This window comes from Callorhinchus milii, unplaced genomic scaffold, assembly GCF_018977255.1.
Source record: "Callorhinchus milii isolate IMCB2004 unplaced genomic scaffold, IMCB_Cmil_1.0 Scaffold3, whole genome shotgun sequence".
NCBI classification, from domain to species: Eukaryota; Metazoa; Chordata; class Chondrichthyes; order Chimaeriformes; family Callorhinchidae; genus Callorhinchus; species Callorhinchus milii.
Window position 1 is genome coordinate 52,163,585 of NW_024704744.1, and position 114,912 is coordinate 52,278,496.

At 40.4% G+C, this 114,912-nt stretch overlaps 2 protein-coding genes across 4 annotated transcripts; one reads left to right on the forward strand and one right to left on the reverse strand.

Annotated features, from left to right (window-relative positions):
* Positions 1-1,955: 1,955 nt before the first annotated feature.
* cdc40 (cell division cycle 40 homolog (S. cerevisiae)) lies at positions 1,956-51,465 on the forward strand. 2 transcript variants are annotated; one of them, XM_007893981.2, is made up of 15 exons: positions 1,956-2,355; positions 7,990-8,076; positions 11,819-11,948; positions 21,344-21,433; positions 22,581-22,720; positions 25,879-25,975; positions 26,897-27,036; positions 27,813-27,887; positions 30,763-30,808; positions 31,721-31,822; positions 33,271-33,386; positions 38,585-38,718; positions 49,068-49,144; positions 49,441-49,585; positions 51,255-51,465. In XM_007893981.2, exons 1-15 carry the CDS (start codon positions 2,179-2,181, stop codon positions 51,430-51,432), a joined length of 1,734 nt encoding a protein of 577 aa, XP_007892172.1. In that variant the 5' UTR covers positions 1,956-2,178; the 3' UTR covers positions 51,433-51,465. The 2 variants fall into 2 exon arrangements, with proteins under 2 accessions (XP_007892172.1, XP_042189243.1); XM_042333309.1 differs by having other exon boundaries at positions 1,963-2,055.
* Positions 51,466-55,133: 3,668 nt separating this feature from the next.
* mettl24 (methyltransferase like 24) lies at positions 55,134-102,727 on the reverse strand. Of its 2 annotated transcripts, XM_007893980.2 has the most exons (5): positions 102,385-102,727; positions 86,678-86,776; positions 78,592-78,731; positions 72,906-73,134; positions 55,134-56,179 (listed from the first exon to the last, which is right to left on the reverse strand). In XM_007893980.2, the coding sequence occupies exons 1-5, from the start codon at positions 102,640-102,642 to the stop codon at positions 55,865-55,867; spliced, it is 1,041 nt and encodes a 346-aa protein (XP_007892171.1). In that variant the 5' UTR covers positions 102,643-102,727; the 3' UTR covers positions 55,134-55,864. The 2 variants fall into 2 exon arrangements, with proteins under 2 accessions (XP_007892171.1, XP_042189613.1); XM_042333679.1 differs by lacking the exons at positions 86,678-86,776; positions 102,385-102,727 and adding an exon at positions 84,342-84,465.
* Between the last annotated feature and the right edge of the window lie 12,185 nt (positions 102,728-114,912).

Sequence of the window (114,912 nt, forward strand, 5' to 3'; positions counted from 1 at the left end):
GCGATGGGTGTTTAATAAGTAAAGTGTGGATCGCCTTTCGGAACTCAAAATACAGCAGAACCGAGTTTAGAGGCGTATAGGGATCAAAACAACACCCAGTCGGTAACTTGCTTTCGATCAGACTCGTCTGTATCACGATCAACCCGGACATCAAACCGCGTGGATACAGTACCAACTGTGGTTTACAGACACCCGACCGTACGCTTCGAACAGAAACTGCATCAGAAACGCGAGGTTAGGGATTTGAGCGCTAAAAGAAATGGTTAAAACTGGTTCTCGAACAGAAGCAAAATAAATATAGAAAAAGGGCGGGTGGGCATATGGCTTACACCGTACTACGGGGTAGTACATGAGAGGCGAAACGCTCCCGATATCCCCGCGACTCCCGATCAACCGCACTCAACAGGAACGGCGAGTGATCTTTGTGGCGGAAAGCGATGCCCAACGATGGCCCGGCCCGGCCCGGCACTCTGCCACCGGACAGCGGCGGCAAAACAAGTCCTCCTCCAGGGGAGGCCAAACCTGCTTTTCCCCTCTCCATCCATGGGGAGTGTGGAGGGGGAGAGAGAGAGAGAGAGAGAAGGGGGGAAAAAAAGCTGGAAGCCGAGCAGGTGAACGCTCGGCGGTTGAGCTCAGGACTGAACCAGGTACACATCACACAACCTGCCGCCGGCACCGAGAGAGGGGCCGGAGAGAGACAGAGAGAGAGAGAGAGAGAGAAACAACAGCACAAACCCGCCCCTCGCTATCCAGCCGTTTCGACTCTCGACGTTCATTTGTTTCACCGACGTGAGCCCCGGAAAAAATGCGCATACGGATAAATATTTAAAGACGCGGTCTAAACCGACTGAATGAATCGCCAGACGATCAGTCCCGCGTTTGGCCGTTTAAAACTCCTTACCTGCTCGGGGGGGGGCGGGGGGGCGTCGGCTTTGTGTGTGTGTTCAGAGTGTGGGGCTGAACGCGGGGGTTGGGAGTGAGGGAGAGAGGGAGAGAAGAGAGAGGGAGGGAGTGAGGGAGAGAGGGAGTGAGGGAGGGAGAGAACGCGTTTCAGTTGGAGAATAACGTCTTCATTGTCCTGCCGCCGCCGCCGCCGCCGCTGGTGGGGAAGCCTTTCGTTCTTCCCGGTCCGCCCCTCGTTAACGCCTCCCCAAGTTTTACACGGCACCGGCGCACGGCGACCGACCCGGGAGGCGGTGGTGGGGGTGACCTCGACTCCCGTAACAAAGAAATCCTCTTTTTTTTTCTCTCCCCCTTTTCTCTCTCTCTCTCTCTCTCTCTCTCTCCCCCTCCGGGGGAAAAAAATAGCGGATTATCAAAGGCTTTCGCGTCTTAAATGAGAGTTGGGGAGTGGGGGCGGGGGACGAGGAGCTGATAGCCTTCTCCGCGGCGGCGCTGTTTGACTATCGCTGCCTCCAGCACTCCCCGGCGGGCGGTGCGGACGGACGGAGAGCTCGGCGACTGGGGCGCGCGATTGACTCGCGTCTCCGGCAACCGTCGAGCTCGAGCGCGCGACCATTGTGACGACGCTCGAGCGGCGGGTGAGCGGGCCAACGGGCGAGGGCTGCGCGAGAGACCGCCCCCCCACTCGCGCCATCAGCCAACCGCCCTGCGGCGGCCCGCGAGGGGGCCAGAGGGCCAGATTGTGCGGGTTCGCGCCCAATTGGGCGGCTTTCTGCTTTGCTGCGCGTGTGTGTGTGTGTGTGTAAAAAAAAGAACCTCCGTGAGCGGGAGCTCCAATTTGTTTTAAGATTTAAAACCCGAAAATCTTTTTGTCGTTTCTTTTTTTCAAAAAAAAAAGATCTTTTCTTACGCGGTTTCAAAAAAAAAAGCACTAAAACCTGCGACGCATCGTGTGTGGGCTATTTTGGGCTCGTGTTTGGGTGATTTGGGGCTACAAAACGTATTGTGATTTCTGGCCGTGGGGGGGCGCTGTCGGGGACTTCCGGTCCTTTCAGTTGGGTGGAAGTGTAGAGCAACTCAAACGGCGGCCCCGGGCCCGGGAGAGCCCACAACAAACAGCCATTTGCCTCCTAAAAGCTACGTTGGCTGGAGGTTTGAAACCCTTTCACGGTCTACTCCCGAGCCTGAAAGGTCCCCCCACCTCCCCTCTGCGTGGTTTAATTCATCTGCCCGCTTAGCTCTGCTTACGACAACGCCCCCCCCCCCCCCCCGGACATGTCGGCCATCGCGGCTCTGGCTTCGTACGACAGCGACGACGAGTCGGACACGGAGGTCGGGCAGGTTCCCTGCAGAGACGCCGTGGCTCATCTGCACCCGCTCCCTTCGGGGAAGTCGTTGTCGGACCTCCATAAATCCCTCGCCTTGAACGCGGCCCCCGACGTTGCTGTGAAGGTGGGTGTCGCGGGCCTCTCGGCCCTGCCTCGGCCTCGGTCTCGGTCTCGGTCGGGCGGTGCACGCTGTCGGCCCGTGTCCGGTTCCACACCGGCTCTTGTGTGTGTTTCACACAGACACAACGTGCAGAGAAACTGCCGGAGGTGAGGCTGCTCCTGGGGCTGTGCCACTCCGACCCATTCACATGTCTTCCATCTTGACATAAGGAGCTGAAATGGCCTTCCAACAGGGCAGAGAGGGGAGTTCCTCCCGGTGTGTTGGCCAGTAAATGTCCCCATGTTCATTTACAAACACACCGTCACTACATTTAGGGGAGATTACCCGCCAAGTACTTTGATGTACAGTGTTGATGTATATTTGTCTATATTTGCCTCTGTTTACTGAGCAGTAATCAGGAACTCCGTTGTTAGTCGATGGGCAGATTGCTTTCCAGAGGTAATAATCCCTCAAAACAAATGTGGTCGCTCAATCCATGACTTTGTGGGGCAATTGCTGTGTGCAATTGGCGGCTACATTTTGCCCATATAAAATACACAGTAAATTCACTTCACAGTAGATTCTGTGAAGCGCTTTGAGACTCTTAACAATGTAATGATGCACTATATCGAATACAAGGATTAATAGTCTTCTATTTTTGAACGCTTTGAGATTGAACGGTAAATGGTTTTGCACTTACTCCTTGTTCTGATGGGGCACACGTTGGTGCATTCCAATATTAAAACACCAACAAGGTAGGCAGAGAAGGTGTTTGCGCTTGATGCAAACTGGCAATAGGAAACATTTAATGATGTATTCGTGGAGGTTTTTTTTTAACCAGGGCGAATGCTAACCATATGCTGTTCAACATACATTCTGTGAGCTCTGGGACTTTGACATTCACAAAATAGATTACCATAATAGGCTGAAAACCAATAAATCCGCTGGGCTATATGAACTGTACCCAAGGATATTTACTCCCAAGGAGAACTTGTGAAATACTGATGGTCATTCTGAGACAATCCGTGAACACTGAAGAAGTTCCAATAGACGCTAAAGAGACACATATGTTCAAAAAGGGTGAAATAACTGCTTTTCCGAATGAATAGTACTGTATAATGTATATGTACATTATATACATTATATAATATATGTGTGTTGTACCAAATCAGTTATTTCATGTCCCACAATTAATTTCTTTATCCTTAGCCCCTTCCCTCATTGTTTTTTTTTTCTTGACTCATTTGACATCTAAGCAATTCCTTAATACTAATTTTCCAGTTTATTTTGGAAGCATTCCTAAGCATCTCTATAATCTAATGCCATTACGTAATACAGACAATACACAAAATGACATTTGTATAGCACCTTTCGTAGCGGGAGGATGTCCCAACGATGCGAAAGGCGCTAGTCAGGGATTTGGAATTTTTGGACCCGAGCTAGAGGTCGGAATTGGTGGAGGGCAGGGAGGAAAGTTTTGAGACGCGCCTTGAAGGAGGCGATGGAGCAAAGCTAAGCAAATTGACCGCCACTGGTGGGGTGGGCTGGGCGGAGGACGTGGAGCAGGCCAGAGTCTGCTGAGCAGAGGGAGCGGACAGATAGATGTGGAGTCAACAGGTCACAGAGGTAGGGAAGGGCAAAGCTGCGGAGGGCCTGGAAGGCGAGGATTTTTAACTATCCTCTGGAGGATGGGGAGCCAGTGGAGTTAGGCGAGGGTGGGGCTGATGGGGTCACATAGACTTGTGTGGGAGAGGACACGAGCTGCCAAGTTCTGGATAATCTGATTAAAATGGCTCCATGGTTTGAGAGAAGATATGAATGTAGAGTTATGTCTGCAAACTCTCTCCCTCAATCCTTCCGGCTTGCCTCCTTCCTCCACTTTCAAATTTTGCTTAAAGACCTTCATTTTTGATCATACTTATGGTCACCTCGCCCTCCCTCTCCTCCTGGCTCGTTTTCAGAGTTGTTTAACTTGTGAAGTGCTCCTGAACACAGTGGTTTGAGTTTGTGGATAGTACCTCGGGTGAAAGGCGCTATATACAGTTGTTGTTGTGGGGAATTCGAATCCTAAAATGATATCTTGCAAATGTAAGAGAACCTCACTTTATTCTTTGATGGAATATAGATGATAGAAGTACATTATAATGACTTTGCTTGGGTGCCTTTCTCCACCCAAGCTATCTCCTCTAATTCAATGCCAATTTTTTTGTGAAAATGCATTGCTGTTTAGTGATTTTTTCCTTTTGGAGATGATTGGATGGATAAACAAATGAATTATTAAATTGACTGTATATAGTGAATTGCAAAATAATTATTTATCTGATTCAAAATAACATTTATTGTGCATTAATAAAGATTCAATTGTGCTATATATATTACATTAGAAATAGAAAAATGTGTTGTATGTCAGGAAAACAGCTTCTAATTACTGATATTCTGACTTGTGCAACCAATACGATGGATTTCCATATTAGAACTACCAAATTCTGTTGTGCCGTGTTATATTGTAGGTCTGTATATAATGCAAGTGCACCTTGGACTCGCAGTACACCTGTAATGCACAACACTTCTGGCCTCCAGCTCTGTCTTCTTGTGCATAGTGTGCTGGCAGAGAAGGATTGTGTATCCCAAAAGCCATTCGAATCCGAGAATGATTATTGCTGCCCGCTCAGCGGGCTCCGGCCTGCTTCATGTATCCTGCCTCGCCTGCCCCACCGTTGGCGGGCGGGCCTTCTGCCACTCTGCCCTTTCCCTCTGGAACTCCATCCCGCAGTCCCTCTGCCTTGCCCCCTCCCTTGCCTCATTCAAGACCCAGTTCAAGACACTCCTCTTCAACCATGCTTTTGATCACCCTGCTTCTCCCCTGTCCTCCACCCCCCCAATCCCTAACCCCAGCTCGGGTCCGAAACACTGACTGTCCAGCTCCTTGGGACGTCCTCTCAACGTGAAAAACGCTATACAAATGTAATTTTGTTGTTGTGTCCAGCTAGAGCACACTTTAGTGACTCACTGCCAATGCTGACCAGTGATCATTTTTATAACGTGACTTTACAGGTCTGATTTTATGGACTCAAACCACTGTGTTATAATGGGTTCCAACTACTAAGATATCCATAGTTCTGATGACCCGTGTATCCAATATAAATTTACATTTATATAGCACCTTTCACTTTGGGGAGACAACAACAACAAATTATACTTGCGTAGCGCCCTTCACGTTGGAAAGACGTCCCAGCTGCAGAACAATCCATCTGAGCTGGGAGTGAGGGCTGAGGGGTTCGGGGGTTGGGGTAGGGGAAGATGGCTGGATGCATGATCAAAGAGGATGGTCTTGAGGTTCTATGTTTTTTGGTCTTGATAAGTAGATGCTCATTATTGTTTGATTTTGTTGTAATACCAGCCAATTTGGAGAAATTATCGAATTATTATTCTTAGCTTGTATTGTGCAATGTAACTGTTGGTAGAAAAGCTGATTTTTTAAAAATATATATATATTCACATTTGAGTATTCTTCCAAGACGTCCTGCCTTCTTTAAGTATTGACTTCTGGGACATTTATTAGTGTAGTGAGTTTGTTATTCTGGCACATCTGGTAACCTTGTTCGAACGCAGCTTAAATGATCAGATGGATGATTCTTCTATATGACAAGTATAAGGTATTTAAGTGGATGTTGTGAATAAGAATTCAGTTCTTTTCCAACAATCCACACAGACAATAAAGTACTATACTACATTTTTATAAATAATAATAGTTGCATTTAATAACACGCCTTATTTATTGTTTACTAACTGTTACCGTTGCAGCTTCGTTCGCAACCAAAGGGTCCGATATGGAATGTAGATTGACACACAGATAGACATTACATCTTTATCTATACTCATCTGGGAAGATTCCTACCGGAGGACTCGGCACTTTAAAAATGTAATTTTGTTGTTGTTGCCATGCTTAGCTTCGTCTGTGTTCTTTATTTTGTTACCGCCACTTGGCTATGTGCGTGCTCTTGACACAGGATGCCACAGCGCCACAGTCAGCCGGTACGGTAACTGCAGTATGTGGGTACATATGTGGATGCTCTGTGACACACGATGCCACAGCTCCACTTTGACTTGGCGGCCAACAGGTATAACTGCAGCAAAAACGCAAAACTGAAAATAACTCATGAACAATAGGAGATACCCGAAAACAAATATGTCCACGTCACTCCCAGATGCAAGACCTTTCCGATGAGATATAAATCATGTCTCTACGTCAATTGAGATCCTTCTTGAAGCGCAGGCAGACATTGTTGTTTTATTAGTATAGAAGAAGATGAAAGAAGAAGATAGAAGATTACATTGTCGAAACATCAGAAAGTCCTGTACATGAAGAAATTGTAGTGAATGTGTATTTGTAGACAAGATCAGCCGACAATTTATGCACCACAATGCTCCACAAATAGCCAAGAAGTGAACAACCAATTTTATATGGAGGATTGTTGGTTAGGGCACCAGGAGAAATTCCCTTCTCTTTTCGAATAGGGCCATAGGATCTTTAACATCCACCTGAAAAGGCAACATGGTTTTTCATTTAATTGCTCATCACATCTGTCAATGCAGGGCTCCCCTAGCACTGCACAGGAATATCAGCGTGAAGTATGAGCTCAAAGTCCCAAGCTGGCTTAAACTCATGTCTTCAGATTTCAAGGCTAGAATGCTTCAACCGACAGTCCGACATATACAGTAAGACTCGCATAAATCTTATTTTTATAAATCGTACATTCACTCGACTCACATTCAGTTTCCTATCAAAACTACTTAGATTTGTTTGCATTACTTGTATTAATCACCTCCTAACTCGTAACCTAGTTCCCCAACCCTCCATTACTCCCACATTTAGTGGCTGCGTTGAATCGCGGAAAATGACATCCTGACCAGTCGACAGTATGCACACTTACCAGCCTGATGCATTGAATCGCAGAAATCGTAGTCTTGATCTGTTGACACATTTGCAGAGGAAATTGATTTCTCGACATTCAATGCGATTCAAACGTTTGCTGGTAAGTGCACATAAGTGTCGACCGTGTGATTCAATGCGTCAAGACTTTTAAATATTTAAATAGTTGCTGGGAAATGGCAGGCAATAATATTAAGGAAGAGGAATTAGAAAATATACTTGTGTATCTGTTCATATATCTCTGCCAAGAAACTATTAGCTCAGTGTTTTCTACCATAATTGGTTGTTTGTAGGTAATATCATGTTAATATGTCCACCTAATATTTTGGAGCATTAGGTATACAAGACAGAATATTGAAATTCCCAAATTTGTAAACTTTTTACTGTACTTGTTGATGTTGGTATGTTAATACAATTAAAGGCATTATTTCTTAATTTTTTAATATGATATTTGATAATGTTTTACATTTCCTATCAATATAGTGACGGAAGTGTTTCAAGCATCATAGAGCACATCATCCATCTCTTCAGGTGCAGGGGATATTTTCTTTCCTCTCCTTTCCAAAGCGGTTTCTCCATTTATACACTTTATTTTCAGCAGTATTTAGGCGATGGTAGTGATGGACAGAACATATGTACTTAGCCTTTTAGTGCTAGAGTAATTGTATTGTTCTCTGATTACTTCACTGATTTTTCTCTTTGAATACTCTGCTTTTCATTTCTAGGAAGATGTACAGGCCGGTTTTCATCTTGATCCATCTCTGAAGGAGGTCGACTTCAATCCATCATATGAAACCATGTTTGCACCAGAGGTAAGCAGTCTTACATTTTGGTAAATTGCTTCTGTTCAGTCTTCAATCCTAATGTAGTATCGTTGTAATTATTATGTGATGGAAGAGAGTCTTACCGAGTGAGATTTTATTGCCTGTGTTACTTTGATTCTAATTCTACAATGCGAAATTGTATTTTTTGGGTGGGGTGGGGGATTCTCAGTAAAGGTTTTGCCTGGATCTAGCCTGCATTTGCTGGGATGTATTTGGGCCTTGTGAGCAATACAGGGTAAAGCTATCAAATGCACGGATTATTAAAACATGTATAACGTGTAACTGTAGAAGTGTTTTGAATGATTCTTCTGCAGTAACAGTGGATGAATTTTGTACTTTTGAAAAACTGTTAGGCATTTTATAATTAATTTCAGACCATTTGAATGGAGCATCAATTTATAGTCCATGCCATGAAATAGAAAATTGTAAATATTTGTATGAAGCATGATTGCTGCTATTTTTGACTTATTGGGTTATCAGTAGTTGGACTCCCAATACAGTAAGCCTTCCATATTACCAAGTTCTGAAATCTGCTTCTTTGGAAATCATAGAATCATAGAACCGTACAGCACAGAAAGAGGCCATTCGGCCCATCGCGTCTGTACCAGCTCCTAAAAGAGCAATCCAGCTCAATCCCACTGGACCGCTTTCTATCCATAGTCCTGCAATCCTGTCCTCCTCAAATACCCATCTACTTCTTTTTTAAAAGTTGTTATTGAATCGGTTTCCACCAGCCTTTCAGGTAATGCATTTCAGATACGAAAAACTCGCTGGGTGAAAAAAATTTCCTAACCTCCCCTCTGTTTCTTTTAACAACTATCTTAAATCGGTGTCCTTAGGTTACTGATCCACCTGCCAGTGGAAACAGTTTTTCCCAGTTCAACCTATCAAATCCTCTCATGATCTTGAAAACCTCTTAATCTTCTCTGCTGTAGGGAGAATGATCCTAGTTTTGCTAATCTCTCCTCATAACTAAGGTCCTTCATTCCTGGTACCATCTTGATAAACCTTCTTTGCACCCTCTTCAATGCCCTAACATCTTTCCTAAAGTGCGGTGCCCAGAACTGAACGCAGTACTCCAACTGAGGCCTAACCAGCATTTTATAAATATTCAACGTAACCTCCTGACTTACAATTCTGTGCCGCTATGTATAAAACGTAGCATCCCGTATGCTTTTTTAACAGCTTTATCTACCTGTCTGCCACCTTCAGAGATTTGCTTATGTGGACCCCCAGGTTTCTCTGTTCATTTGCCCCCTTTAAGATTGTACCATCAGCTTATACTGCCTCTCTTCATTCTTCCTACCAAAATGTAACACCGCATTTCTCCACATTAAACCTCATCTGTTACATTTCTGCCTATTTTACCAATCTGTCTCAGTCCTCTTGGAGACTGGTGCTATCCTCTTCACCATTAACAACAACAACAAGATTTCATTTATAGAGCGCCTTTCACGACGGGAGGACGTCCCAAGGCGCTGGACAGTTGGGTCGGGATCCGAGCAGGGGGGAAATGGTCAAGGTGAGGGGAGAGAAGGTAGGGAGCGAGGAGGGGGTAGAGAGTCGAGAGAGGAGCTGAAGGCTCGGTTGAAGAGAAAGGTCTTGAGACCGGCCTTGAAGGAGGAAAGGGAGGAAGCGGCGAAGGCACTGGGGGATAGAGTTCCAGAGCCTCGGGGCTGAGAGGCTGAAGGCCCGACCACCGATGGTAGGGCGGTTAGGGCGGAGGATGTGGAGCAGACCGGAGCCAGAAGAATGGAGGGTACAGGCAGGTACTTTTGCTACTACTTTTCCTAGCTTAGTATCGTCTGCAAATTTGGAAATTGTGTTCCCTATATCCAGGTCCAGATCATTAATATAGATCAGAAAGAGCAGTGGTCCCAATACCGACCCCTAAGGGACACTACTACACACCTCCCTCCAGTCAGAAAAGCAACCGTTTACTACCACTCTCTGCTTTCTGTTTCCTAGCGAGTTCTGGATCCATGTTGTCACAGTCCCTTTAATACCGTGGCTTCTATTTTGTTCATAAGTCTCTTATGTGGCACTTTGTCAAATGCCTTTTGAAAATCTAGATAAGCTACGTCTACTGCACTACCTTCATCCACCCTCATAGTCACTTCATCAAAATAATTCTATTAGGTTTGTCAAACACGATCTGCCTTTAGCAAATCCATGTTGATTGTCCTTTATTAAACGATATTTTTCTAAGTGAGAATTTATATTGTCCCGGATTATAATCTCCAGAAGTTTCCCTACTCCTGATGTTAGGCTGATTGGCCTGTAGTTCTCAGGTTTATCCTTCTGCCCCTTTTTGTACAGGGGAGTAACATTTGCAACCCTCCAGTCCTTTGGCACCACTCCAGTGTCCAAAGAGGATTGAAAGATTGTGACCAGAGCCTCCGTTATTTCCACCCTCGCTTCCCTCAGTAACCTAGGATGCATCCCGTCCGGACCAGGTGACTTATCTATGTTGAGCACCAACAACCTTTTTAATATTTTTATCATATCCAATTTCTGTTCACACACCTGCGATATTGTGGCATTGGTTGCATCATCTTCTTTTGTGAAGACAGTTGCAAAGTACTTACTTAGTTCATCAGCCATGCCCTCTGCCTCAACAAGAAGATTTCCACATGGGTGTTTGTTACTGTCAGTGAGGGGGGTGTTTGTTGCTGTCAGTGGGGGGGGGGGGTGTCACTGTCAGTGGGGGGTGGGGGGGGTGTCAGTAGGGGGGGTGTTACTGTCTGCGTGGGAGGGGGGTTGTTACTGTCTGAGTGGGGGGGGGTTGTTACTGTCTGAGTTGGGGGGGGGGTTGTTACTGTCTGAGTGAGGGGTGGGTGGGTTTGTTACTGTCAGTGGGGTGGGGAGGTGTTTGACACTGTCAGGTGGCCTCTGCAGTCATTTCTATAATTTTTAACAATTGTTGTGTGTGACATGGACACATCACATGATATAAACTGAAAAAAATCACTAAAATATTGTTGTCCTCAGAAATTATCAAAATGATCCATTACCTCATGTTGCCTCATCAACTGACTCTTCATGCTGAAAAGACCTTTATTGTACTCGAGAAGTACTACACCTTGCAGTGTATCCTGTATTTGCATATTAAGGCGTATTTACGTGATACGGTGTATATCAAATGCAAGGATTATTATCATTATCATTCAAATGGCTTTCTGCACATCTATTCTTCTGAAAGCCTATAGCGTTCTCCAGTTGAATCATGTGGTGTAATAACATTAAAAACTCCATAAGGCTCCTGCGGCTGTTATCATGTGTATGTGATTAAAATTAGCATTCATTAAAAGTCTGTTTTGCCCTACAAATTGTAATTTTGCTGAATTATAATACCTTGCAATACAAATTAAAAATTATATTGAGCCCTTAACATCAGGAAGACTCCCCCAAGGCACTTGACATTCATGGTTTGGCACTTGAGCTGGGGGTGGGAGCCAAGGCGTTGGGCAGAAGAAAGATGACCGAAGGTACGGTCAAAGAGGTCTTCAGATGGACCTTGAAATTACGAGCATATTTAAAAGTTGCTGCAACCTTAACCATAATTCATATTTTCACTTTAATTCACTTGTCTTTGAGCTCATTAAGGTTCTGGGGAGCAACCCACATTTCTATTTTGGGCATTCAGTATAGGTTAATTATAATTAGAAAAGTTAACCATAACGTACTTGACACTGTCATGTTGGATATAACTGTTTGTGCTTCATTCCAGCTTGGTCCAGTAAATCCCTTTAGAACACAGCAGATGGCTGCTCCCAGAAATACGCTATCTGGGTTTGCTGAGCCCGCCCATATCAATGATTTCATGTTTGAGCAGCAGCGGAGGACCTTTCATACTTACGGTAAGCTTCCCTTTGTTGTAATTTTTCAAAAAAGAAGAATTGTTCACGAAAGAGGTGTTGGCTCTTGGATTATAATATTTAAGGCTTTTGTCCATACTGTTCATTGTGAACTGCTCTACAGCACTGCTATATTAATGGGGATTATCTTCAGAAATATCACAATGTTCTTAAATATATCTTATTTCCACACCAGGGGCAATAGCACCCATAACAGTAGGAAAATTGTGTAACCGAACAGCCACTTCAGGGAATAATGCCCCTCTCTACCTTTATACCAGCTTAAAACACAGCTCTTCAACTGGTGCTATGGTCACTCTCACCATCCCAGCTCAGCATCCACTGGGAATTGCTCCGAGATGTTATCCTATGTGAACGGTGCTTTATAAATGAAAATTGTTGTCAATTAAAAGCACACTTTTTTATTTGGGGAGAGAAATTAGCTGGTGGAGAATATTAAGCTTTTCAGTACAATAATGTTCGGCACAAGTCATACAGTTAACTGTTTGCATAATTTTATTGTCACTTTGTAAAAGCAGATGAATGAAAAAGGCTTAAAGTTTGTTGATGTCTGTGTCCCTTAAGTGTGTGATGGATCATACTCATCAGCACTTAATGTAAGTTCAGAATGTTTTGGTAATAACTGGTTTGGCCACTAAGCTGTGCTGTTTTCAAAAATTTAAATATAGTATGTACAAATGTTAACTCAGGGCTGTGCTAGCCATGTTAATTTTGGTTTGTCAAATTAAGGTTACAATCTTGAACTTATTTCTGAAGTCTTGATTCTTTTCACATTTCATAAGTGGCAAGAAATATATTTTCGAACATCATCAAAATGCAACAAGTAATCTGTCACACACAGAGTGCTGAATATGGAGATCTTAAACACAATATTTGAAATCGGATGCATTGTGCTAATTTGCAATTTATAGTTTTGTACTTTTCAGCTTTTTGTCTGAAAACAATTTGCTGGCTACAATTCTGACTTCCTGTTTACAATCGTATGAGGCATGAGATCAGTGTTAAAATCCAATGGATTAATGCTGCTCATTTTATTGGTTTTGGGCCAGTTAAATTAATGAAGTTATTTCAGCCCTAATGGGTCTGAAATTTAAAATGATGAGTTTGTATATAAGATGCATTATATTCCGCTCCTAAACTACGAGAAGGGGATGTACAGATGTATTCAACTTTTGTTTTATTCACTAGGGTTAGTGGAAATTGATTTAATTTTTTAGATTTTTGATAGATAATATTCACACTTTTTTAACTGATTTGTATCTTTCTGATAATTTTCGAACTTGGAGGACACAAAATATAGAGAAATCAACAATTGTCATAATCATTTATCCAAATTTATTGTTTGTGTAAGTTGAAATTGCAGCAATGTTTGACCTCATGCACTTGTCAAAAGATATTGAGTAGTAAACCGTCATTTTATGTTTTCCAAACAAGTAACGACTTTACTAGTACCAGTAAACATGCTATGTAGACAAGTAAGTGGAGTCCTGTAGCTCAGTGGTTAGAGCACTCGCTTTGCAAGCGAGAGACCTGAGTTCAATTCCAGGCACAGGGCGAAACCTTGGGCAAGTTTCCTTACTCCACACAGAGCCTAATAATAATCCCTCCAAAAAAACAAAACAATAATAAATTGGTCATTTTCAATCTACGACTGTTTGTGGGACATTGCTGTGCGCAATTGGCTGCCACATTCGCCCACAAATATACAGTCAGTCAATTCACTTTACAGTGTGTTCTGTGAAGCGCTTTGGGACGTCCTCCCGATGTGAAAAGTGCTATATCAAATGCAAGGTTTATTATTATTATTATTAAGAGGCATGTCATCTTATACAGACCAGGTAGGAGCCATACCATCTTATGCTAACATTACATTCAGTAAATCTGTTGCAGAGAGGCACCCAGCCGTTTGATGCTAAGCACACAAGTAGGCAGACATTTTAAGCAGACAAGTAAAAAAGGCATGTCATCTTATGCAGATATTATGGTATCTCACTGGGCCATCTACAACAATAACTTGCACATATATAGCACCCTTCGGGTAGGATAATGTCTTTGAGTGCTGAATAATGACTGGGTGGACACCGAGTAAGGGAGAAGTTGACCTAAGTACGTTCGAATAGGTAGGTTTTAAGCAGAATTTAAGTACAGAGAGGGAGTGAGGAGTGGGTTAGAGAGGGAGTTCCAGAGTTTAGGAACAGAGTTACTGAAGGCTCGGACACCAATGATGAGAGAAAGTACATCATTGGTTACATTGCTTTTTCAGTGCTATGGGCAGAGCAGGAACCAGCCTGGATGGGCGTGAGAAGGAAATGGGGGGAATTAAATTGAGTGGCAAACATGTTCCTGTACTTTAGATTTGAAGGGCAGGTTGGAGATTTAACATCAAAAGGAGAGAGTGATACAGTATTTCTGTATCCAAAGTTTTTGACATTTACATAGTTATAATAATAAAACATTATTTTCATCATCACTTTTCTTTTCAGTAAGTAGTGGAATATTTAATTATTTGATAGACCCAGCAGACAGTTCTCGAAATGTGACATTATGTCCTTAATTGTAGTATGAAATGTTATTCCACTGTCCAATGGAGTTTTCAGAGAGACATAAGTGATGTATGTCTTGAAATGTTCCAAATTGGCTGAATGCCCTTTCAGTGGAATGAATTTCACTTCAAAATTCAAGTGCTGTTACACTTTCATTGTTGGGCACATCCACGAGCCTTGTAGATATATCAAAATCGTGCTTGAATTCTTTATTGGAAAGAAAAACGTACTTGGTAACATTGCTTGACATCTGATTCTTGAAAATGTATCAGATATTCTGCAATTGGTCCGCGGAGTCCCTCAGAAACATTGCTGGCTTTGGCTATCTTATTTTGGACCGCATTTATGAAGCCTACATTATATATGACAGGATTGCCTTTTGAAGCCCATTGTCTTGACTTGCACGTCCTTCACAGCATTTTTGTAGGCAGCAGCAATTTTGAGGTCACAGTTAACCAATGTTTTACTGAAATGTATCAGCGGTGCTTTAATTTCCACCTGCAATTGTACCTGTTGGAATTTTCCCAAATGTACACATAGTAAAGATGACTTGCAATGTAGCTCTCTCGACTTTCGAACAGCTTTGACCATAAACCATTGTTTCTTTGTCTTCTTGAAGTGGTTGCATCCTCTTTATTGAGGAAGTTTGTAACAATGTTGTATTGCTCATGGATGAATGTTGATGCCTCAAGCTAAGAAAACCAGCATGATGGCACACATTTGTAATTTGGTTACACAGACTTCGAAGAACATGCTTCAATTATCTGTGCTTCAGTATTGCAGGAAAATGGACCTCATATCGTTGATATCTTAGAACTCATCAATTTTAATTGTGTGATCAATGGCTACATGAACAAGATGTAGGTTTTGATACAGCTCTTGTAAGCCCTATACTGAGCATTGCATGTACATTGCAGAATCACTGTTGTTTGACACAACATTTTTGCATGTTAGTTGTTCATCCGCAATACATCTCGAATCCACACAGTAATGACACTCGCTTTTTCACTGGGGAAGAATAGATCATTTCAACAGGATTGTGTTTATTGGTTTATTTTTTCCACTGTAATACATTAATTGCTCATTGCCCTCCAGTGTCTGGGCTCTTCATCGATTTACTAGATAGAATTTCTCATCAATGAAGTGATCCTGAATTTCTGCTTGATGGCGAGGGAAAACTTCTGGAAAATGTTTATCTTGTAATTGACAACATTCCATGCAAGTACGTGCTGTTGATGTATACTTGAAAAGCATAGCGAATAGGAAGCTGGAGCCACAAACACCATTCATTGGAATTACCACAAACAACAAAGCTCACCAGGTTGGGCGGAAAATATGCTTCTTCCTTTGTTTGTCTCATTCTTCCCGTACAGGCTTCTATTGAAGGCTGGGTGAATTTATTTTAACCTTTTAGTTTCAAAGAGTCCTATTATTCCCACGTTCAGCAGTATGGTTTGGCTGCCATGTTTTACAGACTATTCAGATTATGCTTTACTGCAAAATTGTCTCTTTCCAGTCTCCATCGTCTTTTCACTGTTTTAATTTTAAAGTCACTGAATCAATTGGACACCTGTTTCTCATCCTCTGAATGTGTCCAAACATATGTTTTTATCGGACACACTGGTCTTGCAAGACATTGGGTTTCCTCTCCTGCCTCAGTAAAAAAAAAAGTGTATTTCAGGCACTTGGTAGGACAATCTCACTGTAAGATTGTGTTTTAAGCTCTTCCTTTTCTCTTTGCTTATCTTTTACCCACTTTCTGATGTTTCTAAGCTCTAGCTGATTTTAATTTATTTTGGTTACGTCTTTGCCAGCCTGCATGGTTGTAGAATCGATATTTAGCGATGATAATATATTTGATTCAGAATGTGGAAGGAACATAGGAAAAATGCTAAATATCAATGTTTGTCGATGTTTATCAAATCTAGGCAGGCCTATTCATGACAATTAATTTTGATAGTATTTCTGCGGTCTCGATGTTGTGGAACATCTATATATGAGCTACAATACCATTTTGATAACTGTTTTCTTTGCACTGATTATTTTGCTTTGAAAACTAAATTCATCTCTGATTTTTTGGTGATTCATGATTGTGAAAAACCACGCCAACTATTAGACCTCCTCCATTAGGAACACTTGCCTTTGAGGGACAGGCAACAATGCCACTTCTCAATGAGAACTTCAGATTGCCCTTAACCAGCTGTATTGACTGCAGTTGATCTGGTTTAAAATATCAATGTTCTCTTCAGCCTCAAAAGATGTGTTGTCGAGAACCTTATAAAATACTAAATAATTAGAGAAAGTAAACTATGAATGTTCAGATACTCATTCTGATCTGCCACAACAACAGGATCAGAGGTTCCAGGTTCTTTTAGCACAGACACCAGCAAGTATTTCTTTGCGTAGAAGGTAATCAACACCTGGAATGGATTACCAGTAAGGCCGGCAGAGGCCAAGACACTGGACTTATTCAAGAAACCACAATACAATAATGGGACAATGGTAGAGCGGATATTTTGGAATGCCGGGATCAAATGGGCCATCGGGAATCTTGTAAATTAATTTAGTAATAAATGTGTGTTTTCCCTCCCCACTAGCAGAAAAAAAAGAATGTAAAAAAGGTTGCAAATCAAATGGACAATAACAAATTATATTTGTATAGAGTTTTTCACATCTGGTCAGTCAAGGATATGCACCTGAGCTGAGGGTTGGTATCAGGAGGGGTGGAGGGCAGGGAGGTGGGCACCGAAAACATGGTGGAAGAGGAAGGTCTTGAGTCTGACGTTGAAGGAAGCAAGGGAAGGAGCAAGATGATGGGACTGTGGGATGGAGTTCCAAAGGGTGGGGCTGAAGACTTAACTGTCAATGGTGGGGCGGGCAGGGAACATGGAGCAGGCCAGAGTCTGCCAAGCGGAGGGAGTAGACAGGCTGATATGGGGTTAGCAGCTCTCCGAGGTAGGAGGCTGTGGAGGGCTTTGAAAGCGAGGACGAGGATTTTGACCTCGATCCTCAAGGGAATGAGGAGCCAGTGGATCCGGGTGAGGATCAGGATGATGGGTTCACGGAGCCTGGTACAGGAGAGGACACACGCTGCAGAGTTCTGAATAGTCTGCTGCTTATGCAGTTGGGAAGGCCGACAAGCAGAGAGTTAGCATAAACAAGCCTGTTTGAATGTACTCCTAAACAACTGTGACCTACAGTTTACTCATGAGTTTGTCTTATCACTCATGGTTGATGTGACGTGAAAAAATACAAATCCTATTACACAGCTCTCTGTCTTGTCAATATATTTCCAGCTATCAGCTAAGGCAATGGAGGTAGGTATTCCTCGGTTGTCTTTTGGTATGAAGAAACATCTGTCTTTTAAATGTTTTAGTAAACCTAATGGCAACAACAGTGGAACAATATGAATACAGTATATGCATGAAATCTTTGACCACCATTTTTTTGATACACTTGATTTAAGATGAATCTTTTTATCTTTACTGCAGAATCCATATCAGCCATTAACTAATGTTTGCTTACGGATATTTTAACAATGATCTGAGTTATTGGGTTATTCTGATTGTCAGTCTATGCCTTCAGCAGGTTGAATTAGATCAGCTCAGTTATTTATACACCCACATTTGCCCTTATGAGAGCGTGGTTAATGGATATTCCAGAGGAGACTTCCTTTATTCAAGAATTATTATCAAATGACATAGAGAATCTCATGTAATTCGAGATGCTCTGCAGAGAAACAAACCAGTGAATGTATCTAAATGCATATTTTTCCTTTTAAAGGTCTGTCTGCTAGTTTGGGCACAAATTAGCAGTACATAAAGTGGATTTGAAGAAAGTCGACAGGTTTTTGAAAGTCTGTTTCTCAGAAATTATGCATTAGCGAGGGAGCAAATGACAATTGTTCATGTATTACTTATAAGCAGGGGAAGAGAGAAATGATTTTATGCCCAGAGAGTTATGTAATTAAAAAGACTAAGATCACTTGACTAATCCTGTGATTAATAGTTTGATATCTCTTCTGTCTGTCTTTGTGGTTATTCCTCTTCCATCTTTCAATTTTATACTGTATTTCTTGTTATTCATACCTGTGTTCCTTTTGTACATTTGATATTGTTGCCAGTCCATTCCTTCCAACGAAGTATAAAAATCTAATAGTAACTAATCAAACTTGCAAGGTTAGGCTATCATTCAGAAAATGTAGAACTTGGGAATCGGACACAGAGGGCAAGGAATTGGATCAGTGGTTATCTCTGCAGTTCTTTGAAACTGAGCAGTAACATCAAAAAAAAGAGCACGTGAGAAATTGCTCTTGCAGAAAAAGTAATATCAGATCTTGATCTGTGGTTGGGAAAAACAATGGACCTGGGATCTCTTCCTTGCTTGGCTCCACCCAAGATGCTACCCTGTGTGAAGGGCATTATATAAATGCAAGTTGTTGTTCCTCTGTAGGGAGTGTTCCAGACCAATGGCTGCAGAATTGATAGATTTTGTAAAATAATAATAATCCTTGCATTTAATATATAGCGCCTGATCACGTCATTGAGACATCTCAAAGCGCTTCACAAAATGTACTGTAAAGCGTAGTGACTATGTTTTTGTGGGCGAAATGCGGCAGCCAATTGTGCACAGCAAAATCCGACAAACAGCCATGGAGTAAATGACCAATTTTTAAAAAATTAGATGTCGCAGTGAAGGGGGGAGGTCGCCTCTGGGTACTGGGGTTACTGAGTCAGGATGCATTCTCCTCCCTCTTCAGCCGTCTTTCTCTGGAAAATAATTTTCACAAAAAAAGGAAAAAGCAGCTTTAACCCTTCATGAATGTATTTTGCAATGACTTCGATTCCCTCCAAAACACTTTTTTTTAAAAAACTTAGCTTAATTCAAAGGTACTAGGAAATCTCCCATGTTACTTAATTTTGCACAGTTCCCGATTTCTACACTATTACATTTAACGTTCAAAATCTACAGGGAAATAATTTTTCAGATGTCAATCTTTTTTAAAACAAAATTGTAAAACGTGATTTCTTTTGGGGTTAACAGCTGGAATCTCCCAGTAAGGATGCACGCCGGTGCCACAAATGGCTTCTGAAGTTTATTTCATAAAAATATTTAAAAGAGAATTGGATAAATACAATATGAGCCAATTTTCATATGCAAATTGAAGTCCATAAGATCTCAACTAGTGCTATAACTGGCTTGATTTGGGCTTTCTGGATTCACTGGCTTGCATGCAGAAAGACAACTGATGCAAACTGGCACGCTCGTTTTTAATTTTGTTGAGTAAGTAAATGTTGGAAACCACTCTCCAGTTGTGCTATAAGTGAATCCGTGTTATATAACGGTTCTACTGTACTCAAGGGGATAATAACATTGAAGTGTGTGGGGGAATGGGACTAGAATATATAAATCCAGTGCTGGAGCTACCTCAAGCACAAACACAAAGAGCCAAATAGACTCCTTGTGATCCAGGTTGCTGACCAAGGACATGGTTAGCAAGATTTTTCTCCCCCTCCCCCCCCCACTTTCTTCTTGCCATACAGTTTGAATTATTTTTGCTTATCTTTTGTCAAGATTACTCCTGATAAATTGGATCAAAGATCAAAGTATTCAGTATCTCCCAATGAGAGAAATTAAATCCTCCATAACCAAGTGCTATAGTGCCTGGCCCAAAGTATACCACACAAATCCAGTACTACAGTTTATTGGTCCATCTGTCTTGAAAGGAACATTTTCGCTTAATGTGAATACTGATCATAGACCTGTACATTTTCCTTTATTTTAAACAAGCAAAAAAGGTTTTTTAAACAATTTAAATGAAAAAAATCTGGTTCTCTCAACCTGAGCCTTGTAATTAGACAGCTGTACCTCAGTCTGTTAGTTGCATATTACACATGTCTTACAATTATCTTGATGGAGTACTGCACATTTTCATGCCTTTATTTACTCAGTTATCTGCCCAGAAGTTGTATTAAAGAGCTAAATTTCACAACAGTGAACCAAAGTAGTGTAAGGCTCGCTGCAGTGGAATCTCTAGACACCTGTACGTTTTTAAAAAAAGCTGTGGTCATTCTTTCATGTTCATTAAAATTGTCAAAATAACATTGTAACATTGCTACATTAATATAGAATTGCATGGAACATTACAATATGGAAACAAATCATTCAGCCCAAATACTTCATTCTGGTGTTAATGAGCCTCCAACCACCTGATTACCTCTCCCAAAGCCCTCTATTCCCTTCTGTCGCATGTATGCATGAACTGAGAATTTGATCAATTAAACCCAGAACAATACTTTCATATACTTTAAGGCAGCAGGTGAAGATGACACATGTTTTGTGCATGTTTCCATTTCACAAACCAGCCGCCCTTATAGTTTCTGAGTGAGATTGTTATATAGTTAGTTTCAAATTATAGGCAGATGGTTCTTGTGGACCCCGTTAGTAATGGGGTTGTTACTGCCCAAACCGTTTTCAGTTAGTTGCCTTACATTTGGCAGCATTCTCTTTTTGGACTTTTCAGGGTTATATTCAACCGCAAAGTGAGAAAGAGTGTGTGCTTCTCCTCAGTCCTAATTTCCTGGGCATGTTATGTGCTTTTGAAAGTATCTTGATTCCAATGAAGGGACTCTGCCATTCTGTGATGCCATGTTACAATACCTGTAAAATTGTAAGTAGCAACTAATGTGGCAATTTGATGGGCTAAAAGAACATTTACATCTAAATAGTTTATGCTTCCAATTGTAATAACTTGATTTAATAGGTTGTCTTTGAATGGTACTTTCTTTACAATGAGTGTGCCTCTAAATTGTTTTCATATTTTTCTAACTTTAGGGTATGCTTTAGATCCAACTGTTGACCGCAGTGAAGTACCTGGAGGAGATACGTATATTGGTAGCGTGGAAGAGGCTGAGAAAAATCAAGGTAAAAAACTTCCTTTCAAAATGTTAGCATTTTAATTTCAAAAATATGTTTTTATATCTGATATTTGACCTCAATTTTGCATTTGTTTTTGATGCTCAGGGCAATCTGTAACAATTTCCAGATCATTGGAATTTTAGAAATATGAATCCATATAAGACGTAAACGTAAAATTAAGTCTGTAAACTACCATCTGCAGGCAGAATATTCCAGAATTTAAAGACCACTACAAACAGCAGTGCTTAGTATCTATTTACCTCTTCATCCCAACTCATTCTTTGTATAGATTTGCAATTCACCACATAAATAACACATCAGTGACAGAGACCAAATCGAGAATAAAGCTGTCTTGGGGTATGGAAGCAACAATTTTACTTATTGAAGGTTTTAGACCCAGACAAGAGCAGTAAAATTAAGTAAGACAACTGGGGAAGCCAATTTCTGTTTTTTTTAAAGAAAGTTTATTGAAGAAGTAAATAGCTAGAGGGTTGGTCGCAGATTCAGGATGTAGTTGGTGAGTATTATTTTTCACTGTTGGTTAGTTTAAAATGTACTTGCTAGTTGATCCCATTAGCACTGCTACTAGATGCATTCTTCATGAAGGTAGTGTCTTACAGACTTTGATTGATGATATTTAATGTGTTTAATTTGGCATCATCTTGGTGCATCTCTATAGAGATAATGCTTGGCAAATGCAGACCTGGTAATCTGACAGCAGAATCTAATTTGAGTTTATAAGACAGTCTCTGATAGAGATGCATCATATCAGCTAAATGAGAGACTATTAGCACGCTCTATCTAATCTTGTCTTCCACCAGTGTTGGAGATTTGCACTTGAGGCTGTATAACTACTTTTTTTTAAGTTTGGGATCTTATGAAATGAATATGTATTTCCTACCCTTAGTTCATAATCTGTACTGCAAGGATGTTGTAAAGAGGCTTCTTTCTCCTAATGGCTCAACACATTTATTTAGTGAGTAGTCGAGACTGGAAAACTCCAGGTTAGATTCTTAATTTGTTTCAGTTAAAAATGCCCTTGGAGGTGAGAAAATTGACAAGAACGGAAAGGATGTTGAATATTTTGAGTGCTATTAGAAAAGTGCCTCTGAGCATACCTGAAGATAAATTTATTTATTATGAAACTGTGCAGGACTTACAGTGTTTGAATCCGGGAAAAAGAAAATAGAAAAACGAAAGAAATTGAAAGATTCAAACCCAGCAAATATTGAAGGTTTTCAGGGCCCTTGGGCGAAGTTTGTGGATGAAAAAGATGTGGCCAAACCATCAGAGGTCAGTTTTTCAGTGTATTTAGTGCTCAAGATGATAGAAACCTATTTAATTATTGAGAGACTCACATGCTATTCAGTAAAATGTTCAGAGAATAAATATTTGGACATTCTTGTTTACATTAATTATACCAGTGCTGATAACTGTCTTTTGTGAATACCAGTCTTTCACTTCTTCAGCATTAGTACAGATGTTTGCCTGGACGTGGGTGATGTGTTAAACATTCTGGAGATTTTACTGAGTGTTGCTGAAGTAGAATTCAGTGTTTGGGTGACCATGGATGTATTTCCAATCAGCAATTTGTCAAAATAAACTTTAAAATATTTAAAATAAATTACGATTAATTTATATTCTGTTTTTCTTTGTGAACATATGTTTTAAAATTCAGTACTGTTTAAATCATTGAGGAAATTGGATTGAAGATGTTATTGAGTTTTGTTATGTTAAGGAGCTAAATTACTATGGTGCAGCCTGATTATTCATAACACTTTACTACTTCTGATGTTAGCTCGGTTTCCTCATTCATATTATTGTGCGGAGAAATTTCTTCTTAAGAGTTTCCCCCTTAATCTGCAAAGACAATACAACGTATTGCAAACAAAAAATATGTTTACAAATTAAGGATTAAGAGAAAGTTATTACAAATGTTATTCAAGGCAATATTAGCGGTTTTAATTTGCTAGAGCAGTGAACGTCCACTGCACTACCTGTTAGGGCTTTGGATTCCAAGGTTTACAAGAGGTCGGTATTGGGACCACTGCTGTTTTTGATCTATATAAATGACCTGGACATGGGTATAGGCAGTACAATTTCCAAGTGAAGGAACAGACAGACCTGGGGTTCATATAAGTAAATCTTTGAAGGTGGCAGTACAGGTAGATAAAGCTGTTAAAAAAGCACATGGGATACTAGACTTTATAAATAGGGGCATAGAATACAAAAGTCAGGAAGTTATAAAACACTGGTTAGGCCTCAGCTAGAGACTGTGTTCAGTTCTGGACACCACACTTTAGGAAGGATGTCAAGGCATTGGGGAGGGTGCAAAGGAGATTTACCGGATGGTACCAGGAATGAGGGACTTCAGTTATCAGGAGAGGCGAGAGAAGCGAGGATTATTCTCCTTGGAGCAGAGAAGGTTAAGAGGAGACTTAATAGAAGTTTTTAAAATTATGAGGGGGTTCGAGAGGGTGAACAAAGAGAAACTATTTCCACTGGCGGATGGGTCAGTAACCCGAGGACACCAATTTAAAATAGTTGTGAAAAGAAACAGAGGAGAGGTGAGGAGAATTTTTTTTCGAACAGCGAGTTGTTCAGATCTGGAATGCATTGCCTGAAAGGGTGGTTGAAGCCGATTTGGTAACAACTTTCAAGAGTGAAGTAGATAATTATTTGGGAGTACAAGATTGCAGGACTATGGGGAGAGAGCGGGGAAGTGGGATTGATTTGGATAGCCCTTTTCAAAGAGCCGGTACAGACACGATGGGCTGTATGGCCTCCTCCTGTGCTGTATAATTCTATTCTATAAAGAGCTGGTTGGGAAGAATCCCTGCCCTGTATGACCAGTCTGCTTCTCTTAAGTCCTACCAATGAGCAAAGCTAGTTGGGATGTCAGTAGCAGTAGTAATAATAATAATAGTAATAATAATCCTTGCATTTGATATAGCGCTTTTCACGTCTTCTAGGCGTCTCAAAGCGCTTTGCAGAATATGCTGCAAAGTGAATTGACTGTATATTTGTGGGCGAAATGCGGCAGCCAATTGTGCACCGCAGTGTCTCACAAACAGTCGTGGATTGAAAATGGCCAATTATTATTGTTTTGTTTTTTTGGAGGGATTATTATTAGGAGTGTGGAGTAAGGAAACTTGCCCAAGGTTTTGCCCTGCCTGGAATTGAACCCAGGTCTCTCACTTGCAAAGCGAGTGCTCTAACTGCTGAGCTACAGGATTCCAATACTGGAGTACTGTGGACCCACCTGACTCAGGAACTGGACTACCAAGACCACCAGATAAGTTTGACATTCTCTTGGCATGTCACCTAGGAGCCAGTTCAGCTTAAAGGAGATTCTGCTTACCTCCCCCTTCCTCCTGGTGGATAGTCCACTTTTCTTCTAATGTAGGATGTTCTCTTTATTGTATTTTCTCGCTTGAGGGAACGGAAAAGATTACCTACTGCTCTTGGACTGGCCATTAGGGGGTGTATGTGAGTAACCTAGCGTAAACCATAGGCACATACGTTGTCAGTTTTTATTGTTTGGTCAGCTGAATGTCTGACACATCAGGAAACCCCCAAAAGGCCAGTTGCCAGTTCCTTGTTGGCAAAATGTATGTGAATTTGCGTTTATGGGAATCATGAGAGCAAACCTGCTGGTACCAATTGAAGCACAAATGCGCTATATACCATCATACCCTGCTAAATTAATTCATTTGTATATAAAATAATTAATTTCCCCAAAGACATAAATACTGATTTGTTTCTAAGACATGATAAGGACCTATATTAAATGCAAGCATTATTATTATTGTTATTAAATAGCCTGTTTTAATTGGGATTCCAAATGTGGCTTGAATACCTGCTACTTTATTTACAGAAGGAGATACTCTGAAAATGTAATCTAATTTTGAGTGATTCAGAAGACTGTTTTGAACTTCACACTTTCAAGTGATTTACATTGTCTAGCCTGACACTCCAATGCAGTTCGGGGAGCATTACATTGTTGGATGTGCCGTCATTTAGGTTAGAAGTTAAACCAAGATCCCATCTGCCTATTTAAGTGATGTTAAAGATCTCATGGCACTATTCCATAAATGTAGGGAGCTTTCCTAGTGTCCTGGCCAACAGTCCCCAAATACAATTGGGTTGTTAACTTCAAGGCGGTTTGGGGGTCATTGCAGTAAACAAATTGGCTGCAGCATTCCCCAACAAATATACACAATCACTGCACTTAACAATGAATCCTGTGAAGTGCTTTGAGATGTGAAAGATGCTATACCAAGTGCAAGTATTATTATGTATGTATTATTACTATATTGTGGTAGTACCCAGATGTCATTCACTCTTGTAGGTTTTGCAACCAAACAAATTGAGTAAATTGTCAGCTGATCTATCTGTGCTTCATCAATGGCATTCTTGTTATTCACCTACAATAACTTTCATTTCTGCAGGAAGAGCAGAAAGAACTCGATGAGATCATCGCAAAGAGACAGAAGAAAGGCAAGCATGAGGATGACAAGCCAGCAGAGGAGAAAACCGTCCTGCACGGTAATAAATCTTTTTGTTTGTTTCTTACAAAGGTTTTCAAATCCCGAGCTGTCATCCTTTGACTAGAAAGAATAATTATGGTATATTTACATTGTATTGTGTTTGCAAAACAATATTAATCTTGTAGTTCAACAGGAAGTTTTGCTTTTCTCTTGAACAAAATGTCTCAGAATGTGTGTGTGTGTGTGTGTATGTGTGTGTGTCTCTCTCTCCCACTCCCATCATTGTACTAGTTAGTTAGATTCCAACTGGGAGTTAGGATTCTTTCTACTTAACTCTCGTTAATTCTAGAAACCAAAGCCCTAACAGTTAGGGTGGTCCTAGTTGGACAAGCTACAGGAAATTTGTCAGTTTTCGCAATGACAAGCTGCATGGGTTTAGCTGTTTGAACTCCAACAGTACCCCAATGCCCAGATCCTATGCCGAATCCTCTCCAGGATGAGGGAAGCTGAATCTCTCCAGTGAGAAATATGTGCTTAAGAATCACTTGTTGCCTCATCCAATGTGTGAATTAACCTTGTGTCTACAGTGTTTAAAAGGTCTATTAACAGACTATTTAGCCCTTGGACATTGAGTTAATCCATGTTAGTAAAGCATGCTCTTTTAACAAAATAACTTTTAAGACTTTGTGCTTGTGAAGAGCTGCCAATTTTTTTTGAACACAGTGTTCACTCCTGCTGAGCATGTGGTTCGTTTTATTACATTTTTAATAGATATTCTAAGGTGTGTTCCAAAGATACTTATGAAGTATGTGGTACAATTGTACGTTGAGCATTATCACTTCCACCTTCATAGTGGTTTCAAATAATTTGTAGTTACCTTTGAAAAGGATTTGTAAAATTGTCCAATAAACCTGTTCAATTTTGTTTGTGAGTAAAATGCCAAAGCTCTCTCCCCTTGTGTTTTTCCCCTCTTTTATAGTCAAAGATATGTACGACTACCAAGGAAGATCATACCTTCATATTCCTCAGGATCTTGGAGTCAATTTACGATCTTCAGAGCCACCAGAGAAATGTTATCTTCCCAAAAAACAGATGCATATATGGACTGGGCACACAAAGGTATGGTTGAAGGCTACAGTTGTCAACATTTATATAGGTTGGCTATTGTGCTAAAATGGTGACAAAAGATTGTCCCAGGAGTAGACAATGTGTGACGTAGACATAATGAATACTAATGAACATATTTACATTAAAGTTGCACAGTATAATTAATAGATAAATACGTGGGACTTTTAAGGTGTTTTCTATTGTAGATTTTTATATGAACCAGATTGTTTTAAATGTACTGCTTCAGGCAGTACATTTTATAGGGATATTGTTGTCAAAGAGGCTAGATTGCTAACAAAGTTTCATTATGTTGCTATTAATAAACTTCATATTTTTACTGACAAACAAGATTTTAACACATGCGGAGCATTGTGAAATGGTGATGCTTGGATTGCCTCTGTGATTTGCCACTCCACTGATTTCCTGAGCTTGTCTGTGCAGTGAGGAAATGGAGATAAAGTGCCAGGCAGGTACTTTCATACAGCGAGGGAGCAGTTCATCACCAGCCTGCACTGATGTAGGCGCAGAAGCAGTTGTGTGGCTGCACGGTGCATGACTTGGAAAATCTGTAAAAGGGGAAGAAGCCTGGCTCAATTGGTAGCACTTTTACTTTGAGTCAGAAGGTTTGGTTTTGTCAACTTTGTTTCACGATTTAAGGCCTGATTCTGTTAAACAGACAGATGGATACTTGGTGGATAATCAGTGTTCTATTCTAGTTAAATGACATTTATTTAATATAATTCCATAGTATTTTCTCCCTAAATAATCTTTGATGTGTTATTTTTCAGGGTGTCAGTGCTATTCGATTGTTTCCAAGGTCTGGCCACTTGCTGTTGTCTTGTTCCATGGACTGTAAAATCAAAGTAAGAATTTCTTGCATTAATTACTGACTTGTGCAGGTTAATAATGTATAACAAATTACAGAGTAATAGTTATCTGTGAGTGATTATAAGAATTAAATCACATTGATGCATTCAAATGACATAGAAACCATGACCATGAACCTTGAGAAGTTGGTCATTTGTCTCCCAAATAATAATATATGATATAGTGCCTTTCATATCGGGAGAACGTCTTAAAGATCTGCACAAGATTTACACCATAAAGTGTAGTGAGAGATGTAATAGAGACACTTCGATGTACCCTTTCACACCCCTTTTAATAATATTCATTGTAGCCATTTCTATCCACCCTTTCACACGCTTTTTAGTAATATAAGTAACAGTATCATTTTGACTTGGTATTTGGGGACAGGGGGTGCTACAATCAATCCCGTTTGAAAGCATTTTTATTTCCCAGGCAATAGGTATCACAGCTAACACGGTTACTGTATCATTTCAATCAAGTATTAAATTCATAGTTGTAAGATTACAGAAATGCAATCTGCATTAGATTACAGACAAATAACACTGCTCTGTATACTGTAAATTAGGAATGAAATTTGAGAGATTTTGTATGATCTGAACTATGGGAACAAATCTCTAGACCTTTGTCAGCTGAAGCCTGAGATCTGGTTACAGCTTTGCATTTGGTCTCTTGAGTCTTTTTGTTAATATAAACTGCTTCAATTTTGTATGAAGGAGTTTTGTGTTCGGTCAGGTTTTGTGCAGCTGTCAAAGCAGACTGCACCTGTCAGTGCACTTTATCCTGGTGTGATTTTGTTATTTTGTCAGCCAGGTTTCTGATGCATAGAGAAGAGAAAGCCATTCAAACTAGACAGAAAGTTTACATTTGTATGCTTCCTGCACATGGAAATTTCCCTGTGCCTAGAATGGAATGTGCACTCTCCCTGGGGAGATGCGTACCTAATTGTGGAGAGTATTAGGCGCAGGTTGACAAGAACTAAGGCTTGGGAATATCAGAGTCCCATAAAACCACATAGCTTGGTGTAGAGAACATTCTGGCAAGCTTCCCATTGCTTGTCCAGCTAGGACCAACATACTCATTAGGGCTTTGGCTTGCAGGGTTAACAGGAGCTGAGTGGGAAAAATCCCTGCACTTCCCCAACCCAATGACTGCTAAACATCTAGGCTGGCTAGGATCAGCAGTGCTCTGGAATACAATGGTTTCTATCTGGCTCAGGAACTGGACGACTGTTTGCATAGAAATAGTCACTACACTTTACAGTAAATCCTGTGAAGCAATTTGAGATGTCTTTCAGTTGTGAACAGTGCTGTATCAAATGCATGGATTATTATTATTATAACTGAGACTGTCGAGGGGAGGGGAGGGTGGTGCAACCTTTTGGCTGTCACGGGCTGCTTTCCCTATTTGAGAAAGGTCCGCTGGCTGCATCCAGCCCACGACAATTTCCAACATTCCAACCCATTCCCTCTCTCCCTGATGAATGTCCTCCCAGGGCAGCTGCAGGAGCTGGCAGTTGAAAAGGGGAGAGAAAGTGGGGGGGAAAGAGAAGGGGGAGAGAAAGAGGCCTAGTGAATTCAGATAGTGGAGGGACACTCTGCCCCCTCCCCCCTCTCTTTCCCCCCTCCCCCTCTCTTTCCCCCCCCCCCCCTCTCTTTCCCCCCTCCCCCCGCTCTTTCCCCTCTCCCCCCTCTCTTTCCCCCCTCTCTTTCCCCCGGGGGTTGGGGGGGGAACATTCACCAGGGAGGGAGGGAGCAGAAATTGGAATGGTGGAAATGGTCGTGGATCGCATAAAATCACCGGCCAGGCCGCTGGTGGCCCATCGTGCTGCCTCTTGGACCACCTGCTCCAAGGGTTTGACTTGATTCTAACCTTCCATGCCAATCACATGACCTCGGAGCCAGTTCAGTCTAAAGACCTTACTTATCTCTCATCAGGGAGGGGAGTCACTAATTGGTCATTTGACATCCAACATAATCTCCATGAACAAGGGGAATAATGTTTTCAATATTACTGCAGATTCATTATGAAATTGTATGTCAGGAATATTAATATCCAATATTTATATAGAAGTACATTTGCTGAGATTGGTAATTTTATTGTAAATGAATCCCTGTTTCGAAAATTCGAACCTATGCAACATCAAAGATTGTAGTGTTCGCTACATACATGGTCATTCAGCCCATTGAGCTTGTACCACTAGTGAATCTAGTAACTCTTTCATTCTCGCCTTTTCTTCATATACCTTAAGATCCTTAGTTTTCAAATATCTAGCTACATCTCTGTTTCTATTTTCTATCCTCTGAGCGTGCATCGTAGCTGCCTCTTTTGGACTCATGCTCCCATACATCTCACCTCTCTTCCACTAAAATTGTCTTTGAAACCTATCTCTTTGACTACACTGTCAGTCGCTTCCCTCTTACCACATATTTCCCACACTGCTCTGGCTCCATCTCCCAACTTCATGAAGCACTTTGGGACATTATCTAATGTGAAAGCCTTTATATAAGCACAAGTTGTTGAATGCTTTGAGGAAGTCCATTTTCATATTCACTTAATACTAGGCTAGCATGTTGTAAATAGGATGCTGTAGTAGGATTTAAAGTTGCACAACATGTTGTATTCACAGCAGATAGCAGGACAGAGTGAGTGGGAAGGCACATGTTTGGTTATCCAACATAGTTGAATAAGTTTCTGATCGCAGCTATGATTCAGAGTAAAGCCCAGATGACTCCTGACAGGTGGGGAGCGAAAATGTGAAGAAAATGATCACCAGGCTGCACCAGGCTCCCCAGGCCTGGGGAGGTCAAATTTGGAGGGTGTTGCATTGTAAGAAACAACTATTGCTATATAAATGTTTTGCTTTGTTCACAGCTTTGGGAGGTTTATAATGATCGCAGATGTCTTAGAACATTCATTGGTAAGTGGACTGATTCATTATTTCTATTCTCATTAATGTGACTAGCCGGATAATGTAATGATGTCCTGCAGAAGTCTCTGCAAGATAGTTAATGAACATTACTTGCCATCTAACTTTGATACTACAAATTATAGAGTAGAGTTTCAGAGTAGAAGTAAAAGTGACTGCTCTTCTGATACTTAATTGTGTTGAATGGAACCTTTTCTGAAGTGTGTATCCTTAGTATGTAATGATGCTTTCACACACAGGGAAGCATAGTGCATTCACTCTTAACTGTATTAGAATCTATGTTTGATTATTACCTTGTTTCCAAATTTTGATGGATTGGTATTTAAGTGCAGCTGGGTGTCCATATGTATCAAGCAAAAACTTCCAACATGACACAAAATATAGAGGAGACAGTGTTTTTTTCTGTAATCTGAGAAGGAGGAGCTGGCCGGATGCAATTTAATGCCTAAAGGTTTTAGCTAATGAAGCCTGTTACATTTCAAAGGGATGGGAGCTAATAATGAAACACTTTAAGGTAGCAGCTTATTGTAAAAGCTCTGGTAATGCATTTCAAAGGAAAAATCCCCTATCCAGTTTTACAGCAATAAGGACAGGCATTTTTAAATAAAAAGCTTTTGATGTGAGAAATGTGAGATTTCTCTTGTTTTATTTTTTAAAAAAGGCTTCAGAAGCTTGTGTAATAATGATACATTGCTTTTAATAAATCTAATTGTAACTAATGGCCATTTGAAATTCTTAAAATTTTGTTAAAATGCATCAGGCAGGTTAGGAGTTCAAATAAACCAACTTTTAATTCTGCTTTGATAACTAGGGAATTGACGTCAATGGTTTGTCAGCTACTCAAACCCAATAAATCTTTGTAGTTATTGATTCATCCACATTCATGTGTTTTCTTTTTCTTAGGTCATAGTAAAGCTGTCCGAGACATCTGCTTCAACAACGAAGGCACCCAGTTCCTTAGTGCTGCTTATGATCGATACCTTAAACTCTGGGACACAGAAACAGGTGTGTGAAATCATGTAATTTTGGTATTAATATATATTAATACTAAACTTACTCTGATATGTATGAGTTGAGAAATAAATCAAGAAGGTAAAATAGTTTTTAATAAAAAGTGAAAGCTGCTTTCACTAGACAAGTGGAAGTGAGAGAATATGCAAACAATATATCCATTTTGAGAACTACTTGTAAACTGTTTAAGAGCAAAGATGGATATGGTACTATCTGATAGGTCTAACAAAGCTGGGCTTATAATGTTTACATATATTTTCACTGAATGTGTTTTAATTTTCCACTATTTATTGAAATGAGATAAATTACCATGAAATTTAAAGGAGTTAATTGGAAATCTATAAAAGTAAAGGTTCTTCCAAACAAGATGTTCTTGAATGCGTGTCTTGTTACATAACACTGACAGACAGATGGTAGAAAGCCAAGTAGGGAAAGGTATTGTTCAAAAGTTTTCGCGGTTTTCCTTTGAACTGTTCTAATTGAAGACTAAATAGCAGGTCTGATTTAACGTGTGCAGTATAACTGCTTTCTGTCGACAACGTAAAATGTATGAGTGTGTGGATTTTAGCTCTCTGGTCTAGTAATGGTGACTTTTGCTTGTGTCAATTTCCTTTCCCTTTCTTCTTCCCATACTAACTCTTTCTAGATAGGTCCTGCAGTCTTCTAGTTTCTTACCCAATTGGCCATTATTTGTGTGTAAAGCTAGTTAGTGAATGTTAGCTGCTTACTTTGATGCTTTTGATACTTGATCTTCACACATAAACACTTTGCAGAAACAGGTTACTGAATACCATCAGTAATCAGAATCCTGGCCGTGTTTTTGCCCCCACGACCGTACGTGATGCCTCCCCTGAATTCCCCTGATTGAGATCGGCTAAATAGAAGAAGTATTGAACCTGGATCCTTCTGGCCTCTATGGCTCAGGACTACCCTCCTTCAATATTGCACTGTAACACACTAAGCCATTAGGGGGTGCTCTAATGGTGCGGTTTGAGGCAGCTGCTGTAACACATTCCTGGCCTATGATCGTGGTACTTCAATTCTTAGTACACCAGAGCAAAATAGGACCAAGCAAAAACAAAATGTATTTTAATTGTAGAAGTATGTAAGGTATTATAATGGACCTTTACACTTGCACACCCACACACTGAATGAACACGTATCCAACGCATGCCCTCTGTTTTGTGAAACCTCATTTACAGACTTCAGGAAAAGGTTGAGAGTTGCTGCTTGACAATCATTCTCCTAACTTTTGACTGTGGTAAATCACAGTACACCCAAGTCCTTCTCTACTCCCCAACTAACCTATTCTCCCTCTTTCTATAATAGACCTTTAATGAAAGCAGCATGAATTGTACAAAAGTGTTCATTTAAAAATCTTATTCTTTAGTATTCTGAAGTCTTTTATCCTTAACCCATTCATTGTGTTTCTTTTCCATCAGGGAAATGCCTTGTCAAGTTTACTAATCGAAAGGTTCCATACTGTGTCAAATTCAATCCTGATGAGGACAAACAAAGCCTATTTGTGGCTGGAATGTCCGATAAGAAAATTGTACAGGTAAGATCTACTTACAGTTCTCCACAACTGTTTGGATTCTTTTGTGCTAATAGTTGTTTATTACCCTTTCATTATCACCTGTGAGGTAATTGAATGAGAATTATAGCAAATTTACAAACCTGCAACATTTGTGTTACCGTTTCTATCATTAAATATTTAATAAGAATTTTATAATATTTTTGCTCTGTTACCTCTGTTTCCTCTCTATCTCCTTTGATGGGTCCGCTACAAAGTGAAAGAGTGCTTCTGGCAGCCAACCAGTTTTTGAGCTTCCATCCTTTGTTGTGTTCTTAACTTCCAGTAGGTACACAGGAGGAGCATGGGTTAACTGTCTGATTGTACTTTTTGTGTGTAAGTATAGGGGAATCCTGTTATTGCACTCTATGATATAGCGTTGCCTTATTTTTACTACGGGTCTACCTGCGAATCTACAGCTGGTTTCTGTCACAGTCCAGATGGTTTCCCAAACTAAAAAGTAGCTGAATTCCATGTGACTAGGTTACTGTTGATATTGCTTCTTGTGCGTTGTGCGGATGCACAGAGTGTAGGAAGCGATGTTGGCAGTTCTTCTTGTACATGAATGTAACACGCTGCAAGTGACATTGACAGCAGCCTGACAACCTGGATGTTAACTTTTTTTCTGTGCCTCCCTTACAACACAATCCACGAGACATTGAACCCAGCTGACTGCATTATAACACGATTTCTCTGTTCTCCTTACCTAGTTGACCCAATTTGAGCCTGCGTACTAATATTCTGCTCTACATTGCACATTATACTAATCCACTTTGTCTTCCAAAGAATATTCTCTAATTTCATAAATTAAAGATCAATATTGTCCTTTATTTTGCACTCTAAAATGGTTTAAGGGACAAAACTTTAGACAAGTTTAAGGGACAAAACTTTAGACAAGTTTCCTTACTCCACATGCCTCTGTTTACCCAGCTTTAAGTACCCCTGTTGTTAGTCAATTGGCAGATTGCTTTCCAGGGGAAATAATCCCTTCAAAAAAATAAATTATGATTTGGTCACTCAATCCACGACTGTTTGTGGGACACTGTTGTGCGCAATTGGCTGCCAAGTTTCGCCCACAGCATATGCAGTCAAATCACTTTACAGTATATCCTGTGAAGCGTTTTGAGACATCTCAACAACTTGATAAGGCTCTATATCAAATGCAAGGATTATTATTATTACATCAGCTACTGACTTTAAAATTACTCTTGTAACCTTTCTCGATCCAAACAGACTTATTGTGGTGCAAAACCCTGTACGTTTGTCACACACAGCGTTGTGTAACATTGTGTAAAACCAATGCAGACATGTGGTAGTGCATGTGCTGTTTTCCTGCAAGCAATAATGCATTCTTCTAGAGTTTTCCTTTGGATCATCACCTCCTGCTTTGATGTAGAATTTGCACTATGCTTCTCAAAAACATGAATAAACACTGTGTGCAAAAAACACATTGTTTTATGTAATCTTGTACTTTCTGCAGTTTTTCAGAACATAAAGAGTACTATTCTGTGCTTCTATTCGATAATTGGACATTCTTAGCAATGCAGAACATTACATGAGTGGCTGCACATGTTTGTATGGAACAGTTATTGTTAAAAATTAGATTTCACAGTTCTGGTTTCCAAATAGGCCATCATAATGTTTTCTTTCTCATTAGGAAAGGATTGGTTAATTATATAATAAAAGGGAATCTGTAAATCCCTCAGTACAGATGCATTTAGACATGAAAAATAGTACAGCTATTTACACATGATTAACAAATGGCATACAATTGACTCAAAAGACCCACTGGGGAGAGAAGAATGCTATTTTGATATTATGGCACCAAAAGCTAGTCATTATCAGAGAAACCTAGTCATTATCAAGTTTTCTTAAGCAAATTGTGTATGAAGTTATTAAGGATTAGCATTCCTGTAATATGTAACTGTAAAGCTAAAATGTAGAGGAACTGTGCCTGGGAGTGGATGGAAATTTCCAGTTATATAAATAGCTTGCAAAAATTGAAGGTGCCCCTTTTTTTGTTACTACTTTATTCTTTATCAATCCAATACATTATCGTATTGCAAGGAAATTGTACAGAGCTGGACAAAATGTAAACAATGTTATTCCCATTAAAGCACTGAGCTGAAATCATGAAGGTGGAAAACAAGTAAGCCTGACTTCGAAGTTTGAACTCCCACAAGCTAATTGCACTCTTCTTAGATTTGTAATTAACTTTAAGTAGCTACACATGTGAAAAACAGCTGTTCCATTTAAGATACAAAGCAAAATTATTTAGAAACCAGGTCACAGCAGTTGCTATTAAACTGTTCATTGAGGATTTTTGTGCAGATATGGGAAAAAACATTAAAGGTTACACTCTACTTAACGATAGGGATCTGTATTCCTTTTAAATATTTTCAGTATGCTTCTCGCTTTAAAAAATGAGATCTTTGCTTAAAGATGTAAAGAAATAAACAATTAACAATAGTTTTTTGAGCAGGAAATGATAAATAGACTCACTTCTAAGATGACAAGCTCCTTTGTTTTTCATGTTGCCAATATTGGACAGTAACTTTCCACAGCATAACTGGCAAGTTGTATTTTGCATTGTTGGATACATTTATTGCTTCTCTAATTTATGCTCATTACTAAACAAATAAGGCGAAATCAAAACAGTTCTCTATGTAAATTTGTGGCGTTTTATAAAGCATTTGGTGAGAATTCTCACATAGTGAAATACCATACATTTCAATTCTATAATTTAGTAACATGCAATGCACCTGTCAATCTGGCACCTGTCAATCTGCCAGCATATCACACAAAATCAGTTGGTAGCACTCTTGCCTCTTAAGTCAGAAGATTGTGAGCTCAAGCCTTGCATCAGAACTCTGAACTTGTATAATCTAGGCTGTCAATCTCGTGCAGCGCTGCAGGGGAGTTCTACATTGTTGGAGTTGCTAATCTCGAATGTGACGTTAAACTAAACTCTCGTCTATCTGTTCAAGCGGATGTTAAAGTCCCATCGTTTAGATAATTATTTGGGAAGGACAGGTTTGCAGGGTTATGGGGAGAGTGCGGGGGAGTGGGATTGAATTGGATAGCTCTTTTCAAAGAGCTGGCACAGACACGATGGGCCAAATTGCCGCCTCCTGTGCTGTTTAATTCTATGATTCTATGAACGCACTATTCAAAAAGAGAAGAGAATTTCTCAGATACCCTGGTCAAAAATCTCCCCCAAAAATTGGTCATTCACTTCATGGCTTTTTGTGGGACATTGCTGTGCAAACTGGTTGCTGCGTTTGCCTACAAATCCAGTTGCTGCACTTTACAGTATATCCCGTGAAGTGGTTTAAGATGTCCTCGTGATGTGAAAATTGGTACATTAAATGCAAGGATTACTATTATTATCAGTGTAGATACAATCTGAACACATCTGGTCAGTTTGCTCAAATTTACCATGAGGTAACGGCTGGAATGTTGCACGTTATAGAATTATACAGCACAGAATAATTATTTCTCTTAAAAGTTGTTATCAAACTGGTTTCTACTACCCTTTCATGAAATACATTCCAGATCCGAACAATTCGCTGTGTGAAAACATTTCTCCTTACCTCTCCTCTATTTCTTTTAATAACTATTTTAAATCGGTGTCCTCGGCTTATTGACCCACCCGCCAGTGGAAATAATTTCTCCTTGTTCACCCTATTGGATCCCTTCATAATTCTAAAAAAAACTTCTATTAAGTCTCCTCTTAACCTTCTCTGCTCCAAGGAGAATAATCCTCGCTTCTCTCACCTCTCCTCATAACTAAAGTCCCTCATTCCTGGTACCATCCTGGTAAATCTCCTTTGCACCCTCCCCAATGCCTTGACGTCCTTCCTAAAGTGTGGTGTCCAGAACTGAACACAGTCTCTAGCTGAGGCCTAACCAGTGTATTATAAATGTTCATCATAACTTCCTGACATTTGTATTCTATGCCCCTATTTATGAAGCCTAGAATCCCATATGCTTTTTTTAACAGCTTTAGCTACCTGTCCTGCCACCTTCAAAGATTTACTTATATGAACCCCAGGTCTCTATGTTCCTTCACCCCCTTTATGATTGTACCATCAGCTTATATTGCCTCTTCTCATTCTTCCTCCAAAAATGCATCACTTCGCATTTCTCCACATTAAACTTCATCTGCCATGTGTCCGCCCATTTCACCAGTCTGTTTATGTGCTCTTGCTGTCTGTTACTGTCCTCCTCGCTGATTACTACTTTTTTCTAGGATAGTATCATGTCTTTACCCTCTACTGTTCATTGGTGTCAGTGAATAGCTGGAGATTCTGGTACGCACAGTTAGGCAAGTGCATGTCTGTTTTCTTTGCGTCTTGGACATGCAGCAAATTCCAACACAATTGCTCCTTTAAGGAATTTACTTACTGCCATTAGATGTTGCTATTCTTATCTGTGATATACAGTGGACTCCCATTACAATGGAGGATCACTTATGGTGTGATTGGGGTGTGCATGCACCCTGATATTTACTTACCAAAGAATCCCAAATGTTTATAGAAAGCCAGCTGACTCCTATAAAAATGTCAGCCAACTTCATACATCTGTGCATAATGAATGTGGAAGTGCTGACTGGCATAGGAAAGCATTTCCATCTTTATTACATGTATGCAAAGTGTCCATTTGGGGAGCCAGTCATCCACTGAATTAGAGCACTTGTCCTTTTATTTCTTAAGCTTAAATGGCTTTAAGGGCCTGAGGTTAAGATGTTTTGGTGTCCACACCAAATTAGTTCCTACTTGCTGAAAAACACTGCATAAAGACCCATAAAGATAAAAATAACAGGGATGACTGATATATGAAAAGGAATATGTCACATTGTTGCATACACAGGTAAGATTTGTACACAAATGGCTTTTGTGTTTGCTTATAAAATGCACAGTCATTACACTTTAAAATCCTACGCAGCACTTTGATACATTCTTCTGACATGAAGGTGTATAACATGCAAAAATGATTATTATTAGGTGCAAAAAGTGGGATTTGTTTTATTTTCCTCAATTTTAGGAACACAAACTAAAATATTTTAAAAGGAAAAAAGTGACCTAATGTGCTGTAAGCTTTTTGAAACCCATCCACAATAAAATAGTTTTTGAAAAAATACAAATATTGAGTTGCTTTGTTCCTTATTTTCCTTCATACAGTGGGACATTCGATCTGGAGAAGTTGTTCAGGAGTATGATCGGCATCTGGGAGCTGTCAACACCATTACATTTGTGGATGAAAACCGGCGCTTTGTGAGCACATCTGATGACAAGAGTCTTCGAGTCTGGGAATGGTAAGTTTCTTGTTCTCTTGCCAAATGTCTCCCTATCTGCCATCTCCTGAAAGTGTGCGACTCCATTTTCCTTCTACTTTCATGTTTTAATAAGAGACTATCAAGCGTTAATATGCGGCCCAAATGTCCAAGGAATCTCATTATAAGTGTTTCCTTAGGTTCAGTAAGTGAGAGGTCACGTTAAAGGCGACGGTCACAACCGATGTCACTTCCTTCCTGAAAACTATACACAGGAAATGCCTCTTTTCCTGAGGGTGATTTGTGCTGTTGTGATCTTCTGGTACCTTGCCCAAGTTACTGTTCTTTGTGTGTGAGCGAGATGGTTTGCAGGTTGGAAGACCGTCACTCAGCAAGCATACATGAATCCTTTCTAGTGGGGATTAGTGGACAGAGAAGTTTAGCCCTGTCCTAGGATGCTGAGGATTATTTTAGCTCCCAGCAGTGCCCTCAGCTGAGCTGAGGTTTGTTTTTCCAAGGGTTTCAACCTCCACCAAAATCCATTTTGGTTTATGCAACCCTTTTAAATTTTTATTGCCTAATTTAAATGTTATTGTATTTATGATAGTTGATGTGTTTTTTTCATGAACAGCAACGTAATCTGTCAGTAGTTTTAGTAATCCGTCAATTACAACTAAAATAATTTTTGTTATTAAACTTTTGAAAACAATCTTTAACCTGCTGAAACGCATTTGAACATAGAACAGAAAATGCATAGCAGGCTGCAAATCAACATGTAGGAGTTACTTCGTTTGATTATAACATCCTTGGATCCATTCATTAGTCTGCACTACTTCAGTGATCTGAGCAGGTTTCATCTCAGCTCTGTAGCGCCTTTCATCCAGTTCCCAATGAGCTCAGCAGCACTTTGAAGAGGCTGTGACACATTGAAAACTTGCGTCTAATCGATCATCTCCTAAACCTAAACTATTCATTAATCAACATCAAGCAAAGGAATGGAGATCTGGTGCAAAGACGTTCCTTTGAAAATCTGTACCCCTATACATACCATCCAAATCATAGGTGGCAGGCAAGCTTTATGCTGATTTAAACCATCAGTTTGGATGTATTATTACTTGAAATTATGTGCACTGTGGAGTATTTTGCCTCACCCCTTAGGCTACCGAAACCCTCATACACACATTCGTCACCTCAAGGTTCGACTACAGAAACTCCCTCCTTGTCGGCCTCCCCAACTCTTCCCTTCACAAGCTGCAGATCATCCAAAACTCTGCAGCTCGTGTCCTCTCCCGCACCAGGTTCCATGACCCATCACCCAATTCCACTGGCTCCACATCCCTCAGAGGATAGAATTCAAAATCCTCATCCTCACTTTCAAGGCTCTCCACTGCCTTGCCCCCTCCTACCTCTCTAACCTGTTGACCCCCTATCAACCTGTCCGCTCCCTCCGTTCAGCAGGCTCCAACCTGCTCCATGTCTCCCGCTCAACCAGCCCTACCATCAGCCTCTCTCCCCCAACCCTTTGGAACTCCATCCCATAATCTCTTTGTCTTGCTCCCTCCCTTGCTTCCTTCAAGGCATGACTCAAGACTCTTCTTTTTAACTATGCCTTCAGCTACCCTCCTACCTCTCTGCCCTCCCTCATTCCAACCCTGAGCACCCACACTTGGGTCCTCATCCTTGACTGTTCGGTGCTTTGGAACGTCCTCCCGACCTGAAAGGTGCTTTACAAATATAATTTTGTTTTTGTTGTATTTTGTATAAAAATTCTCTTTCAGAATCTCTTTTTGTGTTCTGATTAAATACAAATCTCTTTTCTAGAAAAAGTCCTGAGTGACTTTGCAGGAATATCTGTCACTATAACATTAAGCAAGCTGACATCCTAAACTGATTTGTTAAAAATAACCTGCAATTGGTTTGTGAAAGTATGGGGGGAAACTATATTAAAATTCAGAAATCCTTTGTAATTACACGGTTCTGATTTCAGATTATGAATTATTTTTCTGTTCTCTGAAGAACAGAGACTCCTTTTAGTCTTGGAAATCTGAATCCCTAGACCTCTTTTAACTCTTACGTTTTTACCATCTAGAATTTATTCCTTCTACCAAAGTGAATCACTTCACATTTCTCTATATTAAACTGCATCTGCCAGCTGTCTGCCTATACTCCAAGCTTCTTGCCTTACTGCGTCTTTTTGCAGTGCTCTTCATTATTTAATCCCTCCAAACAAAAAGAGTAATAAATTGGTCATTTTCAGTCCACAGCGTTGTGGGACACTGCTGTGCGCAATTGGCTGCCGTGTTTCGCCCACAAATATACGGTCAATTCACTTTGCAGCATATTCTGTGAAGTGCTTTGAGACGTCTAGAAGACGTGAAAAGCGCTATTATCAAATGCAAGGATTATTATTATTACTTACCATTCCCAAGTTTGGTGTTATCTACATATTTGTCGACTTTTGGCACCACTCCTCCCACAGTGTTCTACTGCATTCGTATTCCACATAATTTTTTCTACAATCTGACGCATCTGATCAATATAATAATTGCAGAATTAAAATATCTTCTTCCCTTGTTTTGTCTTTACATCCATATTTATTCAAAAAGGCTGCAAGGATTCTAGGAATTGTAAGTTAACATTGAATACTAATATATTTCCAAACTATTGCTAGGGTATATCAGCATTACACATTATGAGACATCCATTTGATTTTCCTTTACTGTTTAAAGCAATATTTTTAAGGAGGACTGAATCTCATAATTCATTTATGATTTAGAGGTAATAAACATAGGAAACTTTGCAGTGGTTTATGATGGTGGAGTTTAACAAGCTGCCAGATGAGAATGTTGATTTTATATGGAAAGTAAGAATGTAAACTAGGAAGGCAAGTATGAGCTGTGTAAGAACATGGATCTAATATCTAATTTAAAGTGGCCCACATTGGGACTTTGAGCTAATAGTCTGACACTCCAGCACAGTACAGGGAAGGGACTATATTGTCGGAGGTTCCTACATTTGGATAAGACGTTAAACGGGGGTCCTTTCTGCATATTTGGGAGGACATTAAAAATTCTATGGCACTATTCAAAAAAAGAAGCAATTTCTCCTGACATGTTGACCAACAATACTCGAGATAAAATTGGTTGTTCATTTCATGGCTGTTTGTGGGACATTGCTGCGTGCAAATTGGGTGCTGTGTTGGTCTACACAGGCACAATGCTTTATAGTAAATCGTGCAAAGTGCTTTGAATCATTTGATAATGTGATAAAGCACTATATCAAATACAATTACTATTTTAACTTGAAAATTAAGGCTTGTGAGCTACTTCCAGTGCTCTCTTTGGGTCACTTTGTAGCAGGACACAGAGAGATGCTTCAGCCATCTATCTACTCGGAAGTGACTTTTCCTCTTCCTTCAAGAAAAAGTATTTTGCCTGGATTTGACATTTACACCCTTTACAGCTTATCTTATAATCAGAAATTCACTGTTGACGAATTGAGAATGAGCTTTTAGTTAAGCTATTGCAACAACATTAAACTCCAGCAATTTATGTCAAATGTATCATAGCGGCTTAGCCCCAGTTTAGGGATTAGATCTGTTTCAACACATAAACCAAATAGCTTTTCAGGAGTGCTGTTTGCTGGATGTACTTTTCTTGCCTATATGGACCTTTAAGCGTCTCTAAACTTAAATTACTGGTTTTAGTTCAAATTTTAAGATGAAATATTTCTCCCTCCCTTCCTGTAAATAGTGGTGGTTAATAAATGAATAAATCATTTTAAGTAGTGATTTGAGCATTTCAGATGAATAACCTTCAGCATCAGTGGTACTTTGTGTTTGTACCGGCCCACCCCATTCCCTTTCATCTGCAAAAACGTTTGTTAAAACCACAGGAGCCAAGAGGAGCCAGTCAGCAGAGTACTTTGTTGTTCAGTGGAGCTTGGAGTGCACAGTTCAGATATACCCCCTCAATCACCGGGCAGTTTATTATTGAGATTAAATTGTTGGTTGTGATATTCAGGCCTTAGGTAAGTGTAATCATTAACAACCAGAAGGAGGTGAAACTTCTATCCCATAAACTTGAAACAGCAGGTTATAATAGGAAAATCTGTTCCTCAGATAAATAATGGGCTACATGATCAACCTTCCTTGTCAAAATAAAAGTTATCAAACAATTTATGCCGCAGCCTTTTTTATTTTATAGGTGAATATCACAAACCTCTGGCTGCTCTGTCTCATCATATGTTTATTGGAAAATCTTCTCAAATATCATGGAATGTGCATTCCCAGTGTCATGCTCAGAATCTGCAGCCCTCTTACCCTGCATCCTTACAAAGCATGCTCTTTCATGCCTCTGCTTGGTACATTTTTCTCCAGCCACCGGGGAACCCAAATATCACCACAGGAGAAACATAACTTGGCAATCCTTAAATGCTCTTCATCTTGAAAGATAATTTCTGTGAGCAATTTTCATTGACTAATAAATAGTTCCAAAAATATTACAAGTTATGGTTGTTCAAGCAAACTTCCAGTGGTTTTAAATTAAACTGACTGTCTTTGTTTTGAAACATCCATATTTTACATTATTTAAAGCTTCATTTTGTTTTGAAACGATGTATTGGAGTACAAATATGTGGGACCAGCAAATGGAGCAATCCAGGTTGTATATTACTCAGTTTTCCTGATGAACTGATTTCAACAGCATTGTTGAAAAAGTTGCTGAGGCATGAACAGGCAGAGGGAGAGAGGAAAAGATCATTACTGGGCCACTCTCCCACTTGCTGGTGTTTAACTGAAGAGACATGGGCATCTATTGGTGTTAAATTAGCCACTATAATGTAATTCCTGGGAAGTGCTTTGAGACATTTCAATATTCAATATCTTGTGTTTTCAAGAGTCAAAAATGCAAATTCTTCTTTCTAATCACTGTGGAAAGACGGTATTGACCTTCAGACTGGGAAACCAAATTCAACACATTTATTATCAAATATTGATCATATTTGTGGAGTCCTGTAGCTCAGTGGTTAGAGCACTCGCTTTGCAAGTGAGAGACCTGAATTCAATTCCAGGCAGGGCGAAACCTTGGGCAAGTTTCCTTACTCCACACAGAGCCTAATAATAATCCCTCCAAAAACCACAAACAATAATAAATTGGTCATTTTCAATCCACGACTGTTTGTGGGACATTGCTGTGCGCAATTGGCTGCCGCGTCAATTCACAGTCAATTCACTTTACAGTATATTCTGTGAAGCGCTTTGGGACGTCCTCCCGACGTGAAAAGCGCTATATCAAATGCAAGGATTATTATTATTATTATTATATTGACCTTCGGGTCTTGTTTGACCCTCAACTATCCTTTCTACCCCACATCTGCGCCATGACCCGCTCTGCCTTCCCCCACCTCTGCAATGTCGCCCAGCTCCGACACTGTCTCCCACCGCAGGCTGCTGAAACCCTCATACATGCCTTCATTACATCGAGGCTCAACTATGCAAAGTCACTGCTTGTCGGCCTCACCAACTCCTCCCTACACAGGCTGCAGTTTATCCTGAACTCTGTAGCCCGTGTCCTCTCCTGCACTAGACTCCGTGACCCTATCACCCCCATCCTTGCCCAACTCCACTGGTTCCCATCACACAGAGGATACAGTTCAAGATCCTGGTCCTCCCTTTCAAAGCCCTCCACAGTCTTGCTCCCCCTAGCTCTCCGACCTCCTAACCCCCTACCACCCTGTTCACTCCCTCCACTCAGCAGGCTCTAGCCTGCTTCACGTCCCCCGCCTTGCTCGCCCCACTGTCGGTTGGCAGGCCTTCCGCCACGCTGCACCCACCCTCTGGAACGCCATCCGCAGTCCCTCCGTCACCATCTTCAAGACCCTCCTCTTCGACCGTGCTTTCGATCTCCCTGCTTCTCCACCCTCCCCCACCCTGACCCCAGCTCGGGTCCGTAATTCTGTCTATCCAGCTCCTTGGGACATCCTCCCAACGTGAAAGGCGCTATACAAATGTAATTTGGGTGTTGTTGTTGATCAATGTTTTTGATCACTCTAAAGTATGACATTGCACTTTTGTTAATTCTACTCATTAACACACTGCAACAGAATGTGCTTTGTTCTAAGCCTATTTAAAACATGGCTTGGCTATATTTGTGGAGTCCTGTAGCTCAGTGCTTAGAGCACTCACTTTGCAAGCGAGAGACCTGAGTTCAATTCCAGGCAGAGGGCGAAACCTTGGGCAAGTTTCCTTACTCCACACAGAGCCTAATAATAATCCCTCCAAAACCAAAAACAATAATAAATTGGTCATTTTCAATCTACGACTGTTTGTGGGACATTGCTGTGCGCAATTGGCTGCCGCATTCGCCCACAAATATACAGTCAATTCACTTTACAGTGTATTCTGTGAAGCGCTTTGGGACGTCCTCCCGACGTGAAAAGCGCTATATCAAATGCAAGGATTATTATTATTATTATTATTATTTCCTTCACTTTTGCAACTACTCAGCCCATCCCCAGGTGCTCTTACCATTCCTTGACCAATAATAATAATAATCCTTGCATTTGATATAGGGCTTTTCACGTCTTCTAGGCGTCTCAAAGCGCTTCACAGAACAGAGTGTAAAATGAACTGACTGTATATTTGTGGGCAAAATACAGCAGCCAATTGCGCACAGCAGCGTCCCACAAACAGTCGCGGATTGAAATGAACAATTTATTATTGTTTATTTGTCAGATGACCTGCTTCTTGGTTTTTATTTGGCTGTTTGTGAGCTTTCCATGGTTGGAACATGAAAGTAAACCTGAATAACTCCCTGCTAATTGTTTTTGATTTATTCCTTACTCATGAATGGATGCCTAGCATTTGCTAAAGTGCCCTATTTGAGCAGCATGACAAAGGTCAGGAAACTTTGCTTGGAGCACAGACCCGACACATGACAACTTGATGGCACAATTGGAAGGTTGTGCTCTGTCACCAGTTTACTGACAGAAATATGATGTAAAGAAAATTCTGGGAAAAGACCTTTTACATTTTAGAGGAAAAAAATGCTTTTTAGTTTTACGATGCATTAGCACCCGTTTATACAATGCACATTACCTGCATTCATTGCTTTCATTTCAATGAGCAATCTTCACACCATTGTGCGCAATTGGCTGCCGCGTTCGCCCACAAAAATATACAGTCAATTCACTTCACAGTGTGTTCTGTGAAGCGCTTTGGGACGTCCTCCCGACGTGAAAAGCGCTATATCAAATGCAAGGATTATTATTATTATTTTGTTGTTCTAATGTGTCAAAAGCTCTGTTAAATTTACCGAGGATTTAAGCACGTGACAGGTGTGTTACTTATATTTGAGGAATTAGGAGTCGGTTCTGCATTCGTATGTTGTGTAATATAAATGATTGCTGTCTTCTTGTGCAAAATGTATTGCCTTAAATCATTGAGTGTGCTATGATAAATTCTCAACTGCCTGATGAGGTATTGTTTCCAGTTTGTAGCTTAGGCATGTTTTTAGGGTGGGATAGATGAGCCTCAAATCAAATGCCATGTTTTTGTTTTAAATTGTGCAAGTCAAATATTCCTGGAAAGATTACAGCACAGAAGGAAATGGTTTGACATATTATGTCAAGCTGGTGATAGTTCCCCTACTTGAATTAACTGAGCTGCAATATTTCTGCATCAGATCAATCATGTTTCAAATACAGCTTGTTAGAATTGCCCAAACTTTATTTGCAGACCTGGATAAACTCTCACAGCTACTGGGGGCAATACAAACTCACAGATATACAGTCAATTCACTTTACGATCCAAAACTATAATTGTATTGTGGCCCTTTAAAAAAAACAAATATTTAATATTTTACAACTAGAAATGAAGGTTGAAGAATAAGAAGATAAGCGTAACCACAGGTGATGAAATACTCCATGGTGTTGTTTCCTAGTCCTACTGGGATATAAGGAATGTCATCTGTGGAATGCAATTGGTTAGGGTGATTCGCACTTTAGATTGATATCTTAAGTTCTCACTCACCTCAGGTCTGGACAAAATTTCACAGAGGTTTATCTACTCAGAAGTCTCCTACCTGTTGCTTTCTTTTCTCAGAGGAGATCAAATAGTTGTGAAAAATTCCTGGTCGGACAAATTCCTCATTGGCCTGAAGTATAGGGCATGTTTGATAAATGATATGATCCTTTTCTCTTTCCATACTTTTCCGTACTCACTACACCTGACAGAATTTATCTGTGAAGCACTTTGAGAGATTTCGATTTAATAGGGTCAATAGAAAATGCACAAATGCAAAGATTAAGATATATTTTATTTAACACTTTTTTTCCTCCTTTTTCAAACCCTTTTTGTGGAGAGGGGAGAGGGACCACATTATTTGCTGGATGGTTTGCAATGACTTTTTAATACTATAAATAAGGAACTTAGATTTTTCAATTGAATCTATTTATGTTATTTAAAAGGCTTTCTAGATCAACAATTAATGTATTCACGATTGGCTATAATATTATACCTATGAGTGACATTTCTTAATGTGTATAGTTAACTTAAATTTATAAAACAAACATTAAATGTATCTTTCACAGCCCAATGTTGACTGTGTTTAAAGTTAAACAAGCTGAAATACTGCAGCCACCATCACTTCATTAGATTGATTTGCATTGATCTTGAAAACGGTGGTGGGTATTGTTTTGTATTGTTTTGTAGTGTTTTACTGTGCTACAACCCAAACTGCAGTCGTACAGAAATGAACTAATATCTAAGAATCCACATATGGGAAGAACCTATCAAAAGAGCTAGATAATCCTGTACATTTGGATTATCTTTTCAGTAAAAAGTCAGTTGCATGTATAGAACACTAGTGGAAGCTAAGCCTGCTTCAAAGAGGCCTGGGTTTTGTCTAGATATAAGGTGGATGGGGGAGAAAGTGTGGGTTTTTTTCTGGGTAATTACAGTATCTAGTAAAATCAGAACGCCTGGTCAGTGTTGCAGAGGCTGAATGAGCTGGTTTTAACTTTTACTGATGGGAGACTTTGTGTTTGATTATCACGAGAGAAAATAATTTTGCCAAAAATGATTCATTCATGGCACTTTAAATTTAGAGATAAGACAGTACATAGAGGGTCATATACAGTATCATACTAAGTAATGTGTTCAATAAAAGACAATGTGACTACACATGAATTCTAAACCCAAAATATACTGACCAGTTCTCATTGAGCCCAATGATTCCCACAGAAAATCATGGGAAATTCTTCAGAGTAAAAAGATTTATAATGATATGGTTCGTAAAAATGTGAGAACATCTCTTTAACTGTCTATATAGGCTAATTTATTTTTCAAGGCGGTTTTACAAATCAATTTTTCACATGTCTAGCCTGGTTGATTTTGTGTGTTGTGACTCATGTACAGGAACATTTTCCTGTCCATGAAACATTTACTTTTACATGCTTGAAACAAAAATGCATCCACCCACTACCTGAAAGCCATGAGATGTATAACTAATGCCATGTCTTGGTTCTAGGTCATGGCATAATATTTGATACACCACTTGTGTAATGCAGAACTTTGACCAGTCAAAACAAGCAAGAATAGATAACCATTCTGCATACACATCTCATAAAGTACCAGTGTTGTGTGACAATATTTGAGCACATCTGTATTGAAGTTATATTACTGGCTGAGAATCTTAAAATTTAAAACTCAAATCTTTTTTTTTAAATGTTTGACTTTCATGTAAGAGTTTAAAATCCTGCTGTCATTGCCACTTTAAAGGCAAAAAAACTTAAAAAATGGTTTAACATTTTTATTTGATCAACAACAAATAACAAAATTACATTTGTGTAGCGCCTTTCACGTTGGAGGATGTCCCAAGGCGCAATACAGTCAGTGGTCTATTGTGATGACCTTAGTAATTACTTTAAATCAGGTTCTTGTCTGTCTGTCTCTGTCTTTCCCCTTCCATTACTAAGCAATTTGTGACCTGTTAAAATAAAGTAATAAATAGGAGCTGCCTTATTTATTCTTAGAATATCTCAGGTTAGTGGGTTAATGTTCTGACAATACAGAAATTCATCATATTTAGAAGCAAAAGAATAAAGTTTATCAAGTTTTCTTACTGCTTTGGTTTCGAAATGTACATAATGGTGAGATGTGCATTTCAGCTCAAATCTGATAGTCAGAGGGCAATTCTATATTGTTTTAAATGGAAGGTATATGTGTGTACTACACAAAAGTTACTACTGAAATTATGGGGAATGTATTGGTGAATATTAAAGAGAAGCAGAGTTCTCTAGAGTTCTGTCTTCATGGCTCAAGGAGACCAGATTAAATAGTCTGAACTTTAAACTGCCTTTTTCCTTATTATCCTCTCTGTATTGTCTTACAGGGACATTCCTGTGGACTTCAAGTATATTGCTGAGCCAAGCATGCACTCCATGCCAGCAGTAACATTGTCACCAAATGGTAAGTTATCTGTTTTCTGAACTTGCTGAATTACCCTGGACATTAATAAACTTATTCTAAATCTATTGAGATAAGTTATTTTTTTAAATTATGTACCTCATACAGATAAGCTACTCTAACATAAGTATCTGTAAAGTCAGCTTGCGGTGTGTGTAATCCTTATTGTTGCTTACAAGAAGATTAATCTCAAGATCCAAATAGCAAAAAAGACCCCAAAAGCGCTTTGAGACCGTTAACTTGATGAGACACTGTATCAAATGAAAGGATTATTATTTTCTCTTTTATTTCCTGGATAGGCAAATGGCTGGCTTGTCAATCAATGGACAACCAGATTCTAATCTTTGGAGCTCAAAATCGCTTTAGACTCAATAAGAAGAAGATCTTCAAGGGCCACATGGTGGCTGGCTATGCATGTCAAGTGGATTTTTCACCTGATATGAGGTATGTTTTTCATTTGAGGTATTTATAGAGTTGTTTTCTCACCATTCATTTGCTTTGAAACACTTGTCCTGGCTTCAAATTGAACTTTCCACATAGGCTATGAGTAGCCTAAGGGCAGTTGTGGCTGTGAACAAATAGACTATTGAAATGAGCTGACCTACGTACTGTTAGGTTCACAACGAGATATGCTCCCAATTCATATTGGAGCTTTTGAACCTTTTTTGTGTCATCAAATGCCAACTTTGTTTAGTGATTAATTCTGCGATCCAAAAGATATCATGCTAAAGAATGTTAATTTGCATTAGATCAGGGAATTTTGAATTTACCAAGAAATGTATTGATGAAAATATTCCTGAAATGTTTGAATGCTAAATCTGATTTAATATATTTTAATAGCAAAGCTTTGAAATTGCAACACATTTCTTTGTAAACTCAGTATTAGATACAGTAGTTTGTACTTCTTTAGTGTATTGATTTGTACACACAGTTGAAATTAAGGCATGTTCTACTATTTACCCTGGTTTTCTTCATTTATTCTGTAAAAAAAATCTTGCTGTTCCAGAAACATCACTGGTATCACAGTTGTTTCAGTTGGAATTAGAAGGTTCTAAGTTATAAACCATGTGGGACCATTCAGTCCTTCACTCTTGAGGTCAGTAAAATCAGTACCATCCTGAAAAATATCCTCTAGTTGAGAAAATAATTAGTAGGGTCTCCCTTGAGCTTAGCTGGCTCCGAGGAGACATGTCTGACAAAGCCAGGCAGATATGCAAGAATCAAAGGTATTGTTCACCATTAACTACCCTTTGTCTCATTAGTGAGAGTTGGAGACTTAGACATGTCCTCAACCTTGTTAGCCTGATAGGGCCAATCTAGTAGAGCCAATCTAGTTGGACAATGTAGTTAGCAATTTATAATGTGTAAGAACATAAGAATTAGGAGCAGGGGTAGGCCATTTGGCCCCTCGAGCCTGCCCCGCCATTCGATAAGATTATGGCTGATCTTCAGACCTAACTCTAATTACCTGCCAAATCAGTCTCAGCCTTGAAAATGTTCAAGGACTGAACATCTACAGCCTTCTGGGGTAGTGAATTCCATAAATTCACTACCCTCTGAGTGAAGAAATGTTTCCTCAACTCTGTTCTAAAAGGCTGACCGTTAATTTTAAGACTGTGACCCCTGGTTGTAGATTCTCCTACCAGGGGAAACAGTCCCTCAGTGTCTACTTTATCCAGCCCTTTAAGAATCTTATATGTTTCCATAAGATCTCCCCTAATTCTTCTGTACTCTAGAGAATATAGCCCTAGTTTATTCAGCCTATCCTCATAGGTCAGTCTCCTCATCCCAGGAACTAAACTAGTGAATCTACGCTGCACCCCCTCTAAGGCAAGTATGTCCTTGCACTTGGACTTATATAGTGCCCTCCATGCCGGGCAGTGTCTCGGAGCGCTTATACATAAATATTATGTTATTTATAAATTGCTGCTCCTGCACTGATCTCTGCCGTTTCCTAGCCAACAGACCTTGTGTCACTGTATATTTTATATGTAATATTTTTGAAAAGTCAGAAATCATAATCATAAGTATTCAAGACAATGAATTTAGTTTTGAAATGACCACTGACATGAATTTTCAAATGTCATTTTGTTCTTTTTCATGGTTCAAACAGTTACGTGGCTTCAGGAGATGCAGATGGAAAGCTTAATATCTGGGACTGGAAGACAACAAAACTTTATAGTCGAATAAAAGCACACGATAAAGTCTGCATCAGTGCAATCTGGCACCCACATGAAACTTCCAAGGTTATCACATGTGGCTGGGATGGACAGATCAAGCTATGGGACTGATGGAATTACATGAACGAGTCATGTTATCGGCTAGAACAAGATCATGGTTTGTGGATTCCTCACAACAAGCTTGTTTTGGGTTGTTGCCCATACCCTGAGAGGTGCTCTGAACATTTATTTTTCTTTCTGGGTAAAGACTTGACTGTTCATAGCACAAATCACTGGGTGCAGTTTGAAGGTTGTGTATTTAACTGAAAGTTTCAGTTACAACCAAAAAAAGTTCTTACTTATAAGAGTAATGTTCTTCTGATGCTGACTTGTCAAAATAAACCTTTCCAACAAAAACATCAAAGACTGAAACAAAGTATACTTAAGAAATATAGTATTTAAAATTGTTCATACCTAACTCAATTTTCATGCAGTTTTGAGGAAAACTGTGATGGGTCTCAAATCAAGGATTTTCAAATATCCAAGTACTACTAACGGAATAGCTTGCAGTGCCACTTATCCCATAATACAATTCATGTTTTGGCTAATACGGTGCAAAGGCCACTACAGGACTGTACATATCTCCAAACAACCTGCTGTCATTGCCTTGAGTGCAGAATCATCATTTATAATTGTGCCATAACTTCAATCAAGAGAGAGTCACCGTTGTCTTTAGATTTGCAGAATTTTTCTATAGTGATCACTTCTACAGCACCAAACATTCTCCAATATTTTGTTGACCAACTTATAAAAGTAAGTTATATCTGCGAACACATTTTTGTGGTGTTTTTATTCCCCCTTCATTCTGGAATTAGTGTAACTTTAGCCATGAACCTGTACATTCTATGTTTTGAACCCTGCTACAGGAATTTGCCCTTCAATCCCACCCATAATGACCCTCCTACACAGAAATCTGTCTGCATAATACATTGATTTTCTGCAAATGCTCAGTGCTCATTCCGATGACTGACACTTGGTTTAATCAGAAGATGGAATCTTAAATACCCGCTTTTGTGCACCATTCTCCGCAGAGCAGCATCATCGGGGAGGGATTTGGAGGCAAGATAAGATGGGTACATTGCTGGTATTCTAATCTCTATGGTCATATTGAGAAGACTTAAAAGACTTATTTTTATGCAGTGCATTTTAATGGCAGAATTATTTTTGATGTTTTGGAAAATGTACAAGCTTTACAGCAAAAGTTTTTCTTATCACTGCAGCTCCTTTGTTGTACAGTTGTTCATTCTTGTAATAAATGTACTTTTCTACAACTCTTTATCATTTTGTATGTGTTCAGTGGAGACGTTGCTTTCTACTTTCAGTTCAAGGCTGACCTCGAAAAAGGACAAGGTTCATAATAGAATGTCAGCGCAGCAAGTTTGACAAGGGAAGAAAAAGCATTTTGCAAGAGGAAAATTATACTTTGACCTTTTTTTCTGAAATACTGTTGGTTTGTTTCATCTTTAGAAACCTTGGAGACAAAAGAGGTTATTGAACTAGAGGGCTTATAATCCATGTGCACTTTGAATGGTATGTTGGAAACTCAGATTCATTGACCTTTCTATAAACTTAAACAATGTGATTCCTGCAAAAAGGCCAAGGCGCAAAACATAATTTCTGAATATTGCATTCTGATATATCATTTTTCACTCCTCGTTTTAACACCTGAACAACTCAACCATCACACAGTTGTTCTTTATCAGAACTTCTGTGCAATACTAACTAATGTTGTTTAGTTTGGGCGCTGTTGTTGCTTCAAAATGCAGTGTGAAAAAAGTGCAGATCGGTTTTGATGAAAGCCCACTGCTCTACGATTTATACAACAAAAATGACATTTTGTCATTTTGTGTGCAGTGAATGGTAGAGTTGTTTTCTACTTTCAGTTTAAGGACTCCATGGAGGAACACAATACATTCAAAATATTTAACACTGGCTATTACCTGTTACAGCTTTGCTTGCAACCAAATCATCCAATATGGAATGTAGATAGACAGACACACATTTTGTTTAGACATTATACTCAGCTGGGAGGACTCCTTTAATATATTTTCTCTCTGTATCTCAGTCTCTCTCAGTCTTTCGCTTTCTCAGTCTTTCTCTACCACAAAATATACAGTCACTACACTTCATAATATATTCTCTCACAGACTCCAGCTCTCTCACTATCTCAGTCATCCTCTCAATCTCTCTGTCCCACATGGGAGGATTCTAGCTCCCACGACAACCAGAAAAAAGTGCCATACATTTGTAGAATATAAATGTATCTCCCTGAACGGTGTGTGCTTTCCTCTGTCACTACGTAGTTGCAGAATACGATGCATACCTCATATTTTGGGGCTTAAAAGCATTTTTTAATATAGTTCATCAACGATAGGAGATCTCCTCGCCCCACCCCCCCAAATATGCTTATGACACTGCCAGATGCAAGACCTTTCCAATGAGGTATAAATCGTGTTTCTACATCAACGGTTATTGCGTGATTGTCGGATACACTGACAGACAGGCAGGCAGACAGGCACTTTGTCTTTATTAGTATAGATTAGTATTTTGGATAATATACATATTGAGGTTATCTACAGACAAGTAGTTACCTCTGGATATATATTCTCTGCCTTTTTTCCAACAGCTCATATGGTTTCCTCCCTCCCTCCCATCTTTCAAGGTCCATCTCAAAATATACCTCTTTGACTGCACTTTCCCCTCCCCACCCACTCAGCTCCTATCCCCAGTTCAGGTGCCTTTACGGCACTGTGAATGCAGTTTGGGATGTCCTCCTGACGTGAAAAGTGCTATATATAAATGTGTATTGTATTATGGTTAGACAGGTGTCAGCCGCCTACCTTCTTCATGAAATGCTTTTCAGTTGTGGGGCAAAACAGCTCTGGCTTCACATGTACCAAAATAGGTCACTCTTGACCAAGAGAAAAACCTCTGGCTGTTTTTTTTCTCTCCCTCCCCCCAAATCCAGTGAATGTTGTAATACTCTGTCAGTGCTTCGACTGAGATCAGCTAACTTGGCACAATTTAGATTGCAAGTTCAGTTTTTAATTTTGGAAGTATTTTATTCCTTCTCGTTTGTCATCTTCTCCGCAAGCTGAGGTGATTGTTCACCATCCCAGGCTGAAAGCACAAGTTGGAATTCTATTTACTCTTCAGCCTCTGACACTGCTGCTCTGTAGCCAACTATTGGTATGTGTATGTGTCTGTGTGAACAGCTGGAATACTCTCATCTCTGTGGGAAAACATCTAGCCTCTTGCACCTTATGGTACAGATATGGTTTGGGCCCTGCATCACTGTGGAAACCCTTGGCATTAGAGCTGGCCATCTGTCTCCACAACTAGTATTTAATAATTCTAAGAGATGGATCATTTTAAAACTTTTCAAAGCTTGAACATATGATAGAAGTAATACATTTATTACTGTCTCAGTGGACTTGTTAGTGGATTACATTATAAACTGAATCACAACCTAGACCTTAGTATATTATGTAATCGACCTCAGGTCCTTCGCTGGAGCCATTCCTGGAGCAAGAGCTCTATTAGGTCTTAGAATAGAAAGCTGCAAAGCATCAAACATGTTTGTAAAAGTATTTACAGATAAAGACACATTGAATTTCTTTGAGGCAGTACTTTTAAGTCTACCTCTTCCCCTTTGTTCTCCCCCCCCCCCCATTAAACCTGTAATTTAACGCACTCAAGGATTTCATTTCGCCCACAAATATACAGTCAATTCACTTTACAGTCTTCTGTGAAGCGCTTTGAGACATCTAGAAAAAGTAAAAAGCACTATATCAAATGCAAGGATTATTATTATTTGTGAATGCATTCTTGAGCAGCTCCCCCACTCCAGGCTTCCAGCTCTGCCAAGCCTTGTTCCTTGTTTTATACAATAACTTCTGTATGTATTTAGAACAAAGGCAATAAGGGAGGTCATTTAAAAGAATCGCTTGAATCTTTTATTTCCATTGTTTCAATCTGACGTTTAGACCATTTTATCACCTTTCTCTAAGACCTATGTTCTAAGAACTGAGTCTTTTTAAATGCCTAAGAGATCAAAGAGACCCAATTGCACTTCCATCCAGCAACCTTTGTCTCATAAGATGTGTAATAGCTGACTAAACTTGCTCACATTATACACGGACCCAAATAGACTGATAAATGCATCTGCTTCATTAATCATATCAAAATCGCACAGTAGTTCTGCTCACTGTGCTGTCAACAAGGCCATGGAATCAGATCAAGAGTGACAATGTAGAAATAGGTCCACCTAGTACTACTGAAACTGTTCTGTCAAAGGGTCCCAGATGCTGAAGGCACTATTCTTCAGAATAGTTTTGTTTTGTATTTAAATAATTGCATGCCATTGATCTCCGATGATTTGCTCTGATGCAAGAGAATGCAAGCCCTATGGTGTGGCCCAATTTGGGATAAAATGGCAGCATTTGAGCAATGCTTTCACAGCACAGATCAATGCAGTTTCTGACCAATAGTCTTTACTTCAACATTATCTCCACAGAGTGTTGACCCAGCTAAGTGTATAGCTGCTGCTAGCATTGAACACACGTTTTTGCAGGAAGATCTGTGGCTTATTTAGATTCTTGTGACTGTGAAAAAGCTTGAAGTTCTTGAGTTCCAGTTCCTTCAGGAGGCTGTACCAGTACCGCACTACACTGCTGTCATCCCCGCCGACTTCAAAGCCAGGCCAGTGTAGGTGGATGACAAACATCAGCTGCCCAATTTGATCAATGACGTTTTCCAAAATTAGGTTTTCTAGAATCTTCCACTCTGCACTCTCCATATCTAACTTGAGAAGATCAATCTAGGAAGAGAAAGCAGATTTGGTGGTTTTTAGTTTCAAAACACTATAATATTAGCTGGAGCAACCAGGAACTCAGACCCCAAATAATACTGCATAAAATATTTGAAAAACATATTGTTCAATTACCGTATAAGGAATGCCAAAGATGTCATTTTCCTTAAAGGGGAACTTTAGAGTTTAATTAATTCTTAGGAAATACTAGGGAATTACAGTATATTTCTTCAGATAAATAGCAAGTAGTAGTTTTTACTTTTTAACATAACTAGACTTATATGTTGGGGTTTCGATTCCCATCAAGATACACCATGATAGCATAGGGAAATGTCTTTCTTTTAGTAGCCAGTCCAGCCATCAAGTCCTCTCAAATGAAATGCAGGGTAAAGCTTAATAATGTACCTTAACCCGAAGTTTTGAAAAGCGGTTTGAATGCTTGGACGAAAATGCATGATGCGATTTTGACAGGGAGTTCCACTAACGCTGAGACAGAAGGAACAAAGAACAAGCGGCAGAACAAATACACTATACTGTGGTGTATGGGCAGGAGAACAGGGCTGGAGAAGATTGCAAAGGTAGAAAGAGCAAAATTGTGAAGTGATTTGAAGGTCATAACAAGGATCTTGGTCAATCCACTGAAGTGATTATTACAAAGGCCTCAAAGCTTGCCAGAGAGAATATTCATTCACCCAAATCAACATGCCATGACCATACCATTAAAACTATTCTTTTTTTCTCATCTTTGCAACAGACTAAATCTTTAAGCGGAATTTTAAAAATTCTGAAACTATCTTTTTCAGCTCTGTTTCGCCTCTGGCTCTGACGTTATTAAAGTCCCTGGCTGCGTGCTCCAACTGATTGAACAAGTGAGTAATCTCTGTTTTTTTGACCTCCAGCTCTGCTTCAAACACTATTACGCATCCACTATTCTGCTTCCAGAATGTCCCACAAACCCCAAGTCATCCACACTCTACTGCCTGGATCCTCTTCCAAGCTAAATACCAAACACACATTATCCCCATTCTCACCAATCCAACGGGTTCCCAGACCCCAGGGATCAACTTCAATATCCTGAATGAAATCCTCCCTACCTTGATTTCTCATCCATGACCTCTGCTCTTTCAACTGTGGTCTACTGTTCAGCCATTGATGGATGAACCTTTAGCCACTATACCCCAGCTTTCTGGAATGCACTCAAAATCCTTTTGTCTTGCTCCGTCTCTCAGCATTTAAAACCACACTAAAACCTGTATTTAACGGTGCCATTTGTTCCTTTTCTCCTTGTTCAGTACTTCCCATCATCTTTGTGAAGTGCTTTGCAACTCCTTACATGATTGGTGCTATATAAGTGAAAGTTGAAAGCAGATAGTTTCCTTAAACAAAGAAGGTGAAGTTAGCATACCATCTCATGTTGTGGAAAAAGCAGCAGTAGGAGATAGGCAATCCATTTGTAAAAATATTTACCCTGCACAAACCATTCATTTCCTTTATTCAAATATGTACACATCTGTATAAACACAAACCTCCAGGAGAAAACAACAGGACAGGTCACAGCCAGTAACAACTCCTAGGTATGAATTTCTGTCATTCCAGACACATTTAGATGGAATAAAGTTATGTAAATCCTGTTTCAAATCCTTTCCCAAAAGAAAACATTACAAACTCCTTCCCACATATACAATGTGAAAAAAAAGCTTGGAAAAACCTTAAGATGAAATAGTGTTTTGCTGAGCCACACGTGGCAGTCAATCAAGTCCAAACCCTCTGGGACGTCTAGTGATTGTAATGGATATAAAATATCCTATACAGAACTGACTGGTAAATTCTCTCATAAATTAATAAAAACTGAAAGTTTCAATGCAGTTGCATGTGCTGCAAATGCTACGTTGAGTAATTTTAAGTAAAATTATTACTTGTCCTGGGTATTTTAATTTTTTTAAATGTATATTTATTTTATATATTTTAGATTCCATTTGAATATGGATTAGCCCATCCTCAATCAGATCTGATTGTCAAACTCTGTTGCTTACTTCCCTGAGGAGGGCTACAGCGACAGGTGCAATAAGGAGTCTGTTACATCTTTCCCAGTACAGTACACTCCAGGAAACAGTCAAGCTACAAAGACATTGAGTAAGCCTGGACAGAATCCAGGAGTGGATCAGTGAATTTTCAGTGTACTTCATATATTTTTTAAATGTCACACATGAGGATCTAAAAGGGACATTTATAAATCGGATCCATTATACTAAATTGCCACTTCTGGTTTTGTGAATATCAAATTGCGAGATTTAGGGTATTGCAAATGCCGAGCTATCATAGTGAGAGAAAAGGCCAATGATCAAAAAGGGGGCAAGCAGAAATGAATTATTTATCCAGGTTCTTTGCAAACTGCATTTGCTGTTAAATAATGCAGGATATTTTAATTTTCAGCTTCTTCATGTCTACTTTTTCCCGATGCAGGGAATTTCTTGACTGAAAAATGATTTCATTTCCTCTCCAAACAGCAGGAAAGCCGCACGTTTTATAACAAAATCACATCTGCAGATGGAGATTATTACTCATTTTCTTTTACTTCCAGCCAGCTGACTCGGCTATGGAGACAGCTGAACAGCATCTGAGGATCATTATATGTGTGGTGTATATAACAAACATAGCCCCCCCAGGTCAAAGGGATCATTTACATTTGCAATTGCAGAGGGGCTCAGCATGGAAAGGTCTGTGTGGGGGGCAACCAGTTCATTTGGCACAAGTCACTATATTAAAATACTGAAGGATTGTAGGAGCTGGGCAGGATGTTGGGGGCGCGTACGTGTAGCTTTATTTTAAAGACCACTGTAAATGTTGAACAAAGACTTTTCTTTGATCGGTCTGCTTTTGACACTCTTGGAAATCATCACTACGCTTAAAAGTATCCAAAGCCAAGTAAGAGTTCCACATTAGCAAGTTGCCTATGCGTAGAAATTTATTATAATTTATATTATGATTATGATTATTATGGAAATGTCACTGTTTCTGGAATGGCAATGTGCACCCTCTCCCCAGAGGTGTGCACCTGGCTTACTAATTCTGAAAAGTATGACGTGCAGGTTAGCAAGAACCAAGCAAAGTGTGCATGGAGCTGCTGCTACAGTCTAGCAAGCTAAAACGTGCAGCTAATCTTTGAAAGTGTTGCCTGGCAAGCTCTTGTCCAGCTAAGTCCATGCTATCTGCTATATATAGGCTTGCTGGACAAACAACAGCGGAGTGGGAAGAACACTTGCCCCAAGTGACTGGCCTGCCAATGAGCCTGGCTGACTGGTCTGTCACAACAGTGCCTTGGAGTATAGACCTGTGGGCCTTATTTTTCTTAATGCCCCTGAAGTCCTGAAAAAGACCACCATTTTGCTCTGTGCTGGAGGATGTTCTCAACTTTCACCTTCCCATACCCCAACTCTGATCTTCATAACTTCTTTGCCTCAGTTAAAATTGATTATTCACTTTATGGCTGTTTGTGATACATTGTTGTGTGCAACCTGGCTTCTATGTATGCCTAGAAATACACAGTAAAGCTGAAAATCTGGTAAATATAGTTAAATTCTGTGAAAAGCTTTCACAACATGTTTGACAACACAATACAGCACTATACCAAATGCAAGGGCTACTATTATTATTATCTAATCTCACTTTATATATAAAGAAAAATTATTTATGATTTAAGTTCTATCTGGCTAAGCTTCTCATTTTAAGACTATAATAATAATAATAATCCTTGCATTTGATATAGCGCTTTTCACGTCGGGAGGACGTTCCAAAGCGCTTCACAGAACACACTGTAAAATGAATTGACTGTATCTTTGTGGGCGAACGCGGCAGCCAATTGCACACAGCAATGTCCCACAAACAGTCGTAGATTGAAAATGACCAATTTATTATTGTTTTTGGTTTTGGAGGGATTATTATTAGGTGTGTGGAGTAAGGAAACTTGCCCAAGGTTTCGCCCTGTCTGGAATTGAATTCAGGTCTCTCGTTTGCAAAGCGAGTGCTCTAACCACTGAGCTACAGGACTCCACCCCCCCTGCCCCCATTTTGGATGTTTCTATTAGAGGCAAGAGTCGCCAATATATTTCATGATTTTAAACCTCACCCTCAGCCTCCTCAGCTCCAAGTAATGTAAACCAAATTTAACCAGGGTTCCAGCATAACTAAACTTCTTCAACCCAGATATTAATCTGGTGAATCAGTGCTGGAAGCACTCCAAGGTTAATATATCCTTCTTATGGTTGGCTGCCCAAAATAGACTCTAGAGTCTAAATGAGGTCCAACCAGCAATCTGGAACAATACTGTGTGGTGAGCTATTTTGGCCACACATTTTGGAGGGTTAGTAAACCTGTCAGCCCTTTGGATCAGTCACCTCCTGTATGCACTGTGATGTGCAAAGCCACTGTAATCTCTTACAGGTGCCAGGATGGGACCAGGCACATAAACATTTATATAACAGCTGTTACTTTTAACAGCCACAGGCAGAACAGTTGATGTAAGTAATGTTGACTGCAATTATGGAGCTGGCATATCAGAGTTTTTTAGCTCAGATAAACCTAGGTAGTGACGTCATGAAATGCTAAATGTATAATTCACAATTCAATGCAACTAAGGTTTATACTCACAATTCAATTTTAATAACAACTTAAATTGTATTCATTATTCATAAGGACACAGTGATGTATTGTTAAACATAGTGAAAGACACAGAACAGCACAGGGCACAGTGATAAATTTCTATATTTAGCAAACAGAACAGAATGTTTTATTTCATCCTAATATCTTGCTCTGGATCTCCTTAATCTTCTCAAAGGACGGACCACCATTTTGAGTTCTGATGAAGAATCATATAACTATGAACAATTAATCTATGTTTCACCTTCATGAATTACCTGATTTGCAATCCCTATGTTATTTTCAAATTTTCAATGTTTGCATTTTTTTTTCATCTTTACAGGATTGTTGGCATGGGCATTACATGCAGCAAAAGATTTATTTCTGAGGGTGGAGCTAAAGTTGATTGTTAGGAGTTGGCATGAAGTCATTGAGCCAGTGAGCAACTGAGTCAGTCTGACTTGCCTCTGAGTCATAAGACAGTGGATTGAAGCCCCACGTCGTGACTTGGAATCACATAGTCTAAGTGGATACTGGGGGGTGTTGCATTGGCAGAGGTGCGGTCCTTCGGATGAGACATTAAACGGAAGTCCCGTCTGCCTGTTCAGATGGACATTAAAGATCCCATAGCACTATTCGCATTTCGCCCACAAAATACAAAGTCACTCCACTTTACACTTTATCCTGTGAAGTGCTTTGAGATGACTCGACAACGTGCTACATCAAATCCATGTAATTATTATTATTATGATGATGATAAAGATTTACTCTGCAAAGGTTGCCAGGAAAGGTGATAGAGGCCAGGACACTGGAGCAGCTTGATGTTGTGATGGGAGCACCGTAGGGTGGGTATTGAATGTGTTAGCGTCCAGAGGGACTTGGGTGTCCTTGTACACCAATCACAGAAAGTTAGTCTGCAGGTGCAGCAGCAATTAGGAAGGCGAACGGTATGTTAGCATTCATTATGAAAGGATTAGAGTATAAGAGTAGGGAAGTCTTGCTGCAACTGTATAGGGCCCTGGTGAGACCACATCTGGAATACTGTGCACAGTTTTGGTCTCCTTATTTAAGGAAGGATGTACTTGCCTTGGAGGGGGTGCAGCGTAGATTTACTAGGTTAGTACCAGGGCTGAAGGGGATGGGTTACAAGGATAGGCTGACCAATTTGGGCCTATATTCTCTAGAATATAGAAGAATTAGAGGGGTTCTTATAGAAACCTATAAGATCATCAAAGGGCATGATAGAGTAGATAGTGGGAGATTGCTTCCCCTGGTTGGAGAAACTAAAACCAGGGGTCACAACCTTAAAATCAGAGGCCAGCCCTTTCGCACTGAGTTGAGGAAGAACTTCTTCACTCAAAGGATAGTGAATGTATGGAACTCGCTACCCCAAAGGGCTGTTGGCGCTCAGTCCTTGAACATATTCAAGACTGAGATAGATAGATTACTTATTGCAAAAGGTATTAAGGGATAGGGGGATAAGGCAGGGTTAGGTTATTAGCTGGAGTTAGATTAGAAGATCAGCCATGATTGAATGGTGGGGCAGGCTCGAAGGGCCGAATGGCCTACTCCTGCTCCTACATGTTATGTTATTATGTTATGTGTTCTGGAGAGATGAGATCAGAGGGACCAAACAAATCTTATCATCTTGAGTGATCAGGGAGTGATTGATGCTAAATAATGGGTGCCTTTATTTGGCAAAGTATCCCTTTTCCCAGAACTAACTTCCCTCATTTTGTTCTGCACAAACATCGACAAAAGAAAACTTACAAAAATGGTACATTAGACTCAGACTGATGCCAAGAAAATCAGGAGAGCTATTTTGAGGCAATATAAAAAGATAGAATAATCTTGCTGCTATTTAAAATCAACTCAAGCCAAACATATCAGTAAGTTGAACCTGCCATTAATATTGCCTAAAACAAGCAGTAACATTTAGATAACAATAATAACAAAATTACATTTGTATAGTGCCACTCACATCTTCATTCTTCTAAGTGTCAATATATAGAAATATAGACTTTTCAGCACAAAACAAGGCCATTCAGAACATCAGGGAAGCGAGTTTCCCCAGTATCCTGGCCAACAATGCCCTAAATAAGATTGGTCATTTACTTTGTGCTGTTTGTGAGACAGTGATGTGTACACGTTCTATTGCCAGCCATGTCACCTTAGAGCTGAACTGGCTCCAAGGTGACATGCATGGCAATGGAACGTTGGAATTGAGCTAGCCCTCTGTGGCAGTCTCGGTAGTCCATTGAGGAGTCCTGTAGCTCAGTGGTTAGAGCACTCGCTTTGCAAGCGAGAGACCTGAGTTGACCTGAGTTCAATTCCAGGCAGGGCGAAACCTTGGGCAAGTTTCCTTACTCCACACGTCTAATAATAATGCCTCCAAAACCCAAAACAATAATAAATTGGTCATTTTCAATCTACGACTGTTTGTGGGACATTGCTGTGCGCAATTGGCTGCCGCATTCGCCCACAAATATACAGTCAATTCACTTTACAGTGTGTTCTGTGAAGCGCTTTGGGACGTCCTCCTGACGTGAAAAGCTCTATATCAAATGCAAGGATTATTATTATTATTATTATTTCTTGAGCCAGGCGGGTCTGTAGTATTCTAGGGCACTATTAATAACAGCACCGCCAGCCTGGCTCATCAGCAGCACCTGGAACGGCAGACAATCACTAGGGGCAGGGAGTCATCCCACTAAACCCCTGTTAACTCTGCAAGCCAAAGCACGAACGGGAAGGGTGGTCCTAGCTGGACAAGCAGCGGGAAAGCTTGCCGGACAGCAATATCAATGGCAAGTTACGTGGTATTAGCTGGTTAGACTCCAGCATTACCTCAACGCACTTTGGTATTCAAATGGCTTTTCATTAGGCTAAAAGTAAAGGGAGGAGTTGGAAGGGAAAGGGTTTTGGATGTTTAAGAATGTTATATAGTATATGTTGGGAAAAAAAATGAGATAAAACAACGTAATTTTATTGGCCCTTATTAAATTACATATGGTTAGAGGTGCTTCGAGACATAGTGTGCTGTGCCCGCCACAATGGCAAGAGATTGTGAATGAATCTCCAGTAGAATTGCATAACTGCCAGTCTCAGACTGAAATATTAGGAGAACAAAAACCCTGTTTATGCTGCAGACCTCCGAGGAAAACATGGCTTAGGTTTTAAACCCCTCCAAAGATTCCCTTCATGAGATATTATTCTAGTACACAAGCAGTTCAACAACTGAACTCAACCCTGGAGCCATAGGGGTCAGTGCTAGGGTGACATTGCAACATCACCTGTATAAAAACTCAGCCATCAGATTGCCTCAACTGTCAATCAACCTGGGACTGCCTGGAGAGCATGCAGCAGTGTAATGCGTGTCAAGATACAAATATCACTGAGCTTGTACTGTCCTATTGACCTAGGCTAGCCTGTTGTGCTTGCAGTGTGCAAATTGGCAGCTCAGAGTTGAGTCACAGAGGTACTAGTATTGCTCTGTGTATGAGACCCGAGCAGGGCAGAATACAAACCTGGTTTAACATCGATAGGTGTCAGGAACTAGCAAACACAATGAGGTCCTGAAACATTATTTCTCTATCTACCTGCCTCTTTAGTATCCAAAATACTTCTATCACATCCCCTCTCAATCTCCTCTGCTTCAGTGGATAAAGCCTGACTTTAGCCAGACTCTCTCAACACACCTTTCCCCTTTCAACCCCATTCTATTTTCAGTCTGCTGAACATACTTAGAAAACTGAAATGAAACATATACGTGGGGAGTACTTTCCCAATTAAGTATTTCTCCCCCCAACCAAGAGTTTGTTTAAAAAAACATTCAATTTGTTTTCTATTTATTTCTTTGTTTTATGTCAGCCTCCTGCTGGAGCTCATTGCATATATTCAAGTCTCAAAGGCAAAAGAGAACCACTCAGCTCAGGAGTGTGATGTGTCCACCCATAAAGCAGCAGTCATCGCAATTGCCCTGATCCATCCTGGTCAGCCCTGTAGTCACTCAGTGTTTTACATTATGGACAAGCTCCACTCCACAGCGACTGAAGCAGAAATAGACAGTGATAAATTATTGTTGAAATCTTCTTATGCACATGCATTCACCTCTCTGTAACTCGCGTGTGCAGGTTACTTGGAGAGTGCGACTGACTAAGGAAGAGGGAGAAAGGGCATTTACACACATAGCGTAAAAAAAGTGTGTGGTTATACTAACACAGGGAGGCCAAGAGGTGATTCTTTGCTGGTTGGAACAATTACTGACCATGGTGAGGCAGTTTCCCATTGAGTGTCAATCTGGCTTAGTTGATAGCAATGTCACCTCAGAATCAGAAGGTTGTGGGTTCAAGCCCCAAATCTTTGAACACAAGTATAGGCTGGCACAGCAGCACAGTCCTGCTGGATTGTCGGCGATGCCGTCCTTTGGATGAGACATTAAACTGAGCTCTAATCTGCCAAGTAGACATTAAAGATCCCACAGCACTATTGAGAAGGGAAAATTGACTGTATATTCTGTCAAGTAATTTGACTGGGGGTGAAATGCAGCAGCCAATCCCCCAAATAAAATTGATCATTCACTGTTTGTGTGACCTTGCTGTGTGCAAAATTGGCTGCCATGCTTGTCTACAAAACATAGAATCACTGTACTGTACTTTATAGTATATCCTGTGAAGGACTCTGAAATGTTCTCCAACTTGAAAGGTGCTATATTAAATCCAATAATTATTATTATAATCGTCACTCCACCAACGACAGTAGGTTTACTGTTGAAAAAAATACCCCCCTCCACCCACGCAACCCCCCACCATGAGAGTAAGAAGTCAACGAGAGAGAAAAAAGTGAAAGAATGATAGCATTTACCACATTAATAGCATTGGTCATTTCTTATATCATACTAGGGTCAGGATCACATGCTCTGCAGAACATATTAGGTTATATTTCACATTTTTACTTACATTTTCTCCCAATTCTAGCATTCTGTGCCACAACTTGCTCTTCAATACAGTCAACCCACTGTTCTTCAACATAGTGCTCTTATGCAAGTTAGAACTGGCTACATTGATTTCTACCCACCCTTGTCATCTCCTATATTTCCTGACTGCAGAGTATTCTATCCAAAGATTTTGTTGAGAGCCAGTGAAAGATGTCCATTGAAGGATCTATAAAGTTCAACTCATGGTCAAACTGAGTACTACCTGAGCATTTTAAAACTAAAAATAATTAAATACATTTCCCATTCCTCAATACCTGTGGTACATTACCAATGTTTACAAAATATAGTGGTGTTTTGTGCTGCTGTAGTCTGATGATAATTGGAAAATACTATTTGAGTAGAAACTTTTCACTTTCTCCAATATTAAAAATAAGAAAAAAAACAACTTGTGATCACATGAGCGATTTACATTGCTTTACGAACAGCGGGAGGTCAATTGTAGAGAATAGTTTGCATTGGCGCAAACCTTCAAAGTTAACGTAGAATCCTGTTGTCTTTATAGAGTACAATAAGGAACACTCATTCCAGTAAAAATAGCATGCAATATTGGCAGCTTGTCAGAATCTGACATGAATAACATTGTGGTAATAATCACAGATGTGGTATTATGTTTGGCCTGACTTGTATTTTTCTATTTTAAATTCACAAAACCCAATCCAGCACATGATTCAGTGCCTTGTGGCTTGCCGGCTGATTAAAAATGATCCAAACCAGCTCGAGTGAGAACCCTAAAACAGAGTCAGTGTGGAATCACTGTGGAGCAAGGGGACACTGATAAGAAAGATCATTCCAAACAGTCACACAATTGTGCCACAGATACTTTCTCACAAAAAACGTACCAGCTTTTAAAATATTCCTGCAATCAATAAACTTGAATAAAAGTAACTGGTAGAAAGTCACTTGTGCTAACAATGCTATAACTATATTGACAATGTTCTAGGACCAAATGAAATAAGCGCATTGAGAATCCTCCAGACATGAAAGATGCTATTTAAATGTAAATTTGGATTCTGTTGCATTGTAAATCAACTATTTAAATTAAGGGCATTCGAACTCCAAACTAGCCAAGCTATTACCAAGTGAGTGATAATTTATCAAGCACAATTCCCAGTCACATGAATAACCAGTTAGTTTCCAATGGAATATTATTTTAAATGGCACAAGTTATCCAACACAGATTCATTATATATATATTCAATTCCAAAAGAATATTATTTGATAGGAAGAGTTACACTGGGTTTGCTACAGTAATGGACATACTGTAATTCTTAATTAATTCTTAATTGTTGGTTTTTGACATCCCCCTCTTTACAGTTCTTAAAAGGAATAAAGAACATAAGAAACAGGAGCAGGAGTAGGCCATTCAGCCCCTCGAGCGTGCCCCGCCATTTAATAAGATCATGGCTGATCTTCTAACCTAATTCCATTTACCCGCCCTATCCCCATATCCCTTAATCCCTTAGTTTTTAAAAATCTATCGATCTCAGTCTTGAATATGTTCAATGACTGAGCATCCACAGCCTCCTGGGGTAGAGAATTCCATAAATTCACTACTCTCTGAGTGAAGAAATGTTTTCTCAACTCAGTTCTAAAGGGCTGATCTTTAATCCTGAGACTACGACCCCTAGTTTTAGATTCTCCAACCAGGGGAAACAGACTCACAACATCTACCCTGTCAAGACCCTTAAGAATCTTATAGGTTTCTATAAGATCACCTCTAATTCTTCTATATGCTAGAGAATATAGGCCTAGTTTACTCAACCTATCCTTGTAGGTCAATCCCCTCATCCCAGGAACCAACCTAGTGAACCTATGTTGCACCCCCTCTAAGGCGAGTGTACCCTTTATTAGATACGGAGACCAAAACTGCACACATTATTCTAGGTGCAGTCTCACCAAGGCCCTGTACAGTTGCAGCAAGACTTCCCTACTCTTGTACTTTTACCCCTTGGCAATAAACGCTAATGTGCTATGAGCCTTTCTAATTGCTTGCTGCACCGGTTTATTTTCCTATGCCTCACGACACCACAGCCAAGGCGACAGTTGGGTGCTCTGGTCCTGGCCTTGCATCAGTGCTGTTCTGAAAGCGCCCAGGATAACCTGGCATCGATTCCCCCTCTTCTCCCCACCCACTGATTTCCCTTTCTCCCTATTAGTACAGATGTTCTTGACATCTTCTTGATAATTCCCTGTAATGTTGTGCCTCAGAGTAATGATTACAGGGGATTTCAACTGTAAACCCATATCTCATTCATATCGGTTTACAGGCATGTGATGGTGTATCACAACAGCTTCGCTAAAACCAGGGCTGCCAACCTATGTAAACTTCTGTTGTGCAATAAACCTAAAGAACTGAAGAAACCAGATTTCCAGCCAGTACAAATGAACCATTAGTGATGGTTGGCTGTTGCGTATTGCTGACAATCAGCATCAATGTGCACATTTCTAAGAGTGTTTAAATAGTTGGGACAGTTAGAGAAAGGGAGTATTTTGCTTGACTTCACTTAGGTGATCCATAGCTCCTGGCATTACATGTGATGTTGCTATTTTCCACGGAGAGAAAGGGGGGAATCCAACAGAGAAAAATACTGTTATAACTGGAATTTAAAGAATTTCTTAAGATCTTACTTCAACAGATAAAGACAGAATGGTAGAATTTAAAACTGTTTTGGATGTATAGGATCTAATCTGGAGGAGCAAATCTTGCTTCAGGAAGAGAAATAAATATAAAACTACCATAGTATCAAATATATCACACCAATACTGCCAAGCACTTATCGCCATTTTATGTATAGATACTTTCAGAGATTTACTATTGTTTTCCCCTTCACATCACTGTAAACACACACCATTGCTTATTGCTGACTTCCCCCTTCCCATTAGGAATCCCGTTAAGTAAATCAATGATTATCTACTGGAGCAAAGACAAGATCAGGAACTGCATGCCTCAAGCATGCAGGAAATGCAAAGCTTTACCCTGAGCACCACCACATCATCCCTGGCAACTGTTAACTTAAAAACTGGTGTATTCTATTACACCAACTGGGTAGTACGTAATTGTTTTAATAATATCTGAGATGCGTATTGTATATTGACCTATTCAAAGTTGCTGTTCAAATTGTCCTCTCTCAATTCATATGAGCCATAAAAGTGAAGGAACATATTTTGCAGTTTCAAAATTAAGGGAGTATTTAAGAATTTGCCAAATTCTGAATGCTATAAAATGCCTATGGCACATTTCTGACTTTGAACCAGAAAATATATTGACCACATTCTACCTTTTACAGCCAACTGATGCAGATTTTGACCAATATATGGTTACCTTTCTAGATTGGCTCATATGAATTGAGACTCACATGAGGGTCGAACAGAACCCCGAGGTTCCTGACGGCTTTGAGAGGTGGAGAGCGCAGCCTTGGATGCTGATGCTGTCAGCGCCTGAGGTGCGGAGGCGCTGACGTGAGCCAATCAGGAGGGCCTCAGTTTTGCGCACGTTGAGCTGAAGAAAGTTGTCTCTCATCCAGGACTCGATGTCAGACAGGCGGCTGTCAGGACATCGGTGGTCGTGGAGTTGAGGGTAGAGGAGGAAAGGTAGAGTTGGGTGTCATCTGCATACGTGTGGAAGTTAACCCCATGTCTGCGGATGATGTCACCGAGGGGGAGCATATAGAGGGTGAGGAGGAGGGGACCTCCTGCAAATGGACATAGATAGACTGGTGAAATGGGCAGACATGTGGCAGATGAAGTTTAATGTGGATAAATGTAAAGTGATACATTTTGGGAGGAAGAATGCGGAGAGGCAATATAAGCTGATGGTACAATCTTAAAAGGGGGTGAAGGAACAGAGAGACCTGAGGGTTCATACAAATACATCTTTGAAGGTGGAAGGACAGGTAGATAAAGCTGTTAAAAAAACATACGGGATATTAGGCTTCATAAATAGGGGCATAGAATACAAAAGTCAGGAAATTATGATGAACCTTTATAAAACACTGGTTAGGCCTCAGCGAGAGACTGTGTTCAATTCTGGACACCACACTTTAGGAAGGATGTCAAGGCATTGGGGAGGGTGCAAAGGAGATTTACCAGGATGGTACCAGGATTGAGGGACTTCAGTTATTAGGAGAGGCTAGAGAAGCGAGGATTATTCTCATTGGAGCAGCGAAGGTTAAGAGACTTAGTAGAAGTTTTTAAAATTATGAGGGATTTCCATAGGATGAACAAGGAGAAACGAGGGCGGAAATGGAGCCAGGACAGCGTGGGGAGGAGCTGAGGTCAAGCGGAGTGTATAAAGCCTAGCCGAGGTAAACAAATCTTGTTTTGTGGAATGAAATAGGGCTAATTAGCAATCTGGAAGTTAAGGCTCCTGTCGGGCAGAGTGACCATAATCAGATGGAATTTAACATTAAGTTAAAGAGTGATATAGTTGAACCCGAAGCAAGGGTCTTAAATCTAAATAAAGCCAACTTTGCAGGCACAACAACAACCATCACCACCACCACCAACAACAAAATTATTTATATAGCACCTTTCACGTCGGGAGGACATCCCAAGGTATGAGAGAAGATTTGGCTAAAATAGACTGGGAAATTGGATTAAAAAATATAATGGTAGATCAGCAATGGCAAACATTTAAAGATATAATACATAATTCCCAGCGATCACATATTCCCTTGAAACAAAAATACCACGGGAAAAGTGGTTCAAGCTTGGCTAACTAGAGAAGTTAGGGAAAGTATAAAATTAAAAAAGGCCTATAATACTGCCAAAAAGAGCAGTAAACCTGATGATTGGGAGGGCTTTAGAGATCAGCAAAGGAAAAGCAAGAAACTGATTAACAGAGAGAAAATGGAATATGAGAGTAAACTAGTTAGGAACATAAAGACAGATTGTAAGAGTTTTTACAAGTACATAAAGAGGAAGAGACTATCAAAAGTGAATGTTGGTCCTTTGCAGGCAGAGACAGGAGAAATTATAATGGGGAATAAAGAAATGGCAGAGTCATTAAACATTTATTTTGCTTCTGGCTTCACGTTAGAGGACACTGAAAACTTACTGAAAATAGAGGGGAACTTGGAGGCTAATGTTAGTGAGGAACTTAAAGAAATGAACATCAGTAAAGCAATAGTACTAGAGAAATTGATAGGATTAAAAACCGATAAATCCCCTGGACCTGATGGCCTGCATCCTAGGGTTTTAAAAGAGGTGGCTACAGAGATAGTGGATGCTTTGTTTTTGATCTTCCAAAATTCCCTGGATTCTGGAACGGTTCCCAGTGTTTGGAAGGTCGCAAATGTAACCCTGCTATTTAAGAAGGGTGGGAGACAAAAAATGGGGAACTATAGACCATTTAGTCTGACATCAGTGGTGGTAAAAATTCTAGAGTCTTTAATTAGGAACGTCGTCGTGGGGTTCTGGGAAAATCATAACGTGATTAGACAGAGTCAACATGGCTTTACGAAAGGGAAATCATGTTTAATAAATCTTATAGAGTTTTTTGAGGATGTAACTAGCAGGTTAGATAGGGGGGGACCAGTAGATGTGGTGTATTTGGATTTCCAGAAGGCATTCGACGAGGTGCCACAAAAAAGGCTGTTGCATAAGATTAGAGCCCATGGAATTAAAGGTAATATATTAGCATGGATTGGAGAGTGGCTAACAGGAAGAAAATAGAGAGTGGGGATAAACGGGTCCTTCTCAGATCGGCAGGATGTGACTAGTGGAGTGCCACAAGGATCAGTGCTTGGGCCTCAATTATTTACAGTCTATATCAATGATTTAGATGAGGCAATAGAATTTAATATATCTGAATTCGCGGACTATACAAAGATAGGTGGGAGAGTAAGCTATGAGGATGACACACAAAGAATACAAAGGGAAATAGACAGGCTAGGTGAGTGGGCAAGAAGGTGACAGATGGAGTGGGGAAGTGTGAAGTGATTCAACTAGGTAGTAAAAATAGAAAAGCGGATTATTTTCTAGAGGGGGAGAGACTGGGTATTGTTAGTGTTCAGAGGGATTTGGCTGTCCTTGCACACCAGTCACAAAAAATTAGTATGCAGGTACAGCAAGCAACTAGGAAGGCTAATGCCATGTTGGCGTTTTTGCAAAAGGGTTAGAGTACAAGAGTAGGGAAGTCTTGCCTCAGTTGTATAAGGCCTTAGTGAGACCACACCTAGAATATTGTGTGCAGTTTTGGTCTCCTTATTTAAGAAAGGACATACTCGCCTTAGAGGGGGTGCAACATAGGTTCTCTAGGTTGGTTCCTGGGATGAGGGGGTTGACCTACAAGGATATGTTGAGTAAACTAGGCCTATATTCTCTAGAATATAGAAGAATTACAGGTGATCTTATAGAAACCTATAAAATTCTTAAGGGTCTTGACAGGGTAGATGCTGTGAGTTTGTTTCCCCTGGTTGGAGAATCTAAATCTAGGGGTCATAATCTCAAGATTAAATGTCAGCCTTTTCAAACTGAGTTGAGGAAACATTTCTTCACTCAGATGGTAGTGAATTTGTGGAATTCTCTACCCCAGAAGGCTGTGGATGCTCAGTCCTTGAACATATTCAAGCCTGAGGTTGATAGATTTCTAAAGGATAGAGGGATTAAGGGATATGGGGATAGGGCAGGTAAATGGAATTAGCTTAGAAGATCAGCCATGATCTTATTAAATGGCGGGGCAGGCTTGAGGGGCCGAATGGCCTACTCCTGCTCCTACGTCTTATGGTCTTAAATTATTTCCACTGGTAGGTGGGTCGGTAACCCGAGGACACCGATTTAAAATAGTTGTTAAAAGAAACAGAGGGGAGGTGAGGAGAAATTTTTTCACAGAGAGTTGTTTGGATCTGGAATGCATTGCCTAAAAGGATGGTGGAAGTCAATTTGATAACAACTTTTAAGAAAGAAGTAGACAAATATTTGGAAAGCACAAATTTGCAGGGAGGGTGCGGAGGGAGTGGGATTGATTTGGATAGCTCTTTTAAAAGAGCCGGCACAGACACAATGGGTCAAATGGCCTCCTTCTGCGTTGTATAATTCTATGATTCTATGATATAAATTCAAGTTGTTTTTGTTGATCTCCACTTCAGCCAAGTTGACACTCACCTTTTGATGTTGATAATCATTCATAATTGTGCCCAGTTTTTTTATAGTTCTGTAATGCTTCTGGGCAGCAATAGCAGGGTTGGGGTCCCTCCAGTCTACTGAAACTCGATGGTGCCACAGACCGTTACTCTGCTGAATATGAGGCTCTTTGATGCTGGGGTCAAAACAGTGAACTTCACATCCCGCCTTGGCCAAGCCCTCTTCGAAATGCTTGTCTTCAATCTCCAGCCTAAAGCAAAAGGAAAAATAAATTTGTTTTGTTTTTGCAATGTGCCAGCAATCACCACACCGCACATACACATTTGTCCATCTATCCACCAAACATTCTCTAGGTAGGTGAGATATTGTATTTCAGCTGCTATCAGACGGCTATCTACCTCTGCTATCTAGAATACAAGGATTACAGAGTTATATTCTTTGGTCAACAATAAAGCCTTCTTTGCAAAAACATCAGATTTAAATTGTAATAATTCTGAACAAGATTGTTTAATAAGGTAATTCCTTCTGGTGACCAGATGAACATCACACTGAATGCTGTTCCAATTTGATTTACTTCCAAAGCTGGGGATTGCAATGGGAATTCCCCGTTCCAGGGCTGAACATGAAGTCGCTTTACCACTGGATGTCCTATAAAGGAAAGTGTCCTGTTCCACAACATGTCCACCTTCATGATGACAGAAAATTAGGGGGAAGAAGAAGAAGAACAACAACAAAATTACATTTGTGTAGCACCTTTCACGTTGGGAGGACGTCCCAAGGAGCTGGACAGACAGAGTTACGGACCCAAGCTGGGGTTTGGGGTGGGGAAGAGTGAAGGGGAGGGGGTGAAGCAGGGAGATCGAATGCACGGTCGAAGAGGAGGGTCTTGAGATGGGTCTTGGAAGATGGCGAGGGAGGGGGCGAGACTGAGGGACTGCGGGATGGAGGTCCAGAGGGTGGGTGCAGAGTAGCGGAAGGCCCGCCCACCAATAGTGGGGCGAGCCAGGCGGGGGACGTGAAGCAGACCAAAGCCCGCTGAGCGGAGGGAGCGAACAGGATGGTAGGGAAGAATAACGATCCTTGCATTTTATATAGTACCTATGTCAGAATGACTCAAAGCGCTTTACAGTAATTACTGTTAAGTGTATTGACTGTGTATATTTGTAGGTAAACACAGCAACAAAGAAATGTCCCACAAATACCCACATGTTTTTGTGGTGCAATATATTTGCATGACCAATATATTTAGAGGATCTTTGGCCAACATACACCCTTCTCATTTTGAATATCGCCATGGGATCTTTAAAGTCCACCTGAATAGGCAGTCTTGACTTCAGTTCAACATCTAATGCAAAGGACAGCACCTCCAACAATGCAGTATTTCTCCAACATTGTACTGGAGCGCCAGCCTAGATTGTGAGCTCAAAAGTCTCAGAAGTGGGTCTTGAAACCACGACCTTCAGACCCAGATGCGTGAGTGCTACCAGCTGAGATAATAACACAGTAATATGCTATTATCTCAGTTGGTGCCACTCGCCTCTGGGTCAGGAAATCACAGGTTTAACTGAAATGGAATGGAATGCATCAGTTTTTATAAATATTGATTTGAAGCATAATTTGATTTTCCATGGGCTGGACTGTGAAAAGACTCAATTGCTGAAACAAAAAATAAACTTTGAAGTGAATGTTTGATGTGAATTTGAACCAGTTACAGCGACCTTTCAATCCTAACGCAAGCCACTTTATTAACGTAGTTATTTAACGTAGTTTCAGCAGTTATATCATTCGGTTTAATCCTTCTAATGCTTTTAGAACTGACAACTGGTATTTTGGAGCGTGCCAGAGATGCGCTCCAATAAGTACAGAACATTAATCAAGCGTCATAAACCTGAGCAAAGCAGCCCTGAATATAATTATTTTTGAACAGAGTTTTGTCGTACCAGTTACAAAAGTACAGNTTTTTTTAAAACCACTGAATGATTTTCAAGATGCTGAAATGTATACTGAACAAGTTATATCCTGTGAAGTGCTTTGACACATCACAACATGATAAGACGCTATATCAAATGGAAGGACTATTATAAATTACAGTTACTTAATAAAAAGACATTCAATTCATTATTGTATGTAAATTGGTTGCCGCAATTACCTACCCCAAAAAACAGTCACTCTACTTTAAAGTAAATCCTGTGAAGCGCTTTGAGACACCCTCCAAAAGTAAAAGGCGTTAAACCAAATGTAAGGATTATTAAATATTAATATGTGGGAATGAACATAAGTAGGATTGGGATGAGTAGAAACACTTGTTACCTACTACAGCCCAAAATTTCACGTAATCTTAGTTTGTTAAATGGTTATTTGTTCAGAACTACAGAAAACCAGTTTCCAAACATAGACTGAATTTTTAAGAATTTTCCTCAACTCTGAGTAGTTTAACATTTTAAAATTTAAGATAAATTGTTCTCACAGGCTAAAATTAGGTGAACATCAGGCAGCTAATCCATTTTTNAAAAAACTANTTTTTTTCTCTCCTCTTCTCTCTTGAAGTCACTGAAACCAGGATGTGTCCCTCCAGGGGAAAGTGTGCATTCCATTCCAACAATCTATCTATGGGATTTCCATGTGTATGTGGGATGCATGGAATTCTCAGTTTGGTTTGGATACTCTTAAGCATGGAGATAGGTTTTCGCATGTGTCAGACACCCGGCTGACCCCCCAAAAACCCACTGATTCACACTTATACTAATGCATGGTACCAGGAATACCAACTTCCCTCCAATAACACATCAAGAGGCTATAATTCTGTAACTTCCAGCACAAAGCTAGAAAATTCAGTCTTAATTTGGAAGTCTTAATAATAATAGAACCTACAGACACCCAGTTTTAAAATTTAAGACTGAATTTAAGAATTGTCCAAACTCCCACACTAAAATGCTAAGAAGAAAGTCTAAGTTTGAACCCGGGTGGAATTTCTGCCCCTTGTAGAAGCAAGTTTTGTTTATATTTCCTCTCTTCAGTCTAGGGACTCGGAATCTATCACTGGACTCCCTGCTGCCTAACCCGGCTCAGATAAGGATTCAAATACTGGATCATCTTTGTCCGTATAGGTCACTCTCATACTGGTGCAGCATATTCATTAAATTAACCCAATAAACTAATGGGAGGGGGGAAAGAGTTCTTTATATTTATATAGCGCCCCTCTGACAAGGTAGCTTTAGGACTCTATCCTGCGTGAGGGGCGCTATATAAATCCAAGTTTTTCAAAATTCAAAATTCAACTCCTTTTCCAAACAGAATAAGAATTCTTTCCAAACCCTGAAGTATATTTGTTTTATTTACCATTCCTTTCCAGAACATTACATCCATAACTTCAGCCAAGTTAATGTATCTTGAAAGCCAGAAAACAGCTGGGAATATCACATTGACCTCATATCGAGCAGCGGGTGAAATCTTTCCGCAGAAAAGGTCAGAAAACGTACTGCCACAAATAACAAAGTCCTTTTTTAACACAGGAATATTGTCTCCAGTTGCTTGTGTGGCGCAACCTCTTTGATCCCTGGCTGCAATTTCCTGTGCCTTGTCCTGCCCGCAGATAATGTTTGATCACAAGCACTCTAACCTTAACAAAACCCAAAGTTTACTTTGTATGTTTTGTTTAAATTTCGCACCATGTCTGATTAAGCCAAGACAAGCATTTCTGAATCTTCAGGATGCTCGCTGAAGCAGAGAGTGGAAACTGATCAGAAAGATACTTGAGCAGACACACCTGACCGATTCACTAAACGCTTCCTTGCTTGGCTGTGGATTATCTCCACATCCAGATCAGGTGAGAGGAGGGTGAGTGAGACAAGTTAAATAATGGCTGGATCTCCCCACTTTTGCAGAACCAGATTAACCACCAATGCTAAGGTGGAGAATCTGCTAGTGACTTAACTCTTGCTTCCCCCTCCCATTGCTTACTTACTTTGGGTATAGCTTCCACAGGCAATACTCTCCCTCCAGCGCTCACTCCATTACTTATCCTTCATGCGTGAGGCTAGACAAAAAGTGCTGGTAGAGTATTTGACTACTGTATAGGGGACATCATGGTCAAGCACAATCATATCCTTAATAATAATAATAATAATCCTTGCATTTGATATAGCGCTTTTCACGTTGGGAGGACGTCCCAAAGCGCTTCACAGAACACACTGTAAAGTGAATTGACTGTATATTTGCGGGCGAACGCGGCAGCCAATTGCGCACAGCAATGTCCCACAAACAGTCGTAGATTGAAAATGACCAATTTATTATTGTTTTGGGTTTTTGGAGGGATTATTATTAGGTGTGTGGAGTAAGGAAACTTGCCCAAGGTTTCGCCCTCTGCCTGGAATTGAACTCAGGTCTCTCGCTTGCAAAGCGAGTGCTCTAACCACTGAGCTACAGGACTCCACAGTCCTGTATACACTCCATATCCTTACTCCACATTCACACTTATATGCACCTCACACACATATAGACTTATCTGTGGAAAGAGGAAAGGAGTTACTGTACACAGATTTGCAATGGAAGCCTGGTTAATTATTTCCCTCATTAGAACCAGAGTGACAAAGCTAATTGTGAGTCTTTTTTGACAGTTAATTTAAATAAGCTGTAGTTAATCTTGTAAGTGTCATGAAATAGCTGTATGTGGTGATATGGTGGTGCTGGAATCCCTGTACGTTTTGGTGATGTTTTTCAAGGTGGCTCCTTTTGCATCTTCAACAACAATGTACATTTATATAACGCACTTCATGCAGGGTAGTATCTTGGCATCCTTAATTGTAGCGGAGCTTGATGTCAAGGAGGGAAAAAGAGGAAGGTGACCATAGGCACGGTCGAAGAGGAAGGTCTTTAGGTGTAATCTGAAGATTGGCAAATGGAGGCAAGGCGGAGGGATTGAGGTAGAGTTCCAGTTTTGGGGTGTAGTTTCAAAGGGCTGTCTGTGGTCAATCAGGAATCTACTGCAGCACAAGCCTTCCTGATGATCCACACAATGTAAACTCCCAATTAATGTGTTTCCTTCCCCCTCAAATTTCCCTTGGCTGCCCCCAAGTGAAGCACTGATTGACAGTGGAGTACAATTGCATTGGTATCAGTGTGTCTCTAGTAGCTTGCTCAAGTACTTATTCCTCATGTGAGCCTGTTCAGTGGGTGTTATACATGCTTTTAATTGGTAGTTTAGACTTCAGGTTGCAGACATGCAGGTATCTGGCTATGCAGACAGCAACTGCCTGAACAGGAGACTTTGTGATGAGTAAGATTCACACGGCTGACTGGCAGGGAGGAAGAAATGAGCTTGTTGGAGTTTGTTTTGCAGTACATGGGTCAAAGATAAACAAAAGCACAGTTTTCTGCTGTGGAGCCTCATTATCTGAATCATTAGGGGTGATAACTGACAGTTCTGGAGCTCTGAATTTACTATACCGCTCCTCAGTTTGGTAATTGACAACAACCTTGGCAGCTTCCTCAGAAAGCAGCCATCATTTGGGAAGTTGAAAACATCTCATCAATGCTCCTCAGCTATGAAATTTCTGTTCTTTCCCAATGAGGGCATGATCCTTTCCTTTAAGCTTCCCTGCTCCAAGTTAATAAATGTGTGCAAGTAATCCTTTGGGTGTGTGAGTATTGCCTAGTGGTTTCTAGTTAATAACAGCTTGCTATTCTTATCTCTGGATGGCACACTTACCCCAGGGAGTAAATTCGGCATCGCCCACGAAGCATCTGACGAGACAGGCCAAACCTGTCATCCAGGCAGATAGGCCACCGTTCCATGGTTAACTCCTGGTCGCTACTTAAATCCTTTTCATTTACATTGGCACAAGAGATCTGTAATAATAATAATAATAATCCTTGCATTTAATATAGCGCTTTTCACGTCGGGAGGACGTCCCAAAGCGCTTCACAGAACACACTGTAAAGTGAATTGACTGTATATTTGTGGGCGAACGCGGCAGCCAATTGCGCACAGCAATGTCCCACAAACAGTCGTAGATTGAAAATGACCAATTTAATTATTGTTTTTGGTTTTTTGGAGGGATTATTATTAGGCTCTGTGTGGAGTAAGGAAACTTGCCCAAGGTTTCGCCCTGCCTGGAATTGAACTCAGGTCTCTCACTTGCAAAGCGAGTGCTCTAACCACTGAGCTACAGGACTCCACAGTGAGAACAGTGTACAGTGAGAAAACAAAATGCTGTTTGATTCTTTTCAAACATGGTGAATCTGTACACTGTAATGCTGACTGAGACTTAAATAGATATAACAACAACAACTTGCATTTATATAGTCCCCTTCAGCCCATATAGAATCTCGGGTCACTAGATACCAGTGGGCTAATGATCATACTCTTTCAGCAAAGTTGCTGATCACATCTCATAGCACGTCAACATGATAATAATAATAATCCTTGCATTGATGATATATTCTCATTTATAATAATGGGGTAAAATCTGCTGTACTTTTTAAACATTCTTTGTGTTGAATAAAAAAATTGAGTTACCGAAAAGGAGAGCAACCCTCTCCATATACGAAATGTCCTGATGATGTGAAAGAAGCTATATAAATGCGTATTGTATAACTGCCCTCTTTCACCTTTCCAAAGCCATTTTTCTTTGAGCCACATTACATTTTTTAGCTGTCATTTTTAGTCACTGAGATTACTTTTTATATTGTTTCCTTAAAATTTATTTTCTGGGTGATCTGCTGAGAAGAAGCGAAACCCAGACTCTCTAAAACGGAATCTTTTACTCAGGCACTGTTCGGTAGCCGCAATCGGCAAAAAAGAGGTACTTTTTCTGGCCAGGGATTTTATCCCTTCTTGGCCGGTCAAGCCTAAAGAATAAATATTAATTAAAAACAAGTTATAAGCCACTATAGGAAGTTCAATTTAGAATAGGCTACTTTCTTCAAAATGCATTGGAGTGTCAACTTAGACAACATAAGCTCAAAGTCCCAACATTGGGATGTGAACTCACAACCTTCTGACTCATATGCAAAGTACTGCTAACAAAGTAGGCTGTCAGTTCAACTTGGATGTGACTGCAATCCTACATTTGTTGTAGGTAGAAAGGTCCACAAGACTCAAAGTGTACCTCAGCACTTTGGTGCCTCGGCAATAATTTACCATCCAAAGGACAACTCCCCTCCTTTGAAGAGAGAAAAATAAGACCTAATAAGTCCATTCAAGAGGAACTGACATACCTGTCTGTCGAGATGCTAAATGATAGTGTTATTGGGGCCCTTAATCCACAGTGATATTCAACAACATGTCTCATTATTGCCAATTAATCAAAGATCACCTGATTTCTAGCAGGCTATTCCCAGTACATTGATTTTTTTTTAAATGAAGTCACTTAAAATTGTTTTTGACTTACAAAACAATGTGTATGATGTTAATGGGGGATATAACTTTTTTTTGTCAGCTTAATAGAAAATTGATTTTAGGGACCAGCACAGGCACAGTGGGTTGATTGGCCTCCTTCTGTGCTGTAAAATTCCATATTTTATGATTTGTGTAAGGTAGATAACCCATTATCCACACTGTTTGAGATTGGCACTACAGTGGATACGAAAACAGGATGAACATCTTGTTTTTCATTGTTTGTACACATGTCTCTCTCTCTTTCTCATTGCATGTTTGTGAATCTCTCTCTATATATATATACTGTATATGTGCCTTTCTAATTGTTTCCCACTGTTCTAATCAAGAACCGATTTTCAGAATTTTCCACAATTCTGTGAGATCTTAAGCAATAAGACACAGTAGTCCCCTCTCGACTCTCTACCCCCTCCTCGCTCCCTCCCTTCCCTCCCCCTGACCATTTCCCCCCTGCTCGGGTCCCGACCCAACTGTGCAGCGCCTTGGGACGTCCTCCCGACGTGAAAGGCGCTCTATAAATTAAATCTTGTTGTTGTTGTTGTCTTGCAGGTTAAGACTGGGTGAAATTTCAGGCCTCTGGGTCACAGATCACATCATGCTTCTGCTGTTTAGCAGGATACCGTCTTAACTGTACAAATCAATGGGGAGATAGCATTCTAAGACATTGCAGATCAGCAACACAATACAGGCTGCAAGTCCAATATGTGGCACAGCCGGCATCTCAGCATGACTATTAAGAAGAGTCCTCCCGGCGTGAAAGGCGCTATATAAATGCAATTTGTTGTTGAGCGTTGCCATAGGCAGTCTCTGGCACAATGGGGAACCAGTCCACATATTAATTATCATAAGGACATTTTTTTTCCAATGCATGTGTTAATTAGCAACATCACACATTTAAATTTTCACCCTCTGGTACTTAATTATAATTTTTAAGTAACAGAATGAAAGTATTAATAAAATGCTTCAACTAATACATAATTTTTAGGCAATTATATCTTTTTGCAAGTAGATCAAAGTACAAAAAGCTTTCTGATTCACCTTGTTTTTGGCTTTCCTATCCTACTGTCTCTAACTATTTTGTTCAGTAAAACTCACTGGAGCTGAGCTGTGCTTCCACCATAAATTAATTTCATTAGAAACGTTGGATCGCTTCTTTTTCCCCAATCAGTTTTGCTGACCTCCCACCATTTCCTTTCTGTCAGTCTCACGTTCATTATCAGCTTATTTTTCTAGATAAACCAGGTTTACACAAAGGCTGTATGCTCCAGTACACAAACACAATTCATTTCATTCAATCAATCGGAAGAGATGGTCGATTAAACTACTTGCTAGTCTACTTAACCTTGATATGTTTTTGATTTCAAATTCCAACCTGTTTTCACTGATGCTTTTTGTTGTTTTCTCCTTTTATTCACATGAGGGTGGGGGTGCTGAATTGTACTGTAGATTGGCAATGACCTTTCACCTCTACACTATGGGCATCAATCTAGAATCCGGTTCAGTCTGATGTGAAAAAACTCTTTTTTTCTAAGCTGAGGGAACTAATGGAAATTAGTTTAACAGTCTCAATTCAATTCCTAGGCCATATGTAATATCTTGGAGAACCCTCCTCTGTACCAGCCGGGCATTACCTTTTCCCACGCCAGTTGTACCTGGGGCCAAACATGGTGGAAATATAATGTCAGATTAATGTCATGTTCTTGTACCTACTAGGAACTGAGCTGAGAAGGTCTCAACCCATTTCACTTAAGATCATTGCAGCAATCAGCCTGGGCATCAATTCTGCCTTCTTATCCAAATCTAACAGCTCAACATCCAAAGGGTTGGAGTGTTTGAGCTTTGCATTATGCAAGGTCATCAGAAATGCATGTGATGTGCTCTAGATTTGGACAGAGTTTCAGCAAATTCCACAGCTCTTCCTATGCCAGTGAGAGTTACAGTGACCCTGAATTTGTGTTGTTGCTCTAGGATCTTTTTAACATATTCGAGGAAGTTACAGTGGAATTGAGCACAGCACCATGTAAGATTAGATACCAGAGGTGGTACGATTGCACACTTTTCATGCTTTGTGTATTTTTCCAAGAAAAAAAAGAAAAATAAATGACCAGGGCAACAGAGGGTTTGTGAATTACTTGAGTGCAGAACATTGAGATATATACTGACTCTGAAAAGTCAATGGTGTATATTCATTAGAAGGAATTGTACTTTTCAACCTGCAGATAATCGTAAATTGGCAGTGGTTGTGGCCAGGGCCCTGGACTCATTTAAGAAATAGCTTGATGCTGTAATGGGAGGATATTAGGTGGAAGAATGAGATCAATTGGGTCGAAGAGCTTTCTTCATTTTATGATCTTGTGACAGAAACATTTCACAATATTAGAATCTGCATTCCTTGGTTCCATAAGATCCTTTCATTATTACTCATTCATATTTACCATTGTTGTACTTTCACGCACCAGCTCCGTGACCCTATCACTCCCATCCTCGTCCACCTCCACTGGCTCCCCATCCCCCAGAGGATCGAGTTCAAGATCCTCGTCCTCACCTTTAAGGCCATCCATGGCCTTGCCCCCTCTTACCTCTATGACCTGCTGACTCCCTACCAACCTGCCCACTCCCTCCGTTCAGCAGGCTCCGGCCTGCTCCAAGTCTCCCGCCCGAACCCCCCTACCATCGGTGGCCGGGCTTTCAGCCTCTCTGCCCCCACACTCTGGAACTCATCCCACGGTCCCTTCGCCTCGCTTCCTCCCTTGCCTCCTTCAAGGCCGGTCTCAAGACCCTTCTCTTTGACCATGCCTTTGGTCTCCCTCGCAGCTCTCTGCTTTCCCTCACCCCTACCCCACCTCTCCCCCATACTTGGGCCCCGACATCTGACTGTTCAGTGCTTTGGGACGTCCTCCCGACGTGAAAGGCACTCTATAAATATAATTTTGTTGTTGTTGTATGAACATGGTAACCAAGTAAAGTGACAGATATCAGAAACTATGATTTAAAACTAGCCTGTGATATCTATAGAAAGGCCCAAAACATGAAATTGGGCCAAATTGTAACTAATCCCTAAAACCACAAGGAGAGTTCAAAGGATAAACAATGATTGAAGCATTTTGATTGCTCTCGAATCAACTTACTGAGTTATGTTATTCTGTAGGATAGTTGCAGTTTGCTGTGTGCTGCATAGTCTTGCATACAAAGGGACTTGATGTATAAATTAATCCAAAGCATATGTTTGTTGTGGATATGAAACAACAGGATATGCAACAGTTGCACATAATAATAATAATAATCTTGCATTTGATATAGCGCTTTTCACATCTTCTAGACGTCTCAAAGAGCTTCACAAAATATACTATAAAGTGAATTGACTGTATATTTGTGGGCGAAATGCAGCAGCCAATTGTGCACAGCAGTGTCCCACAAACAGTCGTGCATTGAAAATGACCAGTTTTTTTTTTGAGGGATTATTATCAGGTGTGTGGAGTAAGAAAACTTGCCCAAGGTTTCACCCTGCCGGGAATCAAACCCAGGTCTCTCGCTTGCAAGGCGAGTGCTCTAACCACTGAGCTATAGGACTCCACATAATAGGAATGCACAACCAATCAAGCTATTTTCATTAATTCTATTAGTTTTGGGGACTTGTCCTTTCCGTGGTGTAGTGTTACTGTCCTATTACATTGTACCCTAACTTACATGGTATAATTACAGCACATGCAGACAATTAGGTAAACATTCCCATCTTCACTTATAGCCACTCTGAGCCATACATAATGACTCTTGTCATCACATCAACCTACAAGAAATCTGCTCCAACACAACTGGAAGTAGACTATGGGTTGAAGTGATGGATGCTCAATCACTCACATGAGTTGCTATTTATGACTCGGTGTTGTTACTAGCAAATCTTGGCAATGAATTGTTCAACATCATTATCTCTGAGGGCTGTGGTACTGGCAAAGCATGTTATGTCACTCATGACTAAACAGTGTGAGGCAGTAATAAACAAGTCAAACAAGAAGCTAGCAACAATTATACGCATCCTCTAAAAAGTCATATTCAAACCGTACAAATGTCCTGGACTACTGCATATTGTTCTGGATGCTGTGATATAAAGGAATGTCCAGGCACTAGAATCAATGAAGAGAAGACCGACAAGGCTGATTCCCAGTGTTTGAGGAATGAGTATGAAAAACAACCAGATAAGCTAGGGCTCATCAGTTTCAAGAAGTTATGGCTCAGAGGTGATCTTATCCAAGCTACTGAAAGGAAAAGAAAAAATAAATCAAGAAGAATATTTTCAAATTTGCTAAAGCAGCAGGAAAGCAGAGCACATGTTTAAGCACATTTTAAGAGAGATGCCATGAAACAGAGAGTAATCAATAGCTGCACATGATTAGAAGCTAAGCCGATGGAGTCATTAAAAAATAGTTTGAGTTTGAGGCTATTATATTATATTATATTATATTATATTATATTATATTATATTATATTATATTATATTATATTATATTATGGGAAGCTGGCAAAATTTGCATTCTGTGAGGTGAGATCAAATGGGCCAAGAGGACTTTATTATTCAAATCTCTCTTGTGATCTTTATCTGTTTGGTCATTGATATACTCTGAGCTCTATCTGAAGATGTAGAAAGTTATCAGCCATGGCAGCAGAGATAGGACAAATCACCAGCAGCTATCCCTCCAAGACACCATCCCTTTCAAATTAACTGGAAATCAAGATAAAAACAGCAGAGATACCAAATAGTTGCTCACCAATTGTGCATTGCACATTACGTAAATTGAACTCCTTATGATTATAATGTACCAAGACATTGCTGAAGAGAACCCTAAGGGCCACAGAGCACCAATCAATCACTCATTGAACATGCAGAAACGCAGCGATATTGAAGGAATCCTGCTGCCACAATAGTTGAGCTGGCCTAATCCGGCTAAAATATACTTATTGTGCAGCTCCGGCAAAGAGAACATCACTGGTGGAATGACACACCAATGGGAACTATTGTCACTGAACCTCAAAATGTTCCCATTGAGATTCCAATATTTATCAGCCTACCTTTCATTTCTGAGTTAGCTGGTTGTGGGTTCAAGCCTCAAGAGACCTGGGTTTGATCCCCAGCTGGGCGAAACCTTGGACAAGTTTCCTTACTCCACATGCCTGATAATAATCCCTCAAGAAAATGATAAAATAATAGTTTGGTCACTAAATCCACGACTGTTTATGGGACACTACTGTGCACAATTGGCTGCCGTGTTTCACCCACAAATATAGTCAATTCACTTTATAGTATATTCTGTGAAGCGCTTTGAGACGCCTAGAAGACGTGAATAGCGCTACATCAAATGCAGGAATTATTATTATTAAGTAACAACTCGGAACTCATACAGTTTAAGCAAACATTCCAGTGCAGTGCTGGGAGTCTGCTGCACTGTTGGAGGTACTATCTTTCAGACGAGGCGTTAAACCAAGGTCCCATTAGCTGGTTTAGGTAGATAGTCAAGATTCCATGGCAGAATGTGAAAAGAGAAGGGAATTTCTCATGGTGTCCTGGCCACCAATCCCCAAATAAAATTGGTCATTCACTTCATGGCTGTTGTGGGATTTTGATGTGCACAAATTGGCTGCTGCATTTGTCCACAAAAATACATAGGAGCTACACTTTACAGTAAATCCTGTAAGCACGTTAAGATGTTATCCCGATGTGAAAGGAGCTATATCAAATGTAAGGAATGTTATTGTTCCTCAAAACTATAAAAGTACAAGGCCATTTTGATCTTCATAGTCAGAGGTGATGCTGTGTAGATGCAACACTTTCATAGTCTCGGTCTGTACTGGTTCTGGTGATTCTATCACTGCCTTCCTTGACAACGTCAGATGCCTCACTCAGATTTGGATTTTAAAAATGACTAATAAAAAGGGAGATTAGAAGAAATAATTTTATACAAAGTTATTGAAATTGCTATTTGTGTCTCTAAACATATGTCCTTTTGGTGTACTCTTCGTGGAACCTAAAGTATTTTGCTTGGTTTAATTTTTTCAATCCCAGTTTATACGCCCCTATAAGGTCCCCTTTAAGATGCTTATTGATGAAGTTGTCTAATCGTTGCTCATATCTCATTCCCCTATCACTGGGTATCATTCTTGTTATTTTCCTCTACACTGGATCTAGGGCCTCATGTTGTAGAGACCAGAACCTCAGTTTTGATACAGTAATGAACGAGTAAACTAACAACCCTCGATCTTTTTAAGATTCCCCCTCGACAAGTTTTTTCCCATCCATGGCAAGTAATCGTGGCCATACAATCTTCAGTAGAATCATCAAATACCATCTCTCAATCAGGAATAGTTACAAGCTCATTACAAACTGTGTTACTGTTAACAAACCTACCTGAGTATTGCTGATGTAGGCCAGGAACCTGGCAGCCTCCTCCTCTAAGGAATGTGTTGGACCAGCCCAGGACTGCAGGTCAATGTGCCATCGAACAAACTACAACAGACAAACAAAGCAGAGTTAGCGCATGACTGACCACATCACTATAGTTTGTTACAGCAATACATAGTAGATAATTGTCTTCAATTTAATCTCATGGCTGTGAGCTGCCAAATTTAATTTTACCAGATACAAGAAGCTCCCATGGTGAACTAGTCTTATGCAAAACATTGGTATTAGAAGAACCTGGTAATGTACAGGGAGAAGAGTGAAACAAAGGTTTTAATACATTACAGTAATTTTAAAACTAACATATTATAGAGCTTGTAAAACAGAACAGGCATTCTCACTGGGGAAGCAATCTGTTTTAAAGGCTCTTTAACTATTGTTGTCCTTTTAATGGAATATGTTTTTCACTGGCAATGAACACTGTCCAATTTCTTGCTCAGCTTTCCTGGGTGAGGGAGGGGAACATTTGCCAGGTTTCCCACCACTGATCCCATTCAGTGCCTCATGTTGCAATTGTATGAACAAGGACAAGACTGAGTGTGGTGTTGTGATGCCCTCATAGAAAAGTGTACCTACACTCATTGTAAAGAGGGTGACCTGCATCCGTGGAATTATACCCCGGCACGGAGTCAACACTTCAGGAAAAGTAGTGCAAAAAATTCCCAAGAAAAGTGCAGGGATTGTCATGAAATGTTAGCCTCCTGGTACAAATCACCATTTGTTGCTATTCAGTACATGTAGTATTCCCTGCAGGAGTTCATCTTCTGCCCTTCAGGATAGCTGCTGACAAGGTCACGGCTCAGCATTCCCTCGGCTCCTGTCAGCTCGCCAACTTCCGCTCCATTGGAAGCAATAATTAAACCAAGCAATGATGGATGTTTAAAGAGTTGTGAAGGGCAGTGGTAACTGGGGGGTTTCTACAGTCCTTTCAACAGCTGTAAATGTAACCGACGTTTGCAAAAGAGTGTTCACTCAAATCATTCCTGCTTATGGAAACTGTAAAATGTTAAAATCTCTGTTTGGGAAATATTGGGTTTGTTTCTCTAGTATATGGTTTGAATAGCTGAATCAATGCAAGATGCTTGTCCTCAATTTCAAACCCCTCCATGGTCACGCCATACCTGATCTCTATAACCATCTGCATTTCTACTGTCCCGGTCACTCCCTCCCCTCAGAAAACACTGGCATGTTTGATGCTCTTCACCCAATCCGCCACACCATGAGTGGTGAACTTTCTGCCCTCACTCTCTTAACTCCATCTCAGAGTCCCTCCACCTTGCCCCCTTCCTCTGCACCTTCAAACCCCATCTTTGACTGTGCTTTCGGCCAACCCGATTCAGAGTCAAGCACAGCATCAAACCCTTTGAGATGCTACTCTGCATGAGGGGAGCTATATAAATGCAAAGTTGTTGTTGTTTTAAGTGAATGGTCACTTAGCCCTCCACCTCATTTCTCCCCCCCTTGACCCCAATACTACAGTGACCTACTCCAGTAGTCTTGCTTGGGGTTTCTCTGAGTAAATATACAGCAAAGGGCAAGCAAGTACTTATCATGTTACCTTTTAACAAAATATTCTTTAGAGGTTTACCTCACTATTTACCGCACAGTCCATGTTGCTTTCTTCCACATTAAATATAAGGGAGTCTAGTGATAATTTATTTTTATCAAGGTGGTGATGATAACTGTTTGTTTATCACAGTCTCTCTTATCCTCAGACCTTTTCACCCATCGATTTTAATATCCAGATGCAAACTCAGCTGCATTTGTACCCAGCTTTGTGAGTTTCTTTACCCAGCGTGTGAGTGTCTTTACTGTTCACATTTATATGGATAAAAGTGCAGACTGAGCTTCATCTACTTCTCTATTTGAATGCGCTGATTGGGTACAAATGCTACTTTGTACTTATCATGTGTGCAATAAGCTTGTAGCTCAGTGGTTGTGGAGTCCTGTAGCTCAGTGGTTAGAGCACTCGCTTTGCAAGTGAGAGACCGGAGTTCAATTCCAGGCAGGTCAGGGCGAAACCTTGGCCAAGTTTCCTTACTCCACACAGAGCCTAATAATAATCCCTCCAAAACCAAAACCAATAATAAAATTGGTCATTTTCAATCCACGACTGTTTGTGGGACATTGCTGTGCGCAATTGGCTGCCGCATTCGCCCACAAATATACAGTCAATGCACTTTACAGTATGTTCTTTGAAGCGCTTTGGGACGTTCTCCCGACGTGAAAAGCGCTATATCAAATGCAAGGATTATTATTATTATTATTGTCCACAGTGCATGGTGTGGAGGGGATGGGGGGGGGGGGGGAATAATAAAGGAGCCTAAGTCTTTGCGTATTGCTAAATAAGACAGATCATCAATCATCAAATCCAGTGATTTCAAACAAATCTCCCTCACACTCCTCCACTTCTAAGTGCAAACAGCAATCGTAGCATACAGGCTTATACATGTAATAAGCTCAGATCCACTCCATGTACAATTTTTCACATTTATTTCTATGGAGGTGAGGTCAATGTAAGAGAGAGTTTACTGGCATGACTCTGTGGATGGAGTGTGCTCGAGTGATTATACTTTTTTGTCCCTTAATGTCTATTCTGTAAACACCAATTTTCTAACAAAACAGGCTTTGATTTATTATATTTACTGATGTGCTTGTTCATCTTAAAAGTTATTTATCTGAAAAGTTAATCACTGTTTTTAGGCCAATGTTATGAAAGAAAATGAGAGCAAGTTCCTGTGGTCCAAAACCTCAGCTTGTTTTTCTGAGGAATGCGCTTGTGTTGTGATAAATGGTGCAGATAATCACTTACGTAGAGCAGGGCAAAAGTGATCCAGTTCTTAACTCCAGTAACTTCAGTAAAAGGTCAGACCACCCATGGCACAATAGCAGAGAATCAACCAACTAGCTCCATACTGGCCACCCGGTACATCATGAGAACAAAACTGCCATTTGTATAGCTCTGGTCATCTGTCTCTTCCCTCCACATTAAAGGAGCTGGTCCTGGATAGCCGTACTGTAATTCATTATTTTACCTGCCTGACATTTCCAGTCACAGAAACTACACCTACAAAATATATAGTCACTACAGTAAATCCCTACAGTATATCCTGTGAAGCGCTTAGAGACATCTCAAAACTGTGATAAGGCGCTATAACAAATGCAAGGATTATTATAAAATAGACTGCAGTGAAGCACAGAAAATTCAGCAATTGTACATGAAAACAATCTGGGTAACTAAGGATACAAACATGTGTACACAAGTCCAATTTACCACTAATGTCCCCTCTGTTTTCACTAAAATAATATCCTTTCCAAGTCATTCAGATGTAGTGCTAAAACTACCAACTGACACACTCTAATAATGTAAAGAATCTGAACCAAGGGCTTTCAGTTCATTGTATAAAAATCAGATATGAAGGCTTGAGAGACATATAGAAGGCAACATGAGATTTGGTTCCATTTAATATGATGCAATTTTCTAATAATCAAGTGTTAGATTTTATTATGGAACATATGTGGCCCAAAACAGCATGTGATATGTTTATTAGCTCACATATGGCATTTATTCATAAATATAAATACTAATTTACTACAAGCTCACTTCACTATTGCCAAGTATCAACAGTTACCATGGCATCTTCCCCTTTCACAGAAAGTGCCATTAATAATATTTCCAAGTCATGTTTCCTTAGTGCCAACTTCTATATACGTGAAATTTCAGGACGAGCCACTTTTTACACTCATCTGTAAAAGTCTACGCATTTATCAAAATATACCAACTTTCTGTTGACAGGATTTGTGAGAGATGGCAAATAAATAGAAAGATTTGTTTCAGTGTGTTGGTGATCTGTGTTGAACGATTCACTACTAACATCAATCAGCTAAAAGTGACCCTTCAGATACCTTAACAAGCATCCTCCGAACACGACGGACATTTCTATTCTGTTGTAGCTGCTGCTTTACTTTTGGAAGTATGGAGCACAGTATGAACCTGTTATCCACTGCCTGCCCAAATCTGTTACACTCAAATGCTTATTTTGCACCCATCATTCATATTTTCCGAATTCTTTTCGCAGGAAAAAACATCAACAAAGAACATTTTCATCTTCATTTCAGTTTTGTGTTAATTTCTTGTCAACATCATGAGTTTTTCCTTTTGCTTTTCAGCATTATTTTCATGTCAATGGGGGTTTAAAAAAATGCTCGCCAAAAAACGTTGCAGAAAAAGTCCCTCAGATTGGCTTGGAGTCGCAGTCTTGTGGGTTAGTGTGACATGCATGGAGTCCCTGCCAAAGATGCCTTTTATTTCCCAAGACACTTCTTCCAGTCCAAGGCACTATTCAAGGTGCCACTTTCCACAACATGCATTAATCCCTAATATTAACTTGGAAGGAGGTCGAGCTAAATAAGTGTATGGTATAAATACTGTAGCACGGACCCTCTGAGCCAGGCAGATATGGACATACATGGTGACTATAACATAGGTCTAATCTTGGGGTGGTCTAATCTTGGGGTGGTCTAATCTTGGGGTGGTCTAATCTTGGGGTGGGGGAACCCAGGCCCTGGGCCAGACCAGAGTCTCCATGCTCCTCAGCTCAAGCCCAGCACAAGGACAGAGAGATGGGACCATCGTCACCTCCTTAAGAAGGCACAGGCTCCACCTCTCAAGCTTCCCTCGTCCGAGGTCCCAGTGCCCACTAAAGTACTTTACAAATTAAATAAAGTAACTCATTGTTCACATTCTCATGGACACTAGCAGCGCAAGCTCATCAGCGTGAACTAAAGTCAGCTGTTGAGATTGTTGGATCCAGAGGCATTAAAGAACAAACTAAACTGGGTTTCTTTAGTTGATGAAAATGAACATCCTTTAGTTATCAAGTTATATAAAGACCTTTAAGTCCTTACAGAATGTCATGTTGATTAAAGTAAAGTTTTCCAAAAGAACTAATATAGGTCATATTGTGATGGGGGTGGTGGGGGTAAGCAATTGTAAATCCCCTTGCAGCAGTAAATTCTATTTTTGGATGTCCTCTCGACGTGAAAGCTGATATAGAAATATAATTTTTTATTGCACTGTGAAGTTTTATACAACAGTAAATACTAAATTAAGGATGACAAATTATACAGGGAGAAATCAACAGGGTACGATATTTTGTTACAGTAAATTAATTTCACTTGTGTGCGTGTGAGTGCGAGGCATTGTAGCTCAGTAGTTAGAGCACGCGCCTTACAAGCGAGAGACCTGGGTTCAATTCCAGGCAGGGTGAAACCTTGAGCAAGTTTCTTTACTCCACACGCCTAATAATAATCCCTCAAAAAAAACATTGATTATTTCAATGCACAACTGTTTGTGGGATACTGTTGTGCGCGATTGGCTATCGCGTTTCGCCCACATATATACTGTCGATTCATTTTACAGTATGTTCTGTGAAGCGCTTTGGGACGTCTAGAAGAAGTGAAAAGTGCTATATCAAATGCAAGGATTATTATTATTATTATTATGTTAAAATATCCCCAGCTACAACACCACAGTATACTGCACACAAAGCTACTGCTCATTGCAGGGACAACACTTGTCAAGTTAGATTTCTTAAATCCTCATTCGGACTTATATGTTGATCATTGGAGCCTGATTGATTCCAGAGCTCAGGCACATTCCTAGACTTCTGCCTGCTGGGAAACTGTAACATAACTTACAAAGATCTGTGATCAGTTGTCAACCCACTTTGCTAATATCAATGCAGCAATACTCGAGGATTTACCTTAATGCAGCCACATATTTAAAAAAAACTGTTGTTTTCACTTATAATAATGATCAATTAAATGGTTTCCTACTGTTTATTTTTCCATTCAGTGCAATTATTCTCCCTTTTCTAAGTAAGCTAATGCACTCTCAGATTCCCCATCCCCCATTGCTTTGCTTTCTGGTCCCAGTGCTGTTCAGTCAGTACAACCAGGCCAGACATAAATTCCCCCTTTACATTCTTCTAAATCTGATAGATAATAATTATAATACCAGAAAGGCAACAGCTGTTGTAATATGAGAGTTCGGGGAAATGCTTTTCAAAGCTGACTCACAAAGTCATTTTTACTGCCAAAATATCGAATGTCCCAATGAAATTAAGCTGCCTTCCTTTTATTACATTTTGGGGCAGATATTTGAATGTCCAGTTGCTGTACTGCGAGGGGGTGATATGGACTAGTAATGTAGATCCCACATGACAAGACAATGGCTAGCTGTTGCAGTGATTTTCTATCTTAATGTGGCCAAACAGAAAATTCCCTCATGGACATATATACAACATATAACACGACTGCTCTGTTGAACTAATCTGTCTGAAGTCTGCCTGGCAATTTGGCTGAGTTTTTACAGTGATTCCTTTTAAATCTCTCTTGCCCTGCATTGCCTTCACTATTCACAGCAAGTCACAGTGCAGCTGTGAGATCCTAGGACACAGAACAGATGACAGCAGCTCCCACAGCAGAAAGGAAACAAACACATCTGTTTGCACCAGTGTACTATGCATTGGCTTTATACAGATAATAATGCATTTGATTTGATCCCAAACATCCATGTTTGTCATCCAAACATTTCAAAGAGTTTCCCAGGATTAAACTCTAAAGTATTTGTGTATTTGTAGGCAAACACACTTGGCAATTTGTGCACAACAAGTGAATGATCAATTTTGAGGGAGTTTGTGACCTCTTCTTGCTTAAAGGAAAATATTGGCGGGAAATTTAAATGTAAAATAATAAAACATTTTAAAAGCCTTGTATCCGGTTTCTTGTTCTATGGCGAGTTGGCTCCTGGGTTATGTGAGTTTATTCCCTGTCAATGTGTTAACCTCACTGAACAATATTCACTTTTCTACCTGAACCACTTGGATATCATAAAGTGGAGTCCTGTAGAGTAGTGGTTAACGCCTCGGCTCGCAAGCGAGTGGACCCAGGTTCAATTCCCCAGCAGGGCAAAAGCTTAGGCAAGTTTCCTTACTGCACACACCTCGGTTTACCCAGTAGTAAGTAGGTATCTGGTTGTTAGTCGATTGGCGGATTGCTTTCCATGGGTAATAATAATAAAATAATAAATAATAAAATATAATAATTAATAAAAAAATAATGTGGTTCCTCAATCCATGACTGTTTGTGGGACACAGCTGTGTACAATTGTCTGCCACATTTCCCCCACAAAATACACAATCAATTCCCTCTATAGTATATTCTGTGAGGCGCTTTGAGAAGTCCCAACACTGTGATAAGGCGCAATATCAAATGCAAGAATTATTATAAATAATAATAAAGATGATGGAGTAGCCATGATTATGATTTTCCTGAAAATCCAAAGTTGGCTTTAAATATGCAGAAGGGTGTGATAGTCCCAAGGGACCAGTGATATAATTTATACATCTTTTGCTGCAGAAGTGGCGTATCAGTCATTGCTTCTGGATCTGAGACTTTTCTGGTATTAATGTACTACATGTGGCTCCTTGGCTTTCACAGCCTTTACCAGACAGTATCCCATTTTTCTCAGTGTAACTTAAGACCACCTAATAAGCTGAACTATGTAACAAAACACAAATGTTCAGTCTCTTAAACAAGAAACAAAAAAGCCTGTTTGTGCTCTTTAAAACTCAAGCCTAAAAATACCAAAATGTTCTCGAGTCATCAAATAGTTATCTCAGTTGATTGTAGCTCCTGCATTCTCTAAATTTAATGATTCGTTATTTTGGAAGGTAGGGAAATTTAGTCACAGCATTTTCTTTACCATTCTCGTCTGCGGTCTCTGCTTGCTGTATGGGGCCTCTGTCAAATCAGTTTAGACAGTATCGACCCTATCCCTGTTGACTTTGGTGAACAGCACATAACCTCCATTAATAACAATGAACTCATAATCTCAGCAAGTCTATACAGCTGGTTGGTGGGGAATATAGATAAAATTACACCAGCGAAGGGTAGAGTGCTCTTTTGAGTTTGGTGCTAAGGTACAATATTAGGACACACTAGAGGAAGTTGTATTCTGCAACTAATGGTGCTCACCTGTCCTGGATTTGTTTGATGCTGAGACGGGTGACAATATTGGGAAAATTCTATTCATCAGCAAAGACACCTCTCACAAATGAGTTGCCAAAAAGAAACATCTAACTGATAACCCTATAAAGATAAGAAGCTATTGAATCAGTCAAGAACATCTATTCTACCACTCATTGGTGTACATATTGCCAACCCGTATCAGGTTGCTACAAGCCCTTGTATTGTGAAACAACAAAAATTACATTTGTAAAGCACCTTTCATGTCGGGAGGATGTCCCAAGGTGCTGGTGGTACTACAACAACAACTTGCATATATATTGCACCCTTTTTCACATAAGATAACGTCTCAGAACTTGTCTCAGTACCACACAGCAAACACTAACAATTGAAACTAATTGGTTAGAGTTATATACAGGATTTATCTGACTTTGAACTTTCCAACAAATTATAACTCTCTGCAAATAAAGAAGCAAATGGTGGAACCATCGTGTCAGGCAACTCAGATTTTCTGAAAGAACAAAGTTATAAAAGGACAATAATGTCCCACGAATGTTAAACTCCGCATTCTATTATAGTTAAGTTTCTGATAAGCATTCTTCTGGGAGAACTGTTCCTCCCTAACTTTAAATCCCTAAGGAGAGTAGATGTAAAGCAGGCACCCAGTACATATTTGTTGAGAGACACAATCCCACTCTCTCTTTCTCTTCTTTATCCTCACTAGCACTTCCTAACATTCCTGCTCCCTCCTCCCTGGAGCCGGCATTATATCAGAGTTGCAAGGCTGTGATCTCTGGCTCACATAAAGCAGCAAGCGTGAGGAGAGGTAAACCATAAACGACTTACAACTTACTGTTTCCACTGACGTAAAAAACGACGATAATAAAGAGTTCTAAGATGTTATCCTATGTGAAGCATGCAATATAAATGCAAGTTGTTGTTGTAGTACCACACAGCATTTATTTGGAATTCAGTAAGAGTAGAATTGAAAAAAAGATTAGAAGTTGATTGATATTCCAGGTGAGGGCACCAAGTGGAGAGTTTTCCCCAATGGGATGGGATATTCTGCAGCCTGACCTCCTCCCCAGTCTCCATGTACACTAACTCTTGTCACCAGCTGGTGAAAGGCATGAAACGAACAGAAATAGCCAACACTATCATGCTGAACTGAAATTAACAAACCACTGAACTCCACAGGTCTCTGTTAATTATGCTGCACTACCAGTCACGGCCTAAGCATTGCAAACTGCACTGAGGGTTTGGTAATTATTCCATTGACTTCAGTGAGAATGAAGAGCACCTGCATGGATGAAAAGTTGCAACAACAACAACTTGCATTTATATGGCATCATTCACATAGTACTGAGAATTTAAAAAAATAGACAGAATGTAAAGGGAGAACTTTCGAAATATAAAGGAGACTAAACTTATAACAACAACAAATTGCATTTATATAGCGACTTTCACACTGGGAAGCTGTCCAGGGCGCTATATATTCTATAATATTTTGGACAATTCTTACAATTCAGGAGTTTCCTTTTTACCATCGTTTCTAGTTTAAGATCAGAATGAAAAAAAACTACTTGGTCCATCCAGAGACCACACATCACCCACTCCCAATGGCTGACACCCTTCAATTCAGTGATCAGCATCAGATTTGTAATAAGTACTCCTTGTTCTCCTAATTCCAGGGAAACTATGTAAAACACTAGAATATCACCTATCCGCTAACTACTATTTAACCTTGGGCTACTGCTCCCTTCAACAGACACCCCCACCCCCAGCTACATATAGAGCTTTGATGATCTAAATACGTATCTTGCCCACAACCTCAGAATGTGCCAGAGTTTTTCCCAGATGGTTCTTATTATGCTGATAAGACTCAAAATAAAGCTGACATATCCTGGTGCAGTGAAACAGTTATACAAGTAACTTCATAGATACAGTGAAGGAGTTTGATTTAACCACAGGAATTGCCAATAGACTCCAGCATCTGCTATAAATCATCCCTCTAGTTTGCTTCACTTGTAGATTTACAAAGCACACACAAGTTTCTTCCTCTGTAAAACTGAGTGCGTATGTTAATTGTCAATGAAACGTATTCCCATTTTCAGATGGTTTTAATTGCACCCCTGACAAAGTTTATAATGCTGTAAATAGCCCCATCACATGATATGGTTATTTTTTAAAAAATGGCCACTCAATCCATGACTGTTTGTGGGACACTGCTGAGCACAATTGGCTGTCGTGATTCGCCCACAACATATATAGTCAATTCACTTTACAGTATATTCTGTGAAGCGTTTTGGGACGTTTTGAAGACATGATAAGGTGCTTTATGAAATGCAAGGATTATTACTATATTATTATTATTATATGAAAAAACCCCTGTCAAGTGCTAAAACATCAACAACAGGGCTTCCAGTTCACATGCAATTCATGGGTAAAATCTCCCACAAACATATGCGCCCTCCAGGTGACAGCAGACCATACAATGCATCCCAGTGTTTGTTCGGAAATTCATCTGTCACCAGGGAACTGTGAGTGAGTTGGAAGATCTAGAACATGAGAAATCAGAAACTCTAAATAACAAGGTCTACAGGCAGAAGTCCAATTTGCAGTGATTTGTGAAAGAAATTGCAAATATCAATCTTGCACAAACCCAGAGACATCACAGGGTGACTTTGAAACTCCACTCAGTCACCAATCTCAGTCGATCTCCTGCAAGATGCCCTCTTTAGCCATGATCTGACCAGAGAGGTTGGAAATGGGATTGGTAACCGAGCAAAGTGGGTCGACATAAGATACATCCAAATACACCAGTGCTTGATATTTTTTAATCCCTTCAAATTAGACCTCGTAATAAAATAGTAAACATTTCTGGGCTGCCCACATCTGTAACATATTTTTTAACAATGCTGTGATGACTATGATGCAGAATATATGGTTACCTCCTCCACCCCTAACCTGACTGGCTGTGCAGAATTCTGCACTTACAGTCTTCTTCTGTAGCCTACAGCTCTTGCACTTGAACTCAGCTGAATAGAACCCAGTGGTTTTGATTCCCAGCAGGGAGCAATGTTGGGCAAGTTTCCTTGCTACACACGTATCTGTTTACCTTGCAGTATGTAGGAACCTGGTTGTTAATCAATTGGTGGATTCTGGGGATAATAACCCCCCCAAAAAAACCTTGATACTGGGATGCTGAGTCCCGGGATGATCTTTCTTTTAAACTCAATAGTAGTCCTCTAACTCTGGGGGAGCATCACAGAATGCTAGTAACCGGCTTGTTGAAGTTAATGGGACAAATTCTGTGAGTCTAAGGCTATCACATGAAGGTTCAATGAGAATCTGACCCTAGTAGGTGTGAACCCAAGTCTCAATTTATTCCCACTTCTGTGGTTGTTAAACTTTACATTGTTATCTTATTTGGACAGACTTGCTAATTACTCCTAGGTTTCAGTCAATGGCAATACTATGGGGCTTAATGACACTCTTTACTGCTCCAGAGTACTGTTATCTTTTATCTTTTTGCACAATCTCATTCACAATAAAACTTGTGTTAAGATTTTTAAAATTTTATCTAACCTTTAATTCTGCGCACTAGTATAGGTTTGTCCATTTGCCTCACATTTCATTACTCAAACATTTCCTTATACTATCCAAAGGCATATTCTGGGTGCTGTTCCTCAGTCCACTGGGTCAATCTGATGCAGTTTGCCCTGTCGATTCCCTCTTTCAGAGGGCAGCAATCTCACGCTTCAAACCTAGTGTGCCTCCTACTCTGCCACATGACCTCTTTTATACAACAGGATTACAATGCCAACACAAGTATTGGAGGCAGGTGATCCTCTGTCCTTGACCATGTCCAGGCTGGACCCAGCACAATTTTTTTTGGTCAGCCGGATGTCTAAGTGGGGCACTTGGCAATTCAACCATAGTTTTGGGGTTTCTTCAGTTCTTCTGATTTCCAGTTCTCATTCCTCTCCCAGCCTGGAAAAAGTATTTCTTTATAGAGGGAAATTATCCTAATTATCCTAAAGGCCTTCATGGTAACGTATTCCACATGTCTTATTAGCCTTTATGTAAAATGTCCTTCTCTTATAACTCATAGCTGCAACTGAACACTAAATTGTAGTATCTCCTACCAGAAAATTAGAACAAATAAATGCAACCTTCCAAGATCACAGACTTTTCCTGCAAACAAGATAATCTCTTCCTGAGTTCTCTTCATGTTTTTGTGCATGGTCTTCTTGATACTGACAAGAGGACAAACGCCAAAACAAAAACACAAAACAATGAAACTTGAGCCATTTTATTAACTGGTAACAAAATATAACAGTTACTTCTGGTCGAGAGCGATGCACATTACTGTAGAGTAATCCCATTATAATACGGATATCTGGGTCCAATCCCTCAGACCCCATGTTATAAGTGAATCTTGTTAAACTGGCTGACTTCTGACTCCACAGGTTGCCGCTGATGCCACTTCGTGCACATTGCATGTGTGTAAGTTATGCGAAGGAAGCGCCACTCGTGTCACTTCTTGGCATTGGTACAGTATACAGGAAATAATATCAGCAACGTTTCCTGGGCATAGCGTTCATCCACACAGGAAATGATGTTCATGGCAACCTGACAATCTGGAAATCAAACATTTTCTACATCTCCACAGAGGGGCTCATACCCTGAACCGTATACTCTGTAATGCCTCAGTTTAGAAATAACTAGACCTGATAAGTTACCTGATAAATGGACACTAATGTATACATTTTCTTTCCCTTTTCATTTCACAAGATCACAAAGTGGATTAGGATGAAGATGGTTCTTTGGCCTATTTAATCTTATGCTTCCAGAATTCCCACGACCTTTTCCCATCAAACTGTTTTTAAAATGAGTCCAGTCTCCTAGCTTTAACTACCCTTTTCCTGGCAACTCGGGCAGTCATTAATTACCTGCTGAGTACTTCCTGGAGTCTGACCTGAAACTACCCCTTGCAACCCTCTACCTGCCTCCTCTTGTTCTACTGTCTTAATCCATCTGAAAGTAATCCATCCAGTCAACCTCCTTCTTTTGCTTTGCAACATGTGTAAACAAGTACTGCGAGTACAAGTACTCGCATTATTATGGAATTCAGCAAATGGAAAAGGAATCATATATACATTCAGTTCATACCCAGTCATTCTTCCATTTAAGGGCATTATTGCTTTGAATGTATCTCAGGGAATGATTCATTTGCAGAAGACTGACATGTTGCAACTTAATTAAATTTTGCACCCTGACTTAGTGCAATTAAACTATGTACAGAAATGGAAGTAAACTCCATCTACTCCTCATTTAACACTCCATACACTTTCTTGTTTCATGTTGAAATGTGAGTCTTGGCACACAAATCAGTATTGGTTGTACCGATGGTGCCAGCCATTGAAACACTGACAATGTAAGTCCACTTCTTGCCCACTGTACAAAGGAGCCTTCAAAATGCATATCCCTGAATTCAACCCCATGAAGGCTGGTTTCAGTCACTAATCATAGTGTTCCCATGCTGTTCTTTTCATGCCTCAATGCTTCAGGCAACAATCATAGTGAAGTGGCAATTCTCCTCACTGAAAACCTTTCAGCAAAACCTCTTCAGTGGTGAATGCCTAAAAGGCGATGCCCTCCACCTCAGACTGGGCGGAGGCAAGCTCTCCGACTCCCGCACACGCTCGAAAAAAAAGATATTGCAAACAGGATAAAACTTGTCAGGGAGCATTAAATCCTTGCATTTTGATATAGCGCTTTTCACGTCGGGAGGACGTCCCAAAACGCTTCACAGAACACACTGTAAAGTGAATTGACTGTATATTTGTGGGCGAACGCGGCAGCCAATTGCGCACAGCAATGTCCCACAAACAGTCGTGGATTGAAAATGACCAATTTTATTATTGGTTTTGGTTTTGGAGGGATTATTATTAGGCATGTGGAGTGGAGTAAGGAAACTTGCCCAAGGTTTCGCCCCTGCCTGGAATTGAACTCAGGTCTCTCACTTGCAAAGCGAGTGCTCTAACCACTGGACTCCACATAAGCCACACTTCAAGGAGTTTAGCAACATGGTGTTCTGTAAGCTGAGTCTAATCACAACCTCCCTGGAACGGCCACAATTACAGCTTAAAAGAATAACTGTTTGTGTGCAGTTAGGAACATAGTAACAAAGAAACAGGACTCAGTCATTTAGCCCCCCCGAGCCTGTTCCACCATCTTGTAAGATCATGGCTGATCAACTCTATTTACTGGCCTTTGCTCCGTATCTCTTTATACCATTATCTAACAAACATCTATCCATCTCAGTCTTAAAAATGTGAATGGATCCAGCATCCACAGGCTTTTGGGGGAGAGAGTTCCAGACTTCCACTACCCTCTGTGTGAAAAAGTGCTTCTTGATTTCACTCCTAAATGGCCGAGCTCTAATTCTAAGATTACTGCCCTTATTCTGGATTCACCCAACAGAGGAATATAATATCCCCGAGATTGTGGTGTGGTAGCATGACATGAAGAAGTAAGAACAAGGACACAGTGCCACAGAGTGCAGGTACATGGGGGGGTCAATCCCCACCCACAGTACCTGAGCTCAGTGGCAGTGCTGGGCACCAAGCAGAGGTTAGGTCTCTTCAGGGGAGGTGGGGGTCAGGAGACTGACCAGAGGTCGGAAGGGTTATCACAGAGTAACAGAATACAAGAGGGCAGGAGGGAGGGTGGGAAGAGCAAAGGTGAGAGGGTGGTGAGGATGCATGACTGTAAATACCGGGCAACATATGATAACAAGAATCATTCTACATCTTCCCAAAAATCTGAAATTGGCACTGGAATCGATACAGCAACTAGTATTGGACCACATGAAACACCCTGGGCTTTCAACCTCAGCAACACCTCAGCAAAGAATGTAACTTTATTAGGGAATAAGAGACTGTTTAGTGCTTTTGAAAAACAGTAAAGAATCCAAGTACTAAACAGAGATATTTTTCACGACCGGTGACTTTGACTACCATTACAGCAGGTGACAGCTTTAAAGTCCAGTGACTTGCCCAGCAAGTAAGTAGTATCGGATTCATTCTCAAAAGTGAATACTGTGCAAACTTCTCAGCTCAAAAATAAAACTGGAGCAAGAGTTAGCTCTCGGAGTAACTGGAAATGATTTTTTTTTAAAAAAAGGTCAGAACTCATGGAAGAAAAAAGACTAAGGTCCAGCTAGCCGATTTGTACCATCCTGGTAGTCCCATGCTACAATAATAATGGAGATGTTGATAGCAATTAATTCTGTATGGATTAGTCTACCAGCAGAGTGGAAAACTCTGGGAAGCTTAGATCCTAATAGTAATCCCTCCAAAAAGCACAATAATAAATTGGTCATTTTCAATCTACGACTGTTTTTGGGACACCGCTGTGTGCAATTGGCTGCCGCGTTCGCCCACAAATATGCGGTCAATTCACTTTACAGTCTATTCTGTGAGATGCTTTGGGACGTCTCGAAGACGTGAAAAGCGCTACATCAAATGCAAGGATTAATATTATTATTATCCAAAGTGGCTTTTAGTGTGCCTCCAAACCAAGTACCTCAATCCAAAAGGTGTGTTGGGTTTGCTCACCTTGGGTTTGCTGTGTTGAGGGGGGATGTGGCAGCAGCCCTCCCCCTCCTGCTCCTCTTGTTGTTGTTGTTGTTGTTGTTGTGGGGTACGATCCCGTTTCAAACTCCTGACATAAGTCACTTGCTTCCTCCCGAAGTCTGCCTTTTTCCAGGACCCGGGCTCCCGAGCTTCCCCCCCGGCGGCTCTGGTGCCTGTGCGGGGCTCCGGCTCTGCCTTCCCGCTGCCCCTCACCAGCTGCCAGCGCCAGACTGCCCACATCTGCACCCACAGCACCAGCAGCACCAGCAGCACACACAGCGGCACCCAACCACAGCCACAGCCACAGCACGGCTTCAGCCGCTTCCACTGCATGGTGTGTGTGTGTGTGTGTGAGGCTGTGAGGCTGTCTCTGTGTGTGTGTGTGTCTGTCTGTCTGTGTGTGTGTGTCTGTCTGTGAGTCTGTGTGTCTGTCTGTGTGTGTGTGTCTGTGTCTGTCTGTGTGTGAGTATGTCTGTGTCTGTCTGTGTGTGTGTCTGTCTGTCTGTGAGTCTGTGTGTCTTTCTGTGTGTGTGTGTGTGAGTATGTCTGTGTGTGTGTGTGAGTATGTCTGTGTCTGTCTGTCTGTCTGTGTGTCTGTCTGTGTGTGTGAGTCTGTCTGTCTGTCTGTGTGTGTGTGTGTGAGTCTGTGTGTGAGTGTGTGTGTAAGACAGTTTGCAGCTGGTCAGTGATGAGGATTATTGCAGTATATAAACAGAGCCGATGTGCAGATCAGGGCAGCTGACACGTGTTGACCAGACAGTGTCTCTCCGGGGTCAGCCGAGCCGGTATAACAGACCTGTGTGTGAGTGTGGGGGGGAGTGAGTGACAGACACGCACACACACACACACACACACTCCTGATGACTGGCCCCTGTCCGCTTGATCCTCCTCCACAAGTCCCGTCCATTCCTCTCCCTCCTCCCACCCCCGGATCCTTCTCTCTGATCCGCCCCCAAGCCCGAACCTGCCCCCAGGCTGAGCTGTCATGTGGGTGTTGCAGAAGCCGGGCAGCCCTTCCGCACTGACAGCCTCGGTGCTGACACCCCTTTAACCTCTTTGAGCACTGGAAAAGTTGCATTTTCCTGGCAAGTCATTTTTTCTCTCAGAGTGTACAGTAATAGCACAGCATGAATATAACGATGCAATAATCCCGAGTCCCCAAGCCTTGCCTCTTGGCCAAACTGTTGATGCTGTCTTAAGGTTATTAATACTTTCCGCAATTAGATAAGCAAGATGTGTCACTTATTTCATTCCAATTAATATCTCTGGAATTTAGTCGTGTAGGTGGGATGCATTCTCAGTTTGGTTTGGATGGGTTTCCGCATGTTTCAGACCCCAGCTGATCCCCCCAAAAATACATACAATTATAGTGATATAGAGCCTTTCAAATTGGGACCGTGTCTCAAAGTGCTTTAAAAAAAAACTTTTAATAATGTTAAGCACTTAATAATACTTGCATTTTTTAGTGCCTTTCATGTTGGGAGGATGTCTCACAGTATTCATTGTAAAGTGTATTTTTGACTATTTTTGTAGGCAAATGCCAATTTGCAAATATATTATAAAATTAAATGTGTGAACAGACTCTGAATGAAAGCAGTGGATGATGCCGCCATTAACATGAATTGCTTGGGCATGGCATTGAAGGATACAGGGAGGCACCCTCATGAACAAAAATTCCATAGATCACAATGTTTTTTGTGTAAGTGGAAGAAGGTGTCAGTGGAAGGATAGGGTTTAAAAGTGGGAGTGAAAAGTATTTGTTTTATTGATTCCATTGGCTCACAATCACCCAGAGTTTAGGATCCTCATTCTCACCTTTAAATTCCTCCACCATCTCACCCCACTCTACCTCTGTGACCTCCTCAAACCCTACCAACCCAGCTGTTTCCATCGCTCAACAAGTACTGGCCTGCTTCACATCTCCTATTACTCGCCAAAACCAAAGAGTGGGCAGTTTGTCATCGATTCTGCCCCTGCTGTCTGAAATTCGTCCACCATTTTGCCCCATTCTATCTCTGTGACCTCCTCAAACCCTACCATCCCTCCCACACACACACACACACACACACGTGGAGTCCCTCCGACTCCCTCCCTCCCTGCTTTCAAGGCCCATCTCAAAACATATATCTTTGATCACGCTTTTGGTCATCCTTCTCCTCCCCACCAATTCAGCTTCCACCCCCATCTCAGGTGCACAGGCAGCCTTGGGGGATAACAACAACAACAACAAGATTCCATTTATAGAGCGCCTTTCACGTCGGGAGGACGTCCCAAGCAAGGGGGAAATGGGAAATGGAGGACGTCACGTCGGGAGATCAGGACCCGAGCAGGGGGGAAATGGTCAGGGTGAGGGGAGGGAAGGGAGGGTCGAAAGGGGAGCTGAAGGCACGGTCAAAGAGAAAGGTCTTGAGACCGGCCTTGAAGGAGGAAAAGGAGGAAGCGGCGAAGGCACTGGGGGATAGAGTTCCAGAGCCTCGGGGCTGAGAGGCTGAAGGTCCGGCCACCGATGGTAGGGCGGTTAGGGTGGGGGATGTGGAGCAGACCGGAGCCAGAGGAACGGAGGGTACGGGCAGGTAGGTAGGGGGATAGTAGGTCGGAGAGGTAGGAGGGAGCAAGGCCGTGAATGGCCTTGTAGGTGAGGATGAGGATCTTGAAATCGATCTTCTCATTATTATAAGTGCTTTGAGACAGGCCTCCCCTTCATGAAATGCACTATGTAAATTGCATTGTAAACTACATCGCAAACTGAGCCAGTTCCTCATAGTTGAAAAAGTTAGGATCTGAGCAGGTAATATGGTCTAATATGTAACGATTTCTAACATAGGTTCTTAATAAACACATAAACAGTGGCTTGCTGGAACTCCACTGTGGTATGATCTACTTTTGTCACAGAGTTCATGTAGGTGAGTGTGAGTGTGAATTCTCTACTTAAGTACCTTATAAAGGAATCCCATTAGAAATTGTTGTATATTTGACCTCAGTGTGGTACCGCATTAGAAAATTCATATCTGCTGCATTCCCCCATGGTTTTCAATGTCACTTATTTTTTAAATTTGAAATGAAAGAATCAATCTGGCTCCCATGGCTCAGTTAGTAACATCGCAATGTCTTCACTTAACACTGGGTTTACGGACAACAACTGTTTTGCCAAGCAACAAAGCCATTTAGTGCAGCCGTTATTAACTCCAGTTAAACAATACTTAAAATGACTCACAAGTTACATAAATCGGCATTTAAAAACAGCTGTTTTGTAATGTATAACATGCTGAGATGAAGGATCTTAATCAGTTCAAACCTATAAGCCAGTTGGCATAAAAGGGGGATGGGGTCACACATGTGGTTTAAATTTAGAAATTTCCAAAGAATCCAACAGGAATTACTTAGAGGCGCTTGAGGAAACAGTGCCCCCCTCTCCCCAGCCCCCCTCCCCACACACACACACACACAACACACATAACACACTCACGTTTACACTATTAATGTTTTCCCTGTTCGGTCAAATATCTGATTTATGGTTCATTGATCACAATATCTAGTTAATGGAATTGTGCCTTTTTGCTAAAGGAAACACCCAAAGTAAAGCTGCAATCCACTATCTGTGAAAGAGCTCAAACAGAGCATGGTTAAATAAGGATTCATAACTCGAGTTTTACACTTGTCTAATAATATTTTCCTTTCACAAGTAATTTAAAATAAGATGTAATTCTTTCTTTGCCTATAGTATAGTAAAGTGCAGCTTTGAAACCAGAAATTTCAGCTTTCAACAACCCACAGACTCTTGTTCAGAACAGAATCTGCACACTGATGTACTATAACCCAATGGCACGTGGATTATGGTGTGGCAGTCATTTGGAGTCTTCACCCACTCATCTGTGGCCTTTGGAAGACCTTCTGCTCCATGTTTTTAGAGGCTACCTACCAAATTGGACAGGACAGTAGCTTTGGGAATCTTCCAGATCACTGCACAATGGTCAAGAGTGACATATTGCATGTCTGGCCTCTATTCATGTCCTGCCTGGCTATAAATATTGCCAGAGCTGAGATTGTGTGTCAGTCTGCTTCAGTTAGTAGCGCTCTTGCCTCTGAGTCAGAAGGTTGTGGGCTCACGTTAGGACTTTGAAACCGCAAACTTGGCTGACACTCCAGCAGGGAGCACTGCACTGTCAGATGTGCCGTCCTTCAGATGAGATATTAAACCGAGGTCCCTCATGCCTGTTCAGGTGGCCATTAAAGATCCCAAGGCATTATTTGTAAAGAGGAAGGTGTTTCTCTCAGCGCCTGGCCAACAATCTAAAAATAAAATTGATCATTCACTTCATGACTGTACGTAAGTCATTCTGTGGCGCTGGAGCATTCTGGAGAGCAGCCCTATCTATGGTTCCTGACAAAAAGTTAGTAACAGTGCACTAACAAATACATGGCTTCTTTAAGAAAGCAGAGAGTACCACACTTTTCAAATGTAAATTTAGTTCTTCGAAAGTGTGATGATATGTGCCAGCACATCAGTCAAACTGTTTCTTTTAATAACACGTTCTACTTATACAAAGATTAAATGAAGTGAACAGAGAGCCCAGTTTTATAGATTTGCCATTTATTATACTGCGCATTCATGAAATCACAACAACAAGTCAATGTGACTTTCTGCCAGGTAATCTGGTAAACAAATTCGCATTCATTAGCATTTGGTTGACCTTTGCAGATAACCTAAGTATGTTTCAAAATACCAATAGATGTGAGGTCAGAACAGGACTGGCAGATAGCATAGTCAGCATTGTCATAGTCTGGGATAGTCAGTCTGTGAGGCTAATGTCTTTCTTAACATTTTTGTCAACAAATCTCTAAATCAACTGGTTTCAGCTTTGCTTGTTTTGGCTCCTGAAAATGTTGTTTTAAGCTTCAGCACTGCTTGTTAACACTAATCTTTAGCAAAAAGATTGTTCAACATGAAAGACCTTCATGAATTTCTTAATGCTCTCTTCATTATTGCAGTTAAAGCAAGAACATAAAAACACAGTCCAATAAGCCTCTTCCTGCCACGGACCATATACAGTACAACCCATTAACGCAATCCGATCCATTTAACCCAGAAATCAACCAGCCCAATAGTAGGTTCCTTGGGATCACCAGTTCTTAAAAGATTTCAGGTCATGTACCTGACACTAAAATAAACACTAACATATCATGACTTAGATAGCAGGTAATAACACGCGTAAACCAAGTTATTTTGGTAGCCCTGTTGCCTCTGAGTCAGAAAGTTGTAGGTTCAAGTCCCATAACAGGAATTTGAGCTCAATGTCTAGACCTGACATTGCAGTACAATACTGGGAGAGCGCAGCATTATCAGTGATGCCATTCTTTGGAAGAGACATTGCACTGAGGACCTGTTAGTCTGTTCAGCCTGACTTTGAAAATCCCATGGAACATCTGGAAAAGAGAAGAGAATTTCTGCCTGTATCCTGGCTGACAATCCTCCTAATAAAATGATCATCACCTTATGGTTGATTGTAAGGTAATGCTGGGCACAAATTGATTATCAGTTCCTTTTCAAATTGTAGGCACTACACTCTACCTTTCTTGTAAAGTGCTTTCTTCCAATGACATAATAAGGCACTATATGAAATGCAAGGATTATTATAATATTATTGAAATATGATTCATAAAATACCACACTACAACTTAGAATACCATTTCCAGGGTGAACTGCCAATGTTGCTTTATAACTCACGACTCATTAACTTATGACTGATAAACTGCTTCCACTTTGCACAGGCTCCTGGCCTCAGTCCAGAGCTCCTTTTGGCTGCTTAGTGAGATCAGGAGCTGATCAGGGATCAGGAAAGGGATCACAAACAAACAAGCACCTTGCACTTTTGGCTCATTGCTGCAACCACATTTGCCAAACGAGTTCTCCTACCTCTCTGACCTGCTGACTCCCTACCAACCTGCCCGCTCCCTCCATTCAGGAGGCTCCAGCCTGCTCCATGTCTCCCGCTCGACCCGCCCTACCATCGGTGGCCGGGCTTTTAGCCTCTCTGCCCCCACACTCTGGAACTCCATCCCACGGTCCCTTTGCCTCGCTTCCTCCCTTGCCTCCTTCAAGGCCGGGCTCAAGACCCTTCTCTTCGACCGTGCCTTTGGTCACCCTCCCACCTCTCTGCCTTCCATCACCCCTACCCCACCCTCCCCGACACCTGACTGTTCAGCACTTTGGGTCATCCTCCCAACGTGAAAGGCACTCTATAAATGTAACTTTGTTGTTGTTGCAATATATTCCATCATTCAATCTAAACTGTAACAACTCAATTGTATTTATTCACCTCTTTAAATTCAGCATTCAAAATACGACCATTGATTTATATATGTTTTTATATGGGCATTCTGCTATGCTGATTTATATATTTTTTTAAAAATTTAGAACAACTACGAAATGTTAATATATTTTATTTCAAATCATAAAGGTTTCTTGATGTTGTTAGTTGCAGAGCAGTGGCGAGGATAGGATTTTAAAAATCAAGGTGCCCTCTAGTGACAAAGTGAGATACCACACCATTGAATTAAGGGCTTCGGTGGGAGAGCATATTATGAAGAAAGCTCTAAACTGTTATTCACAAAATCATGAGCGATACTGATAGAGAATGGTATTTAGGCAATTTGATTTAATCCTTCCAAAATACGAATCCTACCATCTTCCCAACACAGCATTAAGCTTAAATATTCTAGAGCACCAACCAGTCTTTCTCTGTGTAGAAAGAAATACCTCCTGTCTCCTTTAAATGCCTTGTTTTCCCTCCTACCTCCCAACTTGGCTATTCCCCGCTCGGGTGCCAAACCACAACTTACCAAATGCTTTGGGACCTCCTCCTGATGTGAAAGATGCTATATAAATGTAAATTTGTATTGGATAATTGCCCTTCATAATACTGAACATGTTCCCTCTTGTTGTGCTGCCTAGCGAGATTTTGGCATCTTTTTGTTTTAATTTCTCAATCCTATTCGGATCTTAAGGTCCTACCACTTTTCAACAACCACAAGAAGTTTTAATTCTGCAACACCTTTCACATCAGAGGGACATCTCAAAGCACTTTGCTGACCGTGAGCAAAATTGGGAGGGGGAGAGGGGGAGGTGGCCTGAAGTCCAATTGAATGCTAGGTCTTTAAGGTGGGTTTTGAGGACAGGGAGGGACAAGTTGGAAGGACTCTAGGAAGAAGCTCCAGAGAGTGATGGCAGATTGGCTGAAAGCTCAGCAGCCAGGCTTTGGTGGATTGGGTGGAGGACATGAAGCAGGGTGGTGTTTGCTGAGAGAGGGAGTAGCCGGGGCAGTAGGGATGTCACAGAAGTAGGGTTGGGCGAGGCCTTAGAGGATTTGAAAGTGAGAACGAGAACTCTGAACTTGATCCACTGGGGGAATGGGGAGCCTGTTAAGGAAAAACCTTTTCGAGTTCCAGTCAAACACAGCCACTGTTTGCAACCAGAGTGGTGTTTATTAAACTCCAGGATCCGTCCAAGTTCCCGATGGGCGTGGACAAGTAAGCACAATCAATAGATTCACTAACAGAACAATACTACCGCGTAATCCCTCCTCGTGGTCGTCTACTTCTGCCTTCTAGCTCTCAGTCTTCCATCCACGGTAGGTACTGTCCTGGACGTGTCCCGATCTTGGTCTGGCACGGTATCTTAAGCTTGTGTCCATCCAATCATGGTGCGGACATTAGGTCACCTGGCCAAAATCATGCTGGTTTCAAGTGAACATCTCATGGAGTGTACGTGCCTCACACACGCAAACACACCATCCTTGAGACAGTCCGTTATCTTGTGTACTTGCAGGGCAGTAGTACACATCTTGTCCTTGAGACACTCACGTGATCCTGGGAAACTCATGAGTTTCAGTCCAGTTGCCCCCCCCCCCACACTTAACTTAAAAGTTAACCCATTCGCAACATCTATTATGATTCTAACATTATACAAAAAGTGTAAATTCTAACAAGCCAATGGATCTCAGCAAGAATAATACAATGATAATAATCCTTGCTTTTGATGTAGCACCTCATCACGTCATTGATTCGTCTCAAAGCACTTCACAGAGTATACTGTAAAGCAAATTGATATTTTGTGGGCGAAACACAAAAGCCAATTGTGTACAACAGTGTCCCACAAACATTTGTGGATTGAGTGACCAAATTATTTCTTGGTGAGGATGATGGGTTCATAGAGCCCGGTGTGGGAGAGGACAATGAGTTGTAGAATTCTGGATGGTCTGTGGTTTGTGTAGGGAGGAACTGGGGAGTCTGGTTGGCAAGACATTGGAATAATTGAGACTGGCCTTGATGGTGTTGATGAGGGTCCTGTCAGCCTAGGGGTCGAGGTACAGTAGTCGTAGAAGTGGGCAATGTTGTGAAGGTGAGGGAAAGCCAAGAAAGTGAGGGCCTGGATATGGAGGTGGAATAAGACACTGAGCTTCCACATCAGCTTTATGAGGTGAAGGAGAGCCTGGCTTATGCTATCACTCCTCATACATAAACCTGCTAACACTGGCAATGATTATAACAGAACCACTGCTCTAAATACACCTAATCAGAGCACTGTAATACTGGAACAAGACCCCTGGGAATCTGAGCTCAACTGATTCAGCAATGTTGCCCAGCAGCCTGCTTGCCCTGTTTATTGCTAGGAGTTAAAATTAAAAATTTCCCCCAGCATTTGTTAACCATATTTGCTGGCCAAAAAAATGTAAATGAGTGATAGGTTTCCACACCCTTCAAATAGTCCAAAGTACTAAAACCCAGAACATTGTAAGTATAAGCCACTGATGATGTAAAAAAGCAGTAACATATCCAATATCTTGCAAATATTATAATGTTCTTGAATACCAAATTTCCTGACCAAAGTGTACCTTTTTAAAAGTACTGTACAACTTTACATTATGTTTGACTTACTCGCACCCACTATCCTGCTGATTTCTAATGCCGGAAAGTCAGTAAAAATTATAGTAAGAGTGCAACACGCATTAAAATCAGTCATTGTGTATGACATTCATTTGTCCTTGATTCTCTCAAGAGTTATTGGAGAGAAGTTGACAAATTACCACTAATAATATGGCTAGTATTAATATGACATGACCTCTAGTGATTAGTAATTGTTCAAGATGAAAGGTAAGATAGAACTTTTAAAGTAAAACATTTGCCCTACAAGAGGTTTAGTGGAGTAGATACTGCACTGAGCTCTTCAGATCCGAACATGAAGAAATAAAGACAGCAACAGACAGAGCGAGTGAAATTGTATTTATTTGAAACTGTAAATTGAAATTGTAATTGTACGTTGATGTTCTAATGGAGCATATCCAGCGACAGAAAAGCTTGTGTTTAAATAGCTATAATGCATAAAATATATATTTATGATCTATATCATGCATATATCTAAAGCTTATAGTGTGGAGTCCTGTAGCTCAGTAGATAGAGCACTCGCCTCACAAGCGAGTGATCTGGGTTCAATTCCCGGCAGGGCAAAACCTTGGGCAAGTTTCCTTACTCCACACGCGTGATAATAATCCCTCAAGAAAAAAACAATAATAAGTTGGGCACATCAATCCACGACTGTTTATGGAACACTGCTGTGCGCAATTGGCTGCCGATTTCGCCCACAAATATACAGTCAATTCACTTTACAGTCTATTCTGTGAAGCGCTTTGGTAGTCTAGAAAATGTGAAAAGCACTATATCAAATGCAAGGATGATTATTATTATAATATTATGCTGTATGTTTTACAGTAACCCATTACCAAAATCACATGAAAATACTTAATTGTGAAGCTGAAGCTGAAACATGTCATGCGATATTGAATAGTTATTGTGTTATTACCTCTGTTACTTTATCACACCTTCATCATTTTCTGTGCTCTGATTTCACAATAATAACAGTCAGTAAAGAAGAGAAATAAACTGCTGAGAACATTACTGCATTGCAAAGAATGGTTGGTGTCTAGCAGTGAGTTTGTGACAATAATTAATCCTCTCACTATTTATGAAGTCATTGGAATTGCTTGATTGAATTATCATCTGGTAATTCACTGCCATCTATTCCATCCATTCCCAATAATAATAGTTTACTATAATAATGATAGATATTATCCTCAGGCAAAGAGCAGGGCGTTTTAAATAAGATAATTACTCATCATACATGATCATGCTAACACAATTACCCTCATTACTCACTGAAGAGTTTTGAATTATACAAATTTCATTTGTGTATTTGCCTGAAATGACACAGTAAAATTTTTGAGGAGTAATACAATGCTAAGGTGAAAAGGTGTAAATTATTATTTGAGTTGCTGTGCTTGAGGGAAACATCACAAGATCGGTTTGGAATGAAGAAGGCCCTTCAGCCCATCCAATCTCATTCTTCCAGAACACCCACCCTACTGTCCCCCCAATCACAGCATCAAACTGCTTTTTTAAATGAGTCCAGTGTCCTGGCCTCTACTATCCTTCCTGGCAAGCTGTTCCATCCATTGATTACCCTCTGAGTAAAGAATATGCATATATTTATATTGACCAAAACAGTAAATTTTGTTAATCGATTGTCCATATGGATGAAATTCAGTTTCTTAAGGTGGCTCTTCTTCAGCATGTGGTTTTGATATTTTTAAATGTGAGCATACATTACATTTTTAAATGTGAGCATACATTGGAGTCCTGTAGCTCAGTGGTTAGAGCACTCGCTTTGCAAGTGAGAGACCTGAGTTCAATTCCAGGCAGAGGGCGAAACCTTGGGCAAGTTTCCTTACTCCACACAGCCTAATAATAATCCCTCCAAAACCAAAAACAATAATAAATTGGTCATTTTCAATCTACGACTGTTTGTGGGACATTGCTGTGCGCAATTGGCTGCCGCGTTCGCCCACAAATATACAGTCAATTCACTTTACAGTGTGTTCTGTGAAGCGCTTTGGGACGTCCTCCTGACGTGAAAAGCGCTATATCAAATGCAAGGATTATTATTATTATTATTAATCAAAAGATTTGTGTAATTTTCATATTTTATACAGTCCTGATTGTGACTGCATCTTATCCATGTAGAGAATCATTTAAGAACCATTGCAAGGAAAGGATAATTTGTATAACCAGTGGAAGCGTCTTTATGTGCAGTACAAAAGGCTGCGTTACAAAAAAGCAAGTTACTTTTAATTAGATTTGACTATAACAGCTACAATCTATCTTGGATTAAAACTAGGTATGAATTTTCATAGACTATAAATTTACATATATCACAATGCCCACATGACCGTAGAGAATATCATTATGCAGGAAGTAGATTTGATTTGGGATAACTTTTGATTTGAGTTTATAATTCAAGATACTCTCATAAGTCTTGGTCAGTAATTGCATTGCTGAACAACAAACCCAAATTGCAAAACCCATATGAAAAGCCGGAAACTTTTGTTAATTAAAACAGAGCAGTGTGAATAATTGCAGGACAAATCCCATAGGGAATTGAAAATTACTGGAATTTGGGTTGAAATTGATGAGCCTCCCTCTAGTCTCACATATACTGCAATTACAGTGATTCCCTCCCCACCCCCAGACACACACACATACACACATGTGATTTGTAATCATTGTCATTAGTAACCATCAAATAGAAGCCAAGACTACTTAATCATACACTAAGAAACGAATACTTTGATCCAAATAACAATGAACACATTCTTTCATTCCCCAAATTAAGTTTAGAAAAGTGCTTGAGAATCTGCATAATGTTAAGGTTACTTTGGAGTGTGTTGTTGCATAAGGCTTTCAAATGATTGCAAGAGTCCTTATTCTCTACTCCTTACATCTCAACTCTACTCCGGTAGTGTATTATAATGATATGCCCTTTGGGGAAAAAGTAAATGAATGTAAAGAAAAACCTTTCTATCTAATGTAAGTGATCCATTAAATATATAATATACAATCCTTGTTAAATTGTTTTTTGGGTAAGCTAAAACACAATAGTTTCTTTCTTTAAACAAAATGTAGTGAGTCCAATTATTTTTCTATTTTTTCTTCCCATTGGCATATGTGCCTTGGAACATCCTCCTGACACGAAAGGTGGCCAAATCAGCGGTGGCCAAACCTTGACCTATGGCGTCAAGAAGTGGTCCGCACACATTCGCATTAGTCTAGGTTAAATCATTATTTTGTTTCCAGTAGCTAACAAATAGTGATATTTATGGTGTTGCCGTGAATCAAGAAATATTCAATCAAGAAAAATGTATTTGGTTGGCCGACCAAAAGGTTGGCCATCATTGCGTGATATAAATGTAAATTTGTATTATATTGTATGGCTCTGCTCCTGGTCTCTCGTCTCTTCGTGCTGGGGTGCAGTTCCACAGGTACTGGTTGCCCTCCAGTACCACACCCCAGTGGCCTTTGTTCATGTGTAAACAATGAGTGTCGGCAAGCCACGTAACTCCAGAGGGCATCACAGGAAATCCTGACCACCTCACTACTACCCATGTACTCTACCAGTATATC

Coding starts and splice junctions, on each gene's coding strand:
- mettl24 (XM_007893980.2), bottom strand. CDS start 102,642: ATGTGGGCAGTCTGGCGCTGGCAGCTGGTGAGGGGCAGCGGGAAGGCA. Junction 86,777..102,384: donor CTCAACACAGCAAACCCAAG/GTGAGCAAACCC, acceptor TGTCTGTTGTAG/TTTGTTCGATGGCACATTGA. Junction 73,135..78,591: donor TGCCGAATTTACTCCCTGGG/GTAAGTGTGCCA, acceptor CTTTTGCTTTAG/GCTGGAGATTGAAGACAAGC.
- cdc40 (XM_007893981.2), top strand. CDS start 2,179: ATGTCGGCCATCGCGGCTCTGGCTTCGTACGACAGCGACGACGAGTCG. Junction 30,809..31,720: donor ATGTCTTAGAACATTCATTG/GTAAGTGGACTG, acceptor TCTTTTTCTTAG/GTCATAGTAAAGCTGTCCGA. Junction 38,719..49,067: donor AGTCTTCGAGTCTGGGAATG/GTAAGTTTCTTG, acceptor ATTGTCTTACAG/GGACATTCCTGTGGACTTCA.